Source organism: Tachysurus vachellii, chromosome 26, assembly GCF_030014155.1.
Source record: "Tachysurus vachellii isolate PV-2020 chromosome 26, HZAU_Pvac_v1, whole genome shotgun sequence".
Classification (NCBI taxonomy): domain Eukaryota; kingdom Metazoa; phylum Chordata; class Actinopteri; order Siluriformes; family Bagridae; genus Tachysurus; species Tachysurus vachellii.
The window spans coordinates 13,273,014-13,413,762 of NC_083485.1; the positions used below are offsets into that span (position 1 = coordinate 13,273,014).

General features: G+C 38.3%; 15 protein-coding genes and 1 long non-coding RNA gene across 26 annotated transcripts in view; 6 read left to right on the forward strand and 10 right to left on the reverse strand.

The window, feature by feature from the left end:
- slc25a46 (solute carrier family 25 member 46) overlaps nt 1-3,828 on the reverse strand; it is a 7,798-nt gene extending 3,970 nt beyond the window's left edge. Inside the window, exons 1-6 of the mRNA XM_060863243.1 lie at nt 3,482-3,828; nt 2,316-2,358; nt 2,156-2,213; nt 1,127-1,204; nt 843-943; nt 341-397 (exon numbers count right to left, since the gene is read on the reverse strand). Of these exons, the coding sequence (XP_060719226.1) occupies nt 341-397; nt 843-943; nt 1,127-1,204; nt 2,156-2,213; nt 2,316-2,358; nt 3,482-3,734 (590 nt within the window). The 5' untranslated portion in view covers nt 3,735-3,828. The remainder of the gene's footprint in view (nt 1-340; nt 398-842; nt 944-1,126; nt 1,205-2,155; nt 2,214-2,315; nt 2,359-3,481) is intronic.
- A 1,610-nt stretch (nt 3,829-5,438) lies between these two features.
- tmem150ab (transmembrane protein 150Ab) lies at nt 5,439-14,991 on the forward strand. Its single transcript, XM_060862808.1, has 8 exons — nt 5,439-5,524; nt 6,350-6,592; nt 7,891-7,938; nt 8,928-9,014; nt 9,121-9,188; nt 10,069-10,196; nt 10,277-10,454; nt 11,199-14,991. Exons 2-8 carry the CDS (start codon nt 6,528-6,530, stop codon nt 11,507-11,509), a joined length of 885 nt encoding a protein of 294 aa, XP_060718791.1. The 5' UTR covers nt 5,439-5,524; nt 6,350-6,527; the 3' UTR covers nt 11,510-14,991.
- Nucleotides 14,992-15,451: 460 nt separating this feature from the next.
- On the reverse strand, nt 15,452-18,387 carry LOC132840813 (uncharacterized). Its single transcript, XM_060862809.1, has 4 exons — nt 18,369-18,387; nt 17,936-18,072; nt 17,216-17,347; nt 15,452-16,560 (listed from the first exon to the last, which is right to left on the reverse strand). Exons 2-4 carry the CDS (start codon nt 17,936-17,938, stop codon nt 16,345-16,347), a joined length of 351 nt encoding a protein of 116 aa, XP_060718792.1. The 5' UTR covers nt 17,939-18,072; nt 18,369-18,387; the 3' UTR covers nt 15,452-16,344.
- Nucleotides 18,388-22,637: 4,250 nt separating this feature from the next.
- wu:fi75a02 (uncharacterized) lies at nt 22,638-33,875 on the forward strand. Of its 3 annotated transcripts, none has more exons than XM_060863223.1 (9): nt 22,638-22,787; nt 25,244-25,549; nt 26,124-26,456; nt 28,527-30,171; nt 30,538-30,594; nt 31,831-32,029; nt 32,113-32,246; nt 32,986-33,057; nt 33,162-33,875. In XM_060863223.1, exons 2-9 carry the CDS (start codon nt 25,270-25,272, stop codon nt 33,418-33,420), a joined length of 2,979 nt encoding a protein of 992 aa, XP_060719206.1. In that variant the 5' UTR covers nt 22,638-22,787; nt 25,244-25,269; the 3' UTR covers nt 33,421-33,875. The 3 variants fall into 3 exon arrangements, with proteins under 3 accessions (XP_060719206.1, XP_060719207.1, XP_060719208.1); XM_060863224.1 differs by having other exon boundaries at nt 33,165-33,875; XM_060863225.1 differs by lacking the exon at nt 30,538-30,594.
- A 1,305-nt stretch (nt 33,876-35,180) lies between these two features.
- Nucleotides 35,181-61,231, forward strand: pisd (phosphatidylserine decarboxylase). Of its 6 annotated transcripts, none has more exons than XM_060862748.1 (8): nt 35,181-35,308; nt 37,326-37,396; nt 38,725-38,879; nt 54,999-55,235; nt 55,763-55,901; nt 55,996-56,145; nt 57,153-57,313; nt 58,385-61,231. In XM_060862748.1, the coding sequence occupies exons 1-8, from the start codon at nt 35,247-35,249 to the stop codon at nt 58,613-58,615; spliced, it is 1,206 nt and encodes a 401-aa protein (XP_060718731.1). In that variant the 5' UTR covers nt 35,181-35,246; the 3' UTR covers nt 58,616-61,231. The 6 variants fall into 6 exon arrangements, with proteins under 6 accessions (XP_060718731.1, XP_060718732.1, XP_060718728.1 ...); XM_060862749.1 differs by lacking the exon at nt 35,181-35,308 and adding an exon at nt 53,354-53,519; XM_060862745.1 differs by lacking the exons at nt 35,181-35,308; nt 37,326-37,396; nt 38,725-38,879 and adding exons at nt 43,694-43,984; nt 49,016-49,467; nt 53,354-53,519.
- A 2,220-nt stretch (nt 61,232-63,451) lies between these two features.
- Nucleotides 63,452-66,283, reverse strand: si:ch211-202f5.3 (uncharacterized). The gene is made up of 2 exons (XM_060863289.1): nt 66,043-66,283; nt 63,452-65,537 (listed from the first exon to the last, which is right to left on the reverse strand). The coding sequence occupies exon 2, from the start codon at nt 65,376-65,378 to the stop codon at nt 65,076-65,078; it is 303 nt and encodes a 100-aa protein (XP_060719272.1). The 5' UTR covers nt 65,379-65,537; nt 66,043-66,283; the 3' UTR covers nt 63,452-65,075.
- Nucleotides 66,284-76,400: 10,117 nt separating this feature from the next.
- rnf224 (ring finger protein 224) lies at nt 76,401-77,672 on the forward strand. Its single transcript, XM_060863328.1, has 2 exons — nt 76,401-76,610; nt 77,391-77,672. The coding sequence occupies exons 1-2, from the start codon at nt 76,401-76,403 to the stop codon at nt 77,670-77,672; spliced, it is 492 nt and encodes a 163-aa protein (XP_060719311.1).
- A 513-nt stretch (nt 77,673-78,185) lies between these two features.
- Nucleotides 78,186-85,196, reverse strand: prpf4 (PRP4 pre-mRNA processing factor 4 homolog (yeast)). The gene is made up of 14 exons (XM_060863327.1): nt 85,030-85,196; nt 84,665-84,843; nt 83,480-83,666; nt 83,307-83,394; nt 83,149-83,228; nt 82,424-82,517; nt 82,225-82,319; nt 82,078-82,136; nt 81,865-81,988; nt 81,415-81,504; nt 81,169-81,291; nt 80,466-80,573; nt 79,790-79,908; nt 78,186-78,645 (listed from the first exon to the last, which is right to left on the reverse strand). The coding sequence occupies exons 2-14, from the start codon at nt 84,825-84,827 to the stop codon at nt 78,452-78,454; spliced, it is 1,524 nt and encodes a 507-aa protein (XP_060719310.1). The 5' UTR covers nt 84,828-84,843; nt 85,030-85,196; the 3' UTR covers nt 78,186-78,451.
- A 376-nt stretch (nt 85,197-85,572) lies between these two features.
- On the forward strand, nt 85,573-87,626 carry cdc26 (cell division cycle 26 homolog). Its single transcript, XM_060862692.1, has 3 exons — nt 85,573-85,615; nt 85,878-86,011; nt 87,234-87,626. The coding sequence occupies exons 2-3, from the start codon at nt 85,931-85,933 to the stop codon at nt 87,411-87,413; spliced, it is 261 nt and encodes an 86-aa protein (XP_060718675.1). The 5' UTR covers nt 85,573-85,615; nt 85,878-85,930; the 3' UTR covers nt 87,414-87,626.
- A 535-nt stretch (nt 87,627-88,161) lies between these two features.
- On the reverse strand, nt 88,162-99,882 carry slc31a1 (solute carrier family 31 member 1). The gene is made up of 6 exons (XM_060862691.1): nt 99,751-99,882; nt 93,737-93,891; nt 91,906-92,008; nt 90,914-90,986; nt 89,615-89,783; nt 88,162-89,378 (listed from the first exon to the last, which is right to left on the reverse strand). The coding sequence occupies exons 3-6, from the start codon at nt 92,002-92,004 to the stop codon at nt 89,177-89,179; spliced, it is 543 nt and encodes a 180-aa protein (XP_060718674.1). The 5' UTR covers nt 92,005-92,008; nt 93,737-93,891; nt 99,751-99,882; the 3' UTR covers nt 88,162-89,176.
- A 1,609-nt stretch (nt 99,883-101,491) lies between these two features.
- atp6v1g1 (ATPase H+ transporting V1 subunit G1) lies at nt 101,492-104,644 on the reverse strand. The gene is made up of 3 exons (XM_060863536.1): nt 104,477-104,644; nt 102,857-102,957; nt 101,492-102,426 (listed from the first exon to the last, which is right to left on the reverse strand). The coding sequence occupies exons 1-3, from the start codon at nt 104,556-104,558 to the stop codon at nt 102,253-102,255; spliced, it is 357 nt and encodes a 118-aa protein (XP_060719519.1). The 5' UTR covers nt 104,559-104,644; the 3' UTR covers nt 101,492-102,252.
- Nucleotides 104,645-108,656: 4,012 nt separating this feature from the next.
- LOC132841106 (uncharacterized) lies at nt 108,657-109,959 on the forward strand. 2 transcript variants are annotated; one of them, XR_009647862.1, is made up of 3 exons: nt 108,657-108,973; nt 109,049-109,101; nt 109,791-109,959. It is a non-coding gene; the product is annotated as an uncharacterized LOC132841106 (long non-coding RNA). The 2 variants fall into 2 exon arrangements; XR_009647863.1 differs by having other exon boundaries at nt 108,657-109,101.
- A 5,420-nt stretch (nt 109,960-115,379) lies between these two features.
- On the reverse strand, nt 115,380-124,270 carry rcl1 (RNA terminal phosphate cyclase-like 1). Its single transcript, XM_060862793.1, has 9 exons — nt 124,082-124,270; nt 122,912-122,983; nt 122,388-122,563; nt 122,225-122,299; nt 121,808-121,932; nt 121,397-121,522; nt 120,776-120,932; nt 117,564-117,667; nt 115,380-115,868 (listed from the first exon to the last, which is right to left on the reverse strand). Exons 1-9 carry the CDS (start codon nt 124,203-124,205, stop codon nt 115,715-115,717), a joined length of 1,113 nt encoding a protein of 370 aa, XP_060718776.1. The 5' UTR covers nt 124,206-124,270; the 3' UTR covers nt 115,380-115,714.
- Nucleotides 124,271-126,287: 2,017 nt separating this feature from the next.
- On the reverse strand, nt 126,288-131,189 carry gng10 (guanine nucleotide binding protein (G protein), gamma 10). Its single transcript, XM_060862972.1, has 3 exons — nt 130,996-131,189; nt 128,570-128,702; nt 126,288-126,962 (listed from the first exon to the last, which is right to left on the reverse strand). The coding sequence occupies exons 1-2, from the start codon at nt 131,074-131,076 to the stop codon at nt 128,577-128,579; spliced, it is 207 nt and encodes a 68-aa protein (XP_060718955.1). The 5' UTR covers nt 131,077-131,189; the 3' UTR covers nt 126,288-126,962; nt 128,570-128,576.
- A 1,748-nt stretch (nt 131,190-132,937) lies between these two features.
- dnajc25 (DnaJ (Hsp40) homolog, subfamily C, member 25) lies at nt 132,938-136,528 on the reverse strand. Its single transcript, XM_060862971.1, has 4 exons — nt 136,178-136,528; nt 135,247-135,399; nt 133,742-134,212; nt 132,938-133,418 (listed from the first exon to the last, which is right to left on the reverse strand). The coding sequence occupies exons 1-4, from the start codon at nt 136,484-136,486 to the stop codon at nt 133,296-133,298; spliced, it is 1,056 nt and encodes a 351-aa protein (XP_060718954.1). The 5' UTR covers nt 136,487-136,528; the 3' UTR covers nt 132,938-133,295.
- Nucleotides 136,529-138,420: 1,892 nt separating this feature from the next.
- Nucleotides 138,421-140,749, reverse strand: part of ythdc1 (YTH N6-methyladenosine RNA binding protein C1) — a 12,022-nt gene continuing 9,693 nt past the window's right edge. For all 3 annotated transcript variants that reach the window (XM_060863061.1, XM_060863062.1, XM_060863063.1), the window contains 6 exons: nt 140,586-140,665; nt 140,249-140,285; nt 140,107-140,146; nt 139,879-139,944; nt 139,612-139,770; nt 138,421-139,426 (listed from right to left, as the gene is read on the reverse strand). In XM_060863061.1, the coding sequence (XP_060719044.1) occupies nt 139,205-139,426; nt 139,612-139,770; nt 139,879-139,944; nt 140,107-140,146; nt 140,249-140,285; nt 140,586-140,665 (604 nt within the window). In that variant the 3' untranslated portion in view covers nt 138,421-139,204. The remainder of the gene's footprint in view (nt 139,427-139,611; nt 139,771-139,878; nt 139,945-140,106; nt 140,147-140,248; nt 140,286-140,585; nt 140,666-140,749) is intronic.

Here is a 140,749-nt window from a genome sequence, read left to right on the forward strand (position 1 = left end):
TCAAGCAGGAAGGAAGTTAATCTAAGATCAAATCGAATCAGTTTATCTGCTGGTTACAAGAATAACCCCATAGAAATCCTGCAAACATTCAACCGCTCCTTCTTGAGAAATCGCGCTTACGAGATTTTTCGGTGGACGTGCGGACGGACGGAGAGACAGAAGTCCCGAACACACAACAGACAGGAAATAAGTCAGTGCTGAGGTAAATATCTGATCTGATCATACATCGTGACTAATTGTGACACCATAAAAACCCTACATACAGAGTTATTATTAATTAATTACAGCTATCTAACAGATCGTATCGAAATGGTGAGGTTGTACGCCTGAAACAGCTTACCCTTTCAGAATAAAGTGGCCTGCGATTTGTTTGGGGTTCCATCTGTGAGGCAGCTCCCTGTAGGGGGAAAAATCTTCAGTGATTTCACATTGGCTAAAGTTAACGTACTGATCTGCTACAACTGGGTAACTGAAATCATAAAAATCACTTTTTCTTAAAGAGAAATGAAATAATTGTGCTGTCAAGAGAATGCCATGTCTCATGTCTCTCATTAAGACATTCACATCTGTAATCATTCATATCTGTATTAGTGTAAAAAAAATAAAATAAAATAAATAATAAAAAAAAGAAGAATATTCAAAGAGAGAGAAAAAAAAAGATGTGTGTTCATTAAGTCCTTCGACACAGCAATCAAACCCAATTGCATTAAAGTAATAACTCTGAAATTGTGGTCCACTTTCTGTCTGAACTGAACACTTCGGTTGTGTCCTGAGGTGAACAACGGATCATTAAATAACTACAACAAAAGGAGAAAAGATATTATCATGCACATATTGCTTGCCTCGGCAACGGGGTGCACTCGCTTATGATGCCCTCTGTCCCGAGGGTCACGCCCTGGACCACGAACGTGCTTCCCATCCCTTTCCATAAAGCCTTCGGTCCCTGACACACACACACACACACACACAGAAAAGAGACGTGAACTAAGCCTCAGATCTCTAGTGCTGTCGATTACTGATAGTTATTACAGGTATAAGTCGGGAAATGACTATAATCGGGCTATAATCGTGATATAAATAGATTTGTTCTGGACATACGGGAAGCCTTGAATGAAGCCTTTGTTACCTGAGATTTGGAGACGTTGTACATCACAGTAAGAGCTGTTAAAGGTGACAGGTGGTAACATCTGGCCTGGTAATTCACCTGAGACGCACCATCAAAAACGCAAGAATTATGACATGAATTAACTTTTAAAATGAACACTGAAGTAACTTGTAAACACCACAAACCTATACTTAAATATACATATACAGCTCCATGACACGGTTTCTGCCTATATATCCATTGAACAACTCGTTTTTAGTTTACTACATACAAGATTTATAGACATTTCCTGCTTTCCTTCTTCTATTCTCCTTCTTGACATATCATTTGCATCTTTCTAGAAATAAATTCTTAGCAAAATTATCTTCTAAAACAAGAAATTATTAAAAAATGTCTAATGTCTAGAAATAGGTTTAATAATGTTAGATTTGGTTTACTGTAATCTTATAATAGGAAATAATATATTTAAGATATTCAAAATATTTTCAACATTGACGTCTTTTTAGGACTTTTTCAAGTTTCTGCTTTTTTCCCCTGCTATCTGTAAATCCTTCTGAGGTTTTTTTATTTTCCCAGTTATATTACTTTTCTTCTTGATGTCATTCTTGACTTCATGTAGGTGTTTCTTCCATTTCTGGTATTTTTTTTTTTTTCTGTGGGTATTGTTAGCCCAAAACACAAATATCTTTTTATCTCTGGCTTTTAGAATTATCTCTGTAAAAGGCCAGTTTTCTGTTTGGTTTTGCTGAATCCCAGTGACTCTTTCAGCAAGCTGACTGAAGGTTTAAATGACACTTAAAATAAGTGTTAATGTGCTGAGATCTTTGTTTTTTTTTTATTAGTGTATTTTCAGGAAAAAACAGTGACCGATGGTTCTGGTTTGTAGATAAGGTGTAGAACAAAACAAGGGGGATTTAAACCTTTGCACTGAAATGCCAAAACTATCCCATGGGTACATGTTGCATTAGCGTAGATTTGTCCTTTAAAAAAAATACGATTCAATTATTTTAAAAACGAATTCAATTATCTTTCTTTACGTTTCAGGTTTACCTGGCATTGCCGCCGAAATACGATGCACGGGTGGGCTAGAACGTTTTCTGTAAAGAGGCTGAACAAAAGTTTGTTAAGAATACACTTCAGACTTTAGACAAAGTTCATGATTTGCGTGGTGTGTGCGTGTGTGTGTGTGTGTGTGTGAGGTATACGCTACCTAGCAAGACCAATCCCAAATCCAGCAAATCTGTTCAACTGATCTGAAAACATACAAGAAGTAGTAGTAGAATCACAAAACTTGTGTCTGTTTAAAAGACAATGTCATCAGATGGAAAGATTTCACTCAACAAATAGCAATCTCGGGAACGTGAAGGAGCTTCTAACTTTCGCATGGACAACATTATTAAACAACATGCAGCACACGGCATAAAACCGGATTACTGTCACCACCCTGAAGTATTTTCCAATAAAAGCATGTCCAGATGTGTTTTATTCCTCTTATACTGCAGCAATTTGTCAACAATAACCATTTGTAATAAGATGTGCTTTTAACTATTTATGGTTAAATTTAATGATATGGAATAATGTCCACAAAACAACTAGGATGCTGTTATCATTTATATTAAAGCAGCTTTAAACTCTCAGGTGCACCATGAACACATATTCACACCAACAGTGTGTAAAGCCTGACTGAGTTACATTGGTCAATAGGAACATCAGACCAATCACTGAACACTATAGATCCTACTGATCAATCAATGAGCACCACTGATCCTACTGACCAATCACTGATCACCACTGATCTTACTGACCAATCACTGAGCACCACTGATTCTAATGACAAATTCATTGGTCACCAAAGCGATCACTGATCATCATTTACCTAATGTCCAATGGCTAATCACCACTGATCCTACTGACCAGTCACTGAGCACCATTGACCCTACTGATCAATCACTGAACACCACTGATCCTACTGACCAATCACTGAGTATCACTAACCCTAATGGCCAATCAATGAGCACCACTGATTCTAATGACCAATTCACTGGTCACCAAAGTGATCACTGAGCACCATTTACCTAACGTCCCATGACTAATCACCACTGATCCCACTGACCAATCATTGAGCTGTCTGATGACTAATCACCACTGATCCTAATTGGTTTGGACCAAAGTGTTTATGTATATTAGTGACGTACTGGTGTCCCATCCTGCTGGAAATCTCCCACAAGAGTAATAATAATCTATTAGTTTACATTCTGTTCAACATTATAATCTGATATGCAAATGTAAGGAAAACAGCCTTAATGAATATGCAGATCAGCCCTGAACACTTCATACAGAACACATGTGTGTGTGTCTGGACCCCGGTGTCAGTACCGGATGGTGGAGCAGCTGACTGAAGCTCGTCTATAGCTCCAGGTGCTGCAGGAGGCGCTTCAGACTGCGGTGTGCGGTCACCAAAGTGCAGGTTTCTGCTGCCCGGGATGTCCGGAGGCGTGGTGACCCAGTGCTGCAGGTCAACGCTGGAGGAACTGTTAAACGACCTTCCTGAATATCCTCCGCCGTATGACGGCTCCTCTCTGCCCCTGTAACCCAAGCCGTCGAAGCTGTCAGGACGCCTGGAAGTCATGTTTACTGGGACACAGTACGGACAATGCTACAGAGTTAGCATGCAAGCTAATACTAAACTGCAACCTCTGACCTCCTGTCTTACTTCCGGGTTTGCTCTGCGATATATATATATATATATATACGTCATCTTAATGTTGCCAGGTTGTGATTCAATAACAAACGATAACAGGGAACAAAATGCAACGTCATATTGTTCAAATCTTAAAATAATCCCATAACATAAAGGAAAGAAAAGGAAAAAATATAAAGAAGGGGAAAGGAGCGATAGAATTGAGTTAGAAAAGAGGAATTAAATGAACAGATATAACAAAATAAATGTTAATGTTCAGCTTAAAATGGGAAATGTTTGGTTTATTTTCAAACCACTTTAGATTGATGGATATGAAACTTTTTAAATAAAATAAAATAAAAGATATAAAATAAAAAATGACATTTTGCCATTTTACTTCAATCATAATAAAAACACATCTTTTTTAATCTACATTAATTTTATATGATAAAATATATAAGTATTAATATAATATATTTTATCATATAAGAATGAATATAGATTAACATATAATAAAATCTATTATATTGATTATATATATAATATAATGATTAAAAAAATGTTAAACATCAATAAAAACAAAACAAAATAAACTACTGAACATACAATAAAAAAGGTGCAGATTCTGTGTTTATATTACAGAATGTACAAGAATCTGATGTCATTTTTTAATTTTTTTGTAAAAATTGGTTTGTTGGGTAAATTAGCTGTATCATTTTAAAATATACTTCACTACTTTTATTCTTAATGCAATACTTATTATTATTATTATTATTATTATTATTATTATTATTATTATTATTATTAAAGTCCAAATCAATTTCCAGTTAATATTCTCAAAAAGATTGTCCCAGTATTATTTTAGTAAAATGTTATTACATTTATTGTCTTTAATATTAATATATAATATACTATAATATATATTTAATATACCATTCAAAATAATTTCTTTTTTTAATGTCAGTTTTCTTTGCAATAATCTTAGAAAATCTGCAGGAATTGCATTAAATACAATGCTATATTCTCGTGGAGAAACTGGGATATTAAATAAAAAAAACTCAGAATATGTAAGAAAATAACATTTACCATTTTACACAAGCAATACTATAGAAAAACTTGTCTTCAGTAAACACATCACACATGTTTGTACCCAGCTGCTGTACTGTATCCATAATCAGTTTAGGCTTGTCTTTATTAATGTTTTTTTTTTTTTAAGTTGGATTTTAATATGTTTTAATTATTACAGTTTTAATTTGCTGGTCATAATTTGAGAAGGGGGACTTTGTGCTCAACCCTAGCAAATAAATCTGTTTTTAATCGCAAATAATATATAACCTATTCAGATACTCCTTAATACACTTCACACATTATAATACGATATAATTCACACAACTATAAACGAAATACAAAAATATTTTATAAATGTTTGTAGATTATTATGCTGAACATTTATCTCCTCCCTTTAATTGCTATCCAGTGCTGGTGCTTATGTTGCCAGGTATTCTTATTTGATTCAACGTCGTGTTACAGATTTTCTGCTTTTCTTTAATTCTTAACGTCATCTATGATCGTACATCTCAAATAAAGCAGCGTATTTATTATAAAAGGACGTTTGTAAAACCGTGGGTATAGAACGTATTTGATCTACGTCGTGTTTATTTCTTTGAGGCAGATCTGGCAACCGTGGTAGCTTTAACCCTGCAACAACATTCATTCATTGATTAGTTAGAAAGGCTGCGGTAAGAATAAAGAGCTTCTGTGTATTATTTTTCTCAGTAATAACACAAACGATTTCAGTGCTTAATTGATGATTAACTGATGATTGTAAACGTGCTTTTGTTATTTGTTTCGATGGCTTGCAGGTTGTTTAAAATGCTAACCGAAAGAAGATTAGCATTGAAGATAGCAAGCTAAAGCTTAACCCTAATACAAACACTGGGCTTTTATTTGTTGTTATAAAACAATTTATAAAGCTTGTCAGTTTTTAATTATGCATAAAGCTTATTCTCAGGGTTGTTATACAGCTGCACAATTCCAGATTATTAGTCTTACCTTCCATATAGGTCACTTTGTTTGTATACATTGTTTATTCAGACTGGAGCACATCTGGATGCAGGATGCAGATGTTTCATCATCCCTCTATTCTATCCTTCTATCCAGTGTATAGTGACCATCACTGGCCAGATGTTAATTGGATGCTGGTCTTTACTTAACACAGCAGTTAGACAGACCTTGTAAAAAAAAATATATATATATATGTATATATATATATATATATATATACATATATGTATATATATATATATGTATAGTCCTGTAAGACTAGGACTCAGGTGGAGAACCATGAGGTCTTGTGTTTGTGTATGTGATGTGCAAACAAAAATTGTACATTTTAAAATTTTATTTTGAGCTCGGTTTACAGTCTGTGTGGACTTTCTGTACATGTTCTCATTGTGTCTGCAAAGGTTTGCATCCAAAACATGCTGGTAGACAGATTTGTCCGATCCAGAATCCGGCACAATCCTCACTATGAAGTTTAACCGTGCATCTCTTTTTCTTAACAGCATGCCATCTGAAGGTTGCTGGATGTAGTTGAAGTGGCTGTCCTGTGGTTCCCTTACAACCCTCCTCGATTTTCCCTGCACTGCATGGCTTTTCCTGATCGCATCTCTCCTCCCGTCACCGTACCCCTGATCCGACAGCCCCTCATGCTTTGGATAAGGGCTGCTCACAGACTGCCTCATGACTGCCTGGATCGTTCTGCCAGTCAGCCTGTCGGCGTTCTCCATCACAGGCATATGGATAGTGTGAGTGTGTTTAAAAAATTGTAGGGAAATATAAATGCCAGTCCGGGGGTTTTCTGACCAAAATGGGGTCCAGATTATATACAGCTGATTGTAAAAATCAAGCATGCTCCGCAATATTCTAAGGAGCTTGTGAGATTTTTTTTTCTGAATTTTTTCAAAGATTTGGGCCAAGATGTGTCATATGATATACACATTTGTGTCTTAACTGGTAGTAATTTAAAAGGAGAAGCATGTGATTGTGATTTTGACAAATTCTAAAAAAACTACTCCAAAAAAAAACAGCCGCAAAATCAATCACCAATAAATCCTGGCAGAACACATTTTAGGACAAAATAAAGAAGACTTGAATGCATAGGAATATTAAGAAAAAAAAAAATGTAAAAAAAAAAAGTTAGTTAGTTCATACTAACAATAGACACTGTAAAGAAAATTCATTCATAAGAGAATGATTCCACATTTGATGTTAACACTGAACCTGCTACAATACAAGTTGATTTAATAAAATCAGTGCGTTGACTTATTCAGAACCTGGAGTAAGCCTACGGTTAAATTAAGTCAAATATTCACTATATCAACGAACAGATTTAAAGCCAAATCACCTATTTATTTTGCCTATTTTTAAGTCAGTTTAAAAATCTAAATTAACTTATACAAATGTCTTTCCTGTGATTCTTTTAAATCGCTGCCTATTAAATTAATGCATCAATCTGACACATCATCTGATCACTACTAGTACTTAGGTACAAGTCTACAGTATCCAGGTGAGAACAGTTTAATTCTTACTTTCTAAACGTGATAAAAGTGTCCACTAATAACATAAACCTCTGTTAAATCATCTGAACAGCTGAATTATCCCATAAATAAATTTACAAAACAATGGAATGGATTTCGTTCCAGTCAGAATCCACGGGGGCAAAAACTTTTGCTCCGATCTGTATTAAAACTGGGTGAACTGGTCCAGTAAAGATCAGCACTGCAACATTCATTTCAGAAACAGAAATTGTTTTGATTATCTTAAAAAACACTCAATGAAATAGAGTAAAGTATGTATGAATGAATAAATGAATTAATTTATTGCTCATTTGCATATATTTTTTCTTCTGTATTATCAGTATTGAGAAGGCAAGCATTTCACTTATGCTTAAAACTGGATGTGTTTTGCTCCTATTTACATTCTTTGGCTACGTTACAGAGTTTAAAGAACACGTTTTGTTTAGAAAGCCTTCATTTGTTATGATCGCAATCGCACCAAGATCGAATGAGAAGATAATATCTAAGCGACGGATTGTTTTTCTCAGGTATGCCATGGCAGTGATGAACCACCATGTGTGTCCAGTCGAAAACTGGTAAGTCAGCGATTTCCATCAGTCTTCAAATAACACAGGTCATGATCATTATTACATGTGTGGCAGCCTGGAAAAACCTTTCACAAGCTGAAATCTAGATCTGTCCTGTATAAAAGAAGGACAAACTCAAAGAAGCATACTTAAAGACTATCCTGAAAAACAAACCCGTATAATATAAATAAAGTAAAGTAAATAAAAAATTTGGGGAGATATTTTGAGAAAAAAAGTGTGGATTTCCCTTATATATGGATACCTTTCGGATCATTGTGTGTTATTTATAGCTCTGAAAATAAAAATGCATTCTCTTCTGACATTTTAAAATCAAGCAAAAGTGAAAGCGTAGACGATCGGGAGCGTCACGAACATTTTGACAGTAGGAATGAAAACAAACGACTTGAATCGAGGAAGCGTTTGCCTGGTTCACTGTGCCACAACTACCCAGTCAGACAAGTGTGATGTTTTTACAGTATGTCAGGAAATCATACTTAGCTTGTGAGTCTTTTCCACTGCGTTTGTTAAACTAGCTTTTTAGCAGCAGAAAAAGAAGCCTTTATTTCTCACATATCCATTACAGCTGAATAAAATTCACATCTTCGTGTATCTCCGCTTATTAGGAAGCTTGTGCCAGAGCAATGAGTTAGTTATTATACAGCACCCTGGAGCAGAGAGTGTTAAGGGCCTGGTTCAAGAGCCTAACAGAAGCATCTCGGAGGTGTTGGGGCTTGAACGCTTGACCTGATTATTAAGGCAGAGCTTTAACCACGACTGTCCAACGTGATGACTCAATATGCAATATGATAGCTGAGGAAAGAGCCGAAACTAAATAAAAAAGTGCCAGAGTATGGTTTAGGTCGACAACCTCACTTCGGTTTAAAAAAAAAAAAAAAAAAAAAAGAATTCAGCCACAGTGACACCTGATAAGTGTTTCCACGGTTTCAGCTCCTGTCTGTCCTATCTCCCTATCTAACACATGGTTACATGATTCACAGGTCTTATAATGTGTCTTGTAATGAGGAAACTGCCAAGAGGGGCTTCCCCAAGACCTGCTGTACTCTACAGGACATCCCTCTCATAAGGTTTCTTCTCTTCCTACGCTTGGATTATTGTGCTCAGATTTTCTGCATGATGATTGATCAAATCTTTAGTTTCCGATAGCGTTGAATTGTGATATTTCTTTTTCAGCAAATGCGGCTGCTACCCACCCGAAAGCTGTCTCTTCAGTCTGATAGGCAATGTCGGGGCATTTATGGGTAAATAATCGTCTCAGGTTTGCTCGTGAGTGCTTTATACGTGTAAAGTCGACAGGCTGAAAACGCTGATCATACAAAACTTTGTGGTTTTCCATTTGAATGTCTTCACATGAGACTTTGGTGTAAGTCTTTTCCACTGAAAGTCTGAATCTAAATGAGTTTCACACTTTTGGTTAATCTGGTGTTTGGTTTGATTTGGCTTCACACTGCGTGTAATTAAATAAAGCTTAAAAACCCCAAATCCTTTGGCTGAAAAGTGGTGACGGAAAAAAAGGTGTGGAAAAAACCTTTGTCTGTATAACTCACCAAAATCATCAGTGCACAGAGCCAGCACTAAGTAAATGATTAAATATTAAATAAATAGCTAACATAAGTGTTTGTTTAGTTTGTTTTGTTCTTATTTTTTTTTCTTTTGTGGGTCCAAATCTCAAGTCCACATCAAGACAGCTCTGTCAACAAGCCTTTAGTTCACTTTGTGCCTTGTGAATCACTTTAGCAGCACGATAATGTTGGATTTTCTATTTGATTCACTTCCAGCAGTCGAATCAATAAACAAGTAAAGTATTAACTAAATAAGTCTGCATAGAAATGAGAAAAATCACCTGAGCTTCAAGGTTCAATTGTTGTGAAGCTATTTGACTCTGAATCGAATCGACTGATAGAAGTGAATCAAACCAAATTACAAGTGAATCAAAAGTGTCAATTTCACTCTGATACAGATTCACTTATTAGGCCATACATTTAATACTTACCATAGATAACTTATTTCTCTTTAAAAATTAGTTTTCAACCGTATTATACTGTTTAAAAATCTCTCTTTCTCTCTCTCTCTCTCTCTCTCTCTCTCTCTCTCTCTCTCTCTCTCTCTCTCTCACTCCAGTGGTGATGATTTGTATGTTGCGTTACGCTCATGTGGTCGAGAACAGCCATCACTGCTGGGTCAACACAAGTGCACTAGTGTCAGGTTGTATTAATGCTCTGGGTCTTGTCATGGTGGGCAACTTCCAGGTGAGCTGAGAAAGACGTGAAAACAATATCCACCCCTGAGCTGACCTTATCACCAAACTCCTGAATGTTACCTCTCTCAGGTGGATCATGCGAAGACTCTGCACTACGTTGGGGCCGGTGTTGCGTTTCCTGCAGGACTGTTGTTCGTGTGTTTGCAGTGTGTCCTCACCTACCGCATTGCTGAGACAGCGCTAGACTTCTGGATGGCCCATGTGCGCGTGGCTCTGTCAGCCGGAGTGCTGATTTCTCTCATCCTCAGTATCCTTACATGTTTATCAAACTGGATATCAAAGCATTGATGCCTAAATTGTTCACATTAATGCAAGAGTCAGGAAAGCCATGTTCGTTTGAAAGACACACTTAAACCCAACAAGAGTGTGTGTCTGTAAATGTCTGTAAATCAACCAAGGCCACTAATTTACGGTATTTATCCAGGGTGACTTACAGTTATATTTCAGTTTATACAGGGCCTTGCTAAGGGGCCCAGCAGTGGCATCTTGCTGGACCTGGGGTTCGAACCCATGACCTTCCATGACCTTCCGATCAGTCAAAATATTTTGACCATATGAGAAGTTAAAGGATAATAGAAGAGAAGCAACACATGTACAAGGACATAGCCAAAGAAAGGAAGAAAATGAAAGGAAAGAAATACAGAGATACAAACGAAACTGGTGAAATATTCTTCATGGTTTAAATCTCAACACAAACTCTTTGTCCTTGCTGATTAAAACGGGAAGACCTAATTCCCAAAGCTTGGGGTGTACAAACTTTCACACACAACCGTCAACATGGGTATGGAGAAATAAAATTATATTTTATTATTATATATTTATATTCTTCTTATTATATATATATTATATATATTATATATTATATATATATTCATATTATATATAAATTATACATAAAATATGGATAAGGATCAGGAAAGCTCATTAAGCTGTAAGTAAAGACTTTTCAATATTTCCGGTTATTCCTGTTTAACTCGCCATCCTAAAACAGGTGGCGTCTTCTTCATACACGAGAGCTTCATGCTGCAGCACGCTGCCGCCATCTGCGAGTGGATCTTCACCGTCCTCGTCCTGGTTTATTATGGAACCTTTACCTACGAGTTTGGAAGCGTCAGCACCGACACCATGATGGCCGCCCTCGTCAACGGCAGGCCGCACGACCCCTCGAGCTCAGGAGTCATCATGGGAGGCATAGGGAAAAGCGTTCCCATTGGCTGTGGCGCTCACAGCATAAAGTCACCCGGAGGAAGCAGCACCTCCACACACCTCAACTGCACCCCGGAGAGCGTGGCCATGTTATAGTGAACGGACAGGAGGTTAGGGCTCAGGTAAATCACGGATTTCAATCTTTCTGATCCGTGAGGTGCTGGAAGAGAGCAAGTGTAGTGTTATAAAAGTTCTAAAGTTATGTATGATACAAGAAATATACTTTCTTGAAAGCAGCTTTCTGACCCGAAATCAATATTAACACTGACAATAACACCTAAATAATAAAAGAGAAAAAAATAAGGTCCTTCCTAGTTAACATTAGCTGTATAGAATAGAATAGAATTTATCCACATTCATAACCCCTGGACCAAACTTCAAGATTTAGAGAGGGTTAGAAATTTAAGGAACACCAAATTTCACAGATCCTTCAGTCATCAAACTTCAGCACATTACAATATGTGCTGAATATTGTGAAGGTGGTAAGGAAAAACTCCCATCAGCTATAATTATGAATCATTTACCTTCTATAACTGTGTAATATATAGTCAAAAAGTGCAATTGTACAACCAGGGGAATTCATTAATGAGTCAACTCTGACTCCAGCTCTTCTGAGCATTTTGACAGTGTAAAGCAGGCACTTCAGAGCTGAGTGGCATTTTTTTTGACGACCAGATTTTTATTTTAATTAGTACAAGAAAAATAGACCCTGTGACTTTCTTTCTGAACGTTAATTCATCGCATTACCTGCCGAGTTGTTTGACACAGCGCTGAGTTTTCCTACAACTGACAATTTACATTTCAGGTATTTAGCAGCACCCTTATCCAGAGATACTTACCTTTTTTTTATTTCAGTTTATAAAACTGAGCAATTGAGGGTTTAGGTGCCCAGCAGTACCTGGGATTCAGACTCATGACCTTCTGATCACGAGTCCATCAGCTTAACCAGTAGGCTATCACATCCCGGACAATGTCTTCTGAATTGATTCAGATTAAATCAAACACGGTGGACGGCACGATGGTCAGCACAATCAGCCGTACACCTAAGGATGTAAATCTGAAGAATAAAAGAAGACAATTGAAGTCAGATAGGAAAGCAAATCACGCAAACAAACTACCTTTCCGTCGTCTCGAAGACGCGTCGAATTGAAAAGCAGAAATATTTTTACGTCACATTTCTGTTTGTTAACAAAATTTTGTTTGTTAATTAAATTTTCCCGCTTTTGTTTGCAAAATGAAATGCAATGCAATTTCACTTTGCGTTGCATTTCATTCTTATCAGTTGGTGAGGAGTTTTGTACAGAAATACAAGCACTGCTGTGCAAGGGCAGAGAGTAGCCTTTTTTTTTTTAATGAGAAAATAATAGTTTAATATAGTCAAAAAACACCTTTTGCGAGCAAATCTGCCTCAAAATAAATTGGATTATCCTCTAACGCAGACCACACATGCGTTTTTTTCTTTGTTTGTTTTGGTTTTTTTTAAATATATGAGACGAATACACAGCAATACGTTTTCAATGACGGTAGTTTAGTTTATAATTCTGGATAATAAGTGACAGATTTTCCAGTTGTCTTAATTGTACAGCATGCATTCTGTGCCACTTTGAATCAAGCTGTATAACCTGTGTTTAAGAAGCAAAAACAGACGCTATGTACACCATAAACACCACCTAGGGTAGTTTCCGAATGAAAACAGAATTGATCCAGTCACAGAAGAGAGAAAGGACATTTTGTAAACTTATCACGGTGCCACACTTTTTGTCAGTTATCCATGAGCCGAACCTTCACGTGTACAGTTTTACATGCTGCTAATCCGATCGCTTTTGCACCACAAAACAGAATGAATACTATTTAAAAGACATTTCTAACGACTATTTTTTATGTTTAACCACTTCAACACATACGATACAGTATATTTCTTTTAATTTTTTAGCAAAAAATATATTTTACTACCTGGTGCTAAGACGAGGTAGAGGCAGTCGTTGACGACGGCCCACACAGAGTTTCTCGTCGTATTGTTACCGTACGCTTGGTAGAAAATCTGTTTAGCGCTCATAAACGCTTCGTTTTGGTTTCATATCTCGATCGCAAACCTCGCAACGTTGCAGCTGTTTCTTGCATTAAAGAACATAGTATTCATTCCACAAGTGACACTACAAGCTTCAGAATTCATATTTTCTAGTTTCAGAAATAGCAGACATGTTAATGTGAAGCTCAAACACGTCCTGAATCTATACAGCATTTTAGTATTTAGTCAGAGACGGGTGATGCTTGATGATGATATGGACTATTCCATTGTATTGTAGTATGTTATATTTATTGTTTGTTTATTTTCCATTTCTGACACTGCAATAATGACATATTGAACTGTGCCAAACTGGGGCTGGGCGATATGACGATATGATATGATATGAATATCGCGATACAATAACGTGATACGCTTTTCTAAGTTCTGGACTGATGGACTGATATAGTCTCAACTTTAGCTATTTTTTGTACTTAATGTTCGCGAAACCTCATCATACCATGATACCTACAGTATAGTATCCTAAAGATGTCCAGTAAGAGTAGTATGTACTGTATGGAATAAAAAAGAATTTGTTACAGGAAAATAAACAACACCAAATTTATTATTTTCTCATAATTTTATATCATAAAGTGTATCATTCCGTCTAATTCTACAACAGTTTGCAAACAATTTTAAAACTGTTGGATTAATAAATTCACCTTTTAATTTTTAACCGTTTATAGTTACATTCGGTCTTGCGTAGCGACCGTGAGAGGAGATAACGTTAGCTGTTATCATTTACAATATAGCAGCTATAAACTGTCAGTCCTCAACCAGCATCTAGTTATTTACTTTCTTTAAAAAGAGACAAAAAGCGTCCTTTCAAAATTATGTAGAGTCTCTGCCATACATGTCCCTGGATTAGTAAGAGCGCATTAATAATTAATATACAGTGAAAAAATGACTCAACACCTACTGACCAATCAGATTTAAGAATTCGGGAGTGCTGTGGTATTATGTGTGTGTGTGTGTAAATATATATATATGATAAATTTGCCATATCGCCCACCCCTGGTGCTTCATACCTCTGTAAGAATCTCTGTTAAACTGCAGAAAGTTAATCATACTAATTAATAATAACCTTTTCTATAACAGGCCAAATTCAAAAGCCAGAAATGAAATCTACTACAGTGTTGTAAGGATCTTACACATAAGTACTTCAGGTTCAAACTTCGGTCAAATGATGCAAAGGCCCTGATGAACTAATCCTGAATTGTTAATCCTGAAACGGTTAGCAACATGTCTGTATTTGACCTTTTTCTCTTATTTATTTATTTATTTATTTATTTATTTTACTTCTAATCTGAGTAAAGCTAATAAATAATAACTCTGTCCTGTTACGATGAGTTACGTTCCGCTGTATCGAAGTATAAAGGCTAAAAGAAGGATGAAATGGATCACCACATTGAGAGTGGAGTCTTTATTGAATAAACATCAAATTTACAAAACCTTTCCTTTACTTGTACAATAAAAATGAAAAATAAAAAAATAAAGATATTATATAACATTACACTATGCTGATGCTATGTTGCTGATGTTGCGATATCGTCGTTTAAGATTTAAAATGCATCCAGTCTCTTTATTCTTCAGTTATAAATTTGAACATCAGTTTGCTTCCAATTACACTTACAGTTGCGATGAATTATAAATAAATAAATAATTAAAATTACAACCTACAGAAGCAACTGGTGTTAAAAGTTTGTACTGATCTATTTCATATATTAATTCATGACGTTTATTATTTATTTTCAATAATTAGAATTTTTTTTTTTTTTTTACTATTGTTATATCATTTTTAACCCTTTTAAAGTTTTCAACATTTTATTTTTTTTTAATGTAACACATTAACAGTTTTAAAGAAATATTCCGGTCTCCTTATCTAATATTTTTGTCATTTCATTCACCTCTTTTTCATTTCTTTCCTTTGTGATTTAATCTTTTAATATATAAACAAAAAAAAACAAAAAACGTCACATTCATTATATTTTATTTGTGTAGTGTTTTTAACAATGTCACAGCAGCTTAAAAAACATTACCTTTTTTAATAGCAAAGAAACATGAATATACTGAATGTTTGCTGTGATGAGTATCATTCATTCATTTATTTTCAGCACTTTATTCAGGTAAGAGTTATGGTGGGTCCTGAGCCAGGAAGCCATAACTACTTTTTCGTACCAAGAGTCAATTCACTCAACTTTAGCGGCAGTACCAAGAAGCCAGAAAACCCACTTAGACACAAGGAGGACCTGAGACAGTAGCCAAAGCTACCACCACCATGCTACCATCACCATGCTACCACCACCATGCTACCACCACTGTGCTGCCCTGAATGAGCTTCAATCCTTGAAAAACATTTAAGGATGCAAAGATTCCTTAAGCATACAAAGTCCAACGTCTACAACATGGAGAAATTACGTTAATAAGACACTATGACCTCTTTACGATCGACATAAATACCTTTATAAAATAATCAAGTTTTCAAGAAAAACTAGAACCACATTTTCGGTTTCTAAATATAAATTTGTCTGATGATCATTTCTGACTGACATTTTGGTTTTCTGGCTAAAAAATGATCCACAGCAATAAATGTTCCTTTTGTATGGAAAGATCTACTGTATGTAGTGAAAAAGGACTGTTCTGTTTATTGTGGTAACAACAAAGGAGTCATGGGTGGAAATGTATCCCGGGCAATCAAAATATCCTTCTGGCACCTTTACAGTTAAAACTGGCCTAATTTGTAGGAATAGATTAGTGATTTTCAACAATGTCCAACAATTCACCTTACATACAGAGTGTCTGTTACTTTTGTTTAAAGGTCAACATTTGTTGTTTTCTGTCCTTGTCGTGTTCCCTCAGCCAGGAATTACAGCTGTTCTGTTATGTTTGGTTTAGAGGTAACGGCGGCTCTCTGCACACTTGCACCGTCACCGGAGCGTTCGCTGCTGAACATGATGGCGAGTATGACGATGATCACCAGTGCCAACACTGCCATAAGCGCTATTAGTCCTGCTTTACTCTTCAGATACTCCTTCCTCTTCTTCTGTTTCACCTTCTTTGACTGCTTCTGGAAGGACTGCGACTATAATCGATATATACACATATCTTTAAAATACAGAGGCACCAATACTTTATGTCTACATCACAGTTGTCTATTCCCGATGATCATGAAAAACAAATGTATTGAATTTTCTATATATCATTAGGGGTCCAAGCACCAAGTTAACTGAAAGTCTACTTTTTAATCTTTGTTATTATATTCTATTATACTATAGTAAGTACTGTTGCGTTCTCTAATCTGATAAGAAGATGTTGATTAATGTTGTATAACAGCACCTCTGACTGTACTGTACTGACAGATGTAATTCAAATAACAGATTCATTTAAATGCGCTTATTCATATACGTTATAGTTCCTATAGTAACAGCTCATTCGAAGGGATTTGTATGGACACTTGCAAACGAAACGGTCAGTAAGTTTTCAGGATGGATGACTGCACACTTTCTGGTTTCTCTGTAACATGTCATGGTGACTTAAACCTCTTAAAGCTGCTATACTTTAGAAGATGTTTAAAAAAAAACCTCAGGACTAGTGTTTTATTTTCTATTTAATATTTTTACTCTTTCTTTATATCCTCTCTGTATTTCTGTTAATAAAAACCATTAAAAACTAAATGACAGTTGATAATCTTTTATTCAGAAGCAAGTCGTTGAAAATATAAAAATTGGCATGCTCACTTTATTCAGTAACTCAGTAGCACGCTGGTCCAGATCCTCCAGTTTTTCTTTTCTTTCCTCTGCTTTATTCAGGTTGTCCAGCATGATGTCCTTCACCTCCTCCACCTCCTTCTGAGTCTCTTCCAATTTGCTCTACTCGTAATGACGCATGCAAGCAAACACGAGTTTATTGTTTAAACCTACAGATAGTGTCACTGTATTCGAAAATGAATTTCATTTTGCATTCAAAAATGAATTTAATTTCACTTTGCAAACTGGAAATTTAAATGGTCCCATTTCTTGTCTCTCAAGGGTGCAACTTTTTAACAGAAACAGCAAACCAGAGAGTAAAAGTACAGCTTAGGAGTCTGTACCCCGTTTTATGACGTCACAATACAGATTATTTGCGTTCACACATGACACAGTATTACAAGTTAAACTGCTTTGTGCACCATAATATTAACTACTGGTGCTTTAGGTTATAATTACACTTTAAATCATAATTACAACTTTAAATGATTATTAAAGGTAAAATTGTAATTGTAGTTTGTCTAAGTTGTAAACTGAATAGGTTTTAAACCATTCTCAGAGACATGTTTACACCTGGAGTCATGTCCTGGTGTCCACCTGGTCCCACGTCCTCTAGGTCAATGTACAGTACCATTTAAATAACCTGCTAGAAAGAAATCCACAAAATTCACCCAACTTATGAATAATAACAGCTGCCGGAAATGCACTTACCATCGTGCAGTTTTATTGCTGAAAGGCTTGAGTGAAGAAATCAGTCAATAAACGGAGGAAAAGAAAGTGAAATGAAAGAAAAGACACAAAGTCCGTGCCTTGTACTGCAAACTGTTATGAAGTGCGCTTCCTTGTTTCTGTTCCTCCGCCAGAGGGAGATGGAGGGAAAAAACAGCGCGTTTACACCACAAACAGGACATTTACATGGGGAAAAATCTTTAATAACTCGATACCACCAATAGGTTTTTGGGCCACTGTTAAAAACATTAATATATATTACTGATTATATATATATATACATATATATATAGTAGATTTTATCATCTCTACACTGGCTACCTGTTAAGTTTAGAATCGACTACAAACAAGTCTTAATGCTCAATTCGGATATTTTGCTCAGATCTGATTTTTTTTGTTTGGCTGTTCACATTACCTTTTAAAATGAGGCCTATATCAGATACCAGTGTGAACTGTTTGCTGTTTCGAACTGACCCGCATGCGCAAACGAACAATAACAATGACGTCACACGCAGCACGCCGTTGCGCTAAAAAGTTGGCGAGGTTATGGAGGGAGTATTGTATCATCTGGTGCAAGCAAACATATCATGTAATGCTATAATGTTATGTATTTAATGCAAACATTATGAGCTGGTTCACGTAACCACTTTATATAACACTCTTAACACACACGTTACCAATCACGTTTGTGTCACGTTTTCGCCGGCGCAAAAAAAAATAAATAAATAAATAAAGGTTTCGCCGGCGCATAATTGTGACGGATATCGATGTAGATTGACGTAAAAGTCAATTTGGTCCTTTGGCCACGTTCACACTGCAGGTAAAAGTGGCCCAAATCCGATTTTTTTGGGGTCAAGTGACCAGGTCAGACTTCTTCAGGAGTAGTGTGAACACTCAAATCTGCCACTTCCATATGTGGTCCTGAATCAGACCCAAATCTGATTTTTTCCAATGTGACGTCAATCCACAATCCACATCGACATTCGTCACAATTATGCGCCGGCGAAACCTTGTTTTTTTTTTTTGTGCCGGCGAAAACGTGACACAAACGTGACTGGTAACGTGTGTGTTAAGAGTGTTATATAAAGTGGTTACGTGAACCAGCTCATAATGTTTGCATTAAATACATCACATTATAGCATTACATGATATGTTTGCTTGCACCAGAAGATACAATACTTCCTCCATAACCTCGCCGACTTTTTAGCGCAACGGCGTGCTGCGTGTGACGTCATTGTTATTGTTCGTTTGCGCATGCGGGTCAGGTCGAAACAGCAAACAGTTCACACTGGTATCTGATATAGGTAATGTGATGTTAAATGTTAAAGGTAATGTTAAAAGGTAATGTGAACAGCCAAACAAACAAAATCAGATCTGAGCAAAATATCCGAATTGAGCATTAATAAGGCCACGTTCACACTGCAGGTAAAAGTGGCCCAAATCCGATTTTTTTGGGTCAAGTGACCAGGTCAGACTTCTTCAGGAGTAGTGTGAACACTCAGATCTGGGCCACTTCCATATGTGGTCCTGAATCAGACCCAAATCTGATCTTTTCCAATGTGGCCGCAGTGTGAACAGTCAAGGCGGATTTGATGCGACTTTTACGTCAATCTACATCGACATTCGTCACAATTATGCGCCGGCGAAAAGTTGTTTTTTCTTTTTTCTTTTTGCGCCGGCGAAACCTTTTTTAATTTTTTTTTTTGCGCCGGCGAAAACGTGACACAAACGTGACTGGTAACGTGTGTGTTAAGAGTGTTATATAAAGTGGTTACGTGAACCAGCTCATAATGTTTGCATTAAATACATCACATTATAGCATTACATGATATGTTTGCTTGCACCAGATGATACAATACTTCCTCCATAACCTCGCCAACTTTTTAGCGCAACGGCGTGCTGCGTGTGACGTCATTGTTATTGTTCGTTTGCGCATGCGGGTCAGTTCGAAACAGCAAACAGTTCACACTGGTATCTGATATAGGCCACATTTTAAAAGGTAATGTGAACAGCCAAACAAAAAAATCAGATCTGAGCAAAATATCCGAATTGAGCATTAATAAGACTTGCAGTGTGAACGTGGCCTTACATACAAGGCTCTTAAAGGTTTAGCTCCCACGTATCTAACTAGTCTTCTAACACGTTACAATCCTTCACGCTCTCTGAGATCACAAAACTCAGGACTTCTGGTAGTTTCCAGAATATCTAAGTCTACTAAAGGTGGTAGAGCGTTCTCTTATTTAGCTCCCAAACTCAGGTCTTCCTGATAGTGTTCAGGGCTCAGACACACTTTCCCAGTTTAAATGTAGATTAAAAACTCATCTCTTTAGTCAGGCGTACACATAACACATCCCATTATATTGTGCACTATTACACTAGACTTGCACATTTTTATGAACAGCAGATATGCTAATCCCTCTGCACTGCTCTTCTCTTTTTCTACCCATGCCGAGACATCCAGACATTGTACCAGCTCCGATCGTCTTCCGTGCGATGAAGTTTTTGGACCTCTGCTGAGATGAGGCCGACTCTGTGAGAATCCTGAGACATCTACAGATCTACCAGCTCCAGTTGGACTCTGTGATACTAAGAGGAGATCTGAACTCCATGTGATCCCTACACCAATACAACATTTGTCTGACTGTATATTTGTAATCACACCATCTAGTGTCACCCATATGAGGATGGGTTCCCCTTTGAGTCTGGTTCCTCTCAAGGTTTCTTCCTTTACCATCTAAGGGAGTTTTTCCTTGCCACTGCTGCCTGAGTCACCTCAGACTTGCTCATTGGGGATAAATACATATACATACATACATACATACATACATACATACATACATACATACATACATACATACATACATACATACACACTGTGAACTATATATATCTTGAATTTTTATTATATTAATTCTTTATACTACTCCTTATGTTTATCTTCTGTTCTATGTTTATGTTCTGTAAAGCTGCTTTGAGACAATGTCCACTGTAAAAAGTGCTATACAAATAAACTTGAATTGAAAACTTGAATTGAATATATATATATATATATATATATATATATATATATATATATATATATATATATATATATATAGTACTGTGCAAAAGTTTTAGGCAGGTGTGAAAAAATGCTGCAAACAAAGAATGCTTTCTAAAAATGGAAGTGTTAAACATTTATTTTCATAAATGAACAAAATGCAGTGAATGAACAAAAGAGAAATCTAAATCTAATCAATATTTGCTGTGACCACCCTTTGCCTTCAAAACAGCAGCAATTCTTCTAGGTACAGTTGCACGCAGTTTTTGAAGGAACTCGGCTGGTAGGTTGTTCCAAACATCTTGGAGAACTAACCACAGATCTTCTGTGGATGTACAGTAGGCTTTCTCACATCCTTCTGTCTCTTCATGTAATCCCAGACACACTCGATGATGTTGAGATCAGGGCTCTGTGGGGGCCATGCCATCACTTCATGCTGGTTTGAAGGCAAAAGGTAATAACACCAAATATTGATTTGATTTATATTCTTCTTTTGTTTGCTCACTTTGCATTTTGTAAATTAAATCATCAAAAAGTTGATTTATTTCACTAATTCCATTCAAAAAGTGAAACTTGTATATTATATTCATTCATTACACACAGACTGATATATTTCAAATGTTTATTTCTTTTAATTTTGATGATTATAACTGACAACTAAGGAAAATCCCAAATTCAGTATCTTAGAAAATTAGAATATTACTTTAAGACCAATACAAAGAAAGGATTTTGGGCCAATCTGGGCGAACCGAAAAGTATGAACATGAAAAGTATGAGCATGTACAGCACTCAATACTTAGTTGGGGCACCTTTTGCCTGAATTACTGCAGCAATGCGGCATGGCATGGAGTCGATCAGTCTGTGGCACTGCTCAGGTGTTATGAGAACCCAGGTTGCTCTGATAGTGACCTTCAGCTCTTCTGCATTGTTGGGTCTGGCATATACTGTATACCTCATAAATTTTCTACGAGGTTAAGGTCAGGTGAGTTTGCAGGCCAATTAAGAACAGGGTTCCCATGGTCCTTAAACCAGGTACTGGTAGCTTTGGCACTGTGTGCAGGTGCCAAGTCCTGCTGGAAAATTAAATCTGCCTCTCCATAAAGTTGGTCAGCAGCAGGAAGGTCCACATATTACATGCTTTATATATGTTTACATATATACCTATATATATTACATGTCGTACATATGTAGGTACACAGCATGTACACAGATACACACACACACACACACACACACACACACACACATATATATATATATATTATTAAAGAACATGTAAAGGTTTGTAGCTGTAAAGATTAACCTGTAAAAGATTTAAAATATTTAATTCTAGCGTTGATTGAATTAATAATTCAATCAACGCTAGAATTAAAATATTTTAAATCTAATTGAATTCTGAACAAGTTTTTGGTCGATAGATTTGTGTTGTCTATTACAGTTTCACATATAATGTAAACAAAATACTAGAAAAGTAATAAGAGTAAATAAGAGAAAAGTAATTACACAACGTGATTTAATTAAATAAGACAAACTGGACACTGAACATAGTAAAGTGTTTTCATTTAAGCGTAAAACCGTACAACCAATGAGCTGCGACTGCCGTCTGAAACCAACCAATCGGATACGAGCTACGAGAGGACCGGAAGTAATGTTTCCAGGAAACAGTTGTTGCGATTTCCATCCAGCAGGACACACAGACATGGATCAAGAAGTAATCAGCGAATTTAAAGAAAACATCTTGTCCCTAGAGCTGGCACTGATGGACTAAGAGTCGTTGATTGACAGTCCATTAAGGTATGCAGTAGTTATTTTTGAAATAAAACCTCGTGTATATATCAGATGGCTGATTTTCATGTGTGAAGCCAAGTCATCCTGTGCAATCTAATGGCATTTAGGTCGTGTTTTTTAACCTGGTGTTAAAAAAAGCTTTTGTATTTCTGAAACATGAAGGACAAGTAAGATCCTAAGACATGAATGCATCGAATTGCAGACATTTATAGACTACAGACTTGCTAGAACTCACATGAAGGCCAAACGTGCGTTGTTTATCAAGAGCACTGCATTTTGTTTTGTTTTGTTTTGTTTTGTTTTGTTTTGTTTTGTTTTGTTTTGTTTTGTTTTGTTTTGTTTTGCACTGAATAACTCAAATACATATAAAGGTATGGCATCTAATATAAGAGGAATGTATGGTTTGTTAGAAATAGCTGTAGTCAGTTATTGATCAATGCATTCATTCATTCATCCATTCATCCATTCATCCATTCATTCATTCATTCATTCATTTACGGTAAGCACTTTATCATGGTTACTGAGTGTCATGGGGAAAACTACATAAGGGGAAGCCAGACTACTGCATTGCACACACACTAACACCTAAGGGCAATTTGACATAGTCAACCCACTGACAGCTATGTTTTTGGGGAATTGAGAGAAACAGGCAAAGCTGGAAGAAACCCACACAGACATGAGGAAACTCTAAGCAGACTATAATCTGAGCTCAGAGGCTGGTGACAATCAATCAATCAATCAATCAGAAATAGCTTCTGATACTTACAAAAGACTAAGCATGGATATAAACAGATTTCATATTAAATGATTCAGGTTTATACGCATGCTTGTCCCGTATCGGATCCATTACATGAGAATCAGAATCTGAATCAGGTTTATTTCCCAAGTGTGTTAACACACACAAGGAATTTGGTTCCAGCTGTTTGTGACTCTCTCAAAAGTACAGACATAAATAACAGTATACTATACAAGATAATACAGACTGTACAAGAAAATGCAGATGTGATAGAGTAGATATGAGTATTAAATATGAATACAGAATATATGAGTGATCAGTTATGTACATAAAGTGTGAGTAAGTAGGTACATGGAAGTGCAAATAACAATATTGTGTAATATTATGCTTTTTGTACAATATACAGCAGCAGTAGTGTGTGTAACGTATACGGATGATGTGATGACTGACAGTTCTGATAATGCAGTGTTTATGCTATGAAGCAGTGAATATAATTATGGTGAGTTGTTAATCAGGGTGATTGTCTGGGGAAATAAACTGTTCCTGTATCTGGCAGTTTTAGTAAGCAAAGTTCTGTAGCGCCTGAGAGAAGGGAGGAGCTGAAAGAGTTTGTGTCCAGGGTGTGAAGGGTCAGTAGTGATTTTTTTCTGCCCGGTTTCTGGTTCCTGGAGAGTGGGCAGGGGGGTGGCAATTATTTTTTCTGCTGTTTTTACTGTGCGTTGCAGTCTGTTTCTCTCCTGTTTTGTTGCTGCTCCAAACCAGATGGTGATGAATGTGCACAGGACAGACTCAATGACTGCAGTGTAGAACAGCATCAACAGCTCCTGTGGCATACTGTACTTCCTTAATTGATGTAGAAAGTTTATGCTGCACTCCCATTTTAGGTCTTGGGAAATGGTAGTGCCCAGAAACTTGAAGGCCTCCACAGATGACACAGGGCTGTTGGATATTGTGAGGGGGAGTAGTTTTGAGGGGTCTTTCCTAAAGTCCACTATCATCTGCACAGTTTTGAAGGTGTTCTAGGCTGTTCTGACTGCACCATAGCACCAGCCTCTTCACCTCCTGCTGGTATGCAGACTCGTCCCCATCTTGGATGAGACAGATGAGCGTAGTATCATCTGTAAATTTCAGGAGTTTAACAGTTTGGTCACTTGAAGTGCAGTCATTAGTGTAGAGGGAGAATAGAAGTGGGGAGAGGACACACTCCTGAGGAGCGCCAGTGCTGATTGTCCGAATGCTGGAGGTAACACCTCCCAGTCGCACCTGTTGATTCCTGCCTGTCAGGAAGCTGGTGATCCACTGACAGATGGAAGGCCTTAGGAGTTTGGAGTGGAGAATTTACATTACATTAAGTATGTCACAGTTTAGAATGCGGAATACCATTGGTCTTAAAAATGGCACATTGTTGCCGCTGGCATTCGCAGCATTTGACAAGTAAGCCGTGTAGAGAGAAAACTTGCTTACTGTGAGGATGCTGGCATCGGGTCATTATTGGGTACTGAAATGGGGAAGAAAAGGGAATGGCGCAGATTGGTGCATTTTGGTAGAAGGTGGACTAGTTTGTTATTTTTGAGTAAGACCTCAACTGCTCACTTGTATCCTGTCTCAGGCACTTAAGGTGGACTAGGTTGTTATTTTTGAGTAAGACCTCAACTGCTCACTTGTATCCTGTCTCAGGCACTTGCTTTGTACACTTAAGATGTGTAATATATTTTCCCCACCCTAGAGTTTCTGGTCCATCAGTCCTTGAAGATGTTATCGAACCCTCTGGCCGATACTAACGAAACACGGCAGGTTGCTTCAACTGGTCCCTGCCCCCAGTCTGCACTCTATCAAGACCTGTTGGTGATGGCCTACAGAGGAACTGCAAAAGCAGAGACTGGGAAGGAAGATGAAATGATGTATTCAGTTCAGGAACCTCAGACATCAAGTTTTGTTTTCCTGGATGCTGCTAAACAGCCGAAACAGTCTTCTTCAGAACTGAATGGTGATTTGGGCAACAATACTAATTTCAAAGCTGGCACAGATGAAGGTAAAGATGCATTTCTTTTTAGCAAGTATTAGAAAGACTGTAAAATATTGTATTTTTCTTATGGCATAAGCAGCTCAGATTTCAGCATATACATATATATATATATATATATATATATATATATATATATATATATATATATATATATATATATATATATATATATATATATATATATATATATATATAATATACACACTGTGTATATATATCTTTATACATGTCTATATGTATCTTTACAATCATTTTCTATTAATTTTCAAAGAGAGGCAAAGGGCTGAGCAAAATAATTCACACATCCAGAATCCACATGCCTGCTTCATATTAAAATAAAATGTACTCATTCATTGTATATTGGTATGTATTGTAAGTTTAGTAGGAGTTTAAAATAACCACGTAGTTCACGTTAGATTTTACTATCTATGCTTAGCATTGCTGTTACTATGGTTACCGCAGTGGAGTGGCCTGCAGTCTCCTGGTGTGTGAAAGCCCTCTAAAGATCATGATGAAAAACAGCAGAGGTTATAATTTCGATGCAATTCAACCGTCGTTTATTTCTCGTTTATTCTATTAGCGGACATGTTCAGAACCACAGCATGGAAACCGACGCAGACCTTAACGGCTTCGCCTCCCGGATGTCCAAAAGGAGAGCAACTTGGTTCTCTGGAGCGCTTTCTCTTTGCTCATCAAAATGAAATGAAGCGCTTGCTGACAGGCACGCTCGGTGTCCTGAGCCAGCGTCTCGAGGCAGTCGAGCAAAGGATCGAGCAGCTGCATGTTCAGGGCAATGCACATGGAAAAAGCTTAGCCCTCCTTCACAGCGAAGTCAACCTACTGGGAAGAAACCTCACTGCTGGGTGTCCGAGCACGTCGGCTGCTCCGAGTATTCCACCATCCAGCACTTGTGGTATAAATATTTTGTCAAAAAGTGACTTTGGATAGGTGAAATGATCACTAGATAAATTATGGATGGGCGTTTTAAGCATTTTTGCTATTCTAATATTTGAATCTTTAATTTGTTAAATATCAAGAGAATACTTGAAATCCTTATGATTAAAGTAAAGGCTTCAATTTTTATTATTATATTAAACTGGTTAACTACAATGCAAAGCTGGTTGTATATGTCAAACAAAAAAAGACATTTTAAGTCAAAATAAAACTACATCTTTTGAACATCAGTTTCAGTTTCTAAAATAAACGCCCATCCATAATTTAACTGTGATGTGCATGCAAACAAAACACTTAATGCATCATTGGTTCAAATACTTCCTCTTGTCTGGTCTGTGATTGGTTTTAATATCACATAGAATAGACCAACAGTCTAATTTTACCTATTGGTTGCTACTGTGGTTTTTTTTTCTAATTGTGGAACAGCAAACCCTGACTCTTATCAGTTTCCTGAAAAAAACGCCCAGTACTCCAAGGGTTTGCTCTATGCCCTGTTTAAGGCTTTAAGGGCCTTTTACACCTGGTCACTTCATGTGTTTTCTCTGATCCGATAGCTATTTGATTTGTTAAAACTGTTCCATTTACATTAGGCCACATAAATGCGTCTTAGCGAATCGGATATCGATCCGATCTTTCTACTACCGCCCAAAATGCCCATATATTTTACCTCATTTCCAGGGTAATTGAAATGGAACACGCTTTGGTGTATGCGGTTTTCAGAATGCAATGAAAAAGAAGACGGTAAAACTCGTTACGACGGTTATGCTACAAAAATCAGCATTTACTGTTTGCTGCATTTTCACTGGTGGCAGAAGTGCATTAAGACCCAACGAGACACCTGGATGAAAGATCACCTGCGAGTGCCGTACTTCCATTTGGGAGGAGTATAGTGCTGACGTTTGTGGCTTGAACAACCACATTCATTTACACTTGTCCAGTTTCATCTGAAATGTGTCCCAGACCACCTCCTGAAGTGGTTTTAACGATCGGATTTATATCCGTCTCAAAAACGTTTCGGAGGGCATTTAGACCTGGTCTTTTTACGATCGGATAGCTATCTGATCACAGAACACGCATGAAGTGACCAGGTGTAAAAAGCCAATAAGACTCCACCAAAGATGTTTGTAATACAAATGACAAGTAGACTAAACACCTCTAAGTTAGTGTCTGTAATATAGCAAATAGACAAAATAAACATCAAAAAGGGCGAGCCTTGAGTAGTCTCGCCTTTTTTTCTAATTTTAATAAACCACAGATAAAATGAAAGCTCATTTAAAATAGCTGAATAGATAGATACCAGATATTTAAATGTTAATGTCCATCCCTTTATGAACTATTAGGCCATCCTTAAAGATATTTTGGTTTGCAGTAACAGTAAAAAAAAAAAAAAAAAAAGGGGTCGGTAGGTAGGTCTATATATTTTTTTTTTCAAGTTTCAGTGTAAAAAAAAAAAAAGTACAATTTTGGTGATGGTGATTACGTAGGTATGAATTTAAACAAGTTAGCATATCGTGACGTCACTGACTGGGTCTTCAACCCGTGCCTTCGGTCGAACACACCATTCACATTTCTGTTGTAAAAAGAGAAACATTGTGCAGAAGTATTATTTGCTGTTATGCGTGTGTGTCCGAAGCCGTTAAAATCAATTTCCTATTTTCGTTTTCGAAACTTGGTCCAATCGATTCGTGCAATAGATATTCGAACAATAGAATTTGTGTTAGTTGTTTGAAGAGTAAAAAAAAAAAATTGGTCGGTCTTAACGCAAATTTACAACCGGCAAGTCGGTCGGACTTAAAGCAAAAAAATAAAAATAAAAAATTTGAGTCGGTCCTAAATTGACAGGGTCGGTCGGGTTACGGCAAACAAGAATATTTTTAAGGATGGCCTAATCTGGAGAAATGTTTCATCTGGTTGATATTTTGTCACATAATCTATCAATGAACAATGAAAGAGTTCCGCTTAATAAGAAACTTATTGAAATATTGAAATATCTTGACAGTTGACGGATTTCATTGTTGCATTCTTACAGAAAGTCTCTCATTTGAGGAAAAGGAAGATGGTGACATATACAAGATATCCTCTCAGGGATCAGTTAGTCATGGAAGTAGGGATGCTGTATGCCAACCATGGATTGATTCAGGGACAGCGATCGATTTCTCTGCACATAACTCTGATTGTAATCATAACGTCGAGCTCCTGGTCCACCCGGGACTTAATGGAAGCTTATCTGCACAGGTGAATACGGCTTTCGGAGCTGGCGACTGTTTACGGGTTTCGGCTTTTGAAGACTTGAACATGGAACAGGATACGCTGCTCGGTAAAACGGACAAACGAGACGACCAAAACGAGCCACTTTGTTATCTAAAGCCTCAGTCTATCATGAGCTTGGATGCAAGCATTCAGTGTTTACATGAATCAGCACAACTTAAGGTGCCTTCTTTCAGTAGTGAAGTTCTTAAAAGTTCAGGGGACGGAAACTCGTGCAAGGATCCTGGTCCAGATTCAAGTTCTGGTGTTAAAAATTGTAAGCCAGAAGGAACGTCTATCCTGTTGAGACATCCCTCACCAGACTTGATGGCAACTAGGTCTCACTTAGTCAGCCAGTCTAGTATTGCTGACCAATCTGAAACCTGTCCTGCTCCCTTGATCATGACTCTGTCTTCAAAGGGTTCTAGTACAATAACCAAAAAAGAAGAGTGGCCGTTTTCTGAAGTTGTATCTTTTCCTACCTTGTTCAAAATCCCATCCCTGTCAGAGATCATGCCTGGTTTAAGCAACGCTTTACCTTTAGGAGATATTTCTAATCCTGATGTTGATGAGCGGACAAATCAGAGTGGAATGGGAAAAGGGAAACTCTCAAAGGTTATAGGTTCCCAGTTCTCCTCAAAAAATGGAACACTGACCTGTTTAAGGATAAAATCTTACCCATATCCCAATCACACATTAGTCACCCCAGGGGTGTTTGGAACTTTGGAGTCTTACAAGACTTGCCTTTCAGATATGGGATTTCTTTTGCCCTGGACTGGCTCAGAAGTGTCAGGTCTGAAGAATGGGCCAACAAAACTGCTACATAGAGGAACCCGGTCTAACCTCAGTATGACAAATCTTCTAAATCACCTGGATGACCTTGCCTGCCGCTTGAGTCCTAATAGATCCTCCATCAAGAATGTCTTACCTCTGAGGAGTTACCACATAATCGCGTCTAAACTTAAACACCACCATTCCGTCTCTAAATGGCCTTCATTTAACACCAGTCACATGGTCTTCCTACCCTTTCCAAAGTTAAAAATGGACACCTGGGGGCCTGTTGTGAGACACGAGAACAGTGTTCACCCATTTCATTCAAAGCAACATGTCCACCTGACCCTCCCTTCCTCACCACTCTTTCATCTGATAAGTACGTCACAGACATTTCAGACTCCCACATATTTCCCTATGCCTGTTTTGAGAAAAGGAAGATTTCCTAGAGCAGGCCTGAGCACAGTGTTAGCCATATCCTCTCCGGCGTCATTCAGATTGGGGTTACCGCACATCCGCCCCCATTTTTCCATCACATCCTCCTCCTCGTCTTTGCTCAATACTATGAAGCATCAGATTATAGCTCAGACCAAATGTTCTCCTGTTCAGCCCCTGGCTGATTACTCCAGCCCACCAGGTCTGGACAATGATCACAGGTGAGTAATCAAGTTAATATTGGTCATTTTTCTTGTTCAGATGTATCGCAGCACACACGCTACTTGTTTAGTATTTCAAAAACCAATAAATGGAAAAAAAATAACCCAATTACATTTCCTTATGCTGTCTTATGACTTGTGCTGTTAAACAAAATCTTCTGTTCATTGCAAGCAACCAAATTTCTTGTAAATTCTCTACAATTCAAAATCAAAGTGCTAAATCATTCACGCAGTATGTCCTGAAAGTACTGTATAGATTCTGTGATTCATCAGAAACTTATGCCTGCATGCTGCTTTGAGATTGTTTTGTTTTTTCGTTGAGAAATCTGACGCTTGATTCTTTTATTCTTTTACACTAATCCTTAGCTATGCTCAACAAATCGCTCAAGATTCTCCTCCCGGAAAGAAAACCACTTCAACGCGGTGGGTCTCATGCAAATAAATATCTGCTCCCTTTAAGCTTTTCTAATCATAAATTTATTTTAAGGTTAATCAAGAAACTGACTGTGTTCTGGGTTATTTTGTTCCTGAGGCACAGTGAATATACAATAGAGCTTTTCTTCTTTGATTCATTTTACTTTAACCATTAAATATTTAAATTAAATGGAGTCAGCTCAAAGAAAAACATGTAATAGAAATCCTTGATTGCTCTAAATCAGTGGTTCCCAAACTGGGTTACGTGTACCCCCGGGTGTACGGCACGTGACGGACGGGGTACGCGAACAAAATGATGAAATGTTCTGTTAATGTAATTATACAGCACCTAATATTCAACCAGACGTGTATTTCTCAGACTAAATATAAAGACGTGTCCCCTCTAGTGTACGCACAGCAAAGTAGCCAGGTAGTGCCATAAAAGGTCAAATTCATGACCTCCAATCAAATTACCCTATCTGCAGTCAACAAAAATCTGTGTCCACTCAAGTGTCATGCGTAAGTGCACGTCTTTTACGTACCGCATGTAATTCCAACGCACGCGGTTAGGAACGAAGCATAATTTAACAAGCAGATAAAAATGGATAAGTGGCTGCAAAGATTTAGGCCACCGAAAGTAGATTTACAGCCACAGAAAGAAAATCGACTCCCAGCAGCTTGGATGATCCACAGTTCTCTGACTGCACCTCAGGTCCCTCCATTTCAGCTGAAGGTGTTTCTCCAACCCCTGCTACGGTTAACACCGATACAGACAGCGCTTCATCGGAGGTTTCGGCGCCAACTCGGGTTCAGCGATTCACAGAAAGACCATCAAAAAGGCGTACATACATACGTACATACATACACACATACATTTACATACATTGGCAGTGAAGAAAATCCCAAACCACAGTGCGTTATATGTGTAAAAGTACTCTCTGCTAACTGCGTGAAGCCAGCATTTTAACGTAGGCATTTAGAAACGAAGCATGCTGCTTTGCGTGCAGAGTATCGTGCCTTAGCAGATCACGCTTTGAAAACATTACTGCCCTTCTTGACAACATACCTGTGCGAAAGTGAGCGGGGGTACACAGAATGTACGCAGAAAGTTCGGGAACCACTGCTCTAAATTATCAGTTGCAGTTGTTGGGGCTTTCACCTCAAATGACTAATCTGTGTTGAGCGTGAGATGAAGAGCAAGATCATTTCAGTATTTATTTATTTATTTTTTTTAAATCTATATAGGAAACCTAGCGTGTCTCCTTCCCCACGTCGCTCCATAAAGACCTCCATAAGTCCAGAGGTGAGCTCGGATATTACTCCACCATATAGCCTTAATGTTGAGGTTCTGCAGTTGGAGGTCCCCCCCTCTGAAAATCTGTCCACTTTGTCCATAACCGGTCCAAATCTTAAGACTCTAGAAGCTTCTGCAGAGGACAAGCAGGTATCTCCATCCCTTTTAACAACAGGATTTGAGTCAACATATGTGTTACTGTGTTGGTTTCTAATAACTTTGGTTTCCAATAGGTGGAGCTTCATGAATCCAGCACCTCGTTGCAACCAGCTCAAAGGTCTAAACGGGTTTCTCAGATTCGCATCCGCAAGGCGGTGCCCAAGCCAGACAAAAACCTCACCCCAATGGGGCTCCCTAAACCAAAGCGGTGAGCCAGTGTCTGACTCTGATCCCTAGGACACAGTAACATGTTTCTATTAAAATATTTCGGGTTTGTGTTTAGTGATTCAGAAGCTCATGGGTTAGCTGGTGTGATTTCTACAGAAAAACGTAGAGAGATAAAATAAACCCAAAGAACAGACCTTTTTATTTAATTACGACGTTGAGACTTTGGGACTCATTCAAAATGCCCTAAATTCAGAAACCCTTCTGTGTTCTGGATGTTCAAATTTATGCATAAATAAGAAGAATATCTAATGTCTAAATGGTGAATAATCGGCTTTAAATCTTTTACTTCGTAATGAGTTGCTGCATTTTTCTATACAGATTATTTCTTTTAATTACATAGACCAATTTAATATTCTTAGTCCCTTCATTACATGTAGGCAAAAATGGCATTAAGGAAATAAATCCATCAATAATTGTATCTGTCTGTCCATCACTGTCTTTCTGTTAGTTTCTCTCTCTCTCTATCTCTCTCTCTCTCTCTCTCTCTCTCTCTCTCTCTCTTTCTCTTTTTCTCTTTCTCTCTCTCTCTCTCTCTCTCTCTCTCTCTCTCTCTCTCTCTCTCTGAGACTTCAAAAGCTGGCTTATTAAAAAAGTTCATTAATCTCTGATCTCCTCCTGGTAGCTGAGAAGATTTTTGTGTCAAACCATCAGGATGGATTTTTTGCTTTGAGTTCCTGTTACAATTTGTTGTATCTCATCTGAAAACTGTTCTCAATCAGATTAAAGAAGAAGGAGTTTAGTCTGGAGGAGATTTACACTAACAAGAATTACAAATCTCCAACTCCAAACAGGTCTGGACTCATTGCTGCTTTCTTGCTTGTTGTTTATCCAGTTTTATTGCATATTGATTTACACAGTTGGAATTTAATGACTCACATCTTTTCCATTCTCCCAGAAGCTTGGAGACAATCTTCGAGGAGCCAAAGGAGAAGAACGGTACACTGGTTTGCATTGGCCATCAAAAACGAAAGAGAGTTTTAGATTTCCCAGATTTTACCTTACCACGTAAACGCAAAGCCAAGGCCAACCTAAGTTCTCTGCGATTAAAGGGATCCCGTAGAGCCAAAAAGAAAGACGCAGACCTGAATGTCATGCTACTCCAGAGACTCAGTGAACTGGAGGACTACTTCATTCGCCAAGGACTGGAGGACTAGTCAAGCTTCATCAACACACAACTTCTTCACTTATCCTGCTTAGCTTAAATCCTTAAGGGTTCATTGGAGCATCTCTCTTGGGCAATCCTTTTAGGTTTTATAGAAAACCTTACACCAGAAGGTTTCTCATTTAGAGAGACTTTGAGTAGAAGTAGAAACAGTTTAGGAAGTTATGAAAGCTTAAAATCTGGAGAGCTCTTGAGGAACCAGTTAGCAGACCTACAGTGTCTAGTGGAAAAAAAAAACAAAACACTAATAGCAAAATCAACAGCAAATCTCAGCTTCGGTAATTGTTCTGCTGCCTTTTGATTTTTGTGTTCTATGACAAAGTAAAATAAGTTTTCTGTGAATTACTGTAAAACCGTTTTATTTGCTCAATGCCAGACCTCATCTGTGGTGTGAAATAAAATGTAAGCTGCTAAGATTCAAATAAATCTACTATACATATATCATTACACAGTTTAAAGAAAGTTTTTTTTTGGTTTTCTGTCAAAAACTGGGGAAATCATGCACAGTTTGAATTATACAGAAGACTGGATAAGGTACGTCACACACGAGCAAATCTTCCCTCTGAAATCACTATGATGAAGAAAGTATAGTTTTATCTTCTACAAAATTGGAGCATTTTTCTCAGTGGTTTTATTTAATATTTACATTTACAGCATTTGGCAGACGCCCTTATCCAGAGCGACGTACATAAGTGCTTAAATCTCTAACATTGAATACATTAATGCTGGCTCACTAAGTTACATACTTAAGATACCATGAGTTTAAAACATTTGTTCAAAGTTACAATGAAAAAGTGTCAAAGGGTTTTTTTTGTTTTGTTTTTTTTTTTTTTTTAAATGCGAAAGATAAGGAAAGAAGTGCTAGTTGAAGTGTTTCCTGAATAAGTAGGTCTTCAACCGCCGCTTGAAAATAGCCAGTGACTCAGCTGTCCGGACCTCTAGGGGAAGTTCATTCCACCACCTTGGTGCCAGTACAGAGAAGAGTCTTGTAGTATACTTGCCTCTTACCCTGAGAGATGGTGGAACCAGTCGTATGTAGTTTTGTATGTTATTCACCTGTAAAAAAATATTTACTTATTGGGGAATAACAGTGAAGTGTACCTTCACATGTGTTTCTACATACGTAGGTAGATAGGTAGGTAGGTAGGTAGATAGATAGATAGATAGATAGATAGATAGATAGATAGATAGATGGATGGATAGATAGATAGAGATAAGGATATGGTAGCCTAGTGGTTAAGGTTTTGGACTACCAACTGAAAGGTTGTGAGTTTGATTCCTACGTCCACCAAGCTGCCACTGTTGGGCCCCTGAGCAAGGCCCTTAACCTTCAGTTGTATAAAAATGAGACAAAAATGTAAGTCGCTCTGGATAAGGGCATCTGCTAAATGCTGTAAATGTAAATGATCTTACTGACTAATGCCATTTGAAGCAAATATATATGACTCCATGTAAATATGGAGCCTTGGATCCTCTTTTTAAGATTCGATAACTTAGAATCTAATTATTCAACGATGTTTTCAGTGCACTTCTTGTCCTCAACAACTACAGTAATAATGAAGCCCATCAGCAGTTAGATCAGATGTCTATACCTTATTTTCAACTCTAGATGGTGTTACATAAGAAAATGTCTATACTCCCGTACAGCAGGTGGCGCTAGTTCTGTTGTGAATCGATGTTGCTGTCGTTTATTAGGTGCGCCGATGCACGTTGAGCGATTTACAAATAATAGTGGAGTAAGACTTCGTCGAAGTTATTATATATAGATCGGTGAATCTGTGCAGACGTTCTGGTGGTTCTCGTGGGTGCGAGAGAAAAATGGCAGCGTCCTTGTGCAAGGTGCGTTTCTTCAGTGTGCCGAGCAAAGCAAAAACAACTGGGTGAGTAATTAATGTCAGGGCAAATTGTATTGGTTTATACTATTGGTATCCTTTTAGTTTATTAATCTATTATTTAGGACATGGAGTAGACTGAAAGTCATAACATGTTTTAAAAGGTTATAAAGTGATATGACGAAATAGATGAGACATTCCATGGGACATTTGGATCAGGGCTCTACCCTGTGAGGTAATGAGACAATCCATGGGACATTTAGATCAGGGCTCTACCCTGTGAGGTAATGAGACAATCCATGGGACATTTAGATCAGGGCTCTACCCTGTGAGGTAATGAGACAATCCATGGGACATTTAGATCAGTGTTCCACCATGTGAGGTGATGAGACAATCCATGGGACATTTAGATCAGTGTTCCACCATTTGAGTTGATGAGACAATCCATGGGACATTTAGATCAGGGCTCCACCATGTGAGGTGATGAGACAATCCATGGGACATTTAGATCAGGGCTCCACCATGTGAGGTGATGAGACAATCCATGGGACATTTAGATCAGGGCTCCACCATGTGAGGTGATGAGACAATCCATGGGACATTTAGATCAGTGGTCCACCATGTGAGGTGATGAGACAATCCATGGGACATTTAGATCAGGGCTCCACCATGTGAGGTGATGAGACAATCCATGGGACATTTAGATCAGGGCTCCACCATGTGAGGTGATGAGACAATCCATGGGACATTTAGATCAGTGTTCCACCATGTGAGGTGATGAGACAATCCATGGGACATTTAGATCAGGGCTATTCTGGACATACCCAGACCTCCTCATCCAACATCTTACTGTAGCTGAATGAACACAAACCCTCACAGCCAGGTTTCCAACATAGAGTGAAAATCCTTGCTAGAAGATTGGAGCTTATTATAACAGCAAAAGGATGGAAATATCTAATGTCCAAAAAGCAATGAGTGTGAGGTTCAGCTGGACACAGACTTTTGGCCATATACCTTATCCTGAGACATCTAGAGATCTACCAGCTCCAGTTGGTCTCTGCGATACTAAAGAGGAGATGTGAACTCCATGTGATCTTTTGCATCAATACAACATTTATCAGACTGTATATTTATAATCACACCCTCCGGTGTCACCCATATGAGGATGAGGTTCCCCTTTGAGTCTGGTTCCTCTCAAGGTTTCTTCCTTTACCATCTAAGTGAGTTTTTACTCCCCACAGTCACCTGAATCACCTCAGACTTGCTCATTGAGGATAAATACAAACACATTGTGAAATAAATACATCTAATATTAATCTTGAATTTTGTATTATATTAATCTTTATATTATTCTTTATAATAACCTTTTGTTCTATACAAATAAACTTGAACTGAATTGAATTGTGTAGCCGAATATCAAACCACTATTGCAAAATTTTATCTCAATAAATATTTTTATAAATATTATTACGTTTGTATTTAAGATTTGTTTGCCAATTTTTACAACAATGTCAATGTTCTAAAAGGAATAACTTGTGTGATGATGCAGAGTTACTGTTACCACTCAGTAACACGTTGATTATTTTCCGTATGATTTATCCTGCAGTTTTATTACCTACAGAACACGTCATACTTCTTTACGCTGTCTCTGATTACGTTTAGCATTGCTGAGTATCCATGAAATAAGTTAGTCCACGTTATAACAGATTAAGATAGAAACAGTGTTAAACGTAAAAAATGTTAAACGTAAAAAAAAAACTTCACCGTGTTAACTCGATTAATTATTTAAGCTTGTTTATATGGAGTGTCTGTGATACTAGAAGTCCCTACAGAAGTGTGACGTAATATAAAAAGCATGTTAATATAATATAAACAGCTGCTGTGACAGTAAATTAACTATCACTTTCTGAATAATGAGAATTGAAAGCTCTGTCGTGACTAAAGTTTCTGCTAATTGCTACATAAATACCGATCCTTTACCCGTTTGAGTACTTGAAGATTAATATTGTTTGATTGTGCATTACACAAAGCCTGTTAAACGGGTTTTATTGTGTCCTATGTGCAGTTCTGTGCTCCTCCTAAGTGCTCAGAGAATCAGATGGAGTCAACAGGTACACCTGTGTGGACATTCAAAAGGTGAGCATTAATGTTTTTATCATGGCACAATGAATGGATTGCGCACATGCTGCTCTTTCTACTCTTATGAATGCTGTACGAATGGGAAATGACAGCTGTTGTCTTAAGACGGACAAAGTGTGGCAGTATAATTTGGATTTTCTCCTTTATTTCTTCCCCTTTTCTTCAATATACATCAGTGGCACAGGTTCATGTACATGCTACTACTGCTTTAGCTATATTTACAATATATATACAAATCCTTTGTGAGGTAAAATATCTTTTGGTTTTTCAACAGATGTCCACAACTACACATCTAGCTTTTGGAGTGTAAAATAGTTTTACAAGCAGGTCAAACAGGATGAAATGGTTGTAATTAGCCTACACACTTTGCTAGCTATAGCAAACATACTGTAGTGAGCTGGGCTAAGATGGATGAGATGTTTAACAATGTTTTAAAATTTTCCACAGTTTTTTTTTTTTTTATTCATTATGAAAATTATATTTTTGCTACCCAAAACACTATTATTCCCTGCCCAAGATTCTTGCTAAGACAAGGAAATAAATGAGATTTTTTTAAATGAGATGAAATCATGCCACAATCATTTAGCCTAGCCAGCTAGCTGGAGATGATTGCTAGCTGTTTGTTAGTTAGCAAATATTTGAACGTTTACCACAGCATAGCCAGCCAACTAATTTCCTGAAAAAACATACGTTTATGTAGAACATTTCAGATTATACCATAAAATAGACACATTTAATGTTTTTATAGTTATTAATAAACAGTACCAGAACCAAATGGAGCTTTTTTTCAATATAAAAACTTTGGTCAATTTTTATTATTTATAAATTACACAACACTAAAAGCACATATCAGTGACGTCTAATGCCTTTTTTTTAAACATTGTTAACAAAGTTTGTAGATAATATTATTGAGAGAAAGATAAAAACATTTCAATATTTTTTTTAAGTGAAAACAGGCAAAAATCACAGGAGGGCTGAATTAGTTTCTTCGCAATCAGATTTACACTATAACAAATCTCTGGTCAGAATTTATTGTTTGTTTGATTGATTAAAATCACACGGTTTTTTGAAGCTAATCTCCAATCAGAAGATGGCATGGGATGGAAGTGAAACTACCAAGAAAAATTACATATATAGTATTGAGGAAGCATTTAAATGAAATGAAAATATATCCTTATTACATCTGACGTATTTTGAAGAATTGCTATTGTTTGACAATTAGCATCTTATAATCGCTTTCTACTTTTTGGAATCATCTCATACCATGTGACAAATAATGATCATGTTATACCTCTGAACTGACACACAATCTATGTTTTATTCAGGCTCCCCAGGTCTTCAAGCACGTGTGAGGGCAATTCCTCTCTTAATAGCCACCGGAAGTGGCTACTTTGGCTACAATCGGTATGAACGCTATAAAGACCGGGAGCTGGAGAAGCTCGGCATTGAGGTTCCTCCACGCGTTGCAAGTGAGATACAGGTGAGACTTTTGTGTAGTTTTCAGCTGCGGTTTTGGGCACGTTGTGTGGAACAAGTCTTACTCTCAGTGCTCTGGTGGAGATTCTTATATGAATCAGAATAAGAAGCCGTCTGATTTCTCCACTGACAGAGTGTGCGGTGCTGTAGAGCATTGTTTGATCGTTAAACATTAAATTTCCAACCGTGTCTCTGGATACAATGCTCAGATTCCGTGTGTGAATGTGTGAGAATGTTTGTCATGGATTTTTATGGTTATTTATCGAATATGCCATTTTACCTTATAATATTTGTCTGCGAGTGTGAAGTTGTCTTGGCCTGGGATTCCACTGGCATGTGTGGTAGGCTTATGAATCAGAATATTTTTGTCATTTTATACTTCATGCCTGTTGTATATTGGTGGCAGAGAACCAAGAAAGCAAAACGGAGTGAGCGATAAGGCAGAAAATAAAATAATAAATATAAGTTGAAGCCATAAAACAAACGATCTTTACATAAGAATTAAAACAGTGTGCTGTTATAGGAACTTAACAATGGCGTGGTGTGATTATTTTCCAATCATAATACGCCACCGAGTTGAGAGTTAACAATGGACATTGTCTCAAAGCAACTTCACAGAACATGAGAAACATCCTATTTTATCTGATGCTGAGAAGGTAGTTCATGCAATCGTGACCTCTAGACTGGACTATTGTAATGCATTACTATGTGGTTGTCCTGCATCTTTAATAAATAGGCTACAGTTAGTCCAAAATTCAGCTGCCAGTGAGACCTTCACTGAGATAATGCCAAACATGTGATGATCCTGAGACATCTAGAGATTTACCAGCTCCAATTCATGAAATATTCTGACATACTATGAATGAGGAGACGCCAACTACATCAACATATGTCTTTAAGGACAACGATCTCCTCATCAATACAACATTTATCAGACTGTATGTTTATAATCACACCATCCGGCGTCACCCATATGACGATGAGGTTCCCCTTTGAGTCTGCTTCCTCTCAAGGTTCCTTCCTTTACCATCTAAGGGAGATTTTCCTCCCCACAGTCATGTGAATCACCTCAGACTTGCTTGTTGGGGATAAATACATATTTAAATATATCTAATATTAATCCAGAATTTTTGTATTTTATAAATCTTTGTTAACTTTTTTTATGTTTATGTTCTGTAAAGCTGCTTTGAGACAATGTCCACTGTTAAAAGTGCTATACAAATACATTTGAATTTAATACAAAAAGTTTATTATACAAAGATTAATATTATACAAATGTTCAAGATTAATATTAGACTTAGATTTAAACATGTTTGAATTTATCCCCAATTATCAAATCTGAGGCGACTGTGGCTAGGAAAAACTCCCTAGGATGGAAGAGGAAGAAACCTTGAGAGGAACCAGACTCAAAAGGGAACCTCATCCTCATTAGCGTGACACTGGATTGTGTGATTTATAAATATACGTTGTGACAATTGTGTGTTGATGCAGAGGTTGTTGTCCTCAAAGACCACATGGAGTCGGTATCTCCTCTTAGAATGTCTGAATACTTCATGAAGCATGAGTCCAACTGGAGCTGGTACATCTCTAGATGCATCAGGATCCTCGCATGGTTGGCTTCTTCTCAATGAAGGTTCGAAGTCTTCATGTTGTGGAATGTATGCAAAGCAAGCTTGTTTTAGTTTTGTTAGCTTTTCTTGCAGTTCATAACATGAATGACATAAATAATATTGTTAGAGAGAAAGTCGTCTATACCGAAGTTTTTCCACTGATGGAAAATTTAAAACGTTACCTCTGACTACGTTATCAGGGTGACGTGCCATTGCTACTACAGAAAAATAACGTATTAGACCAAGAAACGTGTTAATGTAGATGTGATTTGCTTTTGAGCCGAAGCTACAGTTAAGAAAATGAAATCTTTTGCCGACCAATCAGATGCGGGAATTTAAGAGCGCTGTTAGTTATTTTCGTTTAAAAATTTACAAGCAATGAAAACATTTAATAAGCAGAAATGGTTGCGTTTTTATACAGTTGATACAGAAATAGACTTTATCTAATCTGTTGCGTGTTTTTGGGACCGATGATGTATTGATGATGATGTACGAATAATTCGGTTAAATTTAGATTTATTTGTATAGCGCTTTTATGCAAAGATGTAATAAGATACAAAAATTCAAGATTAACCGAATCGATATTGTATTGAACATTTTGCAGGTGATGTGATTATTCTCAGGACTACATGTGATGGCTGATTGTATGAAAACAAATGAAATCCTGCTTCACTGTTTTCTGAGGTGTGTGTGTGTGTGTGTGTGTGTGTGTGTGAAGCCTTAGTAAAGAACAGGTTTGTTCTTTAAAACCACTTCTGATGCAACCACTTGTCCCTGTCTGTTTGGCCTGTTATACTGTTGTCTAGGGCGCGCTGTAAATAAACAGTTATTTGTGGCTTATCGACCTTGCAGGAAGGTCACCGTGGCCTCGTGATCTTAATTCAACAGCTTCTGATTTCACTGACTGTTAAATGGTTACCTCTAATCAACATGCATTCAGTCTGTCCAGTAATCTCTACAATATTTGTTAAAACAGCCATTTTTTTTAATCCCTCAACGTCGGCCTCGAACGTCGTTTCTTAAAAGCCGCTTAGTAACACGAGACAATCGTTTCTCTGTGACGTCAAATCAGGATATCAGGTTAAAGTATTGGTATGAAAATGAGTTACTTGACTGGAGTAACATCAGTTATTTTTATATATTTTCTTGCCAAAATCTACCTCATTGATTTATAGTGTTCTTGTGGCTGGAAGGTCAACATGTTCACCTTTGGCCCACTTACTATGAAGTTCATCTTTCCCAGCTTTAACATATAATAATCTTTTGGCGGATAAATTTGTATAAATGTATCTGGATTTTTAACTGGTTTTAATTTACATTAATTTGAGTTTGATTTTTGTTTATATTTCAAAAGTACCTGAAGTAAAATTTAATGAGAGATTTAGTAAAAGGGTAAAAAAATAAATAAATAAATAAATAAAACTTGCAGTGTGAGAATTTATTCATTAAATTTATATATTTAAAGGTTTTTCCTTTTTAAAACATGTTTTTTACAAATACTGTAATTATGCAATTTAGCTCCAATTTTAAACGATTTATCAAAGAAAAAAACACCAATGTCTTAGCTGAAGTTTTATTACAAATCATGAACCATTTTTAGCTGAAGTTTTATTACACTGAGATTTTATTTTAAACTTGATTAAACCTTATTTATATGTAGAAATTTTAGATAGGAACTCCTGAGACGTGCTTTAACTGTCGCTGTCTGCCATTTTGGATCTGGAAGTCAGTTTAGGATCGTTTAACAAAAATAGTCAAGTAAAATAAGGATACTATCAGATTCGAGTAGTATATTGAGACATTCGAGTAGTTTGGAGCTGATTCACATCTACGTATTTTTAAAGAAATAAACGATGGTCTGTTTAACCTTTAATCGTCCAAACAAACTTGTTTAGAATTAATGGAATAAACTATATGTTTTTGCACACTTTTTGTTCTTTGCACATGCTGTCTAAAATTTCAGTCATTTGTTGTTTTGCACAATTCTTTACATTACCTCAGGGACCTGCTGCTATGAATCTGTGTTCATTATAGTATTACTGCATACAATATTGTTGAACAATACAGTATTTACACTGATCGGCGCTGTGTCTGTTTTATTGTCTTTTGTGTATTGTTTTGTAATTTTTTGTCCTGCACTGTTTGCACCAGGTCATACAGATGCACCTTATGTATCTAGGACTAACTTACTAAGTCCTTAGCTCTGTCTTTGCTTTATGTAACACCACGATTCTGGAGAAACGTTGTCTCATTTCACTGTGTATTGCAACAGCTATACCTGGTTGAAAGGATTTCTTGATTTGACTATATACACAATCATACAAAAAAAATACACAGATTATGTATTAAACATGAAATTAATATTAAAAGAAAGGATTAAAAGTTTGAACAAAAGAGATAAACAGATATCTGGATTTAAACGTCGATCTGTAAGCCGGTGATGCAGAAATGAGCCGAGAGTGGAGTGACACGGCGCCGAGCTGATTGGCCGGTTTTGTTTGTGGAAAGCCGTTCGGTGTGTTATCTCTTAGACTCGTGAGTCATGCCTTATCTGTTTTATTTTGCATCAATTACATGACATAGACATCGTCCCTCCATGTTGACTGTCACTTTGTTTTGTCACCATGGACAGTTTGCTAATAAAATAAGATAAGAGCATATAGAAGCAGTGAAGTGCTGCTGTTTTGAGGTGTGGGACTAGCACAACATGACACGGGAAGGAACTGTTTGTGAAGAATTATTTTTTTTAACTTGGAATTAAATATTCATTTAGTTTTATTTGTTTTAGTGTCATTTCATAATGTTTTTGTTTTTATTTATTTATTTATTTTTACTGTTGCTTGTAGCCAAACACAAACGTCAAGTTACGACAGTTAATCTACAGTGTAATAAATTCCTACGATCTTAGTTATAATGACTTTAAACAAAACAAGACACGTTCGTCCTGGTTATCGTGAGACAGTCAACGGGGTACGAAAAAATAAAAATTGACAAAAATATTATGAGCAACTTTTTTTTTTTCTTTTCTTTTTTTTAAATAGAAATATAATACGATATTTGAGGATTTTTATGTTTCGTCACATAACTGAAAGTATTGTCCAGCTAAAAAGATCTTGTTCAGAGGTCCTAAAGTTATCCAACACTGAATAAAATGATTGGTTGTGTTTACCTTTTTTCCCCACCGGGGGTGCAAACGTGTTCTCTCAAACATCCCTCCTGCGATTGAGCGCAATAAATAAATGTCGATCCTAAAACCACTCTGATCACTTCATAACCGAGGCTAAACAGGAAGTGAGACCCTTCACTTATTGGCCAGGGTGATGATGCAGGGTGATGATGTAATGTTAGAGCTATTTAAAGGGGCTTTCGCAGCTGTTCAGAGTTCAGATGACTCACATTGACTCGTGTTTAGTTTCCTCCTCTCATGAGCAGACAGGAAGAGAGAGACAGACTTCCCGTAACTCACTTTTCTTCCCTTGTCAAAAGATTGCTGGTGAAAGTAAGTAAGTTTTAGACTTTCATTTTCAGAAGCAGATCTATAACAAAAACACTTTTTATCTTAATATTTGTCTTGTGATGCAAAATACATGTATGTAGGTGGTGATAATATCTGTTTAGGAGAAATTGTATAAGATGGAAATGAATCAAACTGTAGTTCGAGGTGATCGTGTGCTCTTGACTGAAAAGATATAAATTATTATATATTGTTTATTTGAATGAGATGTGAGTTACATGGTTAGTTAAAAGGCTGAAGCTGTTAAGTGTGTTTTTGTACTAGAAGGAAGTGACTACCCACGTTTTCTATCGTACGATGATGTCTCGATTTCTTATGTTTTACTGATTTGGGTTAAATCTGGTTCATTATTTTCAAACATTTGAAAATATTTATGTAGAATGTTCCTAGTCTCTTTCGTCATAAAAATGACCATTTAGTACTGAACCAATTCAGTTAAACTCACCAGCTCAGCAGACTAGTAACTGATGGACTCAGTTGACACTTTGTGTGTGTGTGTGTCTGACTGTGTGTGTGTGTGTGTGTGTGTGTCTGACTGTGTGTGTGTGTCTGACTGTGTGTGTGTGTCTGACTGTGTGTGTGTGTCTGACTGTGTGTGTGTGTGTCTGACTGTGTGTGTGTGTGTCTGACTGTGTGTGTGTGTGTGTGTGTGTCGGACTGTGTGTGTGTGTGTGTGTGTGTGTGTGTCTGTCGGACTGTGTGTGTGTGTGTGTCGGACTGTGTGTGTGTGTGTGTGTCGGACTGTGTGTGTGTGTGTGTCGGACTGTGTGTGTGTGTGTGTCGGACTGTGTGTGTGTGTGTGTCGGACTGTGTGTGTGTGTGTGTCGGACTGTGTGTGTGTGTGTGTGTCGGACTGTGTGTGTGTGTGTGTGTCGGACTGTGTGTGTGTGTGTGTGTCGGACTGTGTGTGTGTGTGTGTGTCGGACTGTGTGTGTGTGTGTGTGTCGGACTGTGTGTGTGTGTGTGTCGGACTGTGTGTGTGTGTGTGTCGGACTGTGTGTGTGTGTGTGTCGGACTGTGTGTGTGTGTGTGTCGGACTGTGTGTGTGTGTGTGTCGGACTGTGTGTGTGTGTGTGTCGGACTGTGTGTGTGTGTGTGTCGGACTGTGTGTGTGTGTGTGTCGGACTATGTGTGTGTGTGTGTCGGACTGTGTGTGTGTGTGTGTGTCGGACTGTGTGTGTGTGTGTGTGTGTGTCGGACTGTGTGTGTGTGTGTCGGACTGTGTGTGTGTGTGTCGGACTGTGTGTGTGTGTGTCGGACTGTGTGTGTGTGTGTGTCGGACTGTGTGTGTGTCGGACTGTGTGTGTGTGTCGGACTGTGTGTGTGTGTCGGACTGTGTGTGTGTGTCGGACTGTGTGTGTGTGTCGGACTGTGTGTGTGTGTCTGTGTGTGTGTCTGTGTGTGTGTCGGACTGTGTTTGTGTGTGTGTCGGACTGTGAGTGTGTCTGTGTGTGTCGGACTGTGTGTGTGTCGGACTGTGTTTGTGTGTGTGTCGGACTGTGTGTGTGTCTGTGTGTGTCGGACTGTGTGTGTGTCTGGGTGTCGGACTGTGTGTGTGTCTGTGTGTGTCGGACTGTGTGTGTCGGACTGTGTGTGTGTCTGTGTGTGTCGGACTGTGTGTGTGTGTGTGTGTGTGTCGGACTGTGTGTGTGTGTCGGACTGTGTGTGTGTGTTTGTGTGTGTGTGTGTCGGACTGTGTGTGTGTGTGTGTGTCGGACTGTGTGTGTGTGTGTCGGACTGTGTGTGTGTGTGTGTCGGACTGTGTGTGTGTGTCGGACTGTGTGTGTGTGTCGGACTGTGTGTGTGTGTCGGACTGTGTGTGTGTGTCGGACTGTGTGTGTGTGTCGGACTGTGTGTGTGTGTCGGACTGTGTGTGTGTGTCGGACTGTGTGTGTGTGTCGGACTGTGTGTGTGTGTCGGACTGTGTGTGTGTGTGTGTGTCGGACTGTGTGTGTGTGTGTGTCGGACTGTGTGTGTGTGTGTGTCGGACTGTGTGTGTGTGTGTGTGTCGGACTGTGTGTGTGTGTGTGTCGGACTGTGTGTGTGTGTGTGTGTCGGACTGTGTGTGTGTGTGTGTCGGACTGTGTGTGTGTGTGTGTGTCGGACTGTGTGTGTGTGTGTGTGTCGGACTGTGTGTGTGTGTGTGTGTCGGACTGTGTGTGTGTGTGTGTCGGACTGTGTGTGTGTGTGTGTGTCGGACTGTGTGTGTGTGTGTGTGTCGGACTGTGTGTGTGTGTGTGTGTCGGACTGTGTGTGTGTGTGTGTGTGTCGGACTGTGTGTGTGTGTGTGTGTCGGACTGTGTGTGTGTGTGTGTGTCGGACTGTGTGTGTGTGTGTGTCGGACTGTGTGTGTGTGTGTGTCGGACTGTGTGTGTGTGTGTGTGTCGGACTGTGTGTGTGTGTGTGTCGGACTGTGTGTGTGTGTGTGTCGGACTGTGTGTGTGTGTGTGTGTCGGACTGTGTGTGTGTGTGTGTGTCGGACTGTGTGTGTGTGTGTGTCGGACTGTGTGTGTGTGTGTCGGACTGTGTGTGTGTGTGTCGGACTGTGTGTGTGTGTGTCGGACTGTGTGTGTGTGTGTCGGACTGTGTGTGTGTGTGTCGGACTGTGTGTGTGTGTGTGTCGGACTGTGTGTGTGTGTGTCGGACTGTGTGTGTGTGTGTGTCGGACTGTGTGTGTGTGTGTGTGTGTGTCGGACTGTGTGTGTGTGTGTGTGTGTGTGTGTGTGTCGGACTGTGTGTGTGTGTGTCGGACTGTGTGTGTGTGTGTCGGACTGTGTGTGTGTGTGTCGGACTGTGTGTGTGTCGGACTGTGTGTGTGTCGGACTGTGTGTGTGTCGGACTGTGTGTGTGTCGGACTGTGTGTGTGTGTGTGTCGGACTGTGTGTGTGTCGGACTGTGTGTGTGTGTGTGTCTGTGTGTGTCGGACTGTGTGTGTGTCTGTGTGTCGGACTGTGTGTCTGTGTGTCGGACTGTGTGTGTGTGTGTGTCGGACTGTGTGTGTGTGTGTGTCGGACTGTGTGTGTGTGTGTCGGACTGTGTGTGTGTGTGTCGGACTGTGTGTGTCGGACTGTGTGTGTGTCTGTGTGTGTCGGACTGTGTGTGTGTCTGTGTGTGTCGGACTGTGTGTGTGTCTGTGTGTGTCGGACTGTGTGTGTGTCTGTGTGTCGGACTGTGTGTGTGTGTGTGTGTGTCGGACTGTGTGTGTGTGTGTGTGTGTCGGACTGTGTGTGTGTGTGTGTGTGTCGGACTGTGTGTGTGTGTGTGTGTCGGACTGTGTGTGTGTGTGTGTGTCGGACTGTGTGTGTGTGTGTGTGTGTGTCGGACTGTGTGTGTGTGTGTGTGTGTCGGACTGTGTGTGTGTCGGACTGTGTGTGTGTGTGTGTGTCGGACTGTGTGTGTGTGTGTGTGTCGGACTGTGTGTGTGTGTGTGTGTGTGTGTGTCGGACTGTGTGTGTGTCGGACTGTGTGTGTGTGTGTCGGACTGTGTGTGTGTGTGTCGGACTGTGTGTGTGTGTGTGTCGGACTGTGTGTGTGTGTGTGTCGGACTGTGTGTGTGTGTGTGTCGGACTGTGTGTGTGTGTGTGTCGGACTGTGTGTGTGTGTGTGTCGGACTGTGTGTGTGTGTGTGTCGGACTGTGTGTGTGTGTGTGTCGGACTGTGTGTGTGTCGGACTGTGTGTGTGTGTGTGTGTGTGTGTGTGTGTCGGACTGTGTGTGTGTGTGTGTGTGTGTGTCGGACTGTGTGTGTGTCGGACTGTGTGTGTGTCGGACTGTGTGTGTGTCGGACTGTGTGTGTGTCGGACTGTGTGTGTGTCGGACTGTGTGTGTGTCGGACTGTGTGTGTGTCGGACTGTGTGTGTGTCGGACTGTGTGTGTGTCGGACTGTGTGTGTGTCGGACTGTGTGTGTGTGTGTGTGTCGGACTGTGTGTGTGTCTGGGTGTCGGACTGTGTGTGTGTCGGACTGTGTGTGTGTGTGTGTCTGTGTGTGTCGGACTGTGTGTGTGTCTGGGTGTCGGACTGTGTGTGTGTCTGTGTGTGTCGGACTGTGTGTGTGTCGGACTGTGTGTGTGTCGGACTGTGTGTGTGTGTGTGTGTGTGTGTCGGACTGTGTTTGTGTGTGTGTCGGACTGTGTGTGTGTCTGTGTGTGTCGGACTGTGTGTGTGTCTGTGTGTGTCGGACTGTGTGTGTGTCTGTGTGTCGGACTGTGTGTGTGTGTGTGTGTCGGACTGTGTGTGTGTGTGTGTCGGACTGTGTGTGTGTGTGTGTCGGACTGTGTGTGTGTGTGTCGGACTGTGTGTGTCGGACTGTGTGTGTGTCTGTGTGTGTCGGACTGTGTGTGTGTCTGTGTGTCGGACTGTGTGTGTGTCTGTGTGTGTCGGACTGTGTGTGTGTCTGTGTGTCAGACTGTGTGTGTGTCTGTGTGTCGGACTGTGTGTGTCGGACTGTGTGTGTCGGACTGTGTGTGTGTCTGTGTGTCGGACTGTGTGTGAGTTTTACTTATTTTTTTGTTTGTTTTTGTTCTTTACATCATCTTGCTATTTAACACAGATTTGAATTAGCAGTATATCATATGGTAACAGCAGTATTTAATATAGAGAGCAGTAATAGCTGTTACATATTTTGTTGTGTACAATGTTGTGTACAATGAATAGTAACATGGAGGCATATTTTCCTCTTGATTGTTTAAACATCATTGGGGTGTACAAATTTTTGCACTCAGCTGTACAGATCCTGCAGCACTATATATGAGCATTTTAATGTGATTATGCAGAGATGATTGTGTGTGAATTAGAGATTTGTGTGTAATTATGCAACAGCTAAAGACAATGACTTCCGGATTTTAGCTTGAGATTTTAAGCAACAGTGCACTTGATCAGAACAGGGGTGAGGGAGTTCAGGGGCCAGTAAGAGCACATGGTTGATCGTATTGTCATTCTATAGTAGGAAAAAAACAAAACGAAAAAAAAAAAACACCACTCACCCCACCCCCATTTTCTAAACCACCATTCTCCCAGCAGCATCAGTTCAGGAGCTTAACACCACAGGAGGCGGCTCTAGCGCTCAGCCGGCCAATCACAGCCACACAGCTCGACCGGTGACCGGCTCAGAGGGCTGGGCTTTGAGCTTGAGAAAAGCACCGGCAGAAGCAAAGAGAGCAGAAGGACCGACGACGCATCGTGCGGTGTACATCTGTCTACCGTGATCATGTGTCAGCCGAGCCTGAAGCAGCAGCAGCAGCAGCGGCGGAGCGCAGTAGGGAAATGGTGAGATGTTGCAGGGCTTTGCACAGGCCGTCCTCTTGCTACAATCTCCACAGAGTCAGGGTTGATGCCCGGCGCCTCCGACCACTCGGCTCCTCCTCCTTAGCAGGAGCGTCAGGGGGGTCTGCGGTCGGCAATAGAAACGCTGATGCCAAAGGCCCCGGTGCTCCGGGGGTCGTTCAGATCAGCCATCAGAGCCGTTTCAGGTACCACAGGAGTCGGATGGAGAGAGTGTGATGATGGACTAGAGCACGGGCCTGCCTGCCTGCGTGTTTGTGTGTGCGCGCGCATGCATGTGACTGAAATTCGGCTTTGGTGTTGATGGATGAAGGTTTTTGTATTTAGAGGTTGAATGGATGAATTTGGAATAATGGATGATTGACAACAAAGAGAAACAAAAAAGACAAAGCAGGTGGGATTTAATGGGATAAAACAATGACACACAGTGAAGTGAGGGAGTGAGAGAGAGAAAGTGTCTGCGTGTGTGTTTGTTTTTGACTCTAATACAGTCCTCCCTCTCTCCTTCCTGCATTTGGCCTAATTGGGCACTAATACTATTAAGTTCTTGCCAGGAAGCCTGTGTGAACAATGCATGTAAGCTAACATACTTTATCAGCCTTCATCCATGCCTTAGCCATGACCTGTTCCTCATAACGAGCTGCTCAGTCATGCAGACACACAGTCAGAGAGAAACATTCTCTCGAGAGACACCATGTATCTTTGTTTTTCTTTGTTCCGATTGCCGTCGAATTCAGAGCCCTAACCCGGGCCTTACGACTCTCTTTGCGTTTTATTCTGTGGCGTGAATAGCAAGTAAGCTGCAGTGCTCTTCATAACAGTGTGCTCAGCTGTGCCAGACAGGCTGGATGGGGGTAGTGCACAAAAGCCTTAAACCTGCCGTATCGAATTAAACCTTTAGAAACGTACTCATGAAGAGCCCGTCATGAATTAATATTCGAGGGGATATGAGGATGCCAGGACTGCATTTATTTACCTCCAGTAGTCAGTGAGGTTATGTAATATTGGAAAAACAAGATCGAGTACAGTTTAAAAATGGCCACTGATAACCTCTGCAGTGCAGTTTTAAAGCAACAGTACACTCTTTGCAGAAATAAACATACAATCGTTGATACAATAATATCACCTATTACACAAGCTAAAAAATATCGGGTGTTTTTTTTTTATGCAAGATTGACATTTGTGGTGTTTAACAAAAAACAAATTTTATCCTTCGAGATAATCTGTTAATCATGTTTACTGCTGTTGTGGTAAATAAATTGGAAGAATTCGTGCCGCTTTGTACCTCTATTGAGATCATGTTACACGGATGGCAACAACTCTACGATACGAATCGATATCCTCAGGAAGAATCAACCGGCGTCGGGTAACGCTGCGTGGAAAATCAATCGAGCTCATTCAAGCTTTAGTGTCAGCTCTGTAGTAGTACTTGATGAAATGTTGTATATGTGAGAACAACCTTATCAAGAGGCTTGGTTAAAGGTCAAGGTGGGGAAGGCCAGTTGCTCATGTCAGTTACAGAGTCAAATGATACTTATGAATACTGTGGATACTTAGGATTTGTCGTTTTGTAGTGTCATGAGTGATGATTGTTCAAAGTGGGTGGGGTTTTTATTTTTATGTTTAATAACTATTATTAAAAATTCCCAAAGGAAATTCTTTCCGGTCACATCCTGACGTTTCAGATACATAAATTGTAGCAGGATCTTGTGGTCTGTAAATTCCGGTTTAAATTTCTTGCTTCTCTTCTCATAACTGCAATGTAGAGCTGAATGATATCTAAAAGGACTCCATACACTCCATCCTACAAAGCTGATAAAATAGCATGTGAACCTGGAGTGCTGATTTAATTTAAATTAAATGTCTGGAGAGAACCTCAAATCGTTTAAAAACACAGAAGCTTAGTGAAAGATCTCGCAACGGTTCATTGAGAGGTGAAAAAATGTCTGTTATAGAGAGGGTTGAGTTGTTGTATTTTTAGATAAACGTCTTGTTTTTTTCTGTTTTGCAACATACCAATTGTTCAGCATGATGGAGTGAATCGGTTGCACTGCTGCTTGAGAAAAATGTCATGCATTAGAGACTTTTCAGCATAAAAACAGAAAAAAGGATAAAAATTCTAATACTGTGATGCTGTCAGTCTTGTATTTGTTTTTTAAAATTGAACAAATGCAGTAAATCTCTTCCCATCCTTTATGCTCCAATGTTCATTTCTTTATCTTGAACATTTCTGATCCACAACCTCTTAGCCTCAAAGTCTATATATGCAGGATATGACATCCCACAAGGCTCTGCTTTAGGTCCAGTGTTGTTTTATCATATACTTTTCTTTAATTGTATTGTGCTCTGTTTAAATATAGTATTGGCATTCAGTTGTCATCTGAGCACAGCTAAGCAAAATGTGGTGTCGGAGTTAATAGACTCTTCCTTCTCGTACATTCTGATCAAACAGAAATATTTATTTATTTACTTTTGTGCGTAATTTAGTAGTGTTGATTTTTGATACAAAACCCTATAGGTCTATCCTTTCATTTTTTTCATGTAATTTTTTTTTGGACAAACAAAAATTGTCAGAAGCCCAAGTCAGTGCAATGCTGAGGATTTCTTTCTCTCTCTCTCTCTCTCTCTCTCTCTCTCTCTCTCTCTCTCTCTCTCTCTCTCTCTCTCTCTATCTATCTATTCAGAGATTACTTATGGTCTCATCCTGATTAGAATAGACAGTGTATTAGCACCTATAGTTAGCTTCCTCAGTGTAGTCCCAGACGACCCCGGTACTGCTCACTCATCACTTTCAGTTCCAAAAATCCCCAGCTCACTGACATACTGAAGGTAATCTTGTTTTTGTCCACTAACATGCCCTCAATCTCTATGGGCTCGCAAACAAATCACGTTTCATACCTTATCCCTGTCCAAGATACACGCGCACATCAGTTTTCTGGTGCTGCAGACCGTCATCGCTTACATGCTTCAACATACCAGACAGTCAGCTACTAAAGCTGAGGTAACATACAGCTGTGCTAACGGTTTACAAGGTCACAATGTTTCCAAATGTGAATAGGACTGGTCCATTTTCAAGGATCTCGCGTTTATTTGTTTTTTGGATCGACATCGTGACAACACTTTTAAATTCACTGTGTTGAAGATTTTCTTTTTTTAAATATGAAATGCAAATATTTAGACAGCAGCAATGTCTGTTTCATAGGATATTCCATAGCTGCCCATTAAACATTGTGGTCTATATTAAACATTTCATAGCTGATTGGAGACTGCAGTGGAATCGAAAGTGAAGCAATGCGTTTGTGGGGAATTCTTCCTTTCCGAGTTTCCTGTGGTGTCAAGAGGCGTATATCTAGACTAAATGCTTGTGCTTGACTAACCATTTTAAAAAAAGAAAAACAAACAAAAGTTTCTCGTGCCGTTCACATCTTTATGTGATTTTAGAGATGTTACACATCATGGTTTGTTTTTTTCCAAGCAGGAGTAAAGCTTTTTTTTTGTTTGTTTGTTTGTTTTTAACAAAAGCTTACCGGAAGTGGTCAGAGACCTACTCTTTGCCTCAGTTTGTGGATAGCTTAGTTATTTTTGGTAACTCTATACCTCTAGAACACAAACATGATGATAATTTTTTTAATGCCACGAGAAGTTTAGGCTTTGCTTAAAAGACTATTTTTAAGTTACTTTTTTGCGATTCGCTTTACTATATGAAATGTGCAACATGGTGTCCCTCAAGGTTATCATGTAGGCCCTTTATTGTTTTCTCATTTTTGCAATAAATTACTTAATATATAATATAAGTACTATAATATATAATATATTAATATAAGTAATTAATACTTCTAGTTGATTTTATGAATAATATGCAGCATGTAATACTGTTTATATATCTATATATTTACCCATATAGATATTGATGTAGATGTATATTTTTGAATATTCTGTTTAGCCTGATTAAATAGCTGCTGCATGAATAACTCTTCTTAAGTTCATCATACTTGCTGAGGTCTTAGTGTAGTAATGTAGTACTGTACTGTTTGCGCTCTGAGCCTTACTGGCTTCATCATGCATGTCGCACAGGTTGCAGTTCCCGCAGTTGGCATTGCGGCGGCGCCTCGGACAGCTGAGCTGTATGTCCCGGCCCACTGCCCGACTCCGCTCATGGCCACTCTCCTTCCTCCACTACATACTTCCATTCGCTGTACTCAAGCCCTTCGCCAAGGTGGGCTGGCGGCCGACAAGCAGAGTAAGTCTAGCGGAAGGGCTTTAAGGCTAAAATAACCCATACCTGTGTGTTTGTGTGTGTGTGATGAGCTGTGTATGAAATCAGTATCCAGAGACCCCCATAAAATTCTTTTTTGCGGCTTTAATGTTCAACATTATAGCCATCACTAATAGAAATCTTTTAAACAGTTCAAAGGGTGCATTGAGGGCGAGAGCTTGTAGTGCAGATGGCTGCTTGCGTATTCACTCCCTCCAGGCCGGAGTGAAAAGGCTCTCTGTCCTGCTGAGATTCCCTGAACTGAGGAAAGCTTTGTCCAACTTCTCACCAGTGTGCCATGGCCGCTTTCACAGTATTGTTCACTCTCTGAAAGAATTCCCAGTCAGGCCCAGCCTCAGATACGTTTTTCCAGATCAATGATTATTTATTTACTGATATTTCATTTGAACTTGAAGCTGTTGCTTTAACGTAGCGTGACATTTTTTTAAGCACACACTGTCAGTGTAGTATCAGAGTGTTTGATGAAATGCAGCTGCTTATATTTGCCGCTGTGATCTGGTGAACTGAAGCCATTTCTTGTTCATTTTTTTTCTGAATTAAAGCTGTGTTCTGTTTATTTATTTGCCTGTCTATCTGTCTGTCTGTCTCTGTTTATTTAACAAATTCTGTTTGTGTGTCAGTCACCATCTCTCTCTCACTCTCTCACTCTCTGCCCATGCTGTCTGTCTGTCACCATTTATCATTCACGCTCTCTCTCTCTCTCTCTCTCTCTCTCTCTCCACATTCTGTCTGTATCTGTCCATCTGCATTTCTGTATATCGTCGTCACCATCTAATCCTATCTTTGTCTTTCGCTCCATCTCTGTTTGTCTGTATTTGTTTATCTTTCTGTCTCTCTGTTTTTGTCTGTCTTTGTACTTTTACCTTAATAACAATAAATAGATATACTGTACAGTCGGTAAAAGATACAGACAAACTACTTGACTAGGATTTTCTTTTCCGCATGAATCCTGGATAAAAACAAAGCAAAGAAAGTCCATAAAATTGCATCAATAATTTTCACCTCCAGAAGAACGCAGTAAAATTCCAATGTCCTTTCTGCCCACTAGAGCTGAAGCTGACTATCGTAATCCACTTAAACACTTTGACCTTCTACCGTCCTTTACTTCGCCAGTGGCTTTGTCCCATATTGTTCACTAATGTAGTACTTTTAAAAAATTTTAAGCATGAACCCTAACTAACATCTTTATGGTGGTTAGCTTTCAAATTCCAAAATAGAAATTTGCTCGTGTTGCCTTAAACCCTAACAAAAAGTCATTTAGTTTATCTACATTGATAAATACTTTATAATATAAACACAGGTTTATTTTTTTTCAAATGCAGTAGCACCAGTGTTGGTACAGTACAGGTTGTTATTACAGTCTCATGCTTTTGATTAGTCATCACTTGAGTTAATGAGTTAAGAGTTAAGCCTATTCAAGTAACCGTCTGCCTCCTGATTTAGGTAACCATATACAAGACCATACCAACACGGCTGCTCTCCAGGGCCTGGGGTCGTCTTAACCAGGTCGACCTTCCCATCTGGTTACGGAAACCCATTTATAGTTTGTACATATGGACATTTGGTGTGAACATGAAGGAGGCAGCTGTGGAGGACCTGCAGCATTACAGGAACCTGGGCGAGTTCTTCAGACGCAAGCTCAAACCACAGGCCCGACCTGTGTGCGACTCGCACTGCGTGGTAAGTTCACGTCTGAGCGTGTTTGTATAAAAAATGTGAAGGTCACTATTAGAACTTCAGGTTGAAAGCGCGTCTTAAAGCATGTGTTGGCTTGTACAAACAACGTAACGTAATTGTGAACAAACCAGAGGTGACTCACCGTACGTACGTTGCAGCTGGAGAAAATCAGTGGCCTATGGTTTTGGATTTTTTTTTTGTTTTGTTTTTTTTTTCTCAAATATCACTTGGATTTCTCTTTCAAGATTTCAAGAAAAACTTTAAAAAGTGCTTTTCTTTCTTATATTCTGTCATTCATTCAAAAAACGCCTGTAACATAGTCTTGTACCGATGCAAAACCGCGGACGTCTCTGCATTAAGCGTGGCGAAGCCTTTGATTGTACTAAACATGAACACTGTTAAGGTCATTATGTGTCTCTGATTAAAAGTGTTGTTTGACAGGTCCAAGATACAAACTTTAACTCTTCTCCTATATTGTTTCTTCATAATGATATTAGTCATTCCTCATTAGTTATGCTCTGCGTCCTCAGATCAGTCCAGCTGATGGGAAAATCCTTCACTTTGGCCGTGTGAAGAACTGCGAGGTGGAGCAGGTGAAGGGGGTCACCTACTCTCTGGAGACCTTTCTTGGTCCATGCACATGGACCGAGAGCTTAGCTATCAACAAGGGTGCGTCACTTTTTTAAGTTCGTGATTTGCCGTTTATTGTTTGAGCTGTTTACGTCGGTTCTGATATCTGTGTTTTTGGGTGTGCGGTGTTTAGATGAGGATGACGACAGCAATTTCCAAAACCTGCTGGTGACGAAGGAGGGGAATGAGCTGTACCACTGCGTGGTCTATCTGGCACCGGGAGATTATCATTGCTTCCACTCACCCGCTGATTGGAGAGTTGTGAACAGACGCCATTTTCCAGGTGAGGCTCAAACCTTCCTCTATAATACCGTGATGGCTGAACTTTTAACACAATTCAGAACGGACACCATAGAATTTGATTTATAAATTCTATACAGTACTTTATAATGGGTTATGGGTCACAGGGGTAGAAACATAATCACGTGGCCTGTTGGTTAGGAGCTGAATGGTACATCCAAACCCTGATATGTGCTCTCCTGTTGTACAGACACTGTTCTAGTGTGTTCACTGAGTTACAGTGCTGTTAGTTAATCAGACTACCTGTAGGTGGTGCTGGTGTATCAGAGTGAGTGTAATTATCAGTGTGTGTGTGTGTGTGTGTGTGTGTGTGTGTGTTTTAAATAAACTTAGTTCTGGCAAAGAAAGGTGGAAAAGAGTATACTTTCGGTCAAATTATGTTCTCCTTCCGGTTCTCCTCCTGGTTCTCCTCCCGGTTCTCCTCTCACCTCTAACCCTTGCTAGGTGGATTATTGGCTATTTGCAATATCTGGAATGCTGAGCATCTACATTATCTTGGAAAACTTGTATTTCTAATTATTCCAATTGCTATTAATGGGAAACACTAGAATCCCAATTGAATATTTGCAATTCAGAATATGTCCAGATAGTAGATTCTGGCATCTCTTACATTTGCTGCACATGCATGCAGATTAGCAGAGCTCATTAAAAATCTACACTTAAGTGAAACATCAATGCCCTGTTTTAATAAAGATAAACATTTTGCCATTCGATGAATGTAGATACATTAGTTAATATATTGTGAATTCATTTTATTAAATAAAAAAAGTACACGTTCATTCGTTATTTTCTTTCTCACTTCCAGAATTAATTTCTGTTCATGGATCATTTTAAAGATCACTTAAGTAGTTCATCTGTAACAAGTCTTATCTGTTTTCACTCCTCTGCTTCTTCTTCTCTGAACCTCACTTTCATGCATCTCCTCAGACGTATGAATCACTCAATCTCGCTACTTTGAGAAGAAAATAAATGTGTGGTTGTATTTTGAAGGCTCTCTGATGTCGGTGAACCCAGGCATCGCGCGCTGGATTAAAGAGCTCTTCTGTCATAACGAGCGCGTGGTGTTAAGCGGAGAATGGAGACACGGCTTCTTTTCACTAACTGCTGTCGGAGCCACCAACGTCGGATCCATCCGGATCTACTTTGACAAGGTTAGAATTCACTTCTCTTCTCTGTCTCGTTGTTTCGGTGCCCTGTGTAGCTCTCTGTGTAAGCTGTACTGCTGACATGCTGTTATTAACAGACTGGTGTTTTACAACATTTACTCATCCTCTGTAATGGATCAGATGTGAAGGGTGAAATCTGATCTGTCAATAATTCGACAGTGAAATTTGTTAAAGTTGATCATTATATTATATCACAAGGTCTCTTGACAGAAACGCCCTTAAAGACACCTGCATTTATGATTTCTGCTTCAATCCATAACACTACTGGTAATTTGTACTGTGATTTATTGGACCGTGGGTTCTAGTTTCTCCTCCAAATTCAATCAGAGACCGAAAGGATAACAGAGTGAATAATTGACTTCGTTCACCTTCATTGCGTCCAAGTATTAATTCACTGCTCATGTTGGTTCTAGAGGGCGTGTCAGGGGGTGTGTCCTCACTTGACATGACTGCCTCTGATAGGCTGAATGATTTTTCTACAAAGAGATCAGCCCCAAGTGCTCTTCTCACTTCTTCATACCAGTCTGTGTATTTTTCTTAGTGTAAAAAAAAAAAAAAAAAGAATCTTGCCGTTTTATTTATTTATTTTTTTTGCGAATGAATAAACAAACAAAAAGGAATCGTTGAAAGAGTGCATTATTAACTTTTGCCATTCCCCAAATAAAAAAAAAGAAATTATAAAATGGTGAACTGAGTACGTATAGCATTAATCATAAATGTGGTTTATTAGAATGTATTATTAAAAAATGGTAATACCAATTAATAATAATAATAATAATAATATAGATAAAATAACAAATAAATAAACAAAACAAATAAATAAATAATCATAACATTCTCCAAATGAGTGTGCAGTTTTTGGAATAAAAATAATTTAGTAAGTCTGACTGATTACATTAAATAAGTTAAAAGTTATGTACGTAAGTTACGTAAGAAACTATTTAAATATGGAAATACTTGCGTTGAAAAGTAAACATGTACAATATGCATATTTAATGTTAAAAAAGCAAAGGTTCTCTGCGTAGCATTAACCAAATCCATCTCTTCCCTCTGTAGGAGCTGCGTACCAACAACCCTCGTTATAGTAAAGGCTCCTACAACGACTTTAGTTACGTGTCTAACAACAACCAGGAGGGCGTGAGTCTGCGCAAAGGTGAGCACCTGGGCGAGTTCAACCTGGGCTCCACCATCGTTCTGCTTTTTGAAGCTCCACAAGACTTCACTTTTAACCTCACAGCAGGCCAAAAGATCCGTTTCGGAGAACCTCTGGGGACGATGCAGACATGAGAGCGGTGCACGGTGCAGGGACACTCTGATCCAAAATGTGCAGACTTTCCAGAGTGTTCCACAAACTAACACACAGCGCACAAGAAGGAACAACTCGTACTCGACGATGTGGACGGAGTCACGGCACCACCGTTGCATTATTGTGATTAGATAGTCACGTTTACTTCAGAGGTGTTTATAATGAATTTTTTTTAATTATTATTATTAAAAGTTCTCTCTTAACATGCTAAGCTTAGACCATCAAAGTGTTTGTTTTAAGAGTTGGTTTAGTAGAACTTTTTTTTTTTTATGCTTCAGATGTTTTTATTTCTGTTGTAATTTGTGAAATTATTTTTATTTTTTAATTTTTATTTTTTATTTTTTTTTTGCCATATTGCCTTTTATCATTTGTTTTGGGGTGGATGGATTTTTCAGGGGTTTGTAGCACAGATAAAGATTTATATACACATCTGGACTATGTACACTTTGGCTCTTTGGATTTTTTTCTTTTCATGAATTTTTTTTTTTTTTTTGTGCTCCACAGTAAAGCTCTTATTCCGTGTATAAAACTAAAATAACCTGCAATAACCTGCTATTAGCTTTTTAGTTTAGACATTGATAAAAGGACAGTTAAGTAAACGTGCCGTGCTGAGCTCTGGAAATGAAACGGCACGAACCTCTCAGACAAACGTACACCTTGTGGAACAGAGAGCAAGTGGATGAAAAAAATCAGAGAAGAACAGAAATACAGTTATTATTCTTTTTTTTTTTTCCATATCACATCATCAACCTGACAACATTTACAGCATTTAGCAGACCTGACAACAAATCTAACATTATGTTGTAGTTATAGCAAACTATTTTAGTCGGATAATACGTTATATTATTTGTCACAAGTGACAAGATTTCGAACGCGGCAGCAGTTTTGTACTTTCTCCTTTCCTGCTAACTCGATAAGCTCTTTTTCTAAATCTTTCTGTAGCTGCGATTCAATCTGCAATTTCACTATTTTCCACTACATACAGTAAAGCGTAACTATACATCGATTTAAAACGTATACAGTGTCGTTTGGTCAAAAATTGTAATTCTTGGAACTTTTTGCTGCTGTAATTCTCCTTGGAAAATATTTCTCTATACTCGTTCCTCACAAAAATCCGCCGTGAAAAAGGTGTCCGCTTGTTTGAGAGACGTTTTAGGTCGCTAACCTGCTTCGCTGAAAAATAGGATCGATTTAGTTTGCACATGAATTCCTGCTTTATCTCCTTCACTGAAAAATCAAGCAGCCAAAACGTTCATGAGCTCGTACGGGCGACACGTAGAATCCTAGAAAGAAAGGTTTGAAAAGCTGTTTGTTTCAAACAGAACCTGTTTTTCTTAACTTTTCTTAAATGAACGCTCGAGTCTCTTGTTAATGATGGAGAATTCCACAATCCTCACTGCCACATGTTTAGCTCATGTTTTACTCTGTTCACACCGGCAGCGATTTCTGACTCCGTTGCCATGGTTTCCCTGGTAGCCGTACGAATCCGTATTCGTAAAAACTATCTAATATAAATGTCTACAAAACTTTCTACTTTCCTGTTCTAAATCAGTCTGTAGCTGCGATAAAATGTTTCCCAGATGTTCCACTACATAAAGCGTAACTATACATCAATTTAAAAAGTGTCGGTCGTTATTATTGTAATTGTTATTGTAACAATAAACAAATCAGATGAACATGTAATAGACATGCCGTAATTCTCCGTGCGTCTTATGTTCTGTATAGCTGCTTTGAAACGATGTCCATTTAATAAAATTGAATTGAATTGAAAACTAGTCATTTTAACCCTAAATACCGTTTGTGTATAATATCTTGTTGTAAATCTCTGCTGTCTAACGCACTTAAAATGTGGGGAAATGGAACACTTAAGCTTGTAGCTGCAGAAAGTTTCACCAGCCGTCTCAAGAGCTGCCGAAGAAGATAAAAAACCGCCATGTGAGGAAAAGAAAAAAAACTTTCCAACACTAAGATTTGGTGCAGACGAATTGCTTCATTTGCTGAATTTTATCCTGTCGCATCAGAAATCACCAGTTTTAACTGCAAACGAATGATTTCCACAACGCTTGGTTACGCTGCTTCTGAGGAATCGTTCGAGCCAGTCGTCTAGATCTGAAGCTTTACAGCACTTGTATAGTATTAAGAAAATCTCGCTTTTAAATGTCAAAAAAAAAAAAAAGTAGAAAATAATGTGTTAAATGTTAAATGTCGAAAATAACCGACTTCATTTTACGTGTCGCTGCTGGTGTGAACACGGCGCTAGACCTGAAGCGCCTTTACTTCAGTTCCCCCTTTAGTACGCTAATATTATCATATAATAATAATAATAATAATATCGACTAGTAATGAATTTCAAATTCATAAGAAAAAAATTGGTCCCAGATGTTTCATCTCTTCTGCCAAGGTGATGGGTTTATTACATGTTTAATATGTTTAATATCTGTTTAATACTTGTTTATTCCAGTGTTAGAGTGGCAGATTTACACAGTATTGCACTACTGTACTGCATGCCAATTTGTCTGTAAAATACTTGAACTCCAACACTGCATAGATTTAACTACAGCGTAGACGAAACTGTAAAACGTCCTTGGTAAAAAGAATTTTGGCAAATTTGTAAAAGAGAATTCTGGAGTCTGTTTTTCTGATTTGGACTTTTTTTGTTTGTTTGTTTTTTTATTAAAAAAATTGCAAATGTTAAATGTTGCAATTGTTTTTAAAATGTAAAAATAAATAAAACATTTACTAAAAATTCAGTATATTAGTGTTTATTCATTCAGTTTGAAATCTAATCAGGATTTATACGTTTATTCTGCTAACATGTGAACTTGGATGTTCAGCATATTACAGAATAATGTGCCTTAAAAAAATCTATTTCGCACTGGATATATATCAGTCATAATAAAGGAGAAGCACTAGTTAATTATCTAAATCAGTACAAAATGGCAGGGGCACGGTGGCTTAGTAGTTAGTGGTTTGCCTCACACCTCCAGGGTTGGGGGTTCGATTCCCGCCTCCGCCTTGTGTGTGTGGAGTTTGCATGTTCTCCCCGTGCTTCGGGGGTTTCCTCCGGGTACTCCGGTTTCCTCCACCGGTCCAAAGACATGCATGGTAGGTTGACTGGCATCTCTGGAAAATTGTCCGTAGTGAGTGAATGAGAGTGTGTGTGTGCCCTGTGATGGGTTGGCACTCCGTCCAGGGTGTATCCTGCCTTGATGCCCGATGACGCCTGAGATCCGAGGTAGTTCGGATAAGTGGTAGAAAATGAATGAGTACAAAATGGCAGCCTACATATGAACATGAATAAGTTTCACTTTAGGTCACAATTCCATAGAGAGTTTCACTGGTTTTGGGGAAAGACAAAGGCAGGAAATTGGAGATTAATCTGTTTTACTGTCCTACCTGAATTTTATCCATTTTGATTAAATGATCAAGAATAATTCTGAGATGTAGTGCAAAATGTTTTAGAAATGGTGAAGGCGTGTGTGTCTGTGTGTAAACGCGTGCTGTGATTATTTCCTATTATCTACTGGAATTTATGTAAAAAGTCCTTAAAAACCATACAGATGCTTTTTAAACCAGAAAGAGGCTCTTGATACAGACACTGTACTGTTTAGACATAAATTTAAGACACAAATCTTTTCCCTCTAAATACAAAGTAAAAACAAATTATTTTATAAAGAATATCCAACCTTAAATCTATCAAAATTTGTTGACAAAATTGATGAAATGATTAGAGTTTCGAGCAGAATTCTGGTGTCGTTTTTGTTATTCCCGTGAGACGTTAGCAGTTGTGTCTCGTTCTCATTCTCACATAATCAGTCGCAAGGTTACAATTTTCAGCTATCTCAAATCCTATCGCTATAAATAAGGGTCTTGGTTTTAACTCCTAAGAGCACAATAAAAAGCACTTATGTCTTTTTCTACATAACGTTCTCCAAGACACGATTTGCATCACATTGATGAGAAATCCATCATAGTAGTAGCTGTGATGCATCGCTCTCTTTAGGTATAGGCAATGGATCGAGGGTTGAATCCTTCTGGTGCCACTATCCGCACAGCATTTTGGGTAATGTAGGAAAAGTCAAGTCAGTCTGCCTGTAAGGGGCAGTAGAGAATCATGTGGTTAATGTTGTTGGTCAGAAGGTCAAGGTTCAAGCCTTAGCACTGTCAAACTGAAACTGTTGGGAAACTGAGCAATTAAGGCCCTTGTTCAGTTGCCCAACTTCTACCTACATGACTTGCATATTAATAACCATTATTAACATCAATGCTGAACGAGATTTGAATAAAATTGTGGCCTTTGTTATTGCCACGTATACAATAGAGCACAGTGGAATTCTTTTCGTCGCATATACCAGCTAAGGAGGTTGAGGTCGGAGTGTGGGGGCAGCTATCGTGCAAAGCCTCTGGAACATGGAGTGTTACATATAAAGGCCACAATGTCATTCAGATTTTGTTCACAGTTGATGTTAATATTGGCTACTAATATGCAAGTCATGTAGGGTGGATTTGTTTTTACTTTAATGTTCACACTTCCTCTATGACAGTGAACGCACGATTCTCTGGGTTCCAATCAAAACCAGTCAGTCTAGTATTCGTGCAAGACACGAAGTGTTTCACTTCAGGAAGTTCAGCCGCTCCCTCGTCTGTTTCAAACCGGTTCCACCGCTGGCAATATGTTTTCCTTCAGGTTTGATCTCCATGTCAGCAATAAGCTCATGCTGAGCTGAGCTTCTTAATTTAGAAACACCTCTGTTGTGTTAGTAAATCTCTATGTTCTCACTAATCATCAAAGAAAAAAAGAAAGAAGGAAAAAGGTAATCAGTTGTAGCTTTAATACCAATAATGTGGATCCACAGCTTTCACAAAAAAATGGCAAATGTCTAAAGTTACCATTTTAGATTCATGACATTTGACATTCCACAAATCACACATACGTATATCTATTTAACCGAATCAGTGATAGTAGCTTCCGATATACAGTATCTAGCCAACTAATGTCATGGGCTAAGAAATAAATATAATGTAAGATTATAAACACATTTAATCAAACATTCTTCATTCAATCTGTTGGAAAAAAGAGAGAAAAAAGAGTCTGCTCATTTTAGTGATGCTTTTCCTGTCTATAAACAAACGCAGATGGAAAGCAGGTGTGTTTGTGTTTGTTTGTGTGTGTGTGCGTGTGTGTGTGCGTGTGTATGATTTACAGTATACAGTGTGTGTATCGCAGTTGTAACTAGGTGTTGACCTTAAAAACCTCCCCTACTTCCACATCAATAACCGTGACAGCGATAGTGGTGATTCAACAGGAATGAAAAGAAACCGTTTTTTCACTTTGACCTAATTATATTAATTCTAACGATGTCTGTTCTTCAACTGTAATTAATTATTTCCTGTGAACGGCACACCATGACTCGAAAGTATTTTCTGTTGCTCTTCATTATTACCTGACTTAAAGTTTCACCTTAACAAACAGGGAGGTTCAGGGCTCTTGCGATATAGGTAGTGCAAAGTTTCATTTATTTTTCGAATCGAATACGTTTCAGATCGCGCTATTGTCAACAGAAAAGTGGAAAAGAAAAATCTTATAAATATTTACATCAAATTAAGACACCAAACATTTCCCCTGTGGCGTCACCTGAATGTGAACACCTGCTTCAAAGGCGAGACTCGAGGAAAAAAAAATCTGGCCTTTAGTACAAAAGGTTTGTTATGTTCAGAGTCCCTAAATTTGCTTACATTTAAATAGAGACCTAGAAATATTTAGAAATATCGTGAAGATTCAGACTGCTTCCTTGCTTGTTTTTTCTTTAATTCAAACAAAATCATTTCCACTTTTAAGTCCCAGACACCACTGTACACCAATTTCAGTCTTGATCTATGAGGAACTGGGTGTATTTCTTATCTCTATCCCTAACCAGACATACATTACTGGATCTCTTTTTGTATGTATGAATGAAACTTGACTCTTGTCTTATTCTTCCACCAGCAGACAAAGAATCACAGAAGACCAAGAAAAATGGTCTCAGAATGGTGCCTTGAGGGATCCCCGAGCGCAAACCTGAATAGCATAACGAAGGCACTGAATTCCAATACTGCTTGTTATTAAGCATGTTGAAGCTAATTGAAAAAAAAACAAAACACAAAATGACTTTACTAAGAGAAGCTGAAAATAAATTACTGTAGATATGCTATCATTCTTGTTCAGTACAGTATCATGTTCAGCTCTAAGACCATGTTTAGCTCAATTATACATCATATAGTGTTAACACTGTTCTGTTTGCAACTAGTTCTGTTAATAACATGGTCTCCACTTCTCAGCAGGGTCTTGGGAAGCCGCCCGTTCTCGGTGGTCAATAATTCGACCTCTGGTTTAGAAAGCAATTCCTACTTTACTGTTTCCAATGCAAATCCATGCAAGTCCACGCTTCACTCCAGACCTTCTCACTTCCTCCTGCGACAGCGGCAGCAGCAAGCATAACAGCGGCTCACCTGCTCCTCGTCATCCTTGATGGTGTAGTTACTGTTCAGATTGCCGTCTTTAGCCTGGCCGTAGACAGGCACGCCGGACGGAGCGTCCCCTCCCGGGACTTTGAAACTGCCATAGGGGTTTTGGGAAGCGTTGCCATTGTATGAGCTCTCCAGCGCCATGGGGTTGATGATGACCATGCTGGAGTCATCATACGAGCGCAGCTTGGCTCGGGGAATGCTGACGTCTCCGTAAGGGTTGTCCAACGACAGATTCATATCAGGATTTTCAGAATTCAGTGGTTACGATGAAAAATGTCAGGTGAAGAAAAGAAGGAAGGCTCCAATTCTTGCAGTTTCCAGTCAGACTGAAGATCTCTGTTATTGGTGCGGATCAATTGGTGCTGATTGTTATGGTGTTGCTGGGTGATCTGGTGTCTGTGGAAGGAAAGTAGTAAAAGCACAAGCTGTCTTTTTTAATGTGTTATGGAATTTAACATGGGGTGCAAAAGTTTTTGTGTCCTTAGTACAAAATGAAAATGAAATTTTGTGTTATAAGATTTTTTACAAAGAAACAAAAATGATGTCATGAACTGACACAAGTTTAACTTACTGGAGAAAAAAATCTAAATTATATCTGATTAAATGTTTGATTCTCCATTAATGTCTACCTCATGTCTAACTTCTCAGTTCTTTAGGTTCAAGTTCTTGAAGATTTTTTTTTTTCTTTAAATAAAACTTTGTTTACTGTTTTCCCTATTCAAAAAACCGTGGACTTTTGCAACGGCAAGCTTTTCTCCTGCTAGGTCTTCAATATATGGATAAAGACTTTAACTAAGTCAATGAATTTTAACCTCATTTGTTCTCGACAGTGATTCACACACATCCTGGCAAAATAACTCGAGCTCTAAAGCAGTGCACAAATCAGAACAAAAGTTCATACCTGTGAAAACGTGCTGATGTGTGTAGAGCGTAAAGACTAAAAGGTGGTAAAAGTGTTATCCAAATCGCCTGAGAAGATTTCCTCACAATCGACTGAGCAGAATGTGAGCTGTTCCTGTTCCTGAAGTCTAATGCAGCATACCTGAAGAGCCAGAGGCATGTAGAGGTTGCTGTTTAAGTGAATATCGACTTCAGCTCCCTTGGTGTCCAAGCAGAGCTCTGTGTGTGTGTGTGTGTGTGTGTGTGTGTGTGTGTGTGAGCGAGAGAGATGAAGGGTGGGGTTGGCTCAGGAATGTCTCTTCCGCCTTTCCCAGATACAGGTGTATTTTACATAACATTAATGCAATGCTTATTACCTATGTGTAGGACCAGGTGTCTCAGGAAACAATCAGAGTGACACAAAAATGATATAACTACAATGGATTTGATTCTGAGGGTTACACAATATGTGTAGAAGTGTTTTTTTTTTTTATATGAATAGAAAAGCTGGAGTGCTTATCTCAGATTTCTATTTGAACAGTGTGTGTGTGTGTGTGTGTGTGTTTATCTACCTGCCTTGCAGCTTATATGGAAAAGAAATATGAAAGGCTGTGTGTGTGTGTGTGTGTGTGTGTGTGTGTGTGTGTGTGTTGTCACTGAAACTACCCCACCTACAAAACCTGACTTTTCTCTCGTCACACCTTTGGAATGTTTATTTTCAGGTAAAACAAATGGTGTAATGCGCTCTCAGGAACAAAGGCACCAAACTACAGACACCTCTCTGACATCGTTCTAATGTGTAATTAATATCTAATCGTTTACCTGCGAAGTAGCACATGCTGTGCTTTTAATTAACTTGTAAAGCTTCACCACTACTAATTAAAATCCTTCAATTATTTATAGTTAATCATCACAGTGGTATACATGAAAGATACAAATAATGAAACGTGCATTTTAAGACTATTTTAAGGAAAAATAATTTAATATAAATCAATTTTATTCTGATTTCTATTGCTTTCTCGAATGTTTGTCAAGTTCTCAATGCAGCGTGTAAACAATACAGTATAATATATCGTTACACATTTTTACAAATACAAATTAAGTAAAAAAATTGGTGGTAAAAAAAAAAAAAAAAAAAGATTTTTTGAACCTTTGCAGCATTTAACATTCCTAAATGATGTTCATTAACATCATTAATTTTTATAAATAAAACATTAAATATAAAAAAAACATTAATTTTTATATTTAACACATTCATTTTCATTCATCTTCTACCGCTTATCCGAACTACCTCGGGTCACGGGGAGCCTGTGCCTATCTCAGGCGTCATCGGGCATCAAGGCAGGATACACCCTGGACGGAGTGCCAACCCATCGCAGGGCACACACACACACTCTCATTCACTCACGCAATCACACACTACGGACAATTTTCCAGAGATGCCAATCAACCTACCATGCATGTCTTTGGACCGGGGGAGGAAACCGGAGTACCCGGAGGAAACCCCCGAGGCACAGGGAGAACATGCAAACTCCACACACAAGGCGGAGGCGGGAATCGAACCCCCAACCCTGGAGGTGTGAGGCGAACGTGCTAACCACTAAGCCACCGTGACCCCATAACAAAGATGTTTATTTTTTATTTTATTTTTTTAATTATAATTTATCATTTTTTTAACTTCTGGAGTTCCTTAAATATGTGAACAATTTATTATTTTATTTATTCTTTTTTTTTATTTAATATATAATTTTATATATTTAAAATAGAATTTTAGAAATACAAAATGTATATGACGTCATCTATAAAGAATCTGGATGTTTTAAACACAAATGCATGAAAGGGTTAAAATATATATATTTTTTAAATACACTTTTTTAGTCCAAATATTCTCATACAGATAAAGGATCATAACGAGGTCAGTGTTTAACGCCACGCTACGTTTTCTCTACAGTGTGTCCAGGTTTGACATAAAGGACTTTGTTGGAGGTAAAGTGTATGGTGAAATATATTTAGAAAGTTATTTAATTCTAGAATAAACTGTAGTTTGGTTTATTAGAAATAACCTCCAGCGTGCTGAACAGTGCGGTGAGACATTGTCTTGATGCAGGTAGCATCAGCTTAAAGAATGCCATTGACACGTTGTGCTACCAATGTACACGTACTGGTTCTAACGCATTCCTGTAGAGTGCTGAAATACCACAGTGCTGACTGTAAACAAAGATAACGATGAGTGCAGCTCAAAAGGATGCTAGTAACTCTAATCCAGAAACTATACATATAGCTATCTATTGTCTGTATGTACTCTAATGTCTACACTATGTTGTTTAATTTAATCAAACCCTTTTTTTATTTCTGTGGCACAACTGTTGTAGATATAACTGGAGTGTATCAGATACAAACAGGTCAGATGGAAGTACTATGGTAGAAAAAAGGCATATAACTAGAACACACACACACACACATATACATATACATATACACACACAAGGCATATAACTAGAACACACACACACACATATATGTCTCTCATATATGTATTAAGAAGAGAATAGAGAGTGTAGAGTTACCGCCTTAGTCTCTCTCTCTAATACACAACTGCACACACACACACACACACACACACACACACATCTATCTATCTATCTATCTATCTATCTATCTATCTATCTATCTATCTATCTATCTATCTATCTATCTATCTATCTATCTATCTATCTATCTATCTATCTATCTATCTATCTATCTATCTATCTATCTATCTATGTATATCTCTCTTTATGCAGATACATGTGTGTGTGTGTGTGTGTGTGTGTGTGTGTGTGTGTGTGTGTGTGTGAGAGAGAGAGAGAGACAATGAGAGAGAGAGAGCGTTACTAAGGCGGTAACTGTACACAGTAACACTCCTGTGCCTGATATATACATATAAAAATCATTCATCATCATTTCCACAGTCAGTTATTTGACCGATGCCTTTCTGAGTTCAAAACAATTTCTTGAAAGATAACGGCACCAAAATATATTGCAATATTTATTTCACATTCAGAAAAGAAGACTGTTGTAGTTTATATCATATTTAACTCTCCAGATCAATATCCATCTTGACCGGGTTAAAGCAGAATCTCAAGATGAACAAATCAAAACATAAAAAGTTCTTGTTTCTGTGTAGAAACATTAAAGTCATCCTCTTGAGAGACATCTGAGGAAGGTTGAAGTATCCTTCAAAGGTTCTTAAAAGATTTCGAAGCTGGTTGTGTATTATTATGTGCTATTATAGTATATTTTGTGAATGATTATACTGAGACATTTGGGCAAATATATCATCCTGTGCATCATATATCCTTGTATATCACATTTGGTGTTAGAGTTTAAGGTGAGCTTTACTGAAAGGACAACTGGCTTTACCTGACTCTCACTAGTCATTACACTATTGTACTGGGGCAGATGTTGGTTTGTGTGTGCATGCTGTGTGTTTTTGATAGAAAGACTTGAAAGAGCTGGAGGTGCTCTTTAAAGCAAAGGGGTAGCCATGGTGACGGCCAAACCAACAAACACAAGAGGCAAAGGACAAATAAAGGTTAAGTGCTATAGCTCTGTGGTCACATTGTGTGTGTGTGTGTGTGTGTGTGTGTGTGTGTGTGTGTGTGTGTGTGTGTGTGTGTGTGTGTGTGGTGTGTGTATGTGTGTGTGGTGTGTGCAAGCACGCATGTGTGTGTGCCTGTGCTTAAGGCGTACAATTGTCCACATAATGTGATTTAACATATTTAACACAGATATTTCCCATAAGACAAAAAAAAAACAAAAAACAGCAGCATCTGGGAAAACAATCTGATTAACTAATTCCAAGCAGCCCAATTAAGGTAACTGTAATTAACAGTAAAATGTGTCCTTGTGTAGATGCAAGGAAACAATCAGGTGTCATTATGAGTCATGTGGTTCTTGCTGAGGGAGGGATCATTATTTCAAATCATGTGGTGGTGCTTTGTCCTAGCTGTGGTGGTTATTTGCACACTTCCGCCAAGCTTCTTAAAAATATTCAAGCTGTTCCTAGCTGAGTGAAACTAACATAAGCTCCAGGAAATCCTCTCTCGTATTACTTTTAGTAAAAATGTGGAAATCTATTAATAGATTTTATTAATCTATCATTGTCTGAATGAAAAAACTGTTTGGAAATCAGAGCCTGCTGCACTACATGCTTATACACCTGCAGGCATAAAAACAAGGCATGATGAATAAATGAGAAAAGAAACCAAACGATCTATTCGTCTAACCTCGATTCATGCTGGGAAAAACAAAAGGAAATGGCTCCAGTAAAGAAATATAATAATACATGTTTTGTCTGATATTTAAATAATGTTAATAATATAAATTTGTCTTGTAATTATAAAGGGAATTAAAGATATGGAATTAATGAGGCTGCATGAAGGAGACACTGGATTTACGTCAATGGGAAAGAAATTAAATAGAATTGCGAATCATTATTCAGAGACTGCGAAGGTTTTGCATTCGTGTGATTTATAAAGAGGAAACGATGTTTAAAGAGTCTGAAATAAATCTTCTTAACTCTAAAAGAATTCAACATAAAAATGACAAATAAATTATTTTTTAAACTTTTTTTTTTAAATTAATGTTAAGAATGTACATGAAGTACATGGAGTACATTTTTCACTGAATATCTAAAACATCCCAAATCTGTACTGTTTATTAGATTGTTAAAAAAATATTGTGTAAAATATTCTAATTCTATTGGCTCGGGGGACTCCGGAGGCAGCTGATAGGTACCGGAGGGCCAAGCGAGCTTCAGCCCGGGTGGTTGCAGAGGCAAAAACTCGGGTCTGGGAGGAGTTCGGTGAGGCCATGGAGAAGGACTATCGGTTGGCCTCGAAGAAATTCTGGCAAACCGTCCGGCGCCTCAGGAAGGGGAAGCGGTCCCCTGCTCACACTGTTTACAGTGAGAGCGGGGATCTGCTGACTTCGACTGGGGACATTCTCGGACGGTGGAAGGAGTACTTCGAGGATCTCCTCAACCCCACCGACATGTCTTCCACTGAGGAAGCAGAGGCAGAGGGCTCAGTTGAGGACTCATCGATCCCCCATGCTGAGGTCACTGAGGTGGTTGAGAAGCTCCTCAGTGGCAAGGCACCGGGGGTGGATGAGATCCGCCCTGAGTACGTCAAGTCTCTGGATGTTGTGGGGCTGTCTTGGTTGACACGCCTCTGCAACATCGTGTGGCGGCTGGGGACAGTGCCTCTGGACTGGCAGACTGGGGTGGTGGTCCCTCTGTTTAAGAAGGGGGTCCGGAGGGTGTGTTCCAACTACAGGGGGATCACACTCCTCAGCCTCCCCGGAAAAGTCTATGCCAGGGTACTGGAGAGGAGAATTCGGCCGATAGTCGAACCTCGGATTCAGGAGGAACAATGCGGGTTTCGTCCCGGTCGTGGAACACTGGACCATCTCTATACCCTCACCAGGTTGCTGGAGGGTTCATGGGAGTTTGTCCAACCAGTCCACATGTGCTTTGTGGATCTGGAGAAGGCATTCGACTGTGTCCCTCGTGGTGATCTGTGGGGGGTGCTCTGGGAGTATGGGGTCCGGGGCCCTCTGTTAAGGGCTGTCCGGTCCCTATATGACCGGAGCAGGAGTTTGGTTCGCATTGCCGGCAGTAAGTCAGACTTGTTCCCGGTGCATGTTGGACTCCGGCAGGGCTGCCCTTTGTCACCGGTCCTGTTCATTATTTATATGGACAGGATTTCTAGGCGCAGTCGGGGGCCGGAGGGAGTCCGGTTTGGGGACCACGGGATTTCGTCTCTGCTTTTTGCAGATGATGTTGTCCTGTTGGCTTCTTCAAATCAGGACCTTCAGCGTGCACTGGGACGGTTTGCAGCCGAGTGTGAAGCGGCAGGGATGAGAATCAGCACCTCCAAGTCCGAGGCCATGGTTCTCAGCCGGAAAAGGGTGGCTTGTCCCCTTCAGGTTGGTGGAAAGCTCCTGCCTCAAGTGGAGGAGTTTAAGTATCTTGGGGTCTTGTTCACGAGTGAGGGAAGGATGGAGCAGGAGATCGACAGGCGGATCGGTGTATCTTCTGCAGTGATGCGGTCGATATACCCGTCTGTTGTGGTGAAGAAAGAGCTGAGCCGCTAGGCGAAGCTCTCTATTTACCAGTCGATCTACGTTCCTACCCTCACCTATGGTCATGAGCTTTGGGTCATGACCGAAAGGACAAGATCCCGGATACAGGCGGCCGAAATGAGTTTCCTCCGCAGGGTGGCTGGGCGCTCCCTTAGAGATAGGGTGAGGAGCTCGGTCACTCGGCAGGAGCTCAGAGTAGAGCCGCTGCTCCTCCACATCGAGAGGAGTCAGCTGAGGTGGCTCGGGCATCTGTTCCGGATGCCTCCTGGACGCCTCCCTGGGGAGGTGTTCCGGGCATGTCCGACCGGGAGGAGGCCCCGGGGAAGACCTAGGACACGCTGGAGGGACTATGTCTCTTGGCTGGCCTGGGAACGCCTCGGTATTCCCCCGGAGGAGCTGGAGGAAGTGTCTGGGGAGAGAGAAGTCTGGGTGTCCCTGCTCAGACTGCTGCCCCCGCGACCCGGCCCCGGATAAGCGGTAGAAGATGGATGGATGGATGGATTCTAATTCTAAATATTTCATATAACATTCTAATATTATTATTATAATAATGCATCCCTAGTCGCAGCTATATTAATACCATATGTAAGGAATAAGAAGCTTGCCTCTATAATTATTATATTGATACAATCTTGTGCATGTTAAGGATGAGAAATAGAAGAAAAACTGACTAAAAATAAATAAAAAAAATGACACGAATGACATGAAAAGAAGCTACAAAATGTATAAAAGCGCCTCTCTGCTTCCATCTAGCGGTCGAAAGCGGCATTTTCACAAAATGTTATAGAAATGGTCGTTTGTTAATAATTGTAGCTTAAATTACTTACGTATTTAATTACTTAAATTACTATAAAGGTTTATATTAAACGAGTGTTGTAAAACAATATTTAAATCAAGTGTGAGCAGGTGATAATGTTATGAAAACATCTTCGAACACGTCATCACTCAGGCCGCCATTTTGGATCTTTAATCCAACATGGCGGCGCCGTTGAGCTAATTTTGCGAACGCTGGTGTTACATTCACAATACTGCATAAATAAAAGAAATATGATATAATAAATCATTTATAAAACCGATACATCATGTAAAAAACCTTCACTTCACAAAAGTTTCCAGTCCACTATAAATATTAAATATTAATATAATTATATTTTTTAAATTATAAAAATATTTTTTCTTTATTTTTAATTAAAACCGCAACCAAAAGTAAATGATTAAATTAAGAATTTTATTATTTTTATTATTTTTTAAACATTAGAGAGTCTTTAATGTTACCGTAACAGTAAGTACTTTGTTTTGGTGACATGAGACAAAAAAATAAATAAAATAAAATAACCCTAAAAAAAAAAAAAAAAAAGGATAAAAAAGAAAATAAAAAATAGAGTATGAAAAATAGATACATAAAAAAGTTTTTGGGCTGTGAAAAGTGAAGTAAAAGATAATAAATAAAAAAATGAATAAATAAATAAATAAATAAGTCCAAAAAAAAACAACAACAACAAGAGGAGTAATTTTGAAAGAATCAATATGTCTAATTCAGTTTTTTTTTTTTTTTTTTTTTTTGCAGTGCTAGTTTGGATTTTATTCAGTTTTATACAATGTTTTTATATTACTTTAAATTATTTATCACCCATTTAATTCAGTTCAAGAAACTGACATTTTTTTTTCTTTTTATTATTAGTCATCATACAGTACAATGAAATTTAGTTTACTCTGAGCAGACGAAAATATTACATATTATATATTAAGAAAAATCCACTGGTACCGGTAATTTTGGACAGTATGTATTGTATCTATACTGATTGACTATTCTAGTCAGGTAAAAATCTACCATACTGGTCAACTTGTAAGAATAAATACTGACTATTAGGGAACCGTTAGAGAAACTCAACCCTGTTACTCGTTGAACTGATTATTTAAATATTAATTTTACAGATTCATTCATGAAATTTTTGTTGAAAAAGTTTTATTTATTTCCCGAACAAAGGATGCGTTTTGCAACAAGAAAATTTTCAGCAGGCTTAAATATAATAAATAAATATCATGGCTTAAATATTTATTTGGAAGTTTTTTAAAGAATATACAGTATATTGTTCCTATTGTAAGAGTTTACAGTCACAATTTCTACAAAATGGAGTGCAGCCCGGATGTCCATAGGCAACGAAGGTCAAATTTCCGGGCCGCTATTGTAGTGGATGTAAGGTGATAGACCTCCAGTCTTCCATTCTCCTTCCTGACTGCACTGATCTCCAGTCAGTTATCCCAACACATATTCCTTCAGTCTTAAAGGGAGTGAAGTGAGATCAGAGCTGATCTCGGAGCAGAGCGACCAGCAGAGACAGCAGCATCTGCAACCTCATTACTGTAACACAAGCTGGCTTTTCACCTACTTTAGAAAGCTGATACATAAGACAGCAGACATGTGTTACACTCTTGCCAGCTGATACTGGATCAGGTTTTATGGGTCTTTTCTTAACCATGGTGATTACAAGCCAAGTAGAGGGTTTGGTTCTGTTCCAGTTTAATATTAAATCGATGCATTCATAGTGTAGCTCAAAAACAAGTTGGAAAACAAAAAAGAAAAGACAGTAATGAAGCATTTCTTGGCTTTCCAACTGAACCAGTGTGTAAGAGACTGAAATCTGTGTTTGTGTGTATGTGAGTGTGTACGCGCTCATGTGTGTAAGGTGTAGGTGCACAATGACGGGTGGGTTTTAAATATTAAAGGGAGAGGAAGCACACAGTTTTGTCCTCTGTGTTAAAGACTCTAAAGTGGTTCGAAAGGACAACAAGGACAGAGCCAGAAGAAATAATAGTGTCTTTAGCAAGCGTGTATGTAAGCCTTTGTGTGAATGAAGACGATCATAATCCAGCTGTAAAAGACAGCATGGGGACTCATGAGGAATACAAGATAAAATGGTCCATAGTGGGAAATAAACCTGCATCCATGCTGAAATGCACAGCTCTGTGACGTCGGCACTGGAACTACAAACAGTCTGTACATCCTGAGAGGTAAAACCAAACATATGTTAGATTTTAAAATGGAATTTAATAATGACATGAAGCAGAATGTGACAAATTGTTCATGATGTAATGAGTAACCTTATAATTAATAATACAGAATAAGATGACTATTTTATTCACGATCATAAATGTTTTTTTATTAAAAGTATATTAACAAGGCAGAGTGCGTAGAAAGATTAATCAGGTATTAATGCTTCAGTCCACTAATTGTGAATAGACTAATTGTATTCTAATAGTAAACATTTTTTACAAAGGTTTATTGAAACTATGGAACTTTGTTTCGGTGAAATGAGACTAAAGTCATTTTTGGTCTCAGTTGAAAAAAATAAAAGTAAAAAAAAGTATAAAAAAAAGTAAAAAAGTAAAAAAAAAAAAAAAAATACATATATACACATATATAAAAAAGTTTTTTTGGTTGTGAAAGTCCAAAATGGGATACAATCCAAAAACACATTGTAAAACATTGAAACAAAAAAAAAAAAAAAAAAAACATTTTTCACTGATTGATGGATTTCAGCATCTCTTGATCTTAATCTATAAGATGAATTTTATAGTCCAGGGTTTAAAAAAATAAGAGATTGGTAATCCTGAAAAAATCCTAAACAATACGTCCAATTCAGTTTAGTATTTTGCAGTGCTAGTTTGGATTTTATTCAGTTTTTATCACCCATTTAATTCAGTTCAAGAAACTGACTTTTTTATTAATCACATTACAGTGAAATTTGGTTTACTCTGAGCAGATAGATAGATAGATAGATAGATAGATAGATAGATAGATAGATAGATCAACATAGACATTTGAAAGTACAGTAAGGGAAAATAAATAAATAAATAAGTAGTAATATTGGTACAGTAGCATCCGGGTGTGCAAGATCAAGGACGTAAATATTACATATATTATATATTAAGAAGTAGTTTAGGGTTTAAGATCTGCTACAAGTTTCTCCATTGTTGTTAGAGGTACCATTAACTTCTATATTGTATCTACACGGATGAACTATTCTGTCGGGTAAAAATCATCAGGTAAAAGTTCATCTTCTACTATAAACAGTGTATCACGTGTGTGTGTGTGTGTGTGTGTGTGTGTGTGTGTGTGTGTGTGTGCTGGACTGATGGTGGTACTGTAGATGGTTTTACATGGTATATATGGTGTGTGAATTGTTACAGCTAGACAGACAGTCTGTCTGAACTGAACTTTCAGTGGTGAACGTAAGCTGTTCCTTCAGCAGGATGATGGAGGACGTGGTCGCCGTGGCAGACACCGCGGCTGAGGACGACGAGGTGGCAGCAGCCCAGTCGTCTAGAGACAGTCGTAAGCTGGACTGTATTATCTGTTACAGCGCCTACAACCTGGTTGAGAGACTTCCTCGGAAGCTCTACTGCGGCCATACGTTCTGTCAGGACTGTCTGAGACGACTGGATACGGTCATCAACGAGCAGGTGCATTTCTTTTTAAAGGCAGACCACTTTTTTCTGCTTTGTAATAAATAAACAAATAAATAAATAAATAGGAGAAAAACGGGGGGCACGGTGGCTTAGTGGTTAGCATGTTCGCCTCACCCCTCCACCAGGGTTGGGGTTCGATTCCCGCCTCCACCTTGTGTGTGTGGAGTTTGCATGTTCTCCCCGTGCCTTGGGGGTTTCCTCCGGGTACTCCGGTTTCCTTCCCCGGTCCAAAGACATGCATGGTAGGTTGATTGGCATCTCTGGAGAATTGTCCGTAGTGTGTGAGTGAATGAGAGATGTGTGTGTGCCCTGTGATGGGTTGGCACTCCATCCAGGGTGTATCCTGACTTGATGCCCGATGACGCCTGAGATAGGCACAGGCTCCCTGTGACCCGAGGTAGTTCGGATAAGCGGTAGAAAATGAGTAAGTGAGAGAGGAGAAAAACACAGATGGGAATTTAACTAGGAAATTTGTGGAATAATAATTTGAGTTTTATTTTTACACATTTGGTCAAATCCTCACGTTTCCTTTGAAGAGAAGTTAACATTTTTTGGACCAAGGTTTTGAGAAGTTTGAAGGTTTGAAGATGTGATAACAGGAACTGACTTTTTTGTGGATGATTAACAGTATATAATATTTTTACAACTATGTTGTTGGAAATCTCTTTACTTTAATCTAGATAACACTATACCTTCTGGTTCGAATTCATTTATTCTTTCATACGGCCAATATGTTGTCAGTGTTTGTTCTGTCTTTGTTTTTCCACCATGTAGTTGTGGATTCCTTGTCCTCAGTGCCGTCAGAACACTCCTGTACCTCGAGGAGGTGCCGTCGGTTTGGACCTGGACCTGGCAGCGTTTTTGGGTGTCAAAGCTGAAGTGGAGAACCAGAGAAGCAGCCCACAGAAAGTTCCTCTGGAGACCAAGTTGTCGTTTGTTAAGCAGCCGATCACAGATCAGCCTCCGTCTGCGTGGCCCAACACGGCGCTAAGCGAGCCTCGCTTCCACACCAGCCCCTGCTGTAGACACTGCCGCTTCTGCTGCTGGTGGTGTTAGAACCACGTCAGAACGTGTGCGAACACGTGTGCAACTGCAAGAACGACATCTTCAAGAAGGGTAATTGTGTGTAAACGTGTTGAGAAAACACGAGGACAAAAAGCAAAATTGACTCAGACTGGATTTAATAGTACATTTTTTGAAAAGGAGGGGAAAAAAAAAAAGGTGAGTTAAGGTGAGTTTAGCGACAACGAGGACGATGCGAGATATTTAATGTATTTAAATGATTCATTGTGCTTTAAATTTAAAGGTGTTTATTTTTAAATACTTATTTTGAATACTGGGCCAGAACTGTGCTGGTTTTGTTTGTGTTTCCGTATAAGACAAGGTTTAGCCTAGAAACCCTTTAGCAAGCAAATAATTCTTCAACAATCCAAAGAACTGCTCTGGAAATCCTTTTACTCTAAGAGTCTAATTAGCAGTTTTAAGCTGTTGTGTAAGATGTGCTCATCACGTGGCATCAGATAACTCTGCAACTCAACACCTCCATGAGGACGAGACAAAAACACAAGCCCGTATTAATGTTTTTAATGAAAATGGAAGGACGTAAAAGAAAAGCCTGAATAAATCTTGCAAGATAAGTTCAAAGTCTGATCTGACATCTGAGTTACAAAAGAAATGAAAGAAAAAAAAAACTCAAAAACTAAAATGACTTAAAAGATTCAGAAACTTGAGCAATAGGCTGATTTCTCCCCAACCAGGACTCATGAACTGTTATTAAAATCCACCGTAAATTACACTCCTGCGTCCTTGAACAAAACCGTCCCACTCCATCTTCTTCAATCAGCCACCCAGAGTTTAAAGGTGCGGTCGTACGAGCAGGTGGCAATGAGATGTCCATCAGGAGACAGGTCCAGTCCCATCACTTTGCCTTCGTGTCCCGCCAGGGTCTTCAGAGGAGACCATCCAGGGTGAGTCCACACTTTCGCCATGTTGTCATAAGCACCAGTTAGCAAGTAATGACCGTCTGTAGCTGCAGGGTAAAGATGTAGAGGTTATAAAACAAGCAGTGCTCAACGCTGACTTTCATTTCTTCTTATTACTGCTCTGGGTCGTCACAACGGAACACGTGGGCCGCATATTTAATTTGGTGCAGGTTTTACGCCGGAGCCCCTTCCTGACAAAACCCTCCCGTTTTATCCGGACCTTGGGACCGGCACTGAGAGTTAGCTCTTCAGTGTCTGTGTTTGCTTCCTGCCCCGGAAAACGAACCCGGGCCACGACAATTAGAGCAACGGGATCCTGCCACTGGACCACCCGGAATCCCTCATTTCTTCTTATTACTATATGTAATAAATTATTTTAAAAATGAATAAATGAATATACTTTAAACATGAAAGGTGCTATTGACTAAAAACAAATTCCAAAATCTAACCAGGTCAAATCTGCTGCTTATGGAGATCATTTTATATATAAATCCTACAAACAGTCAATCTTTTGTTCTTCAGAGATCTCCTAATGTGATCTGATTGGTCCAAAACAACCCGCTTACTACATAGTGCTGTATTTTATATCGTACCACAACAATGTTGACTTCTTGAAACTGACTAGTGCAGAAAGTGTTGATGTGCAGCAGCTCAGATTATAATGCACTCAGTTACATATATTCGTTTTTTTATGTAGCCGACATGTCTCTGGTGTCAGCATTTTGTTAATCAGAACTAAAGCCGCTGGATTTGTGACATCGGAAATTCTCCAGAACACAGAATTTTGTGGTTTCACAAATAAATAAAACAGTTTTGGAGTATTAACAGTAACCCCACATCATAGCAGTCTGTCAGTGATCATGTTCCTGAAACAGCAGAGTGTTTTTTTCCTTACATCATATCTGACAGCAGTAATAGTGAAAATCTTATAGAATCGTGAAATCCCACAATGTTAGTAGGTTAATGTCCAAATAACACACAATTCACTTAAATTAGGGATAGAAAATAGGGACCAAGTGTCTGTTTTGAACACAGCCATGCTCTTAGATTTCTAACAGCTCTCTATTGTTTCTTTTCCTCACGATTGCTGATATTTACACTTTTACATGTGCAGTAGATTATAAATATTAATAAAGTGCTGAAGTAAACATGTGAGACAGATTTAAAAATATTGATTTTCCAAACACTTACGCTGGAACTTGACTGAGGAGATCAGGTTCTGGTGAGCGGGGATGGTGTAAATGCACCTCCTCTTCCGCAGGTCCCACACTTTACATGTGTTGTCACCGCTCCCTGTAGCTACATGAAAGCTGCACCGCACACACACAGACACACACAGACAGACACGACAGACACGACAGACACGACAGACACGACAGACACGACAGACAGACACAGACACATACACGACAGAGAGACACACAGAGACAGACAGACAGACACACACAGACAGACACACACAGACAGACACACACAGACAGACAGACAGACACACACAGACAGACAGACAGACAGACAGACACACACACAGACAGACAGACAGACAGACAGACACACACAGACAGACAGACAGACAGACAGACACACACAGACAGACAGACAGACAGACAGACAGACACACACACACACACACACACACACACACACAGACACACACACACACAGACACACACACACACAGACACACACACACACAGACACACACACACACAGACACACACACAGACACACACACACACACAGACAGACACACACACAGACACACACACAGACACACACACAGACACACACACTTCACTGTTACTCTTTCTGAAATCATTAAAAAATGAGGATATCTGTACACAACTCAAAGCTCTTGTGTTTTTACCCATTTGGGGAGAAGTTGATTGCGTAGACCTCTTTGAGATGACCCTCCAGGAACATGACACATCGGCCGGTCCTCAGGTCCCACACACGACCGAACGAGTCCAGACCTCTGACAGTGGTTAGAAATCAGATAATGAACATTCACAGCGATTCTCCTCACCGTTCTGACTATTTTATATGTGTTTATATATATATATATATGTGTTTATTTATAAATATATATATATATATATATATATATATATATATATATATACGTATATATATATACATACATATATATACGTATATATACATATATATATATACGTATATATATATATATATATATATATATATATATATATATATATATATATATATATATATATATAAAAACACAATCAGCTAATCTGCTCTGCACACAAAGTATGAACGTTTCCTAAGAAATATTAAATACATTTGTCCATATTGTCCATATGAGGACACTTTTGCATTTTAATAATTAGAAATAAAAGCAAGTGGAATTATCTTAAATATCATTTCAAACTATTTATTAGTAGCATCGTAGTAGTTTCTTCTTTTTTTATTTCTTGGATTTTTTCACAGTCAGAATAATTCCATTTACTTTAATCATTTTTTACAGTTCAACCATCATCATCCCTGAGCATATTTCAGCAGACGTATCAGTACATCGATGCTGTATAGGAATAAAAAAATCTCACCCAGTTCCTGCTAAGGAGCCATCAGGATGGAAATGTAAGTCATGGACTCCTTTACTGTGACCTTCCTGGTGAAGAATCTCCTCCTGGACCTCCAGATCCCACAGACGCCACGAGTTATCATAGCTGGAGGTGGAGAAGAAAAACAAAACAAAAACAAAACACAGGATTAAGCAATTCTACATAACATAACATAACTGCTTGTCTAGAATGGTCTAGTCCTTTGGGTTAGACTCAGGATTTTCTCACCATGTTGTGCCCAGAAAGCGACCAGAAGGATGCCATGATACACGAGACACCCTCATGAAGTGACCCTCGATGTCTGCAACTGGCTCATCGCTGCACAGACAAGAGATAATAAGGTCTTTATTGAAGACATGTAACAGCATTTTGGACTAATGTGTGTGTGTGTGTGTGTGGGGGGGGGGGGGGAATCTGAGGAAACTCTTACGTACTATATAGATCTAAAAACTTTAGGGACTCAAATACACAACCAAAAAAAAAATAAAAAAAATGTAATTATGCACTTATTTAATTATCCATATAATTACGCACTGTTTTTTTAACACTGTTTATTCATCATCAGAGACACCGGATTTATATTCGTTCATTTTTTCATTCATCATTCACTTCTTCCGATCACTAAACATATTTGCTGATGGGTTTTTACCACACACACACACACACAAACACACACACCTGTCTAAACTCCACAGCTTAACAGATCCATCCGCAGCGCAGGAGGCCATGTTGACGTCCGACTCGTCGAGCGTGAGCGTGGCTTGCGGATGGAAGCTGACTGATCCGACGTTGGTATCGTGACCTAAAAGTAAAACGAAGACAGAAGGTTTCTCTCAAATGGATCGCTGAAAAACAGCTTGTTGGAATTTAAAGAGAGAACTACGTACTTACCTCTTAACGTGCGGACAAGACTACAGTCGGGAACGTTCCAGAGTTTGCACAGACCGCTCCTAATTCCGACACAACACAGTTCATAAAATCTTATACGATGCCAACGACAGTACGTGTAAAAACCTGACAGCAAAGAAAGAAACTCACCATGATGCGGTGACTAACAGTTTGGAGTTGGGGCTGAACTGGCAGTAAGAGATTGGACGATCGTCTCCAATCTGACTGCAGAAGTTATTCAGGTTCTGATAGGAATAAGTAGAGAATTTAATGGTGAGTATATAAAAAAAAAAAAAGAAGAAAAAAGATGCTGTGCTGCTTTTCACAAGCGCGAGGATTATCGGCTCACCCTGAGCGTCTTGTGAAGCTCTTGCTGTCGTACGGTGCGTGTAGATTCAGGAATCTCTCTCTGAGCCCTGGCAGCTTCTAGCCTCTGCACAGCTCTGGAAAAAAATGTTTCAGATATTGAGCGCTATAATCTTCTACTAGCTGAAAGTAAAATACACAAGTAACTGGTAGAAATTGGTTCCGCAGTTCCAGAGACTTCAACAGTGTCTGCATGTTTCTATAGAAATAAATGTAGATAATAAAACATGTTCCATGTTAATTGCTTCATAAATTTACAGCGGCATATTACATGTGTTTTTCGATCGTAGGATTCAGGGGCAGCTGACAACAAAACTGGTTGAATTTGTAAAGACTCAGTACATTAGTACAGAATAGTTTGCTAGGTATTCGAACAGAAAAGAAACTAAATAAAATATCCCCAAAAAAATAAATAAAAAATAAACTAAAAACCAGACAATGTTATAGAATTTTTTTTTTTACATTTCTGTTATTGCTATATTATCCTTGTGATTACATTTTATTTCCTTATCTTTATTATTATATATTTAATCTAAATGAAATACAGTGAGCAAAAATTACAAACTCGGTTTATGATAAATGACAGGTTGCAAATTCAAAACATTAATACGTTCAATATTTATTACTATTCTTAACACTAGAAACACGAGAACACTGAAACACAACTCTGGCAATCTTAGTATTTTAACAGAAAGCAATTGTTCTTACTTGGGCAGTGAATATTTGGCCAGCCAGATACGTGCCTCCTTTAGAGTGTCGGGACCCTCGTGGTACCACGTCTGCTGAGCCTGATCAAGAAACAAAGCTGATTTAACAACCTGAGAATTAATATCAACAACAACCAAAAGCGAAGCGAGGGTACATACGTCCTCTTGTGAACGTTTTGCTTTCTCGTCGTCCTTTTTGGATTTTTTCAGAGCATCCGGACCCAATACCGACAAAATATTCCTCAACCTGTAAAAGATACATTATTGATTAACTGGTTAAAGGATATGAGCACAGACAAATGCAAAAACAAACAAAAGAAAAGTATCCCCACCTCTCTCTTCTTTCAGCGGGGCCTTCGCCGAACAGCGTGATCGGTTCTCCGAGGGCTCGTAGGCATGCTTTGACTTCTGTGTCATCAGTAGACACGGTGATCTGTCGAGCTCTTTTCCTGCGCTCGAATTCAGCCAGTACTTCAGCCTGCCTATCGCTTACACGGTCTTCCATCTCCATGGACTCACCTGCAAATGTTCATAGAGAGACAGTTGTTAAGAAACAATTTGGAAAACAACCAGCATTTTCAAAAGACAAACAATAGAAATTAAAATGTGATTCATATCACTGATATTTATAATCACACCCTCCAGTGTCACCCATATGAGGATGAGGTTCCCCTTTGAGTTTGGTTCCTCTCAAGGTTCCTTCCTTTACCATCTAAGGGAGTTTTTCCTCCCCACAGTCATCTGAGTCACCTCAGACTTGCTCGTTGGGGATAAATACAAACACATTTAAATATATCTAATATTAATCCAGAATTTTGCACTATATTAATATTTATATTAATCTTTATAATAATTTATGTTCTGTAAAGCTGCTTTGAGATGACGTCCTTTGTATAATTGATTTGATTAAACACTGAACAAATTACCATTAAACTTTTTTCCATCATGGAAATAGCATTTACATTACCTTTTTTTGTGTTATAAAAATAATCTCTTTAATATCTACAAAAAGCTGAAATTCTGTGCATCATCCGATTAGTTATGAGTTATTATTATCTTAATAAATGAGAATATTATTATTTACATTTCTAGCATTCGGTAGACGCTCTTATCCAAAGCGACTGTTTATCTAATTTTTAATGTTTTTTTTATATACACAACTGAGCAATTGAAGGTTAAGGGCCTTGCTCAGGGGCCTAACATTGGCAGTTTGGTGGCCCTGGGAATCAAACCCATGACCTTCTGATCTATAGTTCCACGTCCCATTCACCTTCATGCTCAGTGTTCCCAACACGACTCTGATAACGTTTACATTTCCAGCATGTAGCAGACGCCCTTATATCCAGATCGGCTTTCATTATCTCATTTTTATACAGCTGAGCGTTTATTAACCCTATAATTGAAGGTTAATGGCCTTGCTCAGGGGTCCAACAGTGGCAACTTGGTGGACGTGGGATTCGAACTTAACCTTCTGATTGTTAACCCAACACCTTAAACATTGTCAGTTGGACACTCACCACTGGAGATGTTAATATTCCCAGCTTCAATTCCAGCCTTAATCGCATCTTTCCCGATTGAAACGATTCCCTCACGAGAAAGTCGCTCCTTTTCCTTTTCTTCAATACTTCCATAGAAGATTCGAGCCTTCTTTGCCAAAGGGACTTCATCCTCATCCGACATGGTTCTGGTTCTGACGCTTAAATAAAGTCCAAAACATTAAAATGTGATCCAAAACAGTGTTTTTGAGGTAATTCATTTCCACTAAACGTTAGAAAGATTCTAAAAAGTCTAATAATCTACATTTATTTGAGGCTCGCGCACCCAAAACAAACTACATAGAATTATGGGTTTCTTTGAAAAAAAACAAAAAATTCACACTTACCAGTAAAGACAAATACACGATCCTGAAGAAAAAAGTTAACCGCAGTTCTCTAAAACGGTCTCTGTATCTTTATTAACGTTAAACGTCTTTAAAATTGGAGTATTTCAGATTAATTCATATTCGTTCGACAACTATAAGTGCACGACGAAACCGGCGCCATTTTTTGGTGTCGCACAGGAAACACGTCATCCGCGTAAACAGTAAACGCAATAAAATAATACTTTTTTCCCCCCACAAAGAAACCTAAATTTTTATCAGTCTTTAAATTTTTTAAACTTTTTAAAAGCTGCTGAATGTGAAATACCCCAAACTGCCTATAATCGTGTATGTAATTTATTTAGAAATTATTTTTGTTGTTGTTCTTCTTCTTTTTATTATTATTATTATTTTTAAACGTACGTGTTTTCTTAAACCTATACTTTAAAATAAATAAAAAATAAAAAAAGTATAAAAAAGGATCATTTCGACTGTTATTTTTGTTCCGAAAACTACAAATTTTTTAAAAAAAAAAATAATAATAAAAACAACTACATTTCCCAGAATTCCAAAGTAAACTTCCGGTTAAATGAACAACCGCCAATCCTGGGTAAGTGTGTGCATATATAAGATGTTTATAATTTCATATATATATATTTTCAACGCATTTTATTAAATAAACTAATCAACTGAAATATTTAATGTATTAAAAAATATTGATGTCACCACTACTGACGGTCAGATATGAATTATATGTGCTAATTCAGAGCTAAGCTAACTAGCTAACTTGCTACTTAGCTTCCATTTAACAAACTGCACGTGAACAGATGAAGTTAATTAATTTAACCCTTGTGTTGTTGATTGTGTTACAGATTACAGTTATGGGCTGTTTCTCATCATTGTAATATTTCCAAGCACTAAAACGATGCTTCGCCGAAAACCAACTCGTTTGGAGCTGAAGCTGGATGATATTGAGGAGTTTGAGAGTGTGAAGAAAGAGCTGGAGGTTTGTGTTTCTGTTTTCTTGCATAATGTTGTTAATGTTCTGGCTTTAAACATGCTCTGTAGTTCCTCTGGGTTCTTTACTTTCCTCCCACCTTCTAAAATCATCAGTATTTGTAAAGGTCACTTTAAAAATGACCAGTGAGTGTGTTTGTGTTGTATTCTTACCTCACACAGAGTATTTCTAGGATAGACTCCAGATTCTGACCAGTATAAAGTGGTTTCTCAAGTCAAGTCAAGAAGCTTTTATTGTCATTTCAACCATATATAGCTGTTGCAGTACACAGTGAAATGAGACGACGTTTCTCCCGGACCAGGGTGCTACATAAAAGCAAAGACAGAGCTAAGGATTTATAAGTTAGTCCTAGATACATAAAGTGCAACTGTGCAACCTGGTGCAAACAGTGCAGGACAAAAGACGAGAGAAGGCAGTGCAGGACAAACGACGAGAGAAGGCAGTGCAGGACAAAAGACGAGAGAAGGCAGTGCAGGACAAAAGACGAGAGAAGGCAGTGCAGGACAAAAGACGAGAGAAGGCAGTGCAGGACAAAAGACGAGAGAAGGCAGTGCAGGACAAACGACGAGAGAAGGCAGTGCAGGACAAACGACGAGAGAAGGCAGTGCAGGACAAACGACGAGAGAAGGCAGTGCAGGACAAACGACGAGAGAAGGCAGTGCAGGACAAACGACGAGAGAAGGCAGTGCAGGACAAACGACGAGAGAAGGCAGTGCAGGACAAAAAATACAAGTCAATACACAAGAACAGAGCCGAACAGTGTAAATACTGTGTACGTTTGTATTATAGCAGCAGTTACATGAGGTATTGTAAAGTATTGTGCAAAACAGCAATGGATTGAAATGTGAGACAGTATGTGCAAAGAGCAAAAACAGTTTGCAAAACAGCATGTAAACAGTTTGATATGATGGTGCTGTAGACATGGATGCGAATTAGAAGAGTGTGTATTTGATGTGGGTCATTTGCAGTCCATACAGTTGATTTTGTGTGTGTGTGTGTTGTGCTCGATACAGTTCAGTTATTGTGGAGTCTGATGGCTTGTGGAAAGAAACTGTTACACAGGAATGACGGAATGTTCATTACGTGTGCATGATTTGTACAGAAAGACAGAACTGTCACAGATGAGGAGCAGCAAGGTTTATTTCAAAGGTGGCAGCTGCCAGCCATGAGGCCACTTCGTTTACTCATAACAACACTTTGCTTCTTACAGAGCAGAAAAAAACAGCGAGACGAAGTAGACGTGGTCGGAGTTGCACAGAGTGAGATGAGCAGCTCTGTCGGAGGTTCTGAAGGGAAAACCAGAGAGCAAACCATTCACGAACGAATAGGATACAAACCTCATCCGAAGTCAAACACACTACCGTCTTTCTTTGGGAATCTCCAGTTTTGAGTGATGAACAAACCCAATGAAATCACAGTGACCTTTGGCAGGTATTTTTGCACTGATGCCATGTTGACTGGGAACTGTTTATAGTCTTCCTTAAAACCGAAGAGGATGAAACCCAAAGCCACTCACCAACAAAACTTTCACATGGCAAACTGTTCTTAATGTGTGTTTTGTTATCAGTTCTAACAATTAGGAAATAAAAGGAATGCACATAAATGCTTGCCGATTCTCTGAGATGGTGTTGATTAATTTTCTGTAACAGCAGGTCAGACAGGTACAGTACAGTTTGGCTTTCATTCAAATCATATTTTGTTGTTTTCATTGAATTTGTTTTGTAGTAACAATTATTCACAGGGACCAAACAGTAGATATCTACATACTAAATAATAAAATGTTTTATTTTAATGTGTTGATGTTTATGCAACATTTATGGAAGGAGTTTTATTCTGTGGGAAAGTTTTCAGGATGAAAGATTTCTGCTTTGAAATAAATGTTTCCCTATAGATGATGCAATCGATAGAAAATATAACGTGACCTTTAGACCTTTTTTTAACCTGCTGGTGACACGTGAGTTGGTTGGGGATAAATGTGAAGATGTCAATCACCCTGACCTGATGAAATTTGCTTTCGTGTCCGTGTTTATTGCCTTTAAACTGTTTTACGATCGAACCTTTTACCAACTGACGATACGGATCTTCGTGTTACGTGTGCTTCAGCAGGAAAGAAAAGCAGCAATAAAAACAGCAGATGATTTAAATTAGATTTAATTTAATAGGATTTCCTCTATAGAGAACAATTACATCTGCTGTATACGTTAAACGTTACATAAAAACAAATAATGTCAGTAACTAAAAATAACAACAGACTTTATGTACTTGACAGTAATAGAATATTTCAAATACAGATTATAAAAAAAAAAAAAAAAAGAATCTTCATGGAGACGCTGGCATCAGATAGTACGGACCGCACGAACCGTTCGCTGTGTTTATTTAAAAATTTTTTTTTTTGTAAATTTCAGTTTCAGCTCCGTAAACAAATTGTCAAAGCTGGACAGATAACGTTATCTGTTTTTACTTTCTCTCTCTTAATGAAAGCCTTCTGAGCCGGTCACTGATTGTATTTCGATATCCTTCCGACGATTAACGTGTCTGCGATTTCAGCTATTCTGGAAAAAAATTTAATAAATGAAAAAAAGACACTGTGGTGCATTTTGTCAGGTCTCATAACCACAATACAGATCTGTCAGAATTACTTTGTAAAATACACTTTTTTTTTTTTTGTTTAAGTCACTAAATCCCATAGAATTTCACACTGTACACTGTTCCCTCCTCGTAATTATTTCAGTTTTAAGGCAAAAGGTTTAGGAATCCCTCCGATGCTCAGAGAGGTGATAATTTTCCAAATGGAGAGGTAGAATTTACACCTGTGCATTTTACACATCCTGCGAAGAATGCTGTAAGACTGAGCGAGGTCGTGATGGTCGAGAACGAGTCGTTAGGGTCAACTGGATGGGGTAAAATTCGATAAAATTCAGTACAATACAGGGGGAAAGACTTTAAAATGACACCGGAGCAGCCTGACACTACTTACGTGCCTTTAAAGTGATACAGCATCGAAGAAATATCATGTAATCATTTCCAGGTATTTGTATTGTGTTTGTAGTGGTGGTGTATTTTCTTTGCCATTTTCCCCCAAAGGTGTATTTGTGTTTATGTCGGGAAGGAGAGAGAGAGAGAAAGAGAGAGAGGATGTGGCTGATTAGAGGCTTAATGACAGTGTTCTGTAATGTCCACCACTACTGCCTTCTTCCAGCTGAACAGGAAGTAACCGACGCCGGCTCCCAAGGCGACGGATATGCACAGGTAGCCGTTATAGGTCATAAACACCAGCATGAGGAAGTAACTGATCACCACCTGGATGACGTGAAGTATCGTCTGGAAAACGTGTGCCAGACTCAGCATCCGTTGTCTGAAAGAAAACAGAGAAGAAATAGTGTCTTGTTATAACAGCATGACAAAAAAATAATAAGTTCTATATCGCATTAATGTCTTTGGGCGTTCATTTGCCACGTGCTGAGATAAAAGCCCCATTCGGACAGGATTCGTTTTACAGGAGGACGTGCTGTTTTCTCTAGGAATTTATCCAGCCCTAATCTACTGACTGTAAAGATGACACCGTATTTAACCTGAAGTGTGAAAACTCACCCGACTGTTTTGTGCGTCTCCATGAGCACCGTCCCGTCAGTGCCAGGGACCGGCATGGAGTTATAGCGTACGCTGATTTGGTTCCTCCTCAGCAGGACCTCACGACCGATCTTCAGTCCCTCGTAAAACGCGGCCAATAGGAACACTCCGATACAGGCGCCGACCATCTCTGAGATGAGGAATTTCAGAATTTGAGGATAGTGCATTCGAAGACCTTGTTTTTTTAATGTAAGCGATGCTGAATGCGCAGCATGAGAAACTCTCTGTCCTGTCAGTTTACTCATGATGCTTAAATACACTCTGTGGTTAATATATAGCTTCCTTTTTGCATGTAATCAACTGTATCTACTGACTTTATCAATAAAACCTCTGCAAGCCCATCAACCACTGTGCAGTGATGTGGTAACGTGTGTCGCACTGGTACGAGATCTATTACAGCAGCTGAAAAACCCTGTGTGTACTGACTTCACCATATTGGTTGACCTCACAGCTTGTTCTCAATGCAGCAGTGATCCAGAGATGTTTACATCCCCAGTTCTGCTGCCATGCTAATTATTTCTGACTGGGCCTAGAAAAATATGGACTGTGGGCAATAATTACAATCGCCTTATCAAACACGTATAACCTGACCTGTAGAGTAGCTGTGCCTGATAAAAGGAGACAAGAAGTCAGGTATAAAGTAGGTGATGTAACAACCTGGTAACTGAGTAAAGAGTCCACAGTAACAGAGCAATGTTAAAATGATAAGCTGCATGAGTGAACAGAAAGATATCCATAATACAAATCTGATACGATACAATACGGTTGGTCTCGAATCAGTGCAAAACTGCCTTACGTTTTCATTTCTGATTCATAAGTACGTGAACAAGTGGCACTTAATATTGATAATTTGGATGATTCGTTCTGATTCTAAGAAGTTGTTCGGGACTCATGAATCTCTATGTAGTAAGGATGTTTGACTTGCAGCTTGATATGCAGCTTTAGTTTGACTCATGAATCTCTATGTAGTAAGGATGTTTGACTTGTATGCAGCTTTAGTTTGACTCATGAATCTTTATGTAGTAAGGTAAAGTGTTCACTCGTGAATATTCATTCAGGAAGTTTGACTCATTAGTTCAACTCTCGTAAAGTGTTTGTTAGAACGGAAGTATGACTCTCATGAAGCTTTAGTTTGGCTCTCTTGAAGCTTTAGTTAGAAAGGAAGTTCAGATCATAAGAATCTTTAGTTTTTGCCCTTTAACTAGAGTCTCTGTATGTTTTATTAAGGAACAATAAAGTCATTTACTAGTTTAGACTCACCTCCAGGTGTGTTGATAATCAGGCCAGCAAATAGCAGTTCGACATTTTTGTAACCCAAGTAAAAGGTCATTTGCTACACAAAGGGGAAAAAAAACAGAAGGGATAATATGAATAACTTCTTAATGCTTATAGATAAAGTGCCAAACATTTTTGAGTACTTGAAGCTTCTCATATTTTATTCTCTTTATATCGCAGCGAAACTGAATACTCAAACGTGATTGGTCAGAAGCAGTCGAGACGTTTTCTCTCTCCGCACGTTATTGTTGCACAGAGACAAAAAAGACTTGTATGGAAGAGTGCATTTTACTTTGGTAAAATGTCAAGCTGCATTTTTTGCCTTGTTATCTTCATGAGGAAAAAAAAAAAAAAAGACGCTGGCGGTGAGGGAACAATTGTTTATAGTTGCTATAAAGTAAGTGATTGACACAATGGTATGAAGAGTCGTTGTTTATCAGCGCAAACTGATATCGGAAAAGTGTAGCCTTTCTACCTTGAATTAACTTGAAGATATTAATGATACATCCTTAAAATGCCCCTGAAACTAAAATCAGAGTGCTGTGTTATAAGCAGAATAAACATACTACCAAACCACAGTGTTATACAAAAGCACAGTGCACTTCATTGGTCCCCTGTTCTGCTTTATCTTTGTATAAATTTACGTTATTATTTACTTTATAAATTCTTTGCATTCTCTACACAGAGCTGTGTTCAAAGTGTTTTCCGGGGAAAAAAAAAAACAGTTTCGGTTCTAATTTCTTAAGTCGCAATTTGAAGGTTTTCGTGTCACTCAACCTTGTACTTTGTGGAATCGCAGGAGATCAACAGTTGGATAAGTGCGTGAAAGAGCACAGGTAGATAAGGTGTACATATTAAAGTGGCTGGTGAGTGTAAATCCTTACATTACAAAATAGTTTATTTATTCATTCACAGTACATTTATCACTATCGCACTGACTCAGTAAAAAAAAAAAATAAATAAATCTAATTGCTGACCATCATCATGTGTCCAGATCCATGATCCATGTTGCTATCTCCCATGCTGGATTCGGAAGGCGCGGCCTGCATGACATGATTATGGTGATCGTGTTGCATCTTCCTGCATGTGGAAAACAGAGACGAGGTTTAAATCCAATGCTGACTTCTTTTCAGGAGATTTGTGATAATATAACATGGGGGTCTGGTGAAGAAGCACACAACATCCCAAGCACTTGTGCTACCGTGATGGCTTTAGTGTAGGAGATCACAATGGGATGGTGGTTAATCAGTACAACCTGCCCTCATGTCTGACATGCTTTCTAAACTCTGAACCCAACAAACATTGTCAGAAACAAAGAATCGCCTACAAAGATCACACTTGATTGAAATTTGGCAATAACAACCTTTACCGGCCGAATCCGGTCATCATCCCACAGGCCACGAGCTCAAAACTCTCTGTTCTCTCTAATCTAATACGTAGCCATTTAAAACAAATTGAACCCTAATGGAGGAATAATTCACTTTTCTATAGGCCAGATTTTGCCTGGGGGATAAATAAAGAAAAGACCACTGCCACCATCACCCTGTTCTGATGGAAAGAGCAGATAATAAACTTAACCTCAGGCTTCTGTGTCTGAAAACCATGTTACCATGTTGTCAGTCTCAGTTTCTGAAACAAAACTTTATATATGTACTGAACGCTATTAGCTTCGTAGTTTAAATACAAAATATGTAATGTAATAAGACGTGTAATACAGTGTGGACGTTAGGGGTATGTTGTGTCGTTGACCACGTGCAGCTTAAACTACACGAGCTAATAGAAAGTAAATGAAGTGTAATAAACATTTCAGCTTAATCAATCTCATACTCAATGCTCTAAAGAAATATCAGGAGATATGGCAAGATATAAGGATTAAAAAATAACCACAAGACAACACTTACACCACCGCATCAGTTTCAGCATGACGACGAAAAAAACCTGTCCTCCGTCTTTTAGTGAGGTTGCCAGGGTTGTAAATTTTCTGTGGTTTTTCACAACAAAAACTTAATAAAAAAAAACAAAAAAAAAAAAACTCTCTCTTTATTTTTCTGCCCTCTTTCTTCATTGCACACATTTTTGATATAATTTAAGTTTTTTGCGCTTTTTGAGATGTAGGTAATTGTGGACACTTGTGCTGAAGCCGGGCAACTCTGCACACACTCTGACTGGATCGTGTAAACTCTACACAAACCGTGTCATTCTGACTCATTATTAAGTTTCAGTTATTGTACTTTGTACTCTTCTTTATCAGTGTATTTTGTGTATCGTTTCGCTCGTAGTGAAGATCTATTATCTGTCGTAAGTCGCTTTTTATTCTCCGCTTTATTCTTTAATCAGCTTCATAGTTAGTTACTCCACTGTTCCCTTGTATCTAGGCACATTTCTGTAGAATTCGGTAGCGATATCTCGTCGAAACGATAGAAACGGCTCTGAATTATTTTACTCGACAACATTTAATATTCTCTCAGGCTATACACGGTTCATGTAAACTATTCTTTGAAATCTAACAATATATACACACTACGTGTATGCTTATAGCCGTTGAGTTATCCCTGTCTGTTAAACTAAACAATAATAAATCTCCAAGAGAAACCTTGAGCTAAAAATGTAAATGCTGAATGTTATCACACTGCAGAAGCAACAACAGGATAATCGTTGCTTACACACTTACTGGAGAGGAAATCTCATTATTAATAATTGTGCTTCTTAATAATGTCTGAACAAATCTGTTTAATTTCAGCAGCTTCCTTTTATCTTCGCTAAAGAACAAAAAACAGGTCATTGCCTTCGGTAACAGATCCGACTCACCTTTAACGCTGCGATCTCTGCTGGACGACTGTTAATAGAAATCGCGACGAGGTCCTGACGGCTATTGGCGTGCACGTGAAGCGGTACTTTAGACCGAGAAATGGAACTTGGCTCTTGGGTGTGTGCAGATGTGGAGCGACTTGTGTGTGGGTGACCTTTCAAAAACAATCCCTCATGACTAAACTGGTCATGTGATCTTTCTCCCTCCTCTGGGCAGGAATTAAGCAAGACGATGTAACTCTATTCTCATTTCCTTTTCTTTATGTCCCTTATTTAATTGATGAAGGAATGTAAGGATTCATCTGACAGGGGCTGTATCATTATCACACATTTCACGTGTCTAATTAATTAGTACTGCTTTGTAAAGTGTTAATGACTGATTTGAGACCAGCGCCTGTGTCGCGCTCCTCCTGAACCCCTGTCAGACAAACCTTTTTCTAGGAACTGCCTCTGAGGAGAATGTTTTAATAACACGACCCTGTTATGCTGCTGTCTGGGTCACGTGATGCACATTACACACAGAGACATACCTGCTAACCTGGAGTGTGGGACTGGATCGGAGACATTTAATATACAATGATAAACATGACGTTCAGTTTAATACAGTATGTAACCAGGGGGAATTAATTATACCCGCTCTGCTACAACACTGTTTTCTTCTCAACAAATCCAAACAGCTTCATAACTGGATTTTCTTTACCTGCACCACAGCACTGTTCCTCACTCTGATTGGTCACTTTGCAGGTTTCAGGTAATATGACATCTATACAATATTAAACAGAACTAAGAACTGATTAACTAAAAAAATCAGTTTGACTCAATTTCCGAGAACATCACGGCCTACAAACATGGCCGACATGAACTGTAACTCTGTGACTAAAAAACTAGAACTATAAATTGTGTACACTTTTGTTCAAGCACACACACTTACGCGTGCACTCTCTCTCACACACACACACTCTTCCACACACAAACACTCTCTCACACACACACTCTCTTCCACACACAAACACTCTCTTCCGCAAACTCTCTTACACACACATACACACTCATTAGCACTATCTCTTCCGCAAACTCTCTTACACACACACTCTTATACACACTTACACACTCATTAGCACTATCTCACACACAACCACTCTCTCAAGCACACTCTCACAAACACAAACACTCACACACACAAACACACTCTCACACACACAAACACTCACGCACACACACAAACACTCACGCACACACACACTCACACGCACACTCACACGCACACTCACACGCACACTCACACGCACACTCACACGCACACTCACACGCACACACACTCACACGCACTCACACGCACACACACTCTCTCATGCGCACTCTTTTACACACACTCCCTCAGACACACACACATTCTCTCTCTCTCATACACACACACACACTCTCTCTCAGACACACACACACTCTCTCAGACACACACACACTCAGACACACACACTCTCTCTCAGACACACACACACACTCTCTCTCAGACACACACACACTCTCTCAGACACACACACTCTCTCAGACACACACACTCTCTCAGACACACACACACACACTCTCTCTCGCAGACACACCTGTGTTTATTTGCTAGACAGATCGAGCCTTTGTTTGCAGTATGTACACTTTCCTGTATTTTGATCCTGTTCCTATTTCCTAGTTTTGTGATTCTGGTTTTTTTTTTTTTTTTTGCTCACTCTGGATTTGTCTGTCTGGCTGCCTTGTAAAATAAAGTGTTCACCTGCAACTGTTCTTGTCACGGATCATATGCACTTTACAATCTTCACTCGCAATCTGATCTAAGGAAATGGTGAACATGTTGTAATCAGACAGTATCATTTACTCCTTTTACTATCTGTTGTAGAGAATGAAACAAATCTGCTTTTGTCCTTTGTTTTCTTTTTCCCAATCGGTCTGGGAATGTCCTTTGTGTGCGAAATGTTCTGTTGAATCTACCGTGATTCACAGCGAGGTACAAAGAGCAACTGTTTTGGAATATGAGTAGGAACTCAAACAAACAACTCTGTCCGCTGTTAAAAAAAAACCTCGGTCAAACCTTAAAAGCATTTTTATAAACCTCAAAACATTTATTATTTCAAATTTACAACTAGCTTCTCCTTAAAGTCTTAATTGTTTGCAAAAGGTACTGATTTCTAGCAATTATAAATAGTTTTGACTTCTTGAACAAAGCCTGTAGACTTAAACATTTTTGCTCAGCCCAAGCGTAATCTCTGTGGCCATGGCTTAAAGGATTTCATTAGACCTTTAGTGAAGGCTTGTAGGATTAAACAATACGATACCACCATTTTAAAGCCTTAAACACACACTGTTGTTTTCATGGATTTTTTCAAAAGTCTGGATGAATATTTATGTAAGTGTGAAGTACGAGATACACGAAACAAATGTTTTCATCTCTGCGTGTGTTTGTGTCTGTTCCTCCTATTTAGGAACAGAGATAATCGAGTCAATGAATCAGAAAGAAAATAGCCAGAGAGGGTGTGATGCCGTGTTTTTGGGGAGATCTAATAGAAACGAACAGCGTTGTAAAATCTGTACTTTTAACATTACATTTAATTTTTAAAAAAAGAGACATAAAATTTGCTCTGCCAATCCGAATAATCCTCAAATTATTTTAAGTACGCTTATATCACAGCATGCCCGAATTCCTGAATCAGCAGGAGTGCGTTTATTTATTAATTTTTAACAGCAGATCTCGCACTAAATCACACTGTCGTTGAACACAGTGTTGTATGGACTAGTTGTATAAACTAATAATACTAATAATACTAACTAATAATAAAAAACTCGTTGATATGATTACAAAGATGTTTCATCATGGCAGTCTGAGCTCACAGGTGCAACTTTTCCACCGAGGCAGTTTGAGTGCTGGTTTGGAGACTAATTTAGAACCAGTTCTTTCTTTTTCGACAGCCAAAGCACTGGCTCTGAACCAGGAAAAGTGGTTCTTAAGTAGCACCAAAACGTTGCTGGTCTAGACTTAAGAACCGCTTGCGTCAGGGGCTGTGGGTGGGGCTACTGTTAGCGCATTTGTTAATGTACCTTAAGTATACTAATGTTTAATACACTTTTACTTTACCGCGATATGATACATTATCAGCACACATGATAGTATGTAGCTACATGCTAAGGCTAACTTTTTTCTGTGTTAATGATAAAATAACGTTATGTACTTTCTCGATTACAACCTCCGTTTATACAGATTACATGGAGCTGCACGTACATGTAGGTTCACAAAGCCATGAGCATTAACAGTAAAGCAACATCCGTCATTGTTGATGTTGTGTTTGCTGCTGCTGCGCTAACGTTACTGTGTAACGTGACACGTATGACGTATGACACGTATGACACAGTGACGTCAGACCCGGCTCTGTGATGGCTCTATAGCCGATGGAAAGGCAAACCGGTTCTTAGAACGTTCGCCAGTGGAACCAGCTTTGAACCAGCACCAGTGCTAGCTCTGAACCAGCACCCGGTTCTTTTTGGTGGAAAAGGGGTAAGGGAGTCTCTATAGTAACTCAAGTAATCACTCTTTACACCCGTGATTAGCAGAAAAGCATCTTAGAATGCACAAAATATCAAATCTTGAGGCGGATGAGCTACAAGAGTAGAAAAGCACATTAGGTTCCTCTCCTGTCCTCTCCTAAAAGCATGTCTAATACCTCCCTTTGCAACTGGATCCTGAACATCTGGACTGTCAGTCCGGGGTTCCTCAGGGATGTGTGCTCAGTCCACTGCTGATTCATGGCTATGAAGCAATGCACAGCTTGAATCACATCAAGTTCACCAATGACATCAGCGGATCCTCAATGAGAGAGTCAAGAGCACCACATTACTTGGTGTTCACTAGGTGGAGAACCTCGTCTGGTCAGTAACACCAACTGCATCAGCAAGAACGTCCAGCAGTGTCTATACTTATTACAATGGTTGAGAAAAGCCCATCTCCCTCCATCCACCTTACCACGTTCTACAGAGGGACCAGCTGCATCACTGCCTGGTTTGGGAATTGCACCAGCTGATAGTGAGGACAGCTGAGAAGATCATCTGTTTCTTTTTTCCCTCCATCATGGACATCTACACTACACGCTGCATCCACGAAGCCAAGAGCATTGTGGATGACCCCACACACCCCTCACACACACTCGTCACCTTCCTGCCATCTAGAAAAGAGTACCGAAGCATTCGTCCCTCACAACTAGACTGTGCAACAGTTTCTTTCCTCAAGCCATCAGAATCCTCAACAACAGGAACGGAACTGAACTGAAAACACACACACTCATTCAATGTACTGTACATCTACGTTTACAACTCCTGCTACTGTAAGTGTATATATATTTAGAAATGTCCTCTTATTTGTTTACAAATCCTTTTATTTGCACAAAGGTAAATACAGACTATACACTGGGTTGCGCTATTTTATGTATCTGTCCTGTAGCGTATTGTATTGTCTGGCTGCACTGTTTGGACTCGGTTGCACACTATGGACATTATGTGGCTAGGACAACTTAATTAAGATATAATGACAATATAAAAAAGCTACTTGACTTGAATTGACCCATGGGCTGTGACCCAAGGTTTTTTTTTTTTCCTTCATTCCAGTTTGTGTGAGTTTTTGTTTGTTCTTGGCTGACTGTTACCCAAACCTGTCTGCGTAGATAATCTGGAAAATATTCCTCTCATCAGCCTTGGAAAAGAGCTGCCTAGGAACACTAGCAACTTTCAGATTTAAATAAATAACCACATTACGACATACTGTTTACAGGGTGGTGAGTTCTTGAACAAATTATACACAGGACTGCTTTGACTGTCTAGTTAGAGCTTTATAACTGTTCATTTTACATGTTACAAACACATGAGTGCATACATCGCATACTGGACACCTGTTATTACTATTATGACATGATTTGACATGAAGACTTTTTTTTTTTTAAATCAACTCACACACAGCCCTAGGTTCATATTATTAACGTATTCAAAAAGACGTACGTATACTTAAACAGATATAAGAGAGGAGTTAAAGCTTTAATTAGTATATTATTTGACATTTTTATTTCACACATGTTTACGTCTATGTTGGTCCTGATTATAATGAAAATAATACAGGTAAAAAAAACATTTATTTCATAAATCAGGACAATATCATCGTCGTTGTCGTCGTTGTCGAAAAAGGTCCATTATTTACTTGGTGTCTAATTAGTTTACATTACAAGTATATTTCTCCTAGAAAATATTATCTTCTGGCTTGTCATAAAATATAGATTCCTAACTGTATTATCAAAGGTAATGATATTTTAAATATTTAAGTAAAAAACGAAAAAGCGAGGTGATGTGAGGTGATGTTGACTGGCATAAAGCACAGTTACTCTGACTACCCTGATATGGATTTATTTCCTATAACCAATTTGATTAATCTTATAGAATGATAACATCTTATAATTAAAGAATGACGCCTTGTTCTTTGTTTGTTGTTCATTTATTTCTTTGCTTCCATGAAAACTAAATCCGCCACGTCTGTGAATGAGCAGTTACCATAGTAACCACATACGCGCATTCATTTAAACCAGCGATTTGGAGCCGGATCTACTTTTATAGGAAATGAATCAACCGAATCAAAATGAATCAACTGAATCAAAACAGTTTACACTGTGCCTGAATTTATTTTATTTCTGTGAGATGTTGGTTATTATAATTATTTAAAAAAAATCATACCAAAAAAAATCATACAAAAAATATATAAATATAAAGCACTGAGATGTAAAAAAAAATATATATATATATATGATGCAAAACCTTTCAACGTAAAATTAACCTAAACTATAGAAAACAACAACAACAACAAAAAAAAAAACTTTAATAAGACAAACTTAATAACATGCTCAGAGGTCAAACAACCGAAGGTCTGGGGAAAACACACACACACACACACACACACACACACTAAAATAGTATCAGTAGGATTAATAGTTTCTTACCTTGTTTCAATTCCTGTTCACACCCTTAATTCTATTATTATAAAGATAAATGGTGTGAAATAACCAAATCTTTTCATGCACCCTTCCCTAAGCGTGCAGTGTAAACTCTCAGTAAAAACCAGACACAAGAAGCTACAATCACAGGTTTTTCTCCCTCTCATAATAAAAGTCACTTTTATAATTATTTTAAACAATTATTTTGGATAGCATCTACCTAATAATGAATCCCAAACTCGAATCAAATGATCTATAGTGAGCATTATAAAATAAAATAAATAAAACCTACTACGTCTTTCTATCCAATGCCAATATATCAATAAATAAATAAATAAACAAACTTTTTTTTTGTACATTTCTTTCCTAGTACATTCCTGCATCTAATTCTATCTCATTTTATCATTTAAACCACAATTTAATTTATCAATATATTTTTCAAATTATTTTCAAATATTTATTTATTTATTTATTATTATTTTAAAATTTGTATCTACATATGTGTATTTTTTTATTTTATTTTTTATTCTCATCTTATTTTTATTGTCTGTGTGTTGTTGTTGTTGTTGTCTCTGTGTACTGGAAGCATTTGAAACTAATTCCTTGTATGTAATTCCCAGGGATACTTGGCAATAAATAAAGCTCTTTCTGATTCTGATATCAAGTATATATATAAAAGAGAGCCATTTAATCTAAATATGGATATCAATAAGTGAATTTGAAAAAATCTATTAAGATTTTTTTTCATTTGGGTTTTTTTTTAAGACACAAAAATGAATATGTAAAATGTTTTTATAAATTAAAATAATTAAAAATCTAAAAGCATCTAATCTTAATAAAGATTAAAGTAACGTAAAGTTTAATATGTGGGCTAATTTATTACACTCAGATTTAATTGTTATAGCAATAAAAATACAAAAATAAAAAATAACAAAATAATAATAATAATAATAATAATAACCATTAAAACTGCTAATACTTCTAGAAACTCTAAATGTAGTTTAAATATATTTTGCTTTGTAGTACTGCAGCAGTATTTATTCAGCTTCTGGTGTGTATATATATATATATATATATATATATATATATATATATATATATATATATATATATATATATATATAGGGGGGTGAGATGAGACGCCTATTAATTGTGCCCATAAAGACTTAAAAGACTTTAATTCTGAATGAAGACGGTTCTCATACTAAATGCCGGATTGAGTGGCGCATGCGCACTATTGTTGCACATGTGTACATTTTTCTCCACACTTGCGTCATTTTTTGACGCTTTAAAACGGCATTCACTAAATTGAAGGGGTTTCGTTACCACGACGTAAAGTGGGCGTGTTTCCGGAGGTCTTGGAGAATACTACTAAGGACAAAACAGTCATACAGGTAGATTTGTTTTAGAAAACAAATAAACAACCAAAAACTACGGTTAGAGTTAGAGTTAGATTATCGAATAGGCCACGCCTACCCGATAACGCAATATCTGTCACGCTGTTCTGAAATCCCTGGAAATAAGTGCATCCCCTTTAAAACATGAGTAAAATATTTAATTAATGAATGAATCGAAGTGACTAACATTTTAATCTAAATTAAATCATTTCGTATTCTTTTTATACACTTCACGTGTATAAAAAGTGTATTTTTATACACTTCAATTCTTTTTATAGACTACACATTTATTTATTTTAAAGGTTTTCTTAGAGGCTTGGAATTGAAATGAACACCAGTTTGACACCCTGTAAGCACACTGAACCATTTATTATCATTTACTGTACTTTCACAGCCAGGTCGAACACAGGAATGTCAGAGGTACACAGTAGACAAAGAAGCCATTGAGGAAAATGAAGAAATGAGCTGAACTCCTATTTCTCAGCTGGACAGCTTTGTCACAAATGTTCCACAGATACAAAAACATCCTACAGAACCGAGCAGTGGCTATGAAGACATAGAACAAGGAAAATGATATTAGTTTACTTTTCATTTGCAGTCAAACTAGTCTTCTTGAGAAAATATTTTTATATCATCCCAAAGTTTATATGTGCGCGCACACAAAATTCTTTTTGTAGCCGCTCCAGGGTTCTGTAGCTTTCCAGTTTATTCAGCAATCAATTTATTTTTTTAAAACTATTTTTTAATAATTAATATAAACAACAAACAACATAACTAGATGCACAGACAAACATATGTACTGGTACCACATTCAAACTGAGGTCTAACGATGCAGAGACATGCACTGAAGTACTGCAGGACCACCATCAAACAATATAAATATAAATATAATTCATCTAACACCACAACAGGTAGAAACAATAGACTTTTGTAATTTGCGAGAATTGGAGACGAACTGTGGATTTTTTTTATTTATGTAGTAAACAAATGATGAACTACCTGTGATATCTGTAATTAAATGCGTATGTATGGCTGGAACATCTTAACGGTTGTACAATGACAGTTTATGCCTCGGTGTTTCTACTGCAAATGGTGGACAGATTTGTGAGGTTTATCCAGCGACACGGTAGTTGGCGTGGATCTCAGGCTTGATGTCACACACCATCTTCAGGAGGTTGTTCAGGACAGCTTCTCGGTTTTGCTGGTAACTGCTCTGAATGCGGCCCATCTTGTCCAAGGTCTCTTTGTCCACCTCTACGGCCGAGTTGCCGTGGGAACCCAGCGCCTTTAATTTATAGAAAATAAGATTTTTTTTTAAATAGACAGACAAACAAACAAATAAGAAATAGATATGTAAATGAGTTGATACATTAAGAAATATAAACAAATCAAATTTAATTGTGACAAATAAATAGTATAGTATAGTATATTGAAAGTAATATAAAAAATATTATTTAATATATACAAAAAAATCTATAGAGTAACAAAAATAATATTTTACTAATATCATACAAATATGAGCATGGAACATGAAAGGGTGCGTGAAAAGTGTCTTTATATATTAGCAACTAATAAAAAAAAATAAATAAAGATAAATTTGAAAAATAATTTTAAGAGAAACTGCTCATATAATGGATCTGATCACTTGACTCCTGGTTTCATGCACTTCTTCACTTTTTAAGATCGTTGATAAATGTCTTTGTGTTCTAGCTCACCGCAGCTTCCTTGGTCTTGAACTCCTTTTCCCTCTGGAGACGGTATTGTTCGATCTCAGCTTGAGCTTCCTCCTTGGCCTGTTTCAAGCGCCGGTTTTTCCCTGAGAACAAATCATACATGCAATCTTTAGTGTAACAAAGTTGAATAACACAAAAACTAAGACTTTTGTCCTTAAACCATATATTTTTTAAAATAGAGGAAACAATGTCATGAGTTAATGATTTTTTTTTTTTCTGGAACATCCTTTCTTGCACAAATATTCTTCCAGCAAAAGCAGAAATAGGGAAATCAAACAGGGAAGTGAGTAACTCCAGCTTACTGAGTCACTGGAAATGACACTGTCATTGCTCTGAAAATATGATATTTAAATGAATTAAATTAATCAAATTGTAAATGACTAAATGGAAGGTACGGTCACGATTCCTGACTGATTTGGTCTTTCCTTACAACACTTAAAACTTCTCTGTGCCGCTCTTACTATTCTTTATTTCTTTAAATGCACTTTCAAGTGTCTATGATAACATCTAATAAGCAATGCTTCTAAAGCTTTATTATTATTTTTGTATATTTTAGGAGTTTTCTACACTACTGTGAGTTGCAAAATAATTTCAACTCAATTATATGAATACAATGCAGATATTTCTTCTATTTCATTATAAATTATACAGGAAAAACCCAAGAAGTGGGATCCTGTATTGTGTCTGCAAAAACATGAATATATAGGTGGGTGCAAAAGTTAGCACACCCTTAAGACAAAACTAAGAAGAGAAAGATTTATTCACACAAAATGTATTAGGAATCAAAGATGTTCATAGATTATGACAATGTTATATGCATAGATTTTAATAATAATAATAATAATAATAATAATATATATGAATATTTGTACATACAAATTGCCTATATTGTATATTTCAACTGCACATTTCACACTTGTACATTTGTACATACAATTTACTTATATTGTATGTCATTCTGTTACACTGAAGCTTCTGTCACTATAACAAATTCCTCGCATGTGAAAACATACCTGGCAATAAAGCTCTCGGATTCTGAAATATTATTTATTAACCTTTATGTATGTGTTTCCCAAATATCTTTCACATCATCAGAGCATTTGCATCCATTTAGTTATAATACTCTACTATTTATTTTCAGAAAAATAACCAAATAATCATCTTCTTTTGTTCACTTAATTCAATATTAATGAGAAAATAAGACAAAATAATAATTATTATTACTATAATACATAATTATATAAATAATTTATATTAATAATACATATATAATTATATAAATGATTATTATTTATTATTATTATTATTATTATTATTATTATTTTTTTTTTTTTATGAAATAATGAGAATTGCTCCAGGCTGAAATGTTCTGTGTATTTATGCCTCTGCCTTCTTTTAGAGATTATTTTCTTTGTTTTAAAACAAAGTATTCTTTGTTATCGATCATTTACGTTTACAAATGTTTTCTGCAACATTGTCATCCATTGCAGTCTTTCTGTTTTGATTACTAGCCCGTTAGCTTAGCTTAGCTTAGCTTAGCTTAGCAGCTTCGAGTCGATTCATTCGATTCCGTGTCATATAACAAACATTCGTGTCACTTACGTTTCCGGGCTTCGGCGACTTTCTCCGCGGCCCTTTTCTCAGCCTGTAACAGCTGCTGAATGCCCTGTGACTGGCTCGCCATGGTGCTAGAGAGGAAAAAAGCCGACGCGTGTATAAAGAAGGCCAAAAACGACGCTGTAATGAAGGTCGACAGCAAACGCTGGAACCCGTGAAAATCAGCTGACTGCACGTCACGTGACAGAGAGTCAACGTAGAACCACGTGACCGGTTCAGAGTCGCTCTACATTGGAGCCTGCATTCAAAATGGCGCACACCGTTTACTGTACACATACTTATTCTGTCAAATTATAATGCAGCATGCGAGACATTCTACACTACAGTTCTACAGAAACAAACCCAATCTCAATGATCAAGTTAGCTGATACAGCTTTGCCTGATACAGGCAAAAATGCAAGACCATTAAGACTTTTGTAGCATATTATCTTGTAGCATATTTCAACACTTGCAACATACTTGGTATATGTTTTCTATATGTATATTGTATATTATATATTGTGGATTATAAAGAGCAACAACTGTGGGATGTGGAATCTCAGTGGTTAAGGTGCTGGACTATTGATTGGAAGGTCATGGGTTTGACTCCCACTGCTGGGCCCCTGAGCAAGGCCCCTAACCCTCAGTTGTTTAAATAAAAAAATAAAATAAAAAAATAAATAATTCAAATAAAAATCTAAGTCACTCTGGATAAGGGTGTCTGCTAAATATTAGAAATACTTTACAATATCTCAGGCAACTGCTGCTATAATACTGTGTTCATTCCAGTATTTCTGCACATGCAATATTGTTAAACATACATTATTTACACTGGTCGGCTTATTGTCTTTTGTATATTGTCTTGTATTTTTTGTTTGCACTGTCTTTTGTCCTGCACTGTTTGCACCAGGTTGCACAGATGTACTTTATGGATCTAGGACTAACTTACTTAAGTCCTTAGCTCCATGATCCTGGAGAAACATTGTCTCATTTCACTGTGTACTGCAACAGCTAGTCATGGTTGAAATTACAATAAAAGCTTCTTAACTTGACTTACTACATGCTTCTCTAATACTGCTATGAATGTATACATTTTTAAGCATTATTTGTATGAATTACCCTAGGAATTTATATAGAAACATAATTTTGTACTTGCATCCGTGCTTACTAGAATACTTAAACATTTATTAAGCAATTATCAGCTTAGAGTACTGAGTAAACGTACAGCTGTCATGACCCTTGAAATATCACCACCACAAGATGTCAGTGCTGTTATAGAAATACACTGTTATGGCGTCAAACTTCTTCCTTGGAACGTCGATCGTTTCGAAGAATTTGTTTATCAGATTCAGTTAACTATAACAAATAATTACAAAAGTAGAAAACACTTCTATACTTGCATACGACTCAAGCACAAGTAGACCTACATACTAGCACACTTGAGTACTCTATAATATGATTTTTTCAAACTTGTCAAAGTCAAAGTGAGCTTTATTGTCATTCAGCCAGGCAACAATGTGTACATAGCAGAACAAAAGTGTGTTTTTGCAAAGCTCCAAAGTGCAGTTGTAAATATACAACAGTCAAAAATCACAACAGGTAACAAAAAGACAGCACAATAGACAGTACGGTCATCAATTATACGTATACGCCAGTATACACTTTGGTTTATAGTAGGGATGTACCGATACCACTTTTTCTCTTCCCATCCGATTCCGATACCAGCGTTTGCCGGTATCGGCCGATACCGATCCGATATCTGTGTTGTTTTCTACCTTTAAAACTAAAGAATGTATACAACTCTCTTAGTTATTAAGATTTATTTGTTTCTGGCAAAGAAATACAAAAATGCCCATTACTGGATGAAAAATTAAAACACAAAAAACCTTAAAATATTAATGCAGTAGAAAACAGTAATTTTAACAATTTAACAATCTAAACCATTTATACTGCAATTATTAAATTATTTTCTGAAGAAAAGGCAATATTTTAAAGTGAATCTTAAATTAGAACTCTTGAAACACAATGCAAAATGTATTAAACAGTAAACCTTGCACCCAAATGAGCGACATGTTTAACGCATTGAGGTAAATGGAAAGGGCGCCTGCTAAACTTGTCTGTCTGTCGCAAGCGGTTGTGCAACATATTTCCTATAAAATTTATTATATTTATTTTCATGAATGCAATTTAATATATAAGTGTATTTTTCTTATAAGTTTAAGCAATAGTCTATGATGTTTGCTGTTCAATAATCAACCACCACGGGCATGGGCGTCGGAAGCAATTTATTGTTTAATTTATTATGGCAGTCCTCAAGAAGAATGGATTCGACTGGCGGCGCTCTGAAAAGTAATAAAAAAAACACATTACGCGCTGAATAGAGACGATAAAAGTGGGTGGGTCCAATATTATTGGTTTTAAAAAGTGGGTGGGTCCTGTCCCACCCACATATAATGGTTCCGACGCCCAGGGCCGGCCCTCGCCAATTTGCTGCCCTAGGCAAGATTTCACCTGGTGCCCCTGGAATCACAGACAATTGTGTTCCGATCATTTTGTTCATAAACTTACACAGAAACAAACTGCACAGCTTTGTCCTGTTTTTCTTTATTTTGAAAATATTTTGGAAACACACACAAACTATATAAAAAAACTATATTATGGAGACCTTGCTTTCCTTGCCTTTCTTACAGCAATAAAATATATATAATAAATATATAAATAAAATACTTCTCAGGTAATAAAATATATATACATATATATTAATAAAAATATATATATTAATAAAAAAAATTATATATATATATTAATTAATATATAAATTTATATATATATATATATATATATATATATATATATATATATATATATATATATATATATATAAATAAAAATAATAATTTGGGCGCCCGGGCGCCCCTAGTGGTGGGCGGCGCCCTTAGCATTTGCCTATTCTGCCTATGCGCAGGGCCGGCCCTGACGGCCCGACGCCCATGACCACGGGTACCATCGGTCACGCACCACCGATACACGATCCACTAATAATGCCTGGATCGGCGTCGATACCGATCCAAAATATCGGATCGGTACATGCCTAGTTTATGGTGATAATCAGATTATTGCACACAAAATGTCATTCACATGGTTGGGCTATTGCACATTAATATATGCAATTGTAAAAGCATACAGTTAGCAATAACAACAGGTAAACATGGTAGACAGCACAATAGACTACACAACATAGTACATAGACACACAATAGACTACACAATATAGCATAATAGACAGTAAAGAAAAAACGCTATACACATACAGTACATGAGGACGCCAGCAATATTGCATGTCAATTCACAAAGAATGGCTTATTGCACAAGACAAGTTTGGTCATTTCACAAAACAAGACTGAGATTGTGTGTGTTTTAGCTATCACAGTTGTGACAGGATATACCAGACTGATATGCTGCTGGTCAGAATATACCATAGGAATGACAGCAACAACTAAATATAGCTATTATGTGTATGTCTATTACAAAACAAATGGGTTGATTTTGCATAGAGGTTGGTGCCAGAGTAGGAATTTTCCTCTGAGCAATGAGCTATGACTCAATGAGCTGCGGCATCATCCAGGAGGTCCAGTGAGCGACGGTTTTTAGTTACTCATGTGTAAACACAGAAAGCCAAATCAAACTTCTTGATGCAAAACAGCATTAATTATTCCTGCCTTTGTCCAATGAGCCATTTGCTTGTGCACTTTGCCTAAACACTTTGCATGGAAGATTTTAATACAGTGCAGCAAATCAGAGAAAAGGGAAATGTTTTAAAGGTTTAACCAAGATTACATCAGGTCCAGCAGTAATACCGATTAGAATTTTACACTTACCTACCAAAATATTTTTTATTTGTTCTTTTTTGTTTGGTTGTTTGTTAATGTGATTTTACTGACTATAAATTGTGCTAGAAGTTCAAGATCAAAGGTCAAAACATTTATTGTCATATGCACAGTGAGGAAAACAAGTTTCCCTGTACAGTGCAATTCTTTCTTTGCTATCCTTTGAATGCCACTCAAGACACAGACAACACACACATACATACATACATACATATACACTAACAATAAATAAAACTAAGCTGCAAGAATAGAAATAAAGACTACTAGAAATATGCACTATGTCTATACTGTACACTCTAAAAAACGATTCGTTGGCTGAACAACCATTACTTTTAAAAATAAATAAACTAAACACAAATAACAAAGTAATTTTAACTTTCCAACCTCTACTTAGCATATATAGTGTCTGTAACATAAATATATAAGTTACAAGGTGAACCTAAATGTATGCATAAATATAATGAAAAAACATAAGTCACGTCAACTAGTATTAAAATTGCATCAAAACTAAGTAATTATAACATAATATTTTAAGTTTGACTGTGAGCCACGTGATATGCAAATCTGGAAAAAACTGGAGCCATTTTGTGATGCACATGTGAAGACGGTGGAAAGAGGTAAGCTTAACTTTCAATAAACTAAGCAAAATATTCGATTTTGAGGTTTTGAAATTAATAAACACTTGTTTGTAGTGTTAGATGAAGATATTTTCTGAAACGCAAAGAGACGAAGACGCTGAAAAGAGGTAAGATTTGTCGTTTTAACGTACATTCGTTTATTTGTGTTTGTGTTTGCGTTTGTGGTCAAGAAAGAAACTTTTTTAAATTGAATTTCTGAATTGCTACGAATTTAGCTTCAACAATTAGAAACGTGTTACTTGAATACTTATGAAAGTCCAGTTTGTACAAGTAAGTTATTGTATGAAAGGAGGAACGAGTGTGCACGCGATTGTCCGCCTAAAAGCAGTGTGCCTCCATCGAATGAATGTTCTAGTGGTTAATTTGTTTATTTCAGAGGTATATGACCATGCATCGCGTTGGCATGTTTGCATTAAGATAAGGGCGAATTCTGACGAATCTGTTCCCGCCCTGCTCCGTGTAACGCTTTGCAGTTCTTTGTTCAATTACCACCTTGGCTTGAAACTTAACTTTTCTTATAATAATGAGAAACTTCTACGCATGCGTAAATGCGGAGCAGAAGGGCGTGACACGCTTCCGACATCCGCTGGTCTCAGCATAGCACATTATGCAAAAACGTGATCTATTAATATCTTTAAATAACAGTATTGATAAATTACCAGTATATGAGTATTTTGCCAAAAAAAGGTGATGCGTCATTAGTATATACAATCTTTTACTGAAAAGGTCTATGCTAGTAAGACTCTGCAATGTCTTGCCTATTCATACTAAATATAAAACTTTTTTCTCTTTCTAGCTCAGAGCAAGAAAGTGTTGCAAAGGGGGCAGCATCAAGGAAGTGTCCTGTTTGTTTTTTTTGTTCAAAATTTGTTAATTTGACACATTTGTTGTACATTCATGATGTGTGGTTTTAGGCTTCACCATTGTATTGCAGCCTGTTTCAAAAAATAAAGTGAAATGCTTTATTTTGTGTGATTTGCATGTGTAATTTATTTTAGTGAAGTGACATGGTGACCCATACTAGGAATTTGTGCTCTGCGTTTAACCCATTCAAGCAGCAGCGCAGTATGCAGACCAATCGCTGATGATCTAAAATAACTTAAAATTTTACATTGGTTCAACTCAATTAATTATCTTTTTTTAACATAAATGAGCTTAAATTTTAAGTTAACTTAACTTGCAGTTACTTAGCAGATTCTACCATGTTACTTATATTTTTAAGTAAACAATGTTGAGTGTACCCAAAAATTTAAGTACATATAACAACAGTTTTCTTGTTAATTTTAAGTAATTTTTTTCCAAGTTGGGTTTACTTAAAAAGTGTGATGCAAAAATGGTGCATACATATTTTAAGTAAATCCAACACATCATTTTTTAGAGTGTATGTGCGAATGTAGAATATAGTCTTATGTGCATAGTAGTAGCAATATTTGCAAATTGAGTGCATAAATGTTTCACAAATGTTTGTAGAAGCAGTCTGCATGCCTAGCTGCTTGATTTTATACACCTATGGGCATGATAGTAATGGGATCACCTGAATTCAATGATTTGAAGGGGTGTCCCAAAACTTTGGTCAATATAGTGTATGTCTGCACTGTGCCCAGTTATACTGAGATAATCTCCAGATATACTCTGATGCTGACCAGTTTAAAATCTGTTTTATATATCGTTCAGCGTCAGTTCAGGCAGGCCACATAGTCAAGCTCGGCTATCAGCTGATGTCAATTTTATAACCCTGCCCATCAGCTGATCTGATTCCTAAGCGCGCTATTGGTCCCTTTCAAACAGGGCACCCTATTTAAATGCTTTTTTCAGAATGCTTTTTTTTTTACATGAATAAAACTGAAAAAGACTGAAGATATGAACCTTCATACAGTTTTATTTGGGGTTCTGAGCTCAAAAACACATCATCTAAAATGATTATCTTATCGCTAGGCTAATCTTACCCATAGTTCAAAATATTGTGACTATGGGTTAAAATATAATGAACTATTCAATAAATAGGGCTATATTTTCCACTAAGAATTTTGAGAAGTCTGGGAAAATAGACAATTCCAAAAATAGCGCACTCGTTTTAAGCAGGAAACAAATTCACACATGGCTCTAGTGGCACTTGATTGTTCATTATGGCAGGATTTTTAACAGAAAAACATTTTAGTCATCAAATCTAAATTAACTACAGTACGATATGATCTAGGTAACTGTCTTAATAAGATATTTATTGAGTAAGAAAAAAAGACACAACTGAATATTTCACTTAAGCACAGTTTATTTATCTTGTAGATTTGACTAATAAATATGAAAGCTAAAGTTTTGATCAAACATTACTATCTTTTATAAGCTAACATTAGAGAAAACACAAAGACACACTCACATATCTCTTTGTTGAATAACAGTTACTCCAAGAAACACTTCTACTTTATCTTCTAGTCATTATTCAAATAGACACAGAGATGCTAAGATTCATTAACTCTGAGTTAGATCTATAACGCAGCTCTACTTCAAACATTAATCTTATCAGCTTAGCAATAAATGTATTAAAGACAATTCTACATAAAGTCTACATAGTGAACTAACTAATAAATGTGTGTGCAGAAAACTGCATCACATAACTAAATATTTTCAATCAGTTGCCAATCATTCTCTTAGTCCTTCAATTTGCAACACAGCTAACAAGTTTGTGCCCATTTCTGGTTTCCTTCTTTTTAAACACCTTTCCGTCCTTTTGTTTTCTCCACGTCACTGTGACATTCTCTTCCAACCCGTTCTCCTTCAGCTTGCCCTTGATCTGAAGAACAGAAAATGATTATTTACTTTTTATTACTGAATTATTAATAAATAATAAAATGTATTAATCTCCTGTGTAACTTGAGTACAAAAAATATTCCTTGTGTAAGATTTATTAAGTGAAGATTTAAGGAAACTGAGACCCACCTTCTCCAAGATGGCTGCATTTACCTCAGAATCATTTACATCCTGCTCAGATCGGATCTTCACTCTGATTGTTTGCTTTTGTCCTGTGGTTTCTGAATTTATACGCATTTACACATACACACATTAATTACATTCTAAAAACAATTAAAATTAAACTAAACAGGAGGCTGAATATTGTTTACCACACCTGAATAACAGAAGAAGGACATTTTTGTTGAACAGACTCCATCCTCTACCTGATTTTGGAGTAAATAACCACAGTTTTCATTATCTTGGTTATTATCGGGTTGTCCTTGTTTCCACGGAATGCTGAACACATTAGCCTTGTCTAACCATTTCCAGGAGTCTCGGAACAGGCCAAACCATAAATCTCCACTGGCAATAGTCGATATAATAGAATATTCTAAGGAATCTCTCGCACTGGCCAAGTCTGTGTACTGTTGTCTGCAGTGACTTTGGGCATCATACCACGTCTTCTTTTGCGAAACATGAATGTACTTATGGCCAATTAACGTGTCTGTCAAAATTGAAATACAATGGGAGACAAAGAGTTTTTTTAAAAGCACTGAGCTAGATTAAAGGCCCTTTAAATAATCCCTCTTAAATTTTTAAAACTGACAATTAGTAATACAGTAATTTTAGCACCATGGATTTTTTTAAGGCCAACATAGTGAATAATGTGTTGTTCCTCACCAAAATAGCATAGAAATTCATGTGGTTCTGTGCATGGCTTATCATCCCACTTCCCCTTATTTGTTAAGGCACATTCTTCCTTTCCATTATGGTTATCAGGCTGATTAGAATCCCAATATTTCAAAGATCCCAGTGGTGCATTTTCAAATGACCAGCGCCAACTTTCAATGTCGTTATACAGTCCAATCCAGGCACTGGAAGTAAATTTTTGACTCTGACCAACACTCTGAAGTTGAAGCATCTCATCATTACTTTTGATTGTAGCCAAGTCGGTGTTGTTGGCTTGACAATATGCCTGTGCTTCGCTCCATGTTTTTTTCTCCCTAATCAGATAGTACTTACGAGGGAGAGACAGTATCAGAGGGAAAATTCCTGTGGACGAAAATTTTAAGATGTGAAATTTAAAAATTTAATTTAAAATTTAAGTGTGATTTATATGGTAGTCTTTTAATATAAAAATTATTGATTGCTACAGGTGTCCTATGTCCTACAGTTCCACATGCGCAAAATAACATGATCTTTTCTAAAATCTTTCCTTTTACCTGCAAATACAACCAGCTACATTTGCAAAACATTTGAGGCGAGACTCAGCTGAACCGGAACACAGCTGTTCTTTACAGTACATTCAGTAACTGTGCTTAGAATTAATCCAACTAGAACTAAAATTGGCTCTGTATTCAGGATCGTAGTAAATCAGGGCTTGATTACTCAGATGACTGGATGAAACCAATGATCTATTGTTTTCTCTCTCACCTGTGAGAAAAAGGAGTATGAAGAGACTCTGCATCATTGATGTCTTGTTGAAGAATTCGATAAAAAAATGTGGTTCCTCTGAGCTGCAGAATAAAGCATTTATATTAAGACTGGTAACTGCAATTTACCAATTTACTACTTTATCACATATGACTAATCAACGGATTTTCATTACATTCTTAAAATGAATACTGCAGATATTTGTCAATTTGCCAAGCACATATTCTCAGTACAACATGGATTCTTCTTCACTTTTATTGGGCACATTTCTTATGTTCTACCTTTATGATTTGTTTGTTTTTTTTAATTGCAATTTAATTGTAACCTTAAGTTTAGTGTTCTGTAAGAATTGGCTAGGTAAAGGGATAAAAAAATGAGAATATTAGACTAACTCCGGCTCATTTACTTTTCTGTTTATCAATGAGCATCCACCCTGTCAAATAAACAAATAAATAAACAGATTGTAGTAACTTAATTGTATGACTAGATTATACCACATGCCAGATGACATGATAAACTCATACTAATTAAGAAATAGCTTAAAAAAAAATCAGAGCAGAGATTTAAAACATACCTTGACCAGCGAATGTCTTGACCAGTATGTGAAAATCTAAGCTAGCCACCTTTTTCTCAGGTAAAATATCTAATGCAAAACACTTTTCCTTTTGTGTTTAAAGGACCAGTACAAACTGTTGATGTCACTGTGTAATTGAATCCAAGCAGAGAAGTACTGACATGTTCATGAGGTTCATTTGTTTATATTTATGTGTGGCAGTCAGAACGAGAGAAACAGTAACACTTAGTAATTAGAAACTTAGTAATATTAAAACATCTTACTGAGATACTCAATATTACACAATTTTACTTTAGTTCTATTTCACCTGTTCAAATGTCTCCCCCTGCTGGTACTGTACAATAATACATATTACAAAACAAAAACAAAATAATAAACTAATCACTGCAATAACTATCTTATACCATACTGTTGATTTGTTGTTGTTGTTGTTAAGTACACAAAATCTTATTGTTCCTCTTTGTAATTTATTTCCTTTATCTGGGATTTATTAGGTTGATTATTGTTTATCCTTAATACTGTGATGTGAATAGAAAAAAACCTAGATAGAGAACATCTAAAAAGAGAAATCAAACTATTCAGAGAGATTTTCCCTGCAACAATTGCCTCTGGTTTGTTAATTAGGAATCTCTGTACATGAGATCAAATTGAACTGAACCGACACAGAGTCAAATTGCTACAAAGCGATTCCTTACCAGAACTATTGTGAAAACACAGTCAGTGTGTCTCCATTTTCTTTTAAGTGTTGTTTTAATTTCATTGGGCTTGGTGTTTTGCTAAAAGCTGCTAACACTGCTATGTGATTTTAGCTCTTAAGTGTGAGTCAATTTAGTGACTGAAAACACACCTGCTGCATCGAATACAGGTGACCAAAAGGTGAGTTTTAGATAAGTCTGTATTCCAGATACCTGTATGTCGTCTTATCTAAAACTAATTTCTAAGCAAGACATGTAAGTAATTACATGAGAAGGGTTTTAGGGTGATGATAGCAGCAGGTTACCTTTTCAAAACTCTTTCCTGCTCTCTAATCTCACAAGCAAGGTAGTAGAATTGTCATACGTGCATCAGACTAACGGGATCCGTCTTAGTTTCCTTTGTTAGTTTTCTAATGTGTGAAAACCCACAAGCTTTTTCCGCATTTGCTTCCCTTGATCAAAAGTATAGCCAAAAGCCCAATAGCCTTTCTTGAGGGAAATGAGATCTGCCATTATACATACACCCAAGTTCATCTCCCAGGATCAAGCTACCAAGCTTCCACTTCTCAGATGTATAAAAATGAGATAAAAAGTTTCTCAGGATAAGAATGTTGGACAAATGTTAAATATATGATATAAGCTATCAGCAGTTTCCCCCTGAGAGTAATCCAAGTTTAAGTGTTGTAAATGTTCAGAGATTTGAACTGAGAAAATTCGAACACACGGACAAAATGGACACGTTTGATTTTTTTCATATTTTCTTGGTAAAGGTATCATCATTAACTGTACATTTTTCATAAAAAAAAAAAACAACAACCAAAACATGTATAAAACCTTCGGGTCCATGTCTCAAGTAACATATTATACAACATAACCTTTGTACACTATGTACTCTTGTAGAACAGCAAGTTCTCAAATAAAACAAACAAGAACATTCTGCATTAAATGTGCTACCTCACATTGTACCTGGTGTACACTAGACCTTATTGTATTAACCCGGTGTTCTTGAACTAAACACGTGTAAAGTACGCAGTTTGAGACATGGCTGTGGTGCCGGTGAAAGAGGAGTCTCTATTTGAGCGTCTTGCTGATGTTGGTGTAACCGGCACCTACGCAGGTCATCAGCACTTTCTCTCCTCCTTTCTGCTCTTCTTCGTCTTCTTTCTGCTGCTCGATCTTGAACATGATCTGAAGAAAGTCCCGGATGTGCCGAAGAAACTCTATCCTGCAAGAGACCACAGTAGCTACGTTTACATGAACGGTCATGTCTAACAGAAACTGTAAATGCTTTAACCTTCATTTAGACACGTCTCAGTCTTACTGGCGTTCGTACTTGGACGTGTATCTGTCTTTAGCCTAGATCTCACTAGGACTAAAGTTTGAATAATGTTAATACTCAGTGTTTAACAAGAATGAACAAATTCCTCTAGAAATCATCAGCCTAACTTGAACTGTGATGTAGTTGAAATAAAGGAAGAAAAGATCTGAGGGCTTGATCTTGACTTGTTATCTCGTCACCCTTGAGCCTCGGTCTTGAATCGATCTCGGCTAGTCCTGATCCTGAGCTCATCGATGGAGGCTTTAACTACAGCACTATGAGGAAAACAGTACATAAACCGACCTTCGTAAAATGGCATCTGAAATCAGTCAGAAGTTCAGTGAAAACTTAAAACACGCCTATATTATTTCACACACAACGGCTTTTAACTGTTGTGATATTAAATGATAAATGAATGTGTTATAATGATGGATATCAGCAAACGACGCTTCTCTGCTGAGCAACTCTACTGAATTCCTGGTACATGCAAGTTAACTAGCTCTCCTTGTGTGTGTGTGTAATTTTTACATAGAATTTTCTTATTAATTGAGAGTTTGATTAAATTGAAGGGGGCGGGGTCTATTGCAGAGGGTGAAGGGTGTCATTAAAAAACGAAAAAAGAAAAACAACAAGAACAAAAAGTACCCCAGGTTACAGAATAGGGAACTTTAGTAACCTTTTGGGACGTACACGTACCCTGAAATACGCTAGTTTCTATTGAAATATTTTCTGTTAGAAGGTCACAGGGCAACACAGTTATAGCTCCTTAAAAAAATAAGAGTTTCTAAATCACCATCCAAAACAGAATACCACAAAACAGTCCCAGAATGCACTGCGGCGGTACAAAGCCTTCGCAGCGAACACTAGGCTAGTCAGCTAGCGACGACATGATGTTGACGACCTTGGAGGCGCTTTATGCGATCTACGCAAATAAAAAAAAAAACTCAGAAGACGCCAGACCAGCTTGAAGGTATCTGTGAGGACCTCACTTTCGCTGACACAGGAAGCATTTGTGTTGGCACCGCCAATCTTCAGTTATCATAGTACTGTACTTGATTAGGACACAGCACCGGTACCATGATAACTGAAAATGGACAGTTCACTGTCTGCTGGAGGTCGAGGTCGATCCGACGTCCACGAAAACCCCTGATTGGACTGATACGAGTTCCTGTTAAACCTAAATAATAATCAAACCATAATGTTCTATTGTGCAAGATTAAAATCTGCACAGTCTATGTAAGTGAGAGAGAGGCCTGGATAAAGTAATATGGAAAAGATGGAACACCAGTGGATCCAGTCTATTTTAGTTAAGTTCTAGTTTAGTTAACTACTCAAATGTCTTCAAAGTATATACTTATTACTCGGTCTTGCTTTTCTGAAACCAGTCTAAATCAACAAATGTTTGAATTGATTTCTGTCTATACTGCTGCACTTTAATTCCACATCTATAACTATCGACAATTTTGTCAGCTGAAATTTCTGTACAGGCAAATGGGTGAAGGTCGGTGGGAAACCAAAGTCTCGGTAAGGTGATGTTAATGCACGGAGCGAGCCGTTGGTGTCAGCATATAGGGAGAGAAACAAAGAGAAAGCAAGACTCACGTATATGGAGAAAGGGGACCTAGAAGAACTTTGGACACATCTTGCTGGCCAAGCGTCATGTACAAGAGAGCCAAGCTCTGGTTATTCGAATCCACACAGCCACCCTGGAAATGATGACAAGATACAGAAGATATGCTATAGAAAATAAATATACAATAAAATATATAAATATATAAATATACAATACAATATATATAAGTAATTTGTCTTTAAATCTAGCCATAAGCTATAACATGACAGATTTTCTATGTATAAATAGAACACATACTTCTCCTGACAGGAAAGAATTTTTTAGATTAAAAAAAAATTATCACAAAAGGGACAAATACATTTGGCTCCAGTGCAGAATATAAATTCTAATAATTTTCCCCCTTCCATGTACTAATCCCTTTCCAACTGCACTCACAAAGGTAAAACACATGCATGGTTTTGTAGCAAATTGTATAAATACATCAAAATAAACATTTTAGCTACCGAGGTCTTGTCAGTACTTTAACCCCAGAGAGTGTATGTAGAATAGAGAGAACCCGTGGCCTCGACTGTTAACAAGCAAACCTATATATTTTACAGAGTATTATACGAGTCATGATACTCTTTACTCTAATAGGAGAAGTAATGTTGGATTCCTTAGCAACAGCATTTTGCCCATTACTACAAACATTCAAGTCTAGTGTTGGGCCACAGCGACTCATCCAGCTGTGACTGCTCACGTGTCCGGCTTGGTGTTTCTGCACGGACATCCGCACGTCGCTGATTCAATCACGTAATTATATCATGGAACTGAGGCTGCGTTGTTCACATGAGTTTATTCCTCGCTAACAGAATTCTGAAAAGTGACTGCCTCAGGGGAAATAAATAAATAAATAAATAAATAAAACAAAGTATATTTTTACCCTTATAACTAAACACCTTAATAATCACAAAATATATATTAAAAACCCAAGGCTTCAAACGATCAAATAAACTTTTTACCGCAAAGATACTGTACTGGAACGGATGTTTTGTCTGTCTGGGTTGAAGTATTTTAACTGTTACTTCAGTGCTCTGTATTTCTATCCGACATGAGCATGATTTTGTTCATTAAGCAGTTTAATCAGTTAACATAAGATGCGCTAAACCTTCCAGTAACACAGCTTGGCCACTGCAGCGCTTCAGGTACAAGAAACATACACTAACTTTCTCTTCCTTATAAAAAGGGGCCATTACTTTTGTTCCACCTGAACGGCTATTCTTTATTCGTTTTCATTTACGGATGAGTTCTAGATCTCGTTTCTTAATAAATTTGCGACTATAAACGACAGACTTAAACTTGACAGCGTAAACTTTATACCGAAATACTGAGGTTCAAGTTATACGTTTATTCACACAACCTCAGAAGCTTTTATAGGATATGATGTTATACGTGTAAACAAATTACAGAACACATTCCATCATATCCAGGCTTGATAAATTTGAAAAACTTACCTCGGCGAATGATGTTACGTTACCTCGCTCCACTAAATACTTACAGTAATCAAAGAGTAAAAAAACTACACACACCTCCAGCGCTCCTCTCTAACGCTGATGAACCTGACAACTCCTCAGCTGCATTACATTATCCATCGACTGGGGCTCGATATCTGAGAACACCACAGCGTTATGCTGATGAGGCACACCAGAGCACAGCACGTCTAAACAAGCTGGCGGAAAAGTCCCAAAGATCCCGAGACACAAGATCCCTCCTCTCTACAGTTGCACACAAAATCCGTTGAGTAGAACATGATGCTCTTTAAGTACACACTTAACCTCTGTTACATAGACTCTAACCGTGATTCGCTCTCTGTGTGACGGTGAGAATTTACCAGATTCTTCGACACTTAAATTCAATTAGTCGCCTTTTACAATGAGCTCCTCTGTGTAGTCTGCATCGTGGCATGGCAGCGTCTGAAAGAATTATACCAATAATAAAATTCTGTAACAGCAACGTGCCAGAACCAGATATCTGAAAACGACCTGAACGGTAAGAATGGAAAGACAAACAGGATGCAGATAAGTGCAGTTAAACACAAACGGACTGGATCTGGAGGAGGGGAGAAAGAAAAAAAAAGAAAAAAAGGAAAAGCAACACTTTAAGCATGTTCACAAACACGGATAAGACAAACATCAACCTGCGTCATTTAGAAAGTGGCGAAATAACTTGGCACGTTCTCAAAAACGGAAAAAAAAAAGGCTGGAATAAGTGAATGAGCAGCAAATGGTACGAGGTGCCAATATTTACAAACAAAACAATTATTATCTAAAAGCTGCTTGGAGATAGTCGTAAAAGCAAAGAGTGGGAAAATCACCGGAAAACCGACGGGAAAATATATAAAGATAACGTGTTTACGACGGCGATGCTGAACTCTCAAATCCGATTGGTCTGAATTTTCTATGATAGCGACTATAACTTAACATGTATGAAGTGGTTTTAAATGTAGGGTTGGGAACACGAATCAGATGTTTATAAAGGAAGCCATTAGGAAGCTATCAGGAAATACCGCAGTTTATAAGCTCTAGCGTCTGAAAAACACCGGCCATTTTATTCCTGAGTTTTTTCCCCTCTGGATTTGAGCTTTAATTAAATGTAAAAGAAAACCTCTGTCCTTACGTTCAAACTACACGGCATACATTTTTTTTTTTTTAAAAAAGACAGCCAATTGCTTTGAAATGCTCACAAAAAAATGATCACTCCACAAAATACACACCCAAAAGTCATACCGAGCACATGTTCTTATAAGTGTGTGTGTGTCCAAAAGCTGTTTACTACAAGGACTGACCGTAGGCCACTGATTAACCACTAAGCAAACACACACAGACTGGAGCGTGTCAGAGTTCCCATCGATATAAATATTAACCGTCGCCGTGTAACCTTGTGTCTCCGAGTTCGACCAATGAGAATCTGTTTGAATTCAACGACCTGAAAATAAATAAATAAATAAAATAAAAAAGTACCACCAGACTCGAGTCACTAACCCGACTCACATGGCCCTGAGTCTGAGACACACATTCATTCCTGTGTCTGTATGGAATAATATGAAAAAGCAGAAGCTTGTGAACGCAGGTTTCTTGCTCTAATCTCTGTGTTCGTGTCTGTGCTATGTGCTTGTATGGCAGAATTACTTTCCTACGAGTTCATACCGATCATATTCGACACCTGTAGCTTAGACAGACGCAGAGTCAGCTGCACAACCCACCCTGTACACCTCCTCCAGCAGAAGTTTTGCACAGTTCTTCCCCAGTTCTTCAGGAAGAACCGGATCTCCCTGTCCCTGTGGGGTCGATGCCATCTCTGCGCTCAGAAACGTCCCGTTTATCGTCTCTGCCACCAACGTCAAGCCGAACCCCGGAGACCTGGATGTTAAATAATACAAAAAAGTGTTCGTGCACTGCCAATATATTTTTTATATACAATATGATTGTATACCCTGTTTAGTGAGCACATACAATGAACAGGAGCTCATTTAATCTGAGTATTGATCTTACATAAATATTCTCTTGCTTAATAACGAGTTAAAGGAGATTTTTACATGAATCCTTGTAGGTGGTGAAGGTAATAAATAAATAAATGGTTAAAAAAATAATAAATATCTAGGTTTATATTCCGCTTTTCTTCCTTAAAAAAAACAGTAATGTGATTATCTTGTATTGTTTATTGTAATGTTTTTATGTAAGAATTGAAGAATCAGTAAGGCAATGCAACCCTAGCATGTTACTGTCAGTAAATCATTATCATCATCAGCGCCATCTAGTGTCAGAGGGAAAAAAATAAAATAAAAATACAAAAAACACAACACACACAAGTGCTTAGTGCTTACTTCCCCGAACTGGCTCCTTTCATGTGGTCTGTGTAAATGTAAATGTCTGGAATAAATTTGTTTAAGATGCTACGGGCCGAGTCTACGATCCTGTTGGCCATCTGAGGCGACACTCGCACTGAGTATCTGGCATGTAAGGGTTAAGGATTCAAATAAAAATAAACTCGTAAAAAATGTCCTTAAAAAACAAATATATAAAAACACAGATCTAAAAATGCAAATAACTTTTAACGCATAACACCACACATTATCAACCATTTACAAATTCTATTTTAGCATTCAGCCCTAAAGCAAAGCAGAGTCGGAATTTGCACCAACAGAACCGGAATCCAGCATTCGCTTCATATTGTGCAACACACTTCACATCTAATCCGGCTGTGCACATCTGCACAAAGTGATTGTGAAGGATACGCTGTTCCTCTGATCCTCTTGATTTTGCCCGGATCCATGAGCTGCACGGGTTTGATGGTTCGCCGTACAGGACAGGAAAAATGCACTTCACCTCCTCCCCCAGGCGCCATGCCTCTCCTGACCACCTGAAAAAAATAAAACAAATAAAAACAAACAACAGGAGAATACAATTTTAAACACAAAACAGATTTAGTTCAGACAGGGTACATGAATAGACAGATCCATAAAGTTATGCATCTCTCTAATCAGGGAGAGATATACACTGTACAGCACATTATTCCTCTGGCTTAGATTATAATACGACATAAAAGACATTTAGCGACAGCTTTAGGTTTGGAGGATATAAATACCGTATTCTACTTAAAACACTCGACACTGACAATCAGATATACCGAATAGAATCGACTTTAGCAGTACCTTTATTTCCAGACCTTCACCATCGATACCAAACGTCTTCATCAGAGGAATAGCGGTGGCTTTTAGCAAGTCCACCTGCAAAACAAACAAAACCTCAGACATTTTAAATACAACACAGAAACCTAATCGTCTTTTAAGCGTAGTCGTGGGAGCGGTTACTCACCGAAGGGTCCGCCGGGTCGTTCGTCACCCCCTTTAATACGGCTTTGAGTGGACTCTTCATGAACGGTGCCAGCATGATGAGCGCCTCAAGGTAGTAACCTATGGAGCGCTGAACGTTACACTCATGCTCCACAGAGCCACCATACAGCAGGCCAGGCTGGTAAAACAACACCGTTCCTGTATGGAGGACACAAGTATAGAAGAAAAATTTTTTTCAATAAGCAGGGAATAAGTATGGTCATTCGTCAGCCAATCATGTGGCAGCGGTGGCACAAGGGATTTACAAGGTCAAGAGATTTACAACTTATCAACTCCGAAATGGAAGACTTTGTTAACTCAACTAACCACTATTTACAATGTGCTGGCAAGAAAAACGCATCAAACCTAAAGAAGGATGGGCTACAGCAGCAAAAGTCCACATCAGGTTCTACTTTTCTCAGCCACACACAAAAACACACAGGAACAGAGCGATTGTGTGTCCATGCAAGAAGGTCTGGTGACGACGATGGTGATGTTCAGACCTACCTGTTTGGTTGATTTCGATCCTGGTGCCGTTGGTCACTTTGTCCAGCAGCCTGATGAAGCTCGCTTCAAAATCTGAGAAGATAAAAAACGTTAATAAAGCAATAAATCGTAATATTCTGCACCCTTGGATATCATTCTAAAGCACTGCGACTGCTCAATCATAGCTGATATTAGGATGATATCCTGATTATAGTCGAGTGCAAAAGTTTGCGCCGCTGTTGTTTTTGGGTTGTTGGTGAGAGCCAAATTTAAATATACATGGCTTTATCTACAAAAACAAACGAAAATAAATGCATCATGACCACATTTGAACAAAGTTGTACCGTATCTCCAGACTGGTTTTGTAAATTTGCAAGAAATACAAATGACAGTTATAATGGAGGCGATTGGACACGATTTATTCATGAATATGTAAATCACAATTATTAAACAATCCTAAACCGAGAGAGTGCTCATAATTATACTTTCTATACTATATGTATATTTTATATTTACACTCACATTTTTTAATCATTTTCACACTCATTTTTTTAAAAAAAAATTTTTGCATTCATTTTTTCTTTTTATCATTTTTGCATTCACATTTTTTATTATTTTTGCACTCACATTTTTACACTCACATTGCATCAATCCAGTATTTGCACGCGACTGCGTCACAGTAATGACGTCACAGACAAACAAACGTACGTGACGTGAGTCAAAGATCGAACCCACACGTGAAAAAGTGTAGTTTAAAATATTAATAGGAAAAAATATAAAACCTTTTGAAAGCAAAACGACGTTTGAGTGTTGACGGCACGTACAACAACAACAACTGCTATGGTCAGCTTTCTTTACACGTTTTAGGAGACGTTTCTGTCTCATTTGGGATGTTGATGCATTTTATTTTATTTCTTGTCACGTGGGAGTTTTTTTTATTAAAACTGAGAATTTGCATAGAGATAAAAACAACAGTTTATAGTGAAACAATCATCAATAACGTGGAGAAAATGTTTTTAAAACAAGTCGTAACTGCGGTTTAGTTGTAAGATCCGTCACGTTATTTGAGGTCAGTCAACAACACCGACACAACTTTGATACTGATGTTTACGCAATGCTACATGCTAAGCTAACACACATTTCCTACGACGTCACAGCACAAACAGCTCTCCGTTCGTGTGATAAACTCACCTCGAAGCCCGGGGTTGTCGTCTCTGGATCGGATATTTCGTACTTTCACCCTTTTCCCACTCAGCGTGGACAGCACGAGTCTCTGCCTGAGGAAATTACAGCCTTCGTAGCTGAGACTAGCCATGTTGCTATCGCTTCACGCGCACCAAACACACGTGTGTCTCACGAGAGCTTTTTCCTCCACCCGTATTCCAACAAACCACGCCCCCATCCTGCTCGGATTGGCTGATAATTAACACCCACGATCATCATGTATCCATAGCAACTGTGAAACAGTTTTTTTTATTTATTCATTAATGGGCTTTGTTTTTATTAAAAAAATATCACCGTACTTTTATGTAATATAAAAATTATATTGAATTATTAAAAAAAATATGGACATAAAAGTTTAGGTGATATTAATTGCATCCATATTTGTCGTCCGTTCTACAGAAAAAAAATTAAATCTCATATTATATATAGTTTTATACTTCAATAAAGATTGAAACTATGGATTCTACTGGCTGTGAAACAAATTTCCCCTCGGGGATAATAAAGTTGACCTAACCTAACCTAACTATTCCACAACAGTATACAAGGCGGGGAGCAAACAGAATACGGGTGGGGAAAACAGTTCATTCCTACGGAGCGGCGCGAAGGACAAAAGGGATGAATTAATAAACGTGTGCAGTACTTCCAATTGTTAACACAAGGTGGCGCTTTATTCTTTTTTTTTCCAAATCAAACCAAATCTTATGAAACAGAAATATACAAAAATAAACAACCAAAGAGGAAGCAAAAGTAAAATGCATTTACCAGGAGCTAATTAAAGCTAAACATTGGTGCAGTAACATTCATGTTAGACACAATAAGGTACATTTACAGCATTCAGCAGAAACTTTTATATTCTTTATCAACACTGTACCCACCTGCTCAGGGACTCCAATAGCACCAATTGTATTTAAGTGCTTTCATATTTTTACTATTCTGCTATAAATATGGTCAGATCCACAATGTTATAGATCATGGTGGCACTTTTATTGCATCTTTTGTGCAGAAATATTAAGTTACTGAGTAAAATGTATCGTGTGTCTTTGTTTAAGATCGAAAAAGCATAATTATTAGCAAATGATTGTAGTATAAGAGGAATAAAACACCGCCGTATGCCGTAATTGGAAAATAACCAGCGCTTTGGGTTGGTAACAGTAACTCTAGTAACAGTAACAATGCCATCGTTCGATATTTCACTATAACTGGACTTACATATAAAAGTTATAGCAGTGATACTAAGGTGGTCACAGGAGAAATTCTATACCCTTTTGTTCAACCAATCACCTGCTATTGGGTTGAATTTTGTATAAGCTGCAGGCATACAATGCCGACTGACAGATTCCCATGAAGGAAGTTGCCTAAGAACTTTATCATCACAAGATCAGGCATCTAGTTACATAGACTCGGAAAAAGACACAATGGAGACAGTTATCACTTCCTCCATCTTCTCCCACAAGTCAGCTCTTGTTGTCGAGGGACGACGAGTGAACTTTCCTGACTAAACAATGTTGTTAAGTGGGTTCAGAAGGCTGGATTTCAGAATTCTAAGATTTATGTTGGTCAATTTGTGAGGCACTTTTTTTTTAGCAAAAGCAAATCAGAGATAAGGCCATGTTTTGTTTATTTTTTTCTAAAAACAATAGTTTTTGCTGTTCTGTCATTAACGGATGTGTCAACTAGGATATTATCACATCTCAGATCCAGTAATCAGCATAGACTCTGGATCCACCTCAACTCTGACCAAGATAAAGTGCTTACTGAGGATTTACATATACAGTGGGTTTGGTCATGACTGTGGATTTATTTTTATTTCTGACACACACACACACACAAACACACACACACACACGTCATCTACTTTTCAGTATCAGAGTCATCTTACGGTTGTTGTGTGTCTTTGTGTCCGGTGTAGAAATCTAATCAAAGGGCAGAGTAAATAAAATAAAAAATTAAAGGACGAGATCAAAGGCAGCAAACATAGGCGTGTGTTTACAGTGAGGACAGGGTGGAGTCATCCCAGGGGAGTGTGTGTGTGTGTGTGTGTGTGCTGGAGCATCCTATCATAAATTTAGCAGTGTGTGTAAGTTTACATGTCGGTACATAGCAAACATAAGTCAGAATTAGAGAAACAATTCACTGAAAAAAACAAACAAATAAATATCAGACGTACAGCTGATTCGTATTAGATTCCTTTAGTGTATTTATACGCAAATCATACATGACAAATCTTGAATAGCTCTCGATCGAAGAACATTGGTCTTATAAGGCACCAAGGTGGCATTCTGCTCTCTCTCTAGGAACGTTCAGAAATGAATTCTTAATTAAATAATAATAATAATAATAATAAAAAACAATTTAACAGAACCACAAAAGTCCAAAATAACAATTGTTATTATTATAAAACAAAAAAAAAATTTATGTGAACTAACATTTGCATTTGGCACAATTCAGGAAAGTTCCATGACAGTCCTGGGAGGTTTTAGATGTCACACACAACATAACTTTACATTACACGTGTGCATAAAAACTAAATCAAATCAAACACACTCTATAGGAAAGGATATGAATTAAACGTGCATCGTTTTGAACCGTTCAGCCTTCCTGAGGAACCCTGAGCACGTAGACTGTAAATGAAATAACTGCTGTGTACCAACTCTCACGTTGTCGTTACGGTTAGCTCTTCGTTTTTAGATCGTATTTAAGTATGAGTGCAGGATTATTCGTGTTGTGTTACTGTAAAATATTTCCCAACATGCTCTAATCGTGTGATGCAATAATCCATTAATAAACAGACAATGTTTGTGCTGCGTCGTTTCACCGTGATATATCCAGGAATCCTCCAACACGATCTCTGTTAAAGAAAGAAAGAAAGAAAAGAAAGAAAGACGGACGTCATTTTCCGTAGTGTTTTATTTTGAGCGTTCAGACCAGCGTTCAGCACTGGGAGAGGCAGAGAAACACTTTACTCCAGCGCTGTTCTAAATAAGTCACCAAATAGAACCGCAAAACTACAGGCTTTTCTTACAGTTCCACTGGACAAGAGCAGAAGTCTGACCACTTCCTGAATCTAAAACCAGCCTCAGGTTTCTGCAAACCCACATATGGCTTTTTTCTTTCTCCACCCCTGAGTATCCTATAAGCTTGATAGAGAGAACAAGAGCATATAACATGCAGTTTCCCAATGAGCCAATGTTCATAGATGCCACTCCTGCATGCTTCCCCCCTTCCCCTCCCCTCCCCTCATATCTCCTTCACCATGACTCCATTTTCCTGTTGATGAAGTCCACGGAAATCACGCAGCTACAATGCAGAGTGCTGACCGGATACGTGTGCAACATTCTGGGATAAAAATATCCCGCGTGTGTCTGGGTTTGTCTGTGTGTGTTGTCTGATATAGTTAGAGGTGCAGTGAGAAGGGGATGGATCTCAGAGACGTCATCAACTCCAGAACTAATGTCACACTTTAGGAAAATCTAATGCACACAATGACTTCTACTTTAAACTGAAACCTCGCTGGAGAACCGTGTAGTTTTATCCGAACGTAACTCGCGACCGACAAACACAAAAAAAAAAATGAATAGATTTCTTTGGCAGTTCTATTATTTCAAAACTTCACAATTAATACACGGTGAAGCCAGACGAGTGTCTAATGTTGGCTTCTAGAAGACGTTGGATCAAATCCTCCATACAGAAAAAAAAACACACATGGCAAATGCAACCAACGTATGGACTAAAAAAACACTGATACCAGACCACCATCTGCACAACAATCCCTCGTCAGCACGGTTCGGCAGCTCTGCCATGTAGTACATATTTTTCACCAAACGCAGGTGTCTCCTCTTGGTAAAGTTCAGGAGCTGGATTTTGTAAACTGCTCTGAATTTTCTAGCAACGCAGAATAGTTTAGATATTCGATCATAACCATTATTGTATCCAACAGCTTACTTCCTCCTTAAGGAATCTCTCTCTCTTTACTTGATTGTTTTTCCCAATAGAGTTTGGTGACGATCAGCAAAAGGTATTTGACGCATCGACGTCGTCATTTCGCACCCCGTGAGAAATTAAACGGGGAGAAAGCAAGCGTGAGCGATAACACGATCTTGACTAGAACACTGTTCATGTTTGTTTTGGAGAGAAACGATATTAATAAATGCAAAATGCTGATCGTTTTCTTACAGAAATCAGTATAATATATGAAGCAAATTATTTGATACTTCAACTAATAGGTTTGTTACATGAAGGGGGCCTAGAATTACAGACACGGACAGTGAGTATTCGCTGCTACGTTTACATTAGGGGTGTCATGACGCTCTTACAAACATAACACTTACATAACGTCCACTTGAAGTAAAGTTTTACATTTTAGAGAACAAACACACAATTGTTTGTATTTACATCTACAAGTGTGTGCTTGTGAGAATGTGTTCATTTTGTTGTGCTTTCAGAGAATCTGCACACCTTCTGCTTAAAAGATAGAACATGAGCGCGGTTCTCGGAAAGGGTTGCTGCCTGTTGGCACGCCGACCAGGAGGGCATCTTTTGGGGCATTTTGAAGGCAGTATTGTTGTAGCTCGGCTGCGGCCTGAGACACCTACGGCACACACACACACACACACACGCACACACAGAGTTAGAACTGCATTCCAAAAACCAGAAAAGATGTAATTTAACACCAGTGTGTTTAAACTGTTGTGTAATATTTGAAAACAAGCACCATTTCCCTTTAATTTCTCTACACAATGCCGTGTTTGTGTGTACGTGACTGAATTCTGTTCACGACAAACAGTCTACTGTATGCAAATGGATACTGTTTCACATCCAGATATCGCAGGTCAGAACAGTAATAATACTTTACATACTCAAATCGACACACGTGACGAGTCAAAACGGGATTCGGGATGCGGATCTACACCAGTTTGCCTGTATGTGGATGTTTCTTATGGAGGAACACAAATATCATAGAAAAGGGATAATTTTTTTATTCCCAGTGGCTTCATTTAGCTATAGACCGAGTGGCCAGGATATACAGTACAGTATGTCTTCACTTCAATTCAATTTATTTGTATAGCGCTTTTAACAATTTCCCATTGTCTCAAAGCAGCTTTACAGAAATATAGAAACAGAAGAGAGAGAAAAAGAAATAAATATATAATTATAAGAAGAAAACGAAAAAACAAGGATAAAAATAAATAAATGAATATATACAATTAAAATTCATTCTTTCATCTTCTACCGCTTATCCGAACTACCTCAGGTCACGGGGAGCCTGTGCCTATCTCAGGCGTCATCGGGCATCAAGGCAGGATACACCCTGGACGGAGTGCCAACCCATCACAGGGCACACACACACACTCTCATTCACTCACGCAATCACACACTACGGACAATTTTTCCAGAGATGCCAATCAACCTACCATGCATGTCTTTGGACCGGGGGAGGAAACCGGAGTACCCGGAGGAAACCCCCGAGGCACGGGGAGAACATGCAAACTCCACACACTCAAGGCGGTGGAGGGAATCGTACCCCCAACCCTGGAGGTGTGAGGCGAACGTGCTAACCACTAAGCCACCGTGCCCCCCACAATTAAAATTAAATTAAATTATAAAATTAACTTAGTTTATGATACTACTGTATCTATCCCTATCCCTATCGAGCAAGCCGGAGGCGACGGCAGCAAGGAAAAACTCCCTGAGAGGATATGAGGAAGAAACCTTGAGAGGAACCAGACTCAGAATTGAACCTCATCCTCATTTGGGTGACACGCTACAGTAAATAATGTAAATGTAAATAATGTCCTTTCTACAACAGTTTATAACAGTGCAGCCGAGAGCTTCATCGTAATCTCTGAGTTTAGCACAGACCTGATTGCTGATAAAGACCAGACCCTACAGCTGACTGACACAACAACGGTTCAATAGAAGATGCCTTGCGTTATATAACACCGGTTTATATTAAGGTTCATATTTTTGCTCAAGTTTGTATTCATGCAAAGGGGAAGCTGAGGAGGAAAGACTTTTACAGCTCTAAAGTAACAATGAGTAACCTGATATACAAATTTGGTAAAGGTGAATACTAACGTACGCATTGTGCTTGCTAGAATTACACTAGAATTCTTTTTTACATAAGTTTTGGCACCCTTCAAGAAATGCATAACAAAGACAATTAATTCATTTTATTATTATTATTAATATCTTTTTTTATTTTATAAAAGATTGGCACCACATTAATTATTGTGATCCAGGTGAAGACTTGCCTATGGACAAACGACAACAATGGGGATCTTGGACCATCGTAGGCCTATACATGTGCAACCTTACGTTTATATTTATTAGAAAAAAAGCTCATTTTATCATAATTTAATGTTTTTTTTCACGTTCCAGCGTTTTCGAAAAAAAAAAAGGTTGTTACTAAACAAATTTGGTTAAAGCACCACAGTAGTTTCTTAAATCTTGTACATTTACACGACACACTTACATCCAGAGCGACTTACATTTTTCTTTCAATTCATACAGCTGAGCATTTGAGGGTTAAGGGCCTCTCTCAGGGGCCCAACAGTGGCACCATGGTGGACGTGGGATTCGAACCCATGACCTTCTGATCCGTAATCCAGCATCTTAACCACTAGGTCACCAGATCCCACAATGTATATAATGTTGTCTTGTTATTAGAACGTTTGTTTTCAGCATTAAAATATGATCTCTATGTAGAAGTTTTGAATGAACCTCATTGGAAATTAAATTAGTTTCCCTTTTAAAACAAATTGCACCTGAATCTCTGGAGTTTAGGAGTCTGTCCTTATCTATATGGAGTAACCAGTACAGAAGTGAAGCTGTAAGTAACTGTACTCTATAGTTACAGCACTTACACTAGTTTTTATTCCCACCTTTATTCTCTGCACACCGGCTTGCAGTCTCAGCTGCTCCACATTCCGCCTCATGTCCGTCAGGGTCACGGTAGAAGACATGGTCCAGAGAGAAACTGTCTGAAAGTCACAACTCCGCTCGTAACGTCTCCGAGACTTGTACAGACACACGGATGTGTTGTGTTTAACGCGGTGCCGCCAGCAGCAGGCGGTAAAAATCACGTCTGTGGTCTAATGAGAACTCGTGGTGAACTGCGACACCGCCCAATGACGTCACGCCACTAAGCCAATCAGAGTCAAGAGGTGTGGTCTAAATTCTCTCTCTCTCTCTCACATACACACACACTCACTCTGTCTCTCTCTCTCTCACACATTCACATACTGTACACACACACTCACTCTCTGTCTGTCTCTCACTCTCACATACACACACTCTGTCTGTCGGTCTCTCACACACACTGTCTCTCTCTCTCTCACATACACACACACTCTCTGTCTGTCTCTCACATTCACACACACACACACACTCTGTCTCTCTCTCTCTCACATACACACTCACTCTCTGTCTGTCTCTCTCTCACACATTCACACTCACATACACACACTCACTCTCTGTCTGTCTCTCTCTCTCACATACACACACTCTGTCTGTCGGTCTCTCACACACACTGTCTCTCTCTCTCTCACATACACACACACTCTCTGTCTGTCTCTCACATTCACACACACACACACACACACACTCTGTCTCTCTCTCTCACATACACACTCACTCTCTGTCTGTCTCTCTCTCACACATTCACACTCATACACACACTCACTCTCTGTCTGTCTCTCTCTCTCACAGTCACACACACTCACTCTCTGTCTGTCTCTCTCTCACACATTCACACTCACTCTCACATACACACTGTCTGTCTGTCTCTCTCACATTCACACACACTCACTCTCTCACACACACACACTCTGTCTCTCTCACATTCACACTCACATACACACACACTCACTCTCTGTCTGTCTCTCTCTCTCACAGTCACACACACACTCACTCTCTGTCTGTCTCTCACATTCACACACACACTCACTCTCTCACACACACACAGACACTCTCTCTCTCTCTCTCTCTCTCACATTCACACACATTCTCTCTCTGTCTCAGATGTGACTTCTGCCAAGATTTCCTTCTACAAGGAAAAGCTTAAAGCTTCGTCTCACACTCACACATTCACACACACTCTCTCTGTCTCTCTCCCACACACTCACTCACTCTCTTTCTCTCTCTCACACACACACACTCTCTCTGAATCTCTCACATTCACACACTCACTCTGTCTCTCTCTCTCTCACACATTCACACACACACACTCTTTCTCTCTCACACACACTGTCTCACACTCTCTTTCCTTCACTCTCTTTCCCTCTCTCTCTCACTCACACACACTCTCTGTCTCACACTCTCTCTCTCATACACACTCTCTCTCTTCAGCTGATATTGAATATCGGATAATTTATACCATGTTTCCATTTTTATCTGTTAATATTCTGTCTACTTCACAACTGAACCAAATTATATCTAACAATATAAGATCATGCTGTTATAGGAAAATAATCAACAGGGCAACAGCATGGGATCGTTAACGAAGTACGTCATAGAAGTGTTCATCCATCCACCAGGCTCTAGTCCTGAAAACGTTTGCTTAAGAAGTTATTATTTCTGGTGTTTTACTGCGTGCTATGAAATAAACGTGTCTAATTTAGTCTGTCTAATGAAAATCTTTCTTGTGTTTCTGCTGCTTGAGTTGTTCTGAACTGTAGGTTTGACCAAAAAAAAACAAAAAAACTAAACAACATATTAGGTTCATGTCAGGCTGCTTGGCCGCATGGACTGAGATCAAACGTTACGAAAGCGCTAGAAGACGTTTTGTATAAACAAGTGCAAATTCAGACCTGACTGGGTCATCAATCATGTTTAACAGTCACTTTAATATCCTTTTAAAAATATAATATTTCATTTGTTTGGATGCATCAAGAGGCAAAACAGGTTGAAAGGCAGCCTCTCGATATGAGTAAAGGCCAAAGCCGACAGCAGCGATGTGGACGAGCGCACGGCTCGGATTGCTAACACGTAGTGGAGCCCAGACTGTGGAGCTACAGCAGCTTCTGTTCCGATACAGTCCTCAGGTCTATTCATATCTGTGAAGTTCAGCCAAAGTTCTTGATATAAATGCACACAAACGTTTGTTGTAAACGTGTGCACAATACACACACACACACACAAGTAGGATTGTATAATCAGATGCATGTGCCTATATCATGTGCGGTTAATCGTCAATAAAAGTGATGCGTCCAGGTCCTTCACTCTTCATCCAGCGTCTGTAACGCTTCCACCGTGGGTCCGTGGCCATCTTCATCTTCATCTCTTCCTCCTGCTCTTCTCTGTAGACCTGCGAATACAAACGACGGAGGATTCAGTTATGAGACTATTGGAAAGAAAAGTTTTATGCATTTCTGCTGCCTAAAAAAAGAAAAAACCTCTTTTTTGTGAATGCGATCGGAGATGCCGACGTCATGAAAGTGAAAGTAACTGCTATCAGGACTTAAAACAATAATCCTTCACTTTCCCTGAACTTCAGAAAATTTCCACAGAGTGCAGCTTTCTGGCAGATGGGGTAGTTTACAGAGGGGTGGATGTGAATTATGAATGCTATGGCTAAATCTTAGCACCTCTGTTAGATTTGACTGAAAGAGCACAAACACCTCCACATACCTCATAGTTCTCTTTTATCCACAGCTGACGCACCATAAACGTTTGTCTCAGGTGGTCGTCCAGGCTGTCGAACTGCGCCTGTGACATTTTCATGTACTTGCGTATGATGTAGAGCTTCTCCTCCTCACCATACTCTTCTCTACGAATGGTAAAGCGATAAATCCACGTGCAGTACCATGCCACATACAAGCACATGTGGTATGGGAAGAGGACAATCTTAAACAGCAAGATGTCTGAGATGTTGGGCTTCTGGTAGCCTCCTTTAATGTCGATCTTGTTCTTGATGATGTCTCGGATAATCTCTTCTTCTTCTTCACGGATCTCCTCTTTGGAACGCCGGTTCTTGCCTTTCTCTTTGGTGCGGTTTAGCAGGCCTTGCTGCTTGGCCAGCTCGGTTGCCTGGATGCGATACTTTGGGATGGTGGTAAGGTAGTTGATTGCTTCGGTGTAGCTGCTCCACCAGCTGTAATACTGCAGAGAAAATAAAGCTGAATTAAATTGAACACACATGGATGAGTGCAAAAGTGCATCCTCAAGGCAAAATTAAGACAAGATTAAGAACTGAATTTTCATCGACACGTTCATTATTAGCGTGAACGGAAATGATCCAAGGATGGACGTCGAGCGTTCATGGTTCCTCGATGCTGATTGGCTGATCATTTTCTATTTAAGCAGCTCTGACAGTAGTTCCGGTTGTAATCCAAACAATTTGTTCATATTAAAGATATAGCACCACTATGCCATCTATTGCCCTGAAGAAGTATTGCGCCCAGACTCAAAAATAAGTCACATGAATTCTTAAAAAATGTGAATTATTTACATAGCTAAAAATCTCTAGATCACTTAAAGGTGCGGTGCACGATGTTTGAAAGCCAATGTTGACATTTGAAATCACCAAAACAAACACGCCCCTAACCCAAATGGGTGTCACCCCTGTTTTGATAGCTCCGCCCCACACATACATACGCAACCCAGACAACTAATATGGCGGGGCCTGCTGGGGCGGCTGGCCGAGGGGATATTTTTATCAATAAATGAACTCAATGAGTAATACTATGGTAATACAGATGTGTTTTTGTAGTACTGTATGTTGTACCGTGAAAGGTTTAACTCCGTTTCAGGCGGAAGACGACGTTCAACACCTAGAACCCGAGGCAGAGGTAAAGGCAGGTATCCGCCATGTCGATGTTTCAATCGCTTTCTGCTAATGTCACACATTTGCACTGAACACTCTCTCCGATATCTATTGATAAGACACGCCCCCTTTCTGCTCATTGGCTACACGTTTGTTTTGTTAGTCGGCCCGACTCAGTTTTCTGAAGCATTTTTCAAACATCGTGCACCCCACCTTTAACATCAGATACCAAAAGCAAAATGCTTGTTGTTTTTACTTAGTTGTGTGTTTTTCCTACTTTTTTGTTCTCAGTGGGTTTTCCAAGGCAGGTGGACTGAAATATGAGCTTTACAGGCTTGGCTGGAAAACGACAAAGATTTTCATCACCTACCTGAAAAACCGAGATTGCACACACAGTGACTAAAATGACTATCCTAATGTCCACTTTGGGTGCCATTCGTCTCCTGTAGTAGGTGTAATAGTGGCTGTAGTATTGCTCCGGGTGATCCAGCATGTAGTCATAATCCCTGCGTGATTCGTCATCCTGTAAGACATAATCACATGTGTGAAATGAGCGATGATTCAGATCAGTCTGAACACCACATGATTTGCTCATTAATTTAAACCATATTCAATCAACTTAGTGTTCTTTTAAACGCCACCTATTAAAAAAACCTGTTTATTAATTCTGTAATGCTTTTCTTGAAACGCGTAATAACATCATGATCATCACAGCATTTGCATACTACAGCATGATTGGTGTCCCCTCCATTAATGCTGCCTTTAAAGTGAAGTGAAAGTGACGGCTAAGTACGGTGGCCTATACTCAGAATTTGTTCTCCGCATTTAACCCATCCAAAGTGCACACACACAGCAGTGAACACACACACACCCGGACCAGTGGGCAGCCATTTATGCTGCGGCGCCCGGGGAGCAGTTGGGGGGGTTTGGTGCCTTGCTCAAGGGCACCTCAGTCGTGGCCGGCCCGAGACTCGAACCCACAACCTTAGGGTTAGGAGTCAGACTCTCTAACCATTAGGCCACGACTTTACATTTGCATATTACATTATTCGTGTCCCCTAAATTAACACCTCCTTTACATTTGCATACTACAACATGATTGCTGTTGCCTAAATTAACGCCTCCTTTATATTTGCATACTACAACATGATTGGTGTTGCCTAAATTAACGCCTCCTTTACATTTGCATACTACAACATGATTGGTGTCCCCTAAATTAACGCCTCCTTTATATTTGCATACTACAACATGATTGGTTTTATGTTAATCTAACACAGTAGCTCTGTCGTGTTGTGTGTCACCTTTAAAGTTTCATAAGCCGTAGCGATGAGCAGGAATTTCTGGTGCGCGCTGTCCGGGGTCTCTCCGACCAGTGCGGGGTCTCCAGACCGGAAGCGGTCCGGATGGTATTTCCGGGCCAGCTGACGGTACGCGCGTCCGATCTCTGCTTTAGACGCGTCTCTGCTCACCCCCAGCACATCATAACAGATCTGCGTACCGCAGTAAAGTCCTTCAATCAGTGCTAAAGCCGACGGGATGCAAAGCGCCGAAATAAAAACAATAACAGCCCATAAACCGAGCCGCAGCGAACACGCTATGGGAGCCGCCATGTCAGCGTTCCTGACGTGTCGCGCGCTAAAAAGACGTGGCGCGTGCCCTCGACAGAGGTGATGGGAAATGTAGTCACGGCGACATTGTAGTCTTTGTAGTGTTTGGACTACAATTCTTTTGTTCTTATATGAAACATTTTATACATGTACATTTTTTACGTCCACGAATAATTTAGGACAAATATACAATTTTTTTTTTAATTTTATTTATAATTCCCTGTTGCTGAGGTAACGCCATATGAGGTAACGCTAACCCTTTTGGTTAGGGAAGTTGCGTCATGACGTTCTGAAAGCGTTGCATTGTGGGTAACAAAGTCAGTACTAACCCTTTTGGGGGACTTTCTAACAGACTCACTTTGTTACAGAGAAACAACAAAGTAAATAAATTGTCTGAGGTTTTATTTACAGGAAGTGAAAAGGTCTTTTTACTTTGTAAAGGTCAATGTTAGGTTTAATTTTTATACATTTTTGTATAAAACTGACATTCATTGTAAAGGCATCACATTTACGACAACATTTACATTAAAATGGCAAAATATTATTATTAGTTATTATTATGTTATTATTATTATTAGTTATTATTACTATTCTTATTATATTGTTATTGTTCCTCTTATTATTACTGTTATTATTAATTACTATTATTAGTTGTTATTACGATTATATTGTTATTACTGTTATCATTAATTATTGTTATTATAATCAGTTATTACTGCTATTATTACTATTATTACTGTTATTACTATTATTACTGTTACTATTATTGTTATTACTATTATTTTTATTATTACTATTATGTTTGTATTACGAAATGAGTTTCCTCCGCAGGGTGGCTGGGCGCTCCCTTAGAGACAGGGAGAGGAGCTCGGTCACCCGGGAGGAGCTCAGAGTAGAGCCGCTGCTCCTCCACATCGAGAGGAGTCAGCTGAGGTGGCTCAGGCAGTTGTTCCGGATGCCTCCTGGACGCCTCCCTGGGGAGGTGTTCCGGGCATGTCCAACCGGGAGGAGGCCCCGGGGAAGACCTAGGACACGCTGGAGGGACTATGTCTCTCGGCTGGCCTGGGAAAGCCTCGGTATTCCCCCGGAAGAGCTGGAGGAAGTGTCTGGGGAGAGGGAAGTCTGGGCGTCCCTGCTTAGACTGCTGCCCCCGCGACCCGGCCCCGGATAAGCGGTAGAAAATGGATGGATGGATGGATGTTTGTATTAGAATAGTAAAAATGGCATGATTTAACAGATGTGATACCGTAACAAACAAACCATAACACGACAAATTTTGAATGCTATATTTACATGAAGAAATCTTTCCCCATGTCCGATGGTGTGATGGAACTCTCGCATGTAATCGTTGTAAGACTGCGGACGACAGTCACAAGTAAACAGGAAACAAACCAAATGTTTTCAGAAGGAATTTAAAATGAACTTTCTGCAAAATAATCTTTAGCTCGGATTAACGGTCACTCACACCGGGCACTTTCATGTGTCAGCTGCTGAGTTTCCAGTTATGCGCGTGACCCCGATAACTAAAGTGGTTTCTTAATGTTGACAAGGACTGTGATTTGTGTGATTAGGTCACATATGATTAGCACTTCAGCACACTTTGGAACTGACTGATAAACAGATGCTCATGCTACTGTAGATTACGGTATCACACAAGAATTAATCTAATCCTTTCCATAATTTTCTGCTCCCCAAATACGTCAATGAACAGAAAAAGCCATGTTTACGACCACAAAGAAATGAAAATTCTATAAAATATGCAAATTGTGCACACCCCCAACATATAGTTTGGATCATGATAGGCTCTTAAATATTATGATGTAATAAAATTGTAGTTTCTCACATTCAATCCCAAATCCTAAGTACATTTTGTTTGTATGTTTAGGCTTCGTTTTGAGTAAATGTTCTGAGAACACACACAAAAAAAGGCTTTGAAATACAAACACAGTGTTTTCTTTTTAATTATACAAAAGATATCAGTAAAAGATACAACTTTCCTGACAAAAACATCTAGCATGTTGCTGTACAGACCTTCATTTCAGGGAATTTACAGAATACAACAGTGATTAAACAGAAAAAAGGTGATATTGCATTTTTTTTTCACCCACGTACTCAAAACAGAACATTTGGAACGTAAAGCCATATAAAGGAACGTGCTGCAGCGTGTTGTACTGCTTTAACAGTCCATTCAGGTATTATGTACAATAACGGAGATCACAGACACAAGTGTGCGTTACCTTAAACCTCACAGCAGAGACATTTACAGAGCTGATTAGCAGTGAAGGATGGAGGCAAAGAAAATTTGTCCTAAACTGTAACACACACCGAATGTATGAGAAAATCGTGCCCTCTCGATGCTCAACGTTTAAAAGAAAAGAAGAAGGAAAAAAAAAAGATTTTTGGTTTTCACAGTAGAAAACACTGCATGCATTATACAATCTCCTGTAAAACAATGTACATGTTTAAAAATAATACTCTGAAAGGAAGAGTGGTGCTTTTTCCTCTGAATTACACTTCAGTATTATACATACGTACTTATCTACAAAAAACAAAAAACAAACAAATTAAAAAAACACTAACTGTTATGTTTCCCAGAAAGATATTAAAAGGGATTTTTAACAGAGAATCAATAATGAGCTACTTAGCAAAACTGTGTGTGACCAAAAAAGTGACAACAACAACAAAAAGAAAAAAAAAAAGAAAGCTGTAGAGAATCTTCTCTTATCTGCGATAGCGCCCTCTTTCTTTCTCCCTGTCACGATCTCTGATGCGGTCTCTGTCCCGGTCACGCTCACGTCCTCGCTCTCGTTCCCGCTCTCGCCGTGCGTCCCGCGGCCGCTCGCGTTCTCTCTGACGCTCGCGCTCTCTCGGCCGGCTCCTGCGGCCGCTCACCACCGCCTGGGTGCGTCTCAGGAAGTCGTCTACACGCATATCGTAATCGTGCTGCGACACGTGAGCGGATATTAAAAGTGAATTACTTTATAAATTATTATTATATAATTTTTAAAAATCTATGTGATGTAAGTAGCAATTCTGGAGTGTTTGTTGGTCCCCGACCTTCACAATACAATTAAAGCCGTGTTGATAAACTGGCTTCTACTGCACAACTGGCTCAAGTGATGCCTTACCAGACTGGATGAGAAAGAACGAACGACCCTCTTCTCCCTGAAGCGAGCATCATGGGGCATGGGGTGATGACCCGAGTATGGTGGGTGGGTCTGCGGTGGCGGAGGATGGTGTTGGTAATACGGATGGTGAGGAGGCTGATCCATGCCAGGATATGGCGCCTTCCGGAAAACAGAAATAAGGTCATTTCAGGATAAATAAAGGAGTGTTTCATAGAGAGATGTTTAAATTAGTACAAAGCTTAAAATGATGCTCTTTTGAGTACTAACCATCCCTTGCCATGGAGGTGGAGGTCCGATGGTGTGATGGAACTCTCGCATGTAATCGTTGTAAGACTGCGGACGACAGTCACCAGTAAACAAAGACTAAAAATATCTAACGTGCAACATATTTACAGATTTTACTCCTGATAACCATGTTGTGGCGCTTCATCATAGCGTTCGCCACCGATTTAAAACGTTCGTTTAAAAGAAGCAGTTGATAAGTTTATAACTCACGCCGTTGAGGAACACATCTCTCCTTACTCCAGAAAAGCGTCTGCAGAAAAAAATAAAAATAAAACGGACATGTGTGAGGTTCAAAAGTCAAGAAAAATCCCAAGTAAAGATAATGGATGTGGAGGAGAGCGAGGGCAGCTACCTGTCCACTGGTTGGTTGCGTGGGTCTTGCATAAAACCTGAACAGCCAGCAAACAGAAGTTTGGCCAACGGTAAGAGAATTAGAATGGAAGATTAAAATAAAATAAAATAAAATAAATCGAAGCAGAACAAAATGAGACAAAATACCCACAATGCATTGCGCACTTATATGAACATTAATAATACAAAAACCTCATTACTTTAGGTCTTATTACAGTGACAGCACGCAAACTTTGTACGTAAACATTCAAATGGTGTGTCACACACACACACATCTGCAAAAAGCAATAAGTGTTGTTATTGATCCTGTGCTCTGGACAACAGTGAGAGATATTGACCTGGTCTCTGGGGGAACTCGGGAGGATAGTCAATCCTGGGTCGCTTCCTGTTGTGCATGTCATATTCCTCTGGACGACGCCTACATGAATCAGGCAGGTTAGTGTAAAATCACGAGTGTAAAACCTACATCATATTAAAAAAAAACGTCTGTTTACATCAAGCT

Excerpts from the sequence above, each read along its gene's own strand:
- tmem150ab (XM_060862808.1), top strand. The coding sequence starts at position 6,528 with ATGACTGCCTGGATCGTTCTGCCAGTCAGCCTGTCGGCGTTCTCCATC. Across the intron at positions 9,189-10,068 it reads CAATGTCGGGGCATTTATGG|TGGTGATGATTTGTATGTTG; the intron begins GTAAATAATCGT and ends CTCTCACTCCAG. Across the intron at positions 10,455-11,198 it reads GCTGATTTCTCTCATCCTCA|GTGGCGTCTTCTTCATACAC; the intron begins GTATCCTTACAT and ends ATCCTAAAACAG.
- LOC132840813 (XM_060862809.1), bottom strand. Across the intron at positions 16,561-17,215 it reads CTACTGAGTTACTGAATAAA|TCGCAGTCCTTCCAGAAGCA; the intron begins GTGAGCATGCCA and ends TATCGATTATAG.
- wu:fi75a02 (XM_060863223.1), top strand. The coding sequence starts at position 25,270 with ATGTTATCGAACCCTCTGGCCGATACTAACGAAACACGGCAGGTTGCT. Across the intron at positions 25,550-26,123 it reads CAAAGCTGGCACAGATGAAG|CGGACATGTTCAGAACCACA; the intron begins GTAAAGATGCAT and ends TTATTCTATTAG. Across the intron at positions 30,172-30,537 it reads GGTCTGGACAATGATCACAG|CTATGCTCAACAAATCGCTC; the intron begins GTGAGTAATCAA and ends ACTAATCCTTAG.
- pisd (XM_060862745.1), top strand. The coding sequence starts at position 49,262 with ATGGTGAGATGTTGCAGGGCTTTGCACAGGCCGTCCTCTTGCTACAAT. Across the intron at positions 49,468-53,353 it reads AGCCATCAGAGCCGTTTCAG|GTTGCAGTTCCCGCAGTTGG; the intron begins GTACCACAGGAG and ends CATGTCGCACAG. Across the intron at positions 55,236-55,762 it reads TGTGCGACTCGCACTGCGTG|ATCAGTCCAGCTGATGGGAA; the intron begins GTAAGTTCACGT and ends CTGCGTCCTCAG.
- si:ch211-202f5.3 (XM_060863289.1), bottom strand. The coding sequence starts at position 65,378 with ATGAATCTGTCGTTGGACAACCCTTACGGAGACGTCAGCATTCCCCGA.
- rnf224 (XM_060863328.1), top strand. The coding sequence starts at position 76,401 with ATGATGGAGGACGTGGTCGCCGTGGCAGACACCGCGGCTGAGGACGAC. Across the intron at positions 76,611-77,390 it reads ATACGGTCATCAACGAGCAG|TTGTGGATTCCTTGTCCTCA; the intron begins GTGCATTTCTTT and ends TCCACCATGTAG.
- prpf4 (XM_060863327.1), bottom strand. The coding sequence starts at position 84,827 with ATGTCGGATGAGGATGAAGTCCCTTTGGCAAAGAAGGCTCGAATCTTC. Across the intron at positions 83,229-83,306 it reads CAAAACGTTCACAAGAGGAC|GCTCAGCAGACGTGGTACCA; the intron begins GTATGTACCCTC and ends TTTCTTGATCAG. Across the intron at positions 80,574-81,168 it reads GGCTCCTTAGCAGGAACTGG|AGGTCTGGACTCGTTCGGTC; the intron begins GTGAGATTTTTT and ends AACCACTGTCAG.
- cdc26 (XM_060862692.1), top strand. The coding sequence starts at position 85,931 with ATGCTTCGCCGAAAACCAACTCGTTTGGAGCTGAAGCTGGATGATATT. Across the intron at positions 86,012-87,233 it reads GTGTGAAGAAAGAGCTGGAG|AGCAGAAAAAAACAGCGAGA; the intron begins GTTTGTGTTTCT and ends TGCTTCTTACAG.
- slc31a1 (XM_060862691.1), bottom strand. The coding sequence starts at position 92,004 with ATGCAACACGATCACCATAATCATGTCATGCAGGCCGCGCCTTCCGAA. Across the intron at positions 90,987-91,905 it reads GATCTGGACACATGATGATG|CAAATGACCTTTTACTTGGG; the intron begins GTCAGCAATTAG and ends CCCTTTGTGTAG. Across the intron at positions 89,379-89,614 it reads GAGACGCACAAAACAGTCGG|ACAACGGATGCTGAGTCTGG; the intron begins GTGAGTTTTCAC and ends GTTTTCTTTCAG.
- atp6v1g1 (XM_060863536.1), bottom strand. The coding sequence starts at position 104,558 with ATGGCGAGCCAGTCACAGGGCATTCAGCAGCTGTTACAGGCTGAGAAA. Across the intron at positions 102,958-104,476 it reads AGTCGCCGAAGCCCGGAAAC|GGAAAAACCGGCGCTTGAAA; the intron begins GTAAGTGACACG and ends ATTTGTTCTCAG. Across the intron at positions 102,427-102,856 it reads TCAAGACCAAGGAAGCTGCG|GCGCTGGGTTCCCACGGCAA; the intron begins GTGAGCTAGAAC and ends TATAAATTAAAG.
- rcl1 (XM_060862793.1), bottom strand. The coding sequence starts at position 124,205 with ATGGCTAGTCTCAGCTACGAAGGCTGTAATTTCCTCAGGCAGAGACTC. Across the intron at positions 121,933-122,224 it reads GTGAAGGTCTGGAAATAAAG|GTGGTCAGGAGAGGCATGGC; the intron begins GTACTGCTAAAG and ends TATTTTTTTCAG. Across the intron at positions 120,933-121,396 it reads AAAGGAGCCAGTTCGGGGAA|GTCTCCGGGGTTCGGCTTGA; the intron begins GTAAGCACTAAG and ends TTTAACATCCAG.
- gng10 (XM_060862972.1), bottom strand. The coding sequence starts at position 131,076 with ATGTCTTCTACCGTGACCCTGACGGACATGAGGCGGAATGTGGAGCAG. Across the intron at positions 128,703-130,995 it reads CCGGTGTGCAGAGAATAAAG|GTGTCTCAGGCCGCAGCCGA; the intron begins GTGGGAATAAAA and ends TGTGTGCCGTAG.
- dnajc25 (XM_060862971.1), bottom strand. The coding sequence starts at position 136,486 with ATGGCGGCTCCCATAGCGTGTTCGCTGCGGCTCGGTTTATGGGCTGTT. Across the intron at positions 135,400-136,177 it reads CGGCTTATGAAACTTTAAAG|GATGACGAATCACGCAGGGA; the intron begins GTGACACACAAC and ends TATGTCTTACAG. Across the intron at positions 133,419-133,741 it reads GGATAAAAGAGAACTATGAG|GTCTACAGAGAAGAGCAGGA; the intron begins GTATGTGGAGGT and ends TTGTATTCGCAG.